Consider the following 144179-nt stretch of genomic DNA (forward strand, 5'->3'; position numbering starts at 1 on the left):
AGTTGCAAGCCGTCGACATTCGATGCTTCTTGAACCATTGCTGAATCTTTGACATTAAACTGCCGCAAACACCTCACCATAACCACTTCTACCGATGGCACTGCAAGTTTGCATGTGGAAGGGACGAATCCAGTTGTTGTCAATTTTGGGAATAAGAGAAGGAAGCTTAACTCCAAAGAAACGGTTACTATTTCTAATGGAGATGTAATTGAGCTCATTCCTGGTCACCACCTTTTTAAAATATCAAGTATTGCAAAGATCTTCAAGTGGTGCAGATAAAGAAGCCCATGATCGAGGAAGAATTGCAGTGACACAAAAGTGTGATAAAATTGCAGTGACACAAAAGCATGGTTATTCCCGGTCACGTGAGAAAGCTATTCGTGATTTTTATGTAGCTGAAGATCAAATACCTTGCACCTTTCGACTTTTGCGTGTGCAAAGGTTACCGGCCTGGGCTAATACTTCGTGTGTTTCAATAAGTGATGTTATACGGGGGGATATTCTAGTTGCTATCCTTTCAAACTACATGGTATACTTTGACTGGTTGGTTCCCGCTTGTCCTGCACTTTCAAAAGTTCCCCACGTGTTTGTTCTTCATGGAGAGGGTGATGAGAGGATGGCTTGCATGAAGATAAGCAAACTTAAAAAATTTGGATTTTGCACAAACCGCCTCTTCCAATCTCATTTGGGACACACCATTCAAAGGCCATGCTTCTTGTATATCCTCGAGGAGTAAGAGTCATCGTACATACAGCAAACTTAATTTATGTAGATTGGAACAATAAAAGCCAAGGTCTGTGGATGCAAGATTTTCCATGGAAAGATCAAAATAGTCCGAGCAAGGGATCCGGATTTGAAAATGATTTGGTTGAATATCTCAGTGCACCGAAGTGGCCAAAATTCTCTGTTAATCTTCCATCCCTCCGAAACTTTAGCATACGTCCATCATTTTTCAAGAATTCCAGAATTTCCTTGGTACTGATTCTTGGACTGGTTAAAGGTGTACTATCAGCAGCACGCCACCATGAGATGCAATTCAGATCCGACGTCAACAAAACCGTGGTTGAGCTCCTCACGTTTTCACCATTTCACTGCAGTAACACAAAATTAGTCAAAGCTGTTAAAATTTCAAAAAAGAATCCCAAATGGGCATTAAGACAAAACAATTGGAGAAAGTGCGTAGGTAGAGTTACCATTTCCAGATTGTAGTATCAAACGAGATGGACCAAATTCTGAGCATCAAAAGGAGATTATAGAGATACTCTTTTGAACCCCATGTACCAATTCGAAACCCTAACGGCAGGGATAAATAGGAAGAGAAGAGAATCAGTAAAAAAGACGAAAAATTGGAGAGGCGGAAGTGAAAAATTTCAAACAGGAAACCCTAATCCTAAAAAAAATCAAAAGGAACTCAGTGTTGGAAGAGGCGAAGGGAGAAGGGTTCGGTCGTTACCTGAGCTACCGATTCACCACAAAGGTGAGCTTTCTTTCAAACTTTCACGCGATTGGGAGAGAGATGAGTTTGTGAGAGGGGTTTTGGTGTGAAGTTGTGAGAGAAGCAGTGTGAGAGAGACGGAAGCGTCTAAGTTGAGAGAGAGAGATTCTTTGAGCTTGAGAGAGAGTTTGTGAGATTGTGAGAGACGCAGTGTGAGAGAGACGGAAGTGTCTATTGCATTGTTTCCTTATTTTCTTTTTTTTTTAATTTATTTTAAACAGAATAAGTCTTTTTGAAACTATTAAAAATTTTGTTTAAACTTCCTAAATTTTAGTTAATAAATGTTTACACATTTTCAATTCATATTCCATTGAAAAACCCAACAGCCAAGCGGCTGGGTTTAATTTTCTGTTTTTCTTGGTAGTCCAAAACGGCTGTTTTTTATATTAGTTTTTATTTTAATTTTTAATCTATCTTGGTTTATTTATCCGAATTAGCATTAAGATGATAACTAATCATGAATGGTTTAGTGGAGAGAGGGTAGTTTCATGGTCTTTAGTGGAGTGGATTCAATACCTATATGAAGCATTTTATTTCTTTTAGCATTCATTTTGTTCTTTATGTTTATGCTTTATTATACTCATAGTTTCATTATTGTTTAATAGCACAAATTTGATTTCTTTTAATTTCATCATCCATTCAAAACCATTTTTGAACTATTAAAAATCACATTTTTCTCGATTCAAAGTCGAGCCCATTTCCACACCCTTGTAAGTCGATTGCTTTTAAGCATCGCCATCAACCTCACATAGCTTACTCTTGGGCTTTCTTACAATGAGCCGGTTCTCTTGCACTTACACTCATACTTTGCATCATTTGTTGTTTGGGCCCGATTTAATTATTTCATGATTTTGAATCCCCATTTGACAAAATGTACCCCACTTCCCCCGATGTGTAATAATTTTGTACTGTTTTATTTCTTTATTTGTTTGACTGTTTAGTTAGATACTAACACAAGAATAAAATCAACCATTCCAAAAAATACAAAAATAAATGACTCGATCCAACGTCGAGTATTTTCTCAATAAACAAACCAATTCATTTCTCTCTCCATTCTATTCCATTTCTTTCAAACTTTCACCAAACGCTTGATTCAACGTCAAGCCATTCTTCCTAATGAAAACTCAAAAATATTAATTCATAGTTAAGACCTTTTCAATAAAGATGGAAGTGGAACGTGGTGTATACCGCGCACTCCTGAGACTAGGATTCGAGATGTATATCTCGCCAATCCTAGCTCTCGCCATCATCCAAATTCATCCACTTTGTTTTCTCTCAAACACTCATTCAAATTTCTCTTGAACGTCCATCAATACTTGATCTAGGGTCAAGTCATTTTCACAACAAAGCTCAAAATACCTAATTCTTATTTAACACTTTTTCAATAAAGATGGAAATGGAACATGGTGTATACCATGCACTCCTGAGATTAAGATTCGAGACGTATGCCTCGCCTATCTTAGCTCTCGCCATCGTCTAAAATTGTCAATGTGGTTTCTTCAAACCCTTTCTCAATCAAATTCCAAAATACTTAATTCCTATCTTAACCTCTTTCAATAAAGATGGAAATGGAACGTGGTGTATACCACGCACTCCTGAGACTGGGATTCGAGATGTATATCTCGCTCATCCAAGTTCTCGCCGTCGCTCAAAATACATCCAATCAATCAAACTCTTTCTCGCCGCCGTGCGATTAAGCAAAAATCTTTTTCATAAATGAAAGATATATTGTCTTAAGTGATACAAAACAATGTTTCGGCCACGATTGTTGAGTAGAGGTAAATGACGCTTTTCCGAATGTAGATTTATAAATCCGTTCGATGTGTGGTACGCGTCCACTCCTCATCTGTTTTGGGTAAAACGATGTTTTCGTCAATTAATACGATATAGCTTTCGCTAAAATTGACCAACAAACAAACATTTTTCTACCCAGAACTACGTAAGCCTTGATTTCTCTTTTGAGATACGTAGGAGCAGGATTTGTAAATCTTGTCAGGCCCACTAATAAAAAACTTAGGTTTAGTCCTTCGTCCAAAAATCCAAAAAACATTTCTTTTCTCATCCCTTCTTTCTTTCCCACCTAATAATTCGAAAAGCCTAATATTTCAACTAACAACTAACGCACACAATTGACCTAATGGTTCCCGTTGAGTAAAAAGGACGTGAGGGGTGCTAATACCTTCCCCTCGCGTAATCGACTCCCGAACCCTGATTTGGTTGCGACGACCAATAATCATTGTCGTTTTGTCTTGGGTTTTATCGATATTTCCCTTATCCTTTTTAGGAATAAATAAAGTTCGGTGGCGACTCTGTTCAGTCCATCATTGTGAGCGTGCGATCGCGCTTCGCTTTGAAGTCGTATCCCCATTTTTTCGAGGTGCGACAAAGACTAACTTAACCAGTTAGCCAATTCCAACAAAACTTATTGTTTACATAATAAATCGCTATCAAGAAATAATGATATAATATGACGGAATTGAAAAACCTAAGCATACAATTACTACAAATTTATATGAGAGATTAGAGAAAGAGAGAGAAAGAGAGAGAGAGAGAGAGAGAGAGAGAGAGAGAGAGAGAGAGAGAGAGAGAGAGAGAGAGAGAGAGAGAGAGAGAGAGACGACACCCAGATTTATAGTGCTTCAACGTTCGTCCTCAATTTGCCTACGTGCACTCTTAAATGGTTTCTCATTGGAACCTGCATAGTTCAAGTTATTTGCAAATATTTCAAAGAGTTCATACAATTACCAATGCACAATACAACTGAGAAAATATTTCTCCTAATTTGGATCTTGACTTTTATACAACACACTTGCCAAACTCTTCCATGTAATCTTTACTCAAATACATTTCTTGAATCTTCCAATAACACCAATTTTGCTCCAAGCCTTCGTGTGCATCTATCAACCCCTTGATCCTACCAATTCCTTGAGCGATGAAATTGTGTGAAGATCTGAGGAGAACTCCGCCTTATTCGTAGTCTTCCATACAATCACTACTCAGGCAATTCTGGAGAAAAGCACTTACTTCTTTTCAATGGAATTTTTCACCACCATTGACAAGCACCTCAATCTTGTTAACAACCTGAAAAACTCAACAAGATCTCCAAGAACAATTAGTTTTAAGTATGCTCTTCCTACAATAAATTACAGAACTCTCGTTATCAAGATCTGAACTCAATTGAAGTTGAAGATGCAAAAAAATTATAGGAAGAGTTTGAACACTTCAAAATAGAGGAAAATTATTTTTCACTAAATCACAATGAAAATTATGATCAAAATGATAGATGATTTATTGAGAAATGATGACAAAAATATTTTATATGTGCTTTAGATTTGGTGCACAAAATGGTTGAAAAGTCAGTTATATTTGAATCAAGAGCAATTTATGATTTGAATCAAATGAGCAAGTGTAGTGGAATAAAAGGAATAACATATTTTTGAAAAACAGCAAGTTGATTCAAATCAGGAAAGGGGTAATTTGAATCAAATGCCACAACACTAACAATGAATATTTTAAAAATCGGACTGATTTGAATCATGTACAAAGTTTTATTCGAATCAAATCAAACATAATCTGTCACCAGGAAAATGATTCAGATCAAGTGCAAAATTTGATTCAAATGAGCACGTGTAGTGGAATAAAAGGAATAACAAAATTTTGAAAAACTGGCAGTTGATTCTAATCGGGAAAGGGGTGATTCAAATCAAATGCCACGTGATTCAAAACATGTGTAAATATTGATTAGAATCAAATGCCATATCCCTAACAATGAATTTTTTGAAAAAGAGATTGATTTGAATCATGTACAAAGTTTATTTCGAATCAAATCAAACATAATTTGTCACTAGGAAAATGATTAGGATCAAGTGTAAAATTTGATTCAAATCAAATGATTAGGTTTCAATTATGTCTAATTTGACTAGGATCAAATTTAAATCTCCATAACTTAAATTTGATCTTATTAAATTATCAAAAACATCTAACTATTTAGATTGCTGAAAAATAACAACAAATCAATCACACATGAATCCAAAAGCACGCTCCAAAGCTTGAACTACAGCAGGCGCTAGATGTGCCACACCTGCTGGAACATCATGTCCCGCATGTTTCCTTTCTTCACCGAAACATCTTGTACACTCTATGTTGTTTTTCTTAATGCATCCAATCCAAGAGGAATAATAATAATGCCTGCCAAAATGGGCATCTCCAAAAAAGACTTCATTTGTTAGACCCATTCTTACAATGGTAGGACACTATACGAGCATGACAACTACATAAAATTTTAGGTCAACTTCTTACAGATGAAGAATACATTGTTAAATATTTAGTTTGTCTTAATTTGGAAGAAATTTCCATGCCTACAAAATTTGGAAGAAGTACATAACTTAATTGCTGAGAAAATGGGTTCAGATGAACGGAAGGAAAAGAAGAAGAATGATGGTGACACTTGCAACGTCGAGCAATTGCATAAATTAGGGTAAAAGCTGATTGAGGAAGATGGCATTTAAATGTGTTTTAATTGTTATTCCAAATTTAAACAAATATTTAATATATTTTAAATTCAAATTATATACTGTAATAAAACATAATCCAATTAATATCCACATGTCCATCTATTTGTCTGCCAATGCGCCAGAAACATGTTTGATGTCCTTCCAAGTCAGCTTATGTTTAAGGACTTTAACTAAAGAGACTAAAAGTATGGATGAAAAACATTAGTAGGACGATTGTTTGAAAAAAAAATTGTGTGAGACTAAAAACGAATTTTGGTATATTTAGGAGGACCACTAACATATATTACTCTTGCCTCGATATGTAAAGCTCTTTTTAAATATATTTTTTTCCATTTTTTATCAGATTATTTTCAAATTACAAAGACAACTAAGCGATAGTATACAAGATACAAAAGGTACAACTTCGTGCAAGAAAATACTTGACGTGGCTACAAAGACTTGAAAGTAGTATATTAGAACAATACAAATATTATAACATATCTTTTATTAAAGACCTGATCAAGCGACGATTAACTAAAAAGAAGTTATACACAATCTCAAATTATCATTGATTTATTCAACTCACCAAATAATAATTTGAATATTTGAATAAACATTTGATATTCAACTTGATATCTTTAAATGTTTGGTAGAATTTATTTCCGATTTGCTTGTTCCTATTTGGTTGTAGTGGTTGATGCTTCCCCCTAGTGATGCTAGGTTTCTTTTGAATTTTTGTTCTCTTTAAGTCGAGGACTAGGGATGAGTTTGCTATGATTTAACATGATGCTGTTTATTCTATTTGGATTATCCAAAATGATAGTATCTTTTTGATTCTTCAATAAATATAAAAAAAAATGGAAGAAAAGAGTATTTTATGGTCTAAAAGTGATTTTTAAATAGATCAATAGTGAACTAATGTAGTTTTGACGCTTCTTTTAAAGATCTCTATTTTACTTATGGTGGTTCAGAAAGCTTGAGATCTAACATATTCCTTAAGGGTGGTGGACTTTTTAACTACTTGAATTTATATCCCTGCCTCTGTGAAAAATAAATATGATGCACACCTAATGTCATAATGTCATGGGTCTAATGTAAAATCATATCCATAAAAGAAAATAAGAAAAATGAAATCAAAGTGCACTTTATTTGAATTTCTATAGAAAGAAAATATAGTATTGTGCAACTAATTAAAAAGCATATGATATGTTTTTCAATTTTATTTTATCTTATCTCTTAAATATATGAATGGTCTAAATAAATTGATAAAAGGAATTAAAAAAATGGTTGGAAAGGGTCCGAATTTGAAATACGATGACTTTAGTATATTTAAAGCATTATATGTGAAAAATAAAAATAAAAATGGATGAGATTAATACTTTTTTTAGAGATTACAAATAAGATAAGAGATTATTTTTTCGTCCCACAATGAGTATTCAATGGACTATTTTACTTAGATTAAAGAAAAAAAAATTAAAAGAAAGAGAATGGTATTTTTATAAAAATATTTTTGTCAGAGGTTAAAATTGAAAAAATACATTAACATTAAAATAAATAATTTATTTTTTAAAATACTCTTTTATTTCAAATAAGTGATTCATTATAGTAAGGGGATGATATAAATAATTAAGAATTGAAAAAGTCATGCTGACTTTTATCTCTATAGTAAAGTTTTCAATTATTAGGGCACGTTTGAATGAGTTTTAGTTTTTAGTTTTTAAAAATTAATTTAGAAATTAATTTTAGAAAAAGAGTTTTGAGGAAAAAACATGTTTGGTAATCTAACTTTTAAAAATTATTTTAAAGTGGAACAACGTTACAAATTTGTCATTGATAAATATAGTACCATTTTTTCTTGTTTTGTCCTCTTCCTAATTTCCAAAACTAAAAATCAAAAAATCAAAATCTCTAAAACTTATTTTGGATTTTTAGTTTTAAAACCTCACAAATAGAAAATAGTTTTGAGAAATAGTTTTATAAAATTAGACTATCAAACAAATTTTATAATTTTTAATTTATAAAAACTAAAAAACAGTTTTTCAAAACCATATCAAAGAGGCCCTATAGGCCCTAATGTTTAGTTTTAAAGTTTTCTTTTATAATTTAAAAGTCTTCGGTGATCTTTTTGACAGAAATTAAAATTGACTAAATACACATAAAGTATAATATTTTTTTCCCGCCAACTCACTCAAATAAAACAAATTTAAAAATCAAGCAACCATAATAATCTTGGCTGATTAATTTTTTTTTACCATAACTTTCAGTCAACGATTAAATATGTTTGACTTTATATTTAAAAAAAGAAAAAAAATGTATTCTCTACTTTCATTGTAAAATCAATATATTTAATATATAATATAAACCAAATACATTGTTTCTTCGATAAATCTCTTATATAAATCTCGTTAAGGTGTGAACTTCTAACAATACAATTTGAATCTTTCACAAACATTTGTGTGTGTTTAATCCACCTTGATCTATCTATAACCATGATTACTGGTAAGGAAATATACAATGTTTTCACTGGGATTGTACCGTTATATGTTGCTATGTTATTAGCATACGGTTCAGTTCGTTGGTGGAAAATCTTCACGCCAGATCAATGTTCTGGAATAAACCGCTTCGTCGGCGTTTTCGCCGTTCCGTTTCTATCTTTCCATTTTATAGCTTCCAATGATCCATATTCTATGAACTTCCGTTTCTTATTAGCAGATTCACTGCAAAAAGTAGTTATCCTTGTTGCTCTTTTTCTATGGAACATGTTCACCAAAAACCAAGATAGTCTTGATTGGACTATTACACTTTTCTCACTTTCAACTCTTCCTAACACACTTGTTATGGGAATCCCTCTTTTATCAGCCATGTATGGTGATTTCTCAGGAAACCTCATGGTGCAAATTGTTGTTCTACAAAGTGTTATTTGGTATACTCTTTTGTTGTTTTTGTTTGAATATAGAGCTGCTAAACTTCTTATTACAGAACAGTTTCCTGAAACTGCAGCTTCTATAACTTCATTCAAAGTCGATTCAGATGTTGTTTCGCTCAACGGTGGAGAACCGCTTCGAACTGATGCCGAGATAGGAGATGATGGTAAAATCCGCGTTGTTGTTAGAAGATCAATTAGTACTAACACTATGATGCCACGAGTGTCGAATCTCACCGGTGTTGAGATATATTCGGTTCAATCGTCAATAGAATCAACACCAAGAGTTTCTTCTTGTTTTAACCCAACTGATTCTGATGCAATGTTTCAGAGTCCAAAACACGGTTACAGAAATAGTTTTCAAAGAAATAGTGATGCTTATTCTACTCAATCTCTGAAAGGAGGTAGAAGTATGAGTGGTGAGATGTTTAATATTAATAATGGTTCTTACCTTCCTCCAAATCCAATGCTTTATGGTTCAACAAGTACCGGAAGAAACAAGAAAGATAGCATTGGTGGTGGACCTAACAACAAAGAGTTACACATGTTCGTTTGGGGTTCAAGTGATTCACCTGTTGTTTCTGAAGGAAATCTTAAACACGCTGTTCATAGAGCTGCTTCTACTGATTTTGGAACGGTTGATCCTTCAAAATCTATTCTACATGGAAACACTGTTTCATCAAAAGGTACTAATGAAGGTGTTAATGACAGGATTGAGAACATGAGTATGAGTATGAGAGAAAGGGATGTTGAAGAAGAGAAGATAAGCAAAAAGAAACAAATGGCACCAACAAGTGTGATGACAAAACTCATTCTCATAATGGTTTGGAGAAAACTCATTAGAAACCCTAATACCTACGCAAGTTTCATAGGACTTGTTTGGGCTCTTATATCATATAGGTACCAAAACAATCTTTTATCTATTTTATATTTTATATTAAAAAATGTTAAGATATTTTACACTGTGAATTAATCGTTGCAGATGGCACATTGAAATGCCGTTGATTGTAAAAGGTTCCATCTCAATCGTGTCGAACACTGGTCTTGGAATGGCCATGTTCAGTCTAGGTTTGTTCATGGCATTACAACCTAAGCTGATATGTGGTAAAAGAGTTGCAACGTTTTCAATGGCGGTAAGGTTCATAATCGGACCCGCTGTGATCGCGGCAACCTCAATCGCAGTTGGTATCCGTGGAACTCTATTACATGTTTCAATTGTTCAGGTTAAGTTTAACTCATTTTATCATATATTAATCAAAACATGTAAATGATTAATGTCTTTAATTATTACTAACATTATAATGTTTAATTTTTTGCAGGCTGCACTTCCACAAGGTATTGTTCCATTTGTGTTTGCCAAAGAATACAATCTTCATCCAGATATACTTAGCACTGCGTGAGTCTCATTTTTTTTATAATTTTTTTTCTTGCATTTATATTTCTAGTGAAAGAAAATGCTAAAAGAGAAATTGGTATTTGTGCAGGGTTATATTTGGAATGTTGATTGCATTGCCTATAACAATACTCTACTATGTGCTTCTTGGACTATTGTAGTTTATCTTGGAAGCAAATTTATCAATAATTGTTAGATGATATTGAATATTATTAGAGAAGAAGGAATGAGAAATTCATAATATACATTATAGCATAATGCTAAATGTATATTCATCTGACCAATGTAACAAATTGCTTTTACTTTTTTCTCTTTCAAATCAGTTAATATTAAAAATAGTTTTGAATTTTATTTATACCAAGTTGCTACTATCCTAGCAAGATATTTTTTTTTATACTTTTTTTTGCAAATTGGATTCACGAATTAACTATCTATTTAATATATGGCAAGGGACGGGGTGGGGTGGGGAAGTATTTTATCTTTCTTATACTAATACTCAAATCTTAAATAAATATCTGTTTTTCGTCCTAAACCTAAACGGGGATAAATAATTGAATCTAAAATCCGTTGCAAACTGATTCGGCTATTTCCATCCCAAATCTAAACGGAGATAAATAATTGAACCTAAAATCCATTGCAAACGGGTTCGACTATTCCCGCCCCGTCCCATCCCAAAATCAGAATTAATATTTTAAATTAAATAATTTATTTTCCAAAATTCATAATATATCACAAACTCTAACAAACATTAGAAATAATAATTTAAAATAATCTTAAACATTTTCAAACACATATTTTATATATTTCAAATAATAAAGTACAACTCAAATATCAATGTATTAACCAAACAATTTATATTCTAAATTATCAATATTAAATATTCCAAATTATCAATGGAGCGAGTTTGGGGACTGGTTCGGGTGGGTACTGATGTCCCCATTACGCGTCTCAAACCCGTGTTTTGAAATCAGAGAAAATTCAAACCTAGTCAAAGTGGATTTTCCCCGTCAAATTTGGGGTGAATTCGGGCAGGTATCCACGGGTATCAATTTTGTTGCCATGTCTCAATACATCCATTAAATAATTCATCTATGAGTGTTATTCCTTGCACCCTATGTCTAACTCACACACCCTGTAAAAATTCCAAAAACACTCTTAGAATCAGAATTTTGAAATTGGGGTTAACAACTTAAAAAAATTAAAATTCACACGCACCTCAACAAACCACCTGTCGCGCTGCAAAAAATACAGAGTCGCCATTGAATTTTATTTATTCCAAAGGAAAGGAAAAATAGTGATAAAACCCCAAAAGAGAATGGTCTCGCAACCAAGAGCGGATTCAGAAGCCGGTTATGCAATGGGAAGGTATTAACACCACTCATATCCATCGTACTGATGGGAACCACTTTACCTGTATCAATGCGTATGCATGTTGTTTATCTGAATGTTACTTGCTATCGGTGAGATGAGATGAGAAAGAATAAGATTGGAGTAGAAAATAAGTTTTAAATTAGTATGCTCGCCAAGGTTTCGAACCCTTGTTCCTACGCATCCTTATTCGTGCAGTGAGGAAGTTAGAGCTTTGTAGCTCCGCTCACAAACAGAGTATTTGTTTGGTTTTTTTATGAAGAGTGTTGATGTTTACATGCCACTGTTCACTTGTTTGTATGCTCGAGCATGAGAGCGTTAAGTGTTTGTTTGTTTGCGATAAAATGGATGCGCTTGGATCACATTCTAGCAGTTAAGCATTACTTGCTCACGCATGGAGGCTTAAACGTCGTTCACGGTAGAACAGAAGTAACACGCCCTTTTTGAAAAGGTTCGAAAGATGCCCTAAGACAAAAAATTGATTTGATGGGTTTGGTTGATTTTAGTACGAAGACAAATATCAGACCCTTGGCTAGGTACAATCAATAATCCGTATGAAATTCTGGCAAGCAGATCCCAGATGTCGTACACGATGTCCTGACCTCAGGGTCTGCACATTATCACACCACAAATAATAGCAGGATAAATAAAACAGTATAACAGTAAATAATACAATCAGATGTTAACCTAGTTCGATGCAACATCACCTACATCTGAGGGCTACCAAGCCATGAAGAAAATTCACTATCACATAATTAGTTTGAAGTCCTAAACAACCTCATTGTTTACAGACTTCTCACCTAATCTCTCCTTGTGGACATTTCTATCTAGGGCATACCTAGATATGATACCCCTCTCACTTCCCTCAACCACACGATAACACACAACAGAAAAACACAATCCATTATTGCTGAAAAGCTTATGAGGAATTGTCAGCTACAACTCAATACATCATGTCAAATTCAAGTATCAATGTGATACTCGAATGGCTCACACAAAGCACACACACGAAACCCTAATGCTAACATGATATTGCATTGCTTCGATACATTCTTAGGTTTAGAACTCCTCTATAAATAGCAGTGAGATGCATGGGCTTCGGTTTTTCATTTGCAACAGATCCAAAATCTCTGCTAAATCTTCGGCCCTTAACCTCTAGATGTTCCTGCTAGTTTGGTTTTCGACCAAAGTCTTCCAACTTTTGAAATTTTCAAAGATTCATCCTTAGCTTTCGGAATGAATACCCATAACTTTCGTGAGTAATCATTAACTATGGATAGAAAGTATCTTTCACTTGAGTGTGAAGGATTTCTCGCAGGCCCCCAAAGATCAACATGTATATAATCAAGAGGCTCATGTGTTCTTTGTTTACCTTTGTTAAAATTCATCGTACATTATTTACCAAATACACAAGGTTTACAACACTCCAGTTTCTCGACCTTGTCCCCACATAGTAGATTTTGTTTCGACAATTTGACCAGACCTCTTTCTCTGACATGGCCAAGTTGCTTGTTCCATAGCTTAGTCTTTGACACAGGTTTTGCGGATGCCACATATGTTGAACCACTTACAACCTCAGTCTCAAGGGTATACAGACCTTGCCTCTTGATGCCTCTCAAGAATTCCTTCGACCCCTTCATTACCCTTAGGATACTTTGCTCTCCTTTGAAAACATTGTTGGTGTAAGCCCTAGAGGCCAATACTTTTGGTACTTGTATCGAATAATAAAAGGCTTTTTCTTTATTACATTTGTTTAATAAAGTCCCTAGAATAGCTAGTCCGTTTAATGTATCAAGTGTGACTTGATCATGAGATCACATTAAACATAAGGACATTATTCTTAAAGTATCCGTAGTCGAGCTTTATTGTGAAGTAAGCATAAAGACTATTATGTATATAGACTGATGATCACATCTCATGGATCATGGATAAAGGAGTTATCAAGTCTTAAACATAGGTATGAATATTAAGAGTAATATTTATACTGGATTGACCCGCTATGAGAATACTATATAGAATGTTATGCAAAGTGTCATAAGTTATTCTCATGGTGATAATGGTGTATACCACTCTTCAACCTGAAACCACTATGGACCCTAGATGTAGAGTCGAGTGTTTTATTGTTGATCCAACGTTGTTCGTAACTGGATAACCATAAAGACAGTTGATGGGTACTCCACGAAGCATGCTGAGGGACATGAGTGACCTAGATGGAATTTGCCCATCCTGCATAACAGGATAAATATCTATGGGCCCAATATTGAACTGGACAAGGATGACACGGTCTATGCCTTGTGTTCAATATAGACATAAGGGCAAAAGGGTAATTATGCACATAAGTATTATCACAGAAGGAATTGTCAAATCATATGACATTTTCGTGTCTTGGGTAGCAGTGATGTGTTGCTAGATACCGCTCACTGTTTATTATGTTAAATACGTGATTTAATATAATTGCCAACGCCACGAAAACCTACAGGGTCACACACAAAGGACGGATTGATGAGAGATAGAGTAACTAAGGAACACCATAAGGTACGGTGCAGTTAAGTGAATTATAGAACATCGTAAGGTACGATGTACTTAAGTAGAATACGAAATATGGTAAGGTACCACACGTTTAAGTGATTTTGGGCATATAATAAGATATGGGCCAAAATACACTTAAGTGGGCTTTTAGCTTGAAGCCCACACAAGTGGTTCTATAAATAGAACCCTTGTGCAGAAGCATTCATAGCGGTTGCATTATTTTCGTTTTCTTTCTCTCTCTCTCTCACTCAAAGCCTTCATTCGCACCAGCTAGCACTGAGATTGAAGGAATCCGTTCGTGTGGACTGAGTAGAGACGTTGTCATCGTTCAACGTTCGTGATCGCTCCGTGGATCTGCATCAAAGGTTTCAATCGTCACAAGAGGTAAATATTCTATCACTGATCATGACCATTCGTAAGGATCTCTAAAGGAGAAAATTTTAATTTCCGCTGCGTTTTGGATCGCAATTCTCCTTCAAACATATCCTTTCTTGTCGAATTCACCAAGAGAAATAAAATTCCTCTTAAGTTCAGGTACATACCTGACATCATTCAATAGCCTTATTGACTTATCATGGAGCTTGAATCTGACAGATCCAATTCCTACAATCTTGTTGGCTCCATTGTTTCCCAACAACATTGGTCTACAATATTTATCACATAATCCCTCGAACACGTCTTTGTTTGGAGTCATGTGTCAAGTACAACTTGAATCCATAATCCACTCCTTGCTAGAGTTACTGCTTAATACTACCAGTTCATCAGATAAGTCATAATCATCTTGCACAATAGATTCATTACCATTATCCTTACCTCCACGATTATTCAGATGTTCAGGGCACACCTTTCTTATGTGACCCTCCTTCTTACAGTGGTAACACCTAATAGCATGAGCATTACCACCATAAGAATTATGCAGAAATTTACCCTTCTTCTTCTAAAATCTAGCATCTTTCTTCAAGAATTTTCCTTTTATAGACAATCCTTCACCAACAGATGATGACTTATGCTCATTTCTTTTGTTCAAATCCATTGAGTACAAGGTTGATTGAATTTCTTCAAAGTCCAAGGAATATCTTACATACAATAAGATTTATTTTAAGTGAGCATGAGATATTGGTAAAGCACACAATAATAACACGTTTGATCTTCATCATCAATCTTGACCTTGATATTCTCAAGTTCAAGAATCAACTTGTTAAACATACCCAGTTGTTCAGCCAAGACTTTGTCTTCACTCAATTGAATAAATACAAAGATTGCTTCAAGTATAGATGATTAACCAAATATTTGGTCATATACTAACCCTTAAGTTTTCTCCACACACCCGTTGCAGTTTTCTCCTTTGAAACATGACTCAAAATCTTATCACCAAGGCTCAAGATGATTGCACTGTGGGATTTCTCGATCACCGCCGTCTTCTCCTTCTATGTTAGAGAAACATTCATTTTCTCTGATCCTTTCAACGCTTCTAACAAACCCCGTTGAACATATAGAGCTTGCATCTTCAAGCGCCACAAACCGAAATCATTCACAACGGTGAATTTCTTAGTCTCACACTTTGTTGACGGCATCTTCTCTTCCATGCTCACCTCACCATTTTATTGTGACAAACGCCACACCAGGAACGAATAAAACTATGAGAAAGATTAAGTTTGTTTAACAAACACAAGAAACCTTTTTTAGGTTTACGAAAGAGAGAGAAGAGGGATGAAGAAGAACAAGAATTGGTTAAAATTGTTTCACTATTTACTTTCACAATCATGAGAGAGAAAATTGTTTATAAGCAAATATCAACCAACCTTAACCCTGTCTCAAAAACCTGAGAGAGCAACCTATTTATAGACTACAAGTTAACCTAAACCCTAAGCTAACTTAAGCAACAAGTTAAGTTGACTAACAAGCTAACTTATACATCTGCATGCTAGAACAAGCTTCGACTACAACACACACATCTTCGACTCCTGCGTCCTTGAACAAAATTCGACTACAATAACCACAACTCCTTTCAAAATATGAAGTTATCCCTATCGAATATAGAGTTTGATCCAAAATACCACAGTTCTCTTATGTCAACACCATTCATGTTTGGATCTCTCGCATCATCAAACTCCCTAACCTCTACAAAACTCACTTTATGGTGTCTTACCTCTAAAGAAGACACTTTTAAGTTTTTTGGGTTTATCACTTTATTTAAAGAGAAAGCACTGTTGATTTCGTCATCATTACTCAAGTTTATGAAGGGGATATTTGGGTTTCCTATAATGGACATGAATAAAGAAAATTAAAAAAGTTAAAGGGAAAGATGAGAGATTGATACCTTGCATATTTATGCAGGTCCCAAAGTTTGGAGAAGTAAAGCCTTATGAATCAAATCGCAAGAAAACAACATGCAGTTGAAGAACGAAGGATGAAGAGCACTGAATATAGCAATGGATATCATTGAAATTGCAGGAAGATGAAGAAACATATGACTCAGAGAAGCATGGGAAGGAGAAACATAATAATTGACTTCACTCTCCTAATTTATTGGAAACAAGGGCATCAAGATCAACAACTGAGAATTAGATAAATATCAATTGTCACGATCAACGCTTCATATGAGACCTCAATTTTATAACAACACTCGAATTCACTTGAGTACCTTAAGGGAGTCCTTTCCCTAGTGTAGACGTGTGATTTCACGTGGAAGCCTTCCCCAAAGTAACGTTATAGTCTTGATACCACTAACACGACTACGAAAAACACCTATCAAAACAGTTGCAAAAGGGATACCACCACCTGACCAACCGTTATGAGGTAAGGTGTGAATGTATGTATGATGCTTTCCACCACGGCCGTGTGACCATGATTATATGCTATGTAGCGCACTACCTACAACAACGATTACTTTAAATAAATGTTGTGATATTATTTAATTCATAATGTTTAACAACGGTTGGTATAAACAACCGTTGTGATATATACACTGAGTTTATTATAAATTATATGGAATAATTATTTTGTCAATGCTCACTAAACATATAACTTTTCAATCTGATCTAAAACATTGTAATATGACAAATTAAGTTATATTAGAAGAACAAGTTCACATTCAATGCTAGACAAGAGTTCTTCAACTCCTTATCCACATTTTTCTCTTTAATAGTTAGAACTTTGTTTAATGCTCCTTGTTCTTTAACCTCCCTTTTCTTCACCTCTAGTTCATTTTGCAAAATATTATTTACTTTGAAAATAAAATTAGAGGTGGAGAAATAGGCGGTTGAAGAACTACAATCATTAAATAAAGTTCTAACAGTTAAAGAATAATATACAGATAACGAACTGAAGAATTCTTGCCTAGAATTGAACGTGTACTTGTTTTTTAATATAACTTTATCTATCATATTATAACTTTCTAATGCAATCTGAAAAAGTATATATTCGGTAAGGGATTGGAAAAATACTCAAACAATATTAGATATATTAAACTCATATTTTAAACAAACGTTAACAACAACATTCATCTACAACAAACCATAAACAACATACACGATACAACAGAAATATCAACTCATATAATGTTTCAGAAACGTACATGTCCCATAATGACATCCACAATGAAAGAAGGATGAAGTTGAAATGACAGCTGCAAACTTATGTCTATTTTGAATGGATGTCATTCTTGATCTTTCACACAAGCATCCCTACCTACAATTCAAAACAAACAGAAAGTTCAAACATTATAAAACAAGCTATTGAAACATAAACAATAATACATAAACAAATTTTGAAACATAAACTATAGTGAAGACAAATTTGTAAAGTAGTCATTTGTTAAGATTTGATGCAACAAAGGTATCCTTCGAAGAAGACGAGTTCGCTACATAAGTTTGGGGTTTCCGTATGAGAAAAATGAGTGACAAAGATGTTACGGTTTGTTTTGGGAGAGACGAGTAAAAGGGATGTTAGGGTTTTGTTTTGAGAGAGACGATTGTAATGTACTGAAGCGAGAGATAATTCCGCCTATATATAAATAAGTAACACCTTTCACCACGGTTGATAATACGAACCATGATGAAATGATTGCAACTTACACCACGGTGATTATCAAAATTGTGGTGATATACAAAGTCAAACTCATTATGTTACGACAAATGGAAAATTATTGGTGTTGAGATTCGGACCCTTTTACTCTAGGTACATTTCACTGGGGTTAGTAAATACCAAAAAGAAAAGTGTCCAAAAAAGAGTTATTACCACGGTTAACAGGAAAGACCGTTGAAAATGGGTGTTATGAATGGTCTATTTTGTAGTAGTTTAACTCTCACTCAGCTTCTCAACGAAACTTTTCCTCTTCCCGGAACAGTCCTCCAACAAATTTGCACTCCCACAATTGAACTCACTCAAGGGTCGGCATTAAAACTCTCACATCAGTCATTCTCACTTCATATCTAGTAGCAAGGACTTGGGAAAAATTGTTTCGGGATGGCCAGCAGCCGAATAAATCTGGTCCAATATTGAGGCCTAACTCAATTAAAAGTGCCGACTCAATTGGCGAACAAGTGGACACCCATAATGAAGTCCTACACTAGATCATGGCACCGTCCTCATCTCAATCATTGATATTCACCAACGTCATCTTGTAGCTCACGCTGTATTCACCGGTGACGGTTCTAACCATGACCCCTATAATAGCATGACTCTGCGTCACATCGAGGGATAATTCATTCATACATTTGCATGTTTCACCCCTCTCATTTTATTGACTTAATAATTCATTCATACATTTGCATGTTTCACCCCTCTCGTTTTACTGACTTAAATGTTGGAGTCCTAACTTTGCCCTCACCTAATTAGTTATCTTTCTATTGTCATCAGCATCTACTACTCATAGCATCTACTACTCATTTTCCACACAAGAATAATAGTTAATTAAAAAAATGATTGCTGCTACCGCAAATCACTGAATACTTCCCAATTCCCAATTTACATGTGCATGAACGTTTACAATGGCACCTAGTTAGCCTTATAATCAAATATTATTCATAGAAAATCCAACCTTCTCCTTTCTACATTTGAACTTCCATTTTTTATTGTAAACTTTCACCTTTAAATTATTACTATCTCCTTTATAAATCTCATTAAGGTGTCAACTTCTAACAATACATATTTCAACCTTTCACAAACTTCCTTTTTGTGTTTCTAATCCACCTTGATCTATCTATAACCATGATTACTGGTAAGGATATGTACGATGTTTTCTCTGCGATTGTACCGTTATATGTTGCTATGATATTAGCATATGGTTCAGTTCGTTGGTGGAAAATCTTCACACCAGATCAATGTTCTGGAATAAACCGTTTCGTGGCGGTTTTCGCAGTTCCGTTACTATCTTTCCATTTCATATCTTCCAATGATCCATATGCGATGAATTACCATTTCATATTAGCTGATTCACTTCAAAAAGTAGTTATCCTTGCTGCTCTTTTCCTATGGAACATGTTCACAAAGAACCAAGATAGTCTTGATTGGACTATCACACTTTTCTCACTTTCAACTCTTCCTAACACACTTGTTATGGGAATCCCTCTTTTAACAGCTATGTATGGTGATTTCTCAGGAAATCTCATGGTGCAAATTGTTGTTCTACAAAGTGTTATTTGGTATACTCTTATGCTGTTTTTGTTTGAATATAGAGCTGCTAAACTTCTTATTACAGAACAGTTTCCTGAAACTGCAGCTTCTATAACTTCATTCAAAGTCGATTCCGATGTTGTTTCCCTCAACGGTAGAGAACCGCTTCAAACTGATGCCGAGATAGGTGAAGATGGTAAACTTCATGTTGTTGTTAGAAGATCAACTACTAACTCTATGGTATCAGGATCTTTCAACAAATCTCATTTACACAACATGACACCGCGCGCTTCGAATCTAACCGGTGTTGAGATATATTCGGTTCAATCTTCAAGAGAACCAACACCAAGAGCTTCTAGTTTTAACCAAACTGATTTCTATGCAATGTTTCAAAGTAAAGCGCCGAGTCCGAAACACGGCTACACAAATAGTTTCCAAAGTAACGGTGATGTTTATTCTATGCAATCTTCGAAAGGAGCAACGCCAAGGACTTCGAATTTCGAAGACGAGACGCTGAAGATGAATAAGAAGAGAGGAGCTAGAAGTATGAGTGGTGAGTTGTTTAATATTAATAATGGTTCTTACCCTCCTCCAAATCCAATGCTTTATGGTTCAACAAGTACTGGAAGAAAGAAGAAAGATAGTGTTGTTGGTGGACCTAACAACAAAGAGTTACACATGTTTGTTTGGAGTTCAAGTACTTCACCTGTTTCTGAAGGGAATCTTAAACATGCTGTTAATAGAGCTGCTTCTACTGATTTTGCCACTGTTGATCCATCAAAATATGTTCCACATGGAAACACTGTTTCATCAAAAGGTACTAAAAACAATGCCACACATCAAATTCTTTATGTTTTGTTGATTTTTTTTTTAACACCGGTTTTGGGAATTTAAAATACAGGTGTTAATGAATTGATTGAAAACATGAGTCCTAGAGAAAGAGATGTTGAACTTGAGGAAGGAACAAAGTCTCCATATATAAGCCAGCATAAGAAAATGGACTTTGAAGGAGAGAATGTAAACAAAAACAAACAAATGCCACCAGCAAGTGTGATGACAAGGCTCATTCTCATCATGGTTTGGAGAAAACTCATTAGAAATCCTAATACATATTCAAGTCTTATAGGACTTGTTTGGTCTCTAATATCATTTAGGTACCAAAAACACCTTCTAAACACTATTGTAAGAGTTGAAATTGTTGAAAATATTAAAGATTTTTTTATATTGTGAATGAATCATTGCAGGTGGCACATTGAAATGCCGTCGATTGTAAAAGGTTCGATCTCGATCCTATCAGATGCTGGACTTGGAATGGCCATGTTCAGTCTAGGTTTGTTCATGGCATTACAGCCGAAGCTGATTGCATGTGGAAAAAGAGTTGCAACATTTTCTATGGCGGTTAGGTTCTTAACCGGACCAGCTGTGATCGCGGCAACCTCGATCACGGTTGGTATCCGCGGAGCTCTATTACATGTTGCAATTGTTCAGGTAAAACTCAACTCATTTTATCATGAATTAATCAAAATATATAACTAATTAATGTCCTTAATCCTTAATTAAGTAACATAATAATGTTGAATTTTTGCAGGCTGCACTTCCACAAGGTATTGTTCCATTTGTGTTTGCCAAAGAATACAATCTTCATCCAGATATACTTAGCACTGCGTGAGTCTCATTTTTTTTATAATTTTTTTTTCTTGCATTTATATTTCTATTGAAAGAAAATGCTAAAAGAGAATTTGGTATTTGTGCAGGGTTATATTTGGAATGTTGATTGCATTGCCTATAACAATACTCTACTATGTGATTCTTGGAGTATAGTCTATTATTTTGGAAGGAAATGTATTATTAATTGTTAGATGATATTGAATTTTATTAGAGAAAAAAGATGAGAAATTCATGATATACAGTATAGCAGAATGCTAAATATATAAATTCATTTTGATTTTGTTCTACATTTCCAGCTGATCAATGTAGCAAAGTGGTTTTATTTTTTTACCTTTTTAGGTTAGTTAATATTAAAAACAGTTTTGAAACTGACTTATAGTTTTGGATTTTAATTATACCAAGTTGCTACTTAAATTGTAAGTGATTAATGGTATTTATTTTAGTGGATTCAGTGCATTTGTTCAACTCTCTTTTTCAAAATAGTTTGGCTACTTTCCAATTGCATGGGATCTTGTAAAATATTTGTTAAAATAAATACTTAAAAACGATTGTCTTTAGCCATGTGATGTGACCACAGATATAAACGGCTCCCATTGGAACAAACGTGTTAATTCATGTTACTATGTTATTATTGGCTTAGATGTTTAGGATGCTCCAAAAGTTGCATTTCTTAAAGTTTCAAGGATTTGTCTTGTTGTCAAGTCAATGAATTTAGTTTAATTATTACCCACAGATATGGATAGAATTGCTCTAGTTGAACTTTTGTCACCTTGATTCACTAATAATTAGTTCACCTTGATTCACTAATAATTAGTTCATGTTGAAATTCGACTCAATTTAATTTTTATTTGAAGTGTTTGATAGTTTGGCTCTAATTCATTTTCATTTTTTATTGATTTAAAACTTAACTTGTTACATAATAATGGAAGAAATATATAGAGAAAGTTGAAGTTGGTTGAGTTCTAACAAACTCTAATTGACTCAATCTCTTCTAATAAACTCTAACAACCTTTTTAGTAATAAAGTTTAAGTTTAACAAGCCTCGTAAACCAATACTTATAATATTCTCCCTCAGACTTAGGGTGGTGGAAGATCAACCTAAAGCTTGACAAACAAGTCATTGAAAGTTATGGGGCTAAGTGGTTTAGTAAATGCATTAATAATCTGAAACTAGAACTTGTTAAATAGCTAACTTCTTGGAGGCCACACATTCCTTTTAAAAAAATGAATGTCCAATTCAACATGCTTTGTGCGTGCATGAAGAATTGGATTGTGAGAGACACGAATGACACTAAAATTGTCACAATGTATCGTGGGAGGAAAGAAGGGAACACAGAGTTCAGTGAATAGTGACTCAATCCATAAAAGTTATGAAGTTGTATGGACCAATGCGCGATATTTTGCCTTTGCACTTGACATGGCCATTAGTGGTTGTTTCTAAGAGCTTCCAAAAACTTAAACAACATCATATGAATAGATTTGATTCTTGGAGAGTGGTGACGATTCATCAATTTATGTCATTGATGAGCTTCAAGATGCATGAATAGAGGAAGGAGAAGAAGTGATTTATATTGTACATCTCATAATTTTCTGAGGCCGAGTTGGTGGGGCAGCTGGGTATGGTGAGGTTAATAGGTCGGGTAACCGTGTTTATACCTACTAATAGGAATTCAGTTAGGGTATAAAAAAAAGAAAGACCGGGTCGACCTCATGTAAGTCAGGAATGATCTCGTTCGTGCAAGTCGGATCCAATGACAAGGCTAAGATTTCATTTGAAGAGTCGTAAGAAACAATTACATAATGATGTATTATGATAGAGGAATTATAATTATTGAAGAGGCGGATATTACATAGCAATTATAGGGACAACGAACATTACCGGCATATGTATTTATGAGAAATATGGAGATTAAAACGAGGGAGAAGAAAATGAGGTTAGGACATATAAATAAGAAAATGTTTGGAGGATAAAGGACAAGCAAACACAAGACACGAACAGACACTACAACCAATTATTTTAGACTCTTCTTGACTGAAAACAAGGAAATCAATATTTTAGTATTTTTTTAGCAAGAACATATACCATGTTAAAAGTGTTTTTTTGATAAGTTGAATCTCTAATTCATTCTCGTTTTTCATTAATTAAAAATTTAACTGGTTATATAATAATGAAATATATATATATATATATATATATATATATATATATATATATATATATATATATATATATATATATATATATATATATATATATATATATATATATATATATATATATATATATATATATATATATATATATATATTATTGTAATAGAGTTTAAGTCTGACACGATTTTAACTTTTAGTTTTGCATTTGCAAAATAACTTAGTTACAATAAATTTCAATTTTTAGTTTTACATTCGTAGTTCAGCTCATTTACTCTAATGATAAAATACAAAAATTATTTTATAATTGATATATAAACTAAATTTGACAAGTTAATAGTTGAATTTCAAAATATGTTTAAGTTGTCTCGGTTGATTTCCAACTCTAACAGCTAATAACAATACAAATATGGTCCAATGGATTCTTACAATTGACTAATTTCAGCTATTTATTTCAAAGAGTTGGTAGCATATGTGAGTATAAATATGGAAAAGTATAAATTGGCTACTTATACATACTTGATGCTACCATGAGAGAACAATATATTTTTCTTGTTATTGAAGTTTATAGTAAGGAAGTGACCATTACGGAAACCCAGATATGCCACACTTTTGTTTAACATTGATTGGAAAAGACAGCTAATAAGATAGGCTTAAATTTGAGCATTACATGATATTCACACAATGGTTGACAAAGAAATTTCTTGGAAATGTAACACCTCTTTAACCCATGTCAACTAACAAATTGATTAAACCATATAGTAATCCCTAGTAGATACTCATGAATTTAAGAGAATAATAATACATTAACCAAACTAATGAGATTAGATCAGAAACATAACATGTGCTTAGGTTCCTTATGATTTGATCAAGATTGATATATTAAGCACCGTATATAGTGTTAGATTAAAAGAATTATGAGATTAATTAACATGTTGGATATGATCACGTGGAAGTCCAAAAGAGTGTCTTGTCTGTTGGGATTGGCAGCATTTGCACATGAATGTTGTTCCAGTTTCTGGTATCTTTCAGACATTTGTTCAATAAATTAAGAGTTTGAAGAGATTATGTAACCACTAGAATGGACAGAATGCATCCACTGACAGCATGAGCTAGCTACCTCTGGCATGCTTGGGAAAAGAATCTCTTATGTGGGAATCAATCTCTTTTTTTTAAATATTTTTTTATGTGATGAATTGTGAATCAGGCTATGGATAAACAGTGACTAAGAAATAAGATATAGTTAATAACTAGTGTGAAGATGGGTATGGACGTGTTCATATGTTGCTTTTGAATGAAGACTTGTGGTTGGTGTGAGAGAACGAACTTATCGGTTTTCAATTCATTTTACAAGTGATACATTTATATAGTAATTGTTACAAAGAATAAAGGCCTAGGACAGGGATCCTTAGGACTAATAATTGGCAAAATAAATTTAAATAGTAACTCAATAAAAATATGAACAACATTCGATCAATGTAAAAGTTTATCGAGAGAGAAACATTTGTTGATTTTGACATTGGGTTTATTGTAGGTTGAATACTTGTATAACACTCCCTAGCAAGATCGAAGTGTCGCTGGTAATTCTGATCTTGTTTAGAAGAAGTTGACGATGGATTTTCGCAGAGATTTTGTGACAAAATCACATAGCTCATCAACTTTGCTAACATGATGATTGTACTCGTAAAAGTACATCAATTATAACAGTGAAGCCAGTAAAGTTGTAGTCGAATTCTTTTGTGAATTATGTATATATCTTCCTCGTGCGCTCTTATCCTTATATAACCGTTACACAAAAATTAATAAGAGAAAATTTAATGTGATTGTTCCAAATTGATATGATCTCTTAATGGTGATTGAAAATAAGACTTGATTGTTCTCAATCTCGAATCATGATATCCCTCATCAGCCATAAATGGGTTTCTAATCACTTCTTAATTAAATATTAATCTACACTAGACTTGGGCCAAAATAACGAACCCCGCCCATTAGCTATTTCAACTCGGTCATGTTCTTTTGAGTGGATCATTAATTGGGGCAGGATCCATTGAATTCAGGTTGACTCCTAGCCGCTTCAGAACCTGTTCCAAGAGGTCGGACATGTACACATCCCCTCAAACATGAGTCGTGTAAGGGCGAAGTTCTTTCCTAAGACATACCAAGAAATTAGACATGAACAAAACCCATCAAGCATGAGTCGTGTAAATGTGAAATGTTTATCTAAAGCATATCAAGAAATCAAACATGTACACAACTCCTCAAGCACGAGCCTTGTAAGGGCGAAGTGTTTATCATGTACTGATCATCCATTATCCAACTTGTCTCAACGAATGCTCCTTTTCAGGAGAGCTTGCTTTATTTTTCAAATTTGGTGGTGATAGGTTGTGGTCGGGCAAGGTTCATTAGTTGCTTGATTGTTTCACTTGTCCTAGTTGTGATGATGGCCAAATGTCTTGGAAATAGGTGTCATTCATGATTTATCCCTACTTCCTAAAACCCTAATAAGTTAGACATAAATCCAACCATCATTTTGTCTACCACTCAAATCCTATAAATAGACCTCACTATTTCCTATTTTTATCATCTCTTCACTTCATCCTATAGATTTTCAACAAGTTCATTAGTCATTCGCTCCCCTTGTCAGGGCCTTTTGAATTCCTTCCTAATAAGAGTTCATCATCATGAAATTTGATTAGTAGTTTCTAGTTTTTTTTAGTAGTATTTAGTGAAGCATTAAATGGTTTAATGTGAATTTTGACAATATTTAAGACAAAGACCAAAGTTGTCAAAAAAAAAAGAGAAAAAGAAGAATTTAGCAAAGTAGAAAAGAGCCAAAGCTAATGAAAAAATCGGTTGGCGATTTTCCTTGATCGATGCGTGATTTGGAAAAACTCGATGTGCGGTGTCTTTGGATCATTGGGTGATTCAGACTTGATTTAGCCCATTATAAAATGAAAATTTGGAGAGAAAAAAATCAAAATGGAGAACTTAATTTGGATTTTGGCTGCCGCAAGGTTTTAGAGAGCAAGAATTGAAGGTTTTACACTATTGAGGATTAGTTTTCATCAATAACCAATATATCTTTCTTTAAACGTTTTGGCTATGTATAATTGTATTATGAGTTGTGTTTTATTCAAAAATCAGAAATGGATAGAGTTGGTGAATTGAATATCTCGAACCGGTGATGCTAATCTTTGAAATAGTGACGCGGGTGGACCGACGAGGTTAGCACTCCAACGTTGACGACACTTTGTCATTACATAATATTGCAAGATTCTCAACATAATCGATGGAATAATGAGTCAAAGCCAAAAAAATATATTGAAGAATTGAACAAAGTTGTAAAAGAGTGAGAAAAGTGGACTTCGAAAAATGTAGAAGGAAAAAAGAAGAAAAATAGCAACAAAAAAAAAGCCATTGTTTTTCTCACGACTACGATGTTTACATCTTGGACGCGATGACGTCACATTGCAGTCGCGATGGATACTAACACGGTCGTGATGATGCAAAAAATCCTAACACGTTTTGCAACTTTAAATAGAAAAACTGGAGATTTTTTCTTGGGTTCTGAATTTCAGAGAAAAAGTGCCAGCGAGAGAGTTTTTTTGAATGATTTTTTAGAGCATTGAAGTCATTAGAGAGCATATTTTATATTGAATTTGATGTATACTTCTTATCAACTCATGGTAGTTGTCAATTTCACTATGAGTAGCTAAGTTATTATAGATTAGGTCTTTTGAGATGAATCTAACTGTATTTTATTAGATCATATGATTGTTTGATATTAATTGAATTCATTCATGTTATAACCATTATTTATTTGTTCTCGTGCTTAATGTTGCTTGTATGTTAACAGTCGCACAAATTGATATTAGATGAGTAGGGATTATTGAATGTAAGTCTACCGATCCCAATTAGGACAATTATTTAACTTAGTAATTAACTAGGAATAGGTAATTATAAGTTGTGGCATTTGAATTAATGAACTTATAAACGTCTGGTTTAACTCTAAATTGGCCTAATGAATTAGGGAATTATTGTGTAAGTTAGTGAGTTGTAAATCAAGAAATTGGGTATAATGATCTTGTTAATTCACCATGAGATTATAGTTTGATTTTAATTCATTTGATACTCAATTCAACAATAGATAAATTAGGGGATTCGTTAAAAAGATCTAATTACCTTTCCACGTCGAATTTTACTCTATTAATTTTCTCATCTTTGTTTTTGTACCAAATCGTAAGTGGAAACCCCCCGTTATTTTATTTCAATCTCATTGTTATTTCCTTGTTTTAATTTGCAATTCTTATGGAGACGACTTATTTTATTACTTCAACAAGACTAGTACACTTGTTAGAATTGTCCATCAATTTTTTGGCACCGTTGTCGGGGATTGTTGACAATTTCAACAAGGAAATATTGTGAGACATTTTGAATTTAATTTTTGTTTTGTTTATTTTGTCATTTTTTTGTTTCAATTTTTGTTTTCTACTCTTATTTTTTTATGTTTGGTGCAGTGATACTAAAGTATTATCTGTTTATTTATGCGAGGTTCAAATTCAACATTGATATCATTGGATTCAGAAATCGAAAGAACACCGCGTGCAATTTAGAAAGCTAAGCGACAAGCATTATTATCCACGGAAGAACTGAAAGAATAAATGGAAGAGATGGCTAGTCTACCACGAAAGACGTTGGGGGCTTATTGTACGAAGATTGATGCTGGGCAAATTTCCTTAGGATTTCAACCGGCTAACCCGGTGACTTTTGTATTAAAATTGATGTGCTTTCAAGTTTGAGAGATATCCCATTTGACAAAAAAGCAATCAGAGATTTTTGGGAGCATCTCTCTAAGTTCTATGAGACATGCTCGATGTGCAAACCAAATTATGTGACCGACTATCAGGTAAAGTTACGTTTGTTTGATTTTTCTTTGATAGCTCGAGTTAAGGATTAGTTGAAGTGTGTCCCAAATGTCACTATTCAGACTTGGAAATAATTATAAGGAAATTTTTTAGAAAGGTATTATTCAAATGCTCAGTTTATGGAGAGAAACCCCATAATTTCCAACTTTGATCAGAAAGACTCTAAGTCTTTATCTGATGCATCGGAAAGGTTCAAGTTGTTAATTCATAAGTGTCTGAATCATAATATGAGTTCTATGAAACATATAATACACTTTACGAACATGCTAAAATTTAGAGCAAAGACATATGATGAGGTTAAGACATTTATTGAAAATATGTGCCAGAACGAGTATCGCTTAATTGATCGATCAGTGAAGCAAAAGGGTATTTTTGCAGTTGATTCGAACACAACATTATTAGCTCATATGAAGGTACTTTATAAACAATAAGATGTGTTCCAATTATCCCAAGCAAATGTGAGTCAAGTTCATACACTCAGGTGTGATTTTTATGGAGGGGAACATGCGAACTAAAATTGTGTGCCAAATGCTAATAGTGCGGAAGTATAAAATGCAAACTATTAGAAGAATAACCTCTTTGAATGTGAATCAAGGAGTTCAATAGGTTCCCTAAGATCCTTAATGAAAACCATCACCTTTAGAGTAAACCTTGGAACACTTATGAAAGCAACTTAGTCAAGTTCTGAACTAGTTTGTAAGACTCAATAAAGACATGTTTAAGACTTTAAGGGAGATGACATAAAATAATATCACCATGAACAAGAACATTTAAGCCTCAATTAATAATTTAGAGATGCAAATCAGTCAATTGTCTCGATAAATGGCATCTCAAGCTAGTTCGAGTGAGGGATTTATTGGTAACACCGTAGATAACCCGAAGAATGAAACTTGCAAAGCCACCAATTTGGGAAATAGAGTGGTGACTTCGAATCCAAAAGTGGATGAGGAGAAGAAATAATCGAGAAAAGTAGAGAAAGAGAGTGGAAAAAAGTGGTAGTTGAAAAGCAGGTTGAGAAAAACTACGAGGGAGAAAAAAGTGAGAATAATAGTGATGATGAAGTTAGAGGATATACATTTGACCAATTCATTGAAAAAAAGTCACCTTTTAAAAGGACTAAGAAACATATTTTGAATGAACTAAATCTTGAGCTACTGGATTACATGAAACCACCTTACACGATTCTTAAAAAGAAATCCAAGAAAGAGAAGGAAGTGAGTAACTTTAAAAAGTTTATGGAGATGTTGAACAAAATAAGGGTTAACATTCTATTTTGTGAAGCTCTCAAACATATGCATGTTTATGCTAAATTCAAGAAAGATGTCTTATAAGGAAAGTGTAAGTTGAAGCATGAAGAAACCATTGTTTTGGCTGAAGAGTGCAACGCTATTATTCACAGGAAACTTCGACCCAAACTCATTGATCCAGGTAGGTTTACTATTCTTTGTTCAACCAGTTCACTAACTATTGGTCGTAATTTAAATGATTTATGAGCTAGCATGAATTTGGTGTCGCTATCTATGATGAGAAAGTTAAATCATGGTGAGCCAAAGCCAACTCAAATAACCTTGACACTAGTTGATCGTTCTATCACTTACCCTTATGGAGTTATAGAATATGTCCTTGTTAGGTTTGATGGATTATTGTTTCCAAATGATTTGTAATTCTTGACATGCCTGACAATTGTGAGACACCATTACTATTGGGAAAACCATTCTAAGTAACAGATAAGGCACTCATTGATGTAGCATTGGGAAGTTGGTATTTAGGTTTAATGATGAAAAATTTATCTTCAATGTGTTTGAAGCGATGAAACATCAAAAAGAAAACCCTTAGTGTTACCAAGTGGACATGATGAAAGAAAAATCTAAAAGGAACCATGGAAAGAAATTGGGGCGAAAATAATTTCAGGTAGGACATAAATTTGTGTTGCATAACTCTCACTTGAAGAGGTTAATGTGTAAGTGGAATTCTAGAGGTTTTGGTCCCTTTATTGTTAACAAAGTGGTTGCAGATGGTTCGGTAGAATTAAAGGATCCAGGAGAAGAAATTATGTTCCTCAGGGGATAAATATCGAACACAGTGTCATTGACAACTGGTTCGAAAAGTTACACCAAAATCACCATAAATAATACAGATTAAGATGTACAAGATGATGGAGCGGAAAATCAATAAAGAACACAATAAGATGTGAATTCTTTCTTTCCAATGTAGGTTTGAGCTCCTTATATAGCATAATAACTATGGGCTTTTCTCCTCAGATATTAGCTTTAATTTTGTCCAGAATTAATGTATAATCTATTGGATATTACCTGTTCCATAAATCTTTCCAACAAGATATGATTTGTTTCAATTTAAATTCAAATTTAAATATTCATATAAATCTAAACCAATCTTCGTGTAGCTGTTAAAAAAATCACTTAATCATATTTCTAAACCAATTAGCAATAAATTTTTATCCAATCTTTGACCATAAAATCTTCCAAAACGCAACAGCAGTAGCCTGTTACGCAAGACCCAGATGTCGTACCAACATGATGTGACATCACGTCTAACATATATCTCTTATGCACCTCCATATAGCTTAAGCAAGCAATATTATTCTTGAACACTTCTCCATGTCGTTGTTTTTCAAAATGCAACTAATCCACAAGGAACAACAATTTCCCCCTTTCAAAAATTATAGCAAAACAACTCTTCAAGATATAACTCTTATTCAGACCAGAACAAGTCACATACTTTAGAGCATACACTCACCAGTAGTCTTCCAAATATCATAGATAAGCTCAACAATGGAAAATCAGTAGCATTCATGGCAAATGCCACATAAAATAATGCTCTAGAATTAATCAGCCAGACATGCAACCATTCACAACTTAGTCATGCATGGCACTCGGTCAGCTCATAATTAATATCATATAATGCTACTAAATAACAATTATCAACATGCAGTCATTCGCATACTTAGTCATGCATAAAACAAACAATTAGTAGCTAATAACAGGATGTGCAAAATTCTACTAACACAAAAGCTCACATAAAAAAGGCCAAATGTCTTGCTCGGTGCTGCAACATATTGAAGGTTCAAGAAATATAAGAAATGGGGGTTTGAATTGAGTTTCTAGATTTAAAACTTTTTGTCACCCAAGAACTCAAATAGCAAAGATGAGACAAAGATGAATAATACAAGTATTTTTATCTTGGTTCGTTGTTAACGAAGTTACTTCCAGTCCACCCGTATGAGTGGTTTTGCCTTCTCAATAAGGACTTAATCCAATAATCAAACGAATTATACAACTCAAAAACCAACTGTCTAATACTTCTTGAGAATTCTGACTATACCCTAGTCTCTCAAGGAAATACAACTCAAAGATTACCGTCAATAATTTCTTGAGAATTCTGACTAAACTTAGTCTCTCAAAGAAATTAACAACTGCCAATCACGTTAATTATGTTTACAAGTATGCTTCTTACTAAGTAGAATACACACAATGCAATTCAGGTTTACACTGGAGAAATTTGAAATGAAGTTCAAGATGTTTCTTTAATATATATACATAATAGTCTTAATGCTTTAATGTTATCCCACTTCACAATAAAGCTCGACTACGAATACTTTAAGAATAGCGTCGTTATGTTTAATGGGGTCTCATGATCAAGTCACACTTGATACATTAAACGGACTAGCTATTCTAGGGACTTTATTAAACAAGCATAATAAAGAAAAAGCCTTTTATTATTAATAAATAATTCGATACAAGTACCAAAAGTATTGGCCTTCAGGGCTTACACCAACAATCTCCCACTAGCACTAGAGCCAATCAGGCATACCCCTAATACCCATAGATCTAGTATGGCCATCATGCTTCTGCTACGCAAGAGGCTTTGTCAGTGGGTCAAAAATATTGTCAAGTGTAGGTACTCTGCATATTTTCATATCTCCTTTATTTATTATCTCTCGAATGAGGTGATAACGCCTAAGTATGTGTTTGGATCGTTGGTGAGGTCTAGGCTCCTTAGCTTGTACGATAACATCATTGTTATCACAATAGAGATCAATGGGATCCACAATGCTAGGAACTATGCCAAGTTCACTAATGAACTTTTTGATCCAAACAACTTCCTTTGTTGCACTTGAGGCAACAATATACTCGGCCTCGGTTGTAGAATCGGTAACTATATCTTGCTTTGAACTTTTCCCGCTCACAGCGCCACTGTTTAAGCATAACACATAACCAAATTGCGATCTAAAGTCATCCTTATATGTATGGAAGCTAGCATCGGTGTATCCAATTATAGCAAGCTCTTCCTGACCTCCATATATCAAGAATGAGTCCTTAGTCCTTCTCAAATACTTAAGGATATTCTTGACAGCTATCCAATGAGCATCACCGGGATCATATTGGTACCTACTCGTTGCACTTAAAGCATACGAGACATCTAGTTGAGTACATAACATGGCATACATGATAGATCCTATTGCAGATGCATATGGAATCTTATTCATGCGATCCCTTTTTTCTGGTATTATATGTGTCATATACATATAATACCAGAAAAACGACCATGCTCCCACTAACCTTCTTGTAGACACAAGGCTCATCTTCATTCTTGATGAATCCATATTGTTTTACTGTTTCATCAAAATGAAGATTCCAATTTCTGGACGCTTGCTTCAATCCATAGAGTGATCTCTGTAACTTGCATATCTTTTGGGCTTCTTCCGGTATGTCGAATCCTTCAGGTTGTGTCATGTATACATCCTCAAGAAGATTCCCATTAAGGAAAGTAGTTTTGACATCCATCTGCCATATTTCATAATCATGATATGCAACGATAACAAGTCAAATTGAAACAGATTTAAGCATTGCAACTGGTGAAAAGGTTTCATCGTAGTCAACCCCATGAATTTGTTTATATCCTTTTGCAACCAGTTTTGCCTTTTAGGTATGTACCTTACCATCCATGTCAGTCTTCTTTTTAAAGACCCACTTGCATCCTATAGGATTAACTCCTACATGAGGCTCTACCAAGGTCCAAACCTGGTTTGTGTACATGGAATCCATTTCAGATTTCATGGCTTCTAGCCACTTCTCAGTCTCATGACCAGTTATGATCTCTTGGTAGGTCACAGACTCATCTTGATCCATGAGCAATACATCACCTTGATCAGTTATGAGATATCCATATCTCTCAGGTAGGTGACGTATCTTGCTTGACCTACGTTGGTCTTGTTCTACTTGAGCAGGTTGCTCTTCCGCAACTACTTGTGTTTCTTTCTCTAATTCCTCCATATGTGTATCAATGCTTTGTAATTCTTGAATTTCTTCAAGCTCTACTTTCCTCCCACTGATTTCTTTGGAAATAAAATATGTTTCTAGGAAGACTCCAGTTCGAGCGACAAACACTTTGTCCTCAGAAGGGTTGTAGAACTAATGCCATTTTATTTCTTTAGGATACCCCACAAATAAGCATTTGTCAAATTTGGGCTCAAGCTTAGTTGAAATTCATCATTTCACATAAACTTCACAACCCCAAATCTTCATGTAAGACATATGTTGTTTCTTACCACTCCATATCTCATATGGTGTCTTCTCAACCTTTTTGGATGGAACACGGTTAAGTGTGTAAGCTGTTGTCAATAGTGCATGTCCCCAAAAGGAGTTTGGAAGATCGGTGTGACTCATCATGGATCGAACCATGTCTAACAAGGTTCGATTTCTTCTCTCAGATACACTGTTCCATTGGGGTGTTCCAGGAGGAGTAAGTTGGGATATAATCCCACACTCTTTCAGATGGTCATCAAACTCTAAGCTTAAATATTCACCACCTCAATGTGATCTAAGAGTTTTAATATTCTTACCTAGTTGGTTTTGTACTTCATTCTTGAATTCCTTGAATTTTTCAAAGGACTCTGATTTGTGTTTCATTAAATACACAAAACCATATCTACTGAAATCATCAGTAAATATGATGAAGTACTAAAAACCTCCTCTAGCTGGTATGTTCAATGGTCCACATACATTAGTATGTATGAGGGCCAAAAGATCATTAGCTCTTTCACCTTTTCCTGTGAATGGAGACTTTGTCATCTTTCCAATTAAACAAGATTTGCATGTCTCATTTGATTCATAATCAAAAGAGTCCAAGAGTCCATCTTTATGGAGTTTGGAAATGTGTTTCTCATTTATGTGGCCTAATCGACAATGCCAACATTAAGATGGATTTAACTCATTAGGTTTCATCGTTTTAGTAGTAATGTTATAAATAGGCATTTCAAGATCAATGAGATATAGTCCATTGTTCATTTGTGTAGTAGCATAGAATATATCATTCAAATAAATGGAGCAACAATTGCTCTTTATTATGAATGAAAAAGCAAACTTGTCGAAACAAGAAACATAAATAATATTCCTGCTAATTGCAGGTACATAATAACAGTTCTCTAACTGAATTATTAAACCACTAGGTAAAGTCAATACATAAGTTCCTACGGCTAAAGCATCAACCTTTCTCCATTGCCAACTCGTAGGTCAACTTCACCTTTTGCTAAATCTCTACTCCTTTTTAGCCCCTGCATATTGGTACAAATGTGAGAATTGCATCCAGTATCTAATACCCATGATGTAGAAGTAGATTACCACCCTGCTTGGTGGGCCTTTTGTTTTGTTTCTTTCCATTTCCGATCATTAGAATGGACTTCCCTTTTGACTTCAGATTTTGCTCAGCAGTTCTTAACATGCCTAGCAGTTCATGAAAAGTTTTGTTCAAATTATTCATGTTGAAATTAAAGACAAATTTACTGAGGCTCTCTGGAAACGATTGCAAGATCAAATCAGTCGCAAGTTCCTTTCTAAGGAGAAAACCCAATCTCTTAAGGTTCTCCACATACCCAATCATCTTGAGTAGATGGGGACCTACAAGGGTTCCCTCATCTAACTTGCCTTGAAAAATGGCTTTTGAAACTTCGAACCTTTCATGCCTTGCCTGCTCTTGATAGAGCATTTTTAGGTGTTCGATCATATCGAACGTTGTCATGTTCTCATCTTACTTTTGAAACTCCGCGTTCATGGTAGCTAGCATGAGGCAAGTGGTTTCATTGGCATCATCGACATGCTTCTTATAAGCATCTCTTTCTGTCTTACGTGCATAACTAGGAGGTTCCTCTTTAGGAACAAGTTCCTCCAAGACATACAACTTTTTATCATGCTTGAGGACAATCCTTAGATTTCGGTGCCAATTCAGAAAATTTATCCCAAACAATTTTTCTTTATCAAGGATTGATCGCAAAATGTTGTTAGAGGTGTTTGTTGTCATGGTAATCTACATGAAAAATATGAAAAATATAAATATCATTAAAATAATATATTTAATTAGGCCTTTAATTAAATATGCTCCCACTATTTTACTCAAAACAAATGACCCTCACCATTTGAATCGGAAAATCCTGCTGGAAGATTTTCTAGTGGGTTGAGATCTACATTTTCACTTTGTTTTAAGTCCGCGTAGCCGAATTACATAAAACTAGGTTATTTAGGTAGGAACTCCTTCCAATTGTATCTAATACAACTCTCGAATATTTTAGTTGGGTGAATAACTCATTATTCCAATCCATCATATGGATCATTTCCAACTCTTGCTTCTAAACGTATATAATCTTATTATAATTTGTTTAGTTAAGTTTGACCCATTGTTTTAGCAATTGGAGATTACAATTATCCCATCGCACCTTACTAATATAGAACATGCACCTCATGTAGACGAAACCTACATTATTCGATACTAATCTTGATGAGTGCTAAAACTTGGAAATCATAAACTTAATATTTAATTTGAGGGAATTTGCAATTATTTTGATCTCACCGGCTTATTTATCATATAAACCGTCTCTCACATGCATCAACATACATTCACATGCATCAACATACATTCAAAATGAAACAGTTATGGCCCTTGGCATAATTGTTCTCCCAAGCCAATAAGAGAATCTAAGCTAACCTAATAACGATCTAAGCTTCTCCAAGCAAGATCTTCAAGGTTGTCCTCCTTTGATATTGTATTCTTCTCTTTCTTCATTACATTACATAAATGAAACTTGTTTTACATACGAGGGAGTGGGATGAGAAAAGAAGTTACATTAAAAGGTTAAAAGAGAGGCACGACAAGCAAACCGTATTTTAAAATCCCAAAAACAAAATAAAGGAAAACTAAGGCCATAATTGATCACCACAAGACAATAATAATAAACACATTATTATTATTAATTTAAATTCTGTTAATTAAATAAACCAAATTAAATTTCGGCGATTGATCACACTACGTAGAGGCAGCGCCCCCCTGCGAGGTTGTAGAGGCAGCGCCCCGACACAAAATTTTAATGAACAATTTATTTGAAATCGACGTTGTTTTTCGCATCAACACTTGATACTTTAAAGCACGACTCTTGTGCAGTCACAATCCTAATCGCATAACTCTTTGACAGCATAACCCTTGTACCGTCATGAACCATAATGCATCAATTTCATACCGTCAAACACACCTCGATTGATAATTCAGTATGATCGATCAATATGTCATTACTTCACCATACTAATGTCGAATTCCAAAGCAAATGACCATCGATCGCTTATAGGAATGACAATCATTAAGTGTTTGAATGAATGAAATAGAAACAGTATATCATATATACCATATATTGCATCCGAATTACTTATATCATATATATAAATTGATCAATCTTATTTGTGTAACCTATGGACGATCGATGTATCGCTGCTTCACCATACTAACGTCAGATTCCGAAGCATAGTCAACATCAATCATCTAAATCATACACACATGATGCCAAACTTAATTACTCGTTTATTATTTAATTCATTCTGTCTTTTAATCGTATCAATATAGAAAATAACCAACTATCATATGCATGATTTCGTAAGTGGCTCTGATACCACTAAAGGAAAATTGCGATCCAAAATGCAAATTTTAATGAACAATTCATTTGAAATCGACGTCGTTTTTCACATCAACACTTGATACTTTAAAGCACAACTCTTGTGCAGTCACAACCCTAATCGCATAACTCTTTGACAACACAACCCTTGTACCGTCATGAACTCTAATTCATCAATTTCATACCGTCAAGCACACCTCGATTGATAATTCAGTATGATTGATCAACATGTCATTGCTTCACCATACTAATGTCAGATTCCGAAGCAAATGGCCATTGACCGCTCAAAGGAATGACAATCATTAAGCGTTTGAATGAATGAAATAGAAAAAGTATATCATATATACTATATTTTACATCAGAATTACTTATATCATATATATAAATTGATTGATCTCATTTGTGTAACCCATGGACGATCGATGTGTCGTTGTTTCACCATACTAACATCGGATTCTGAAGCATAGTCAACGTCAATCATCCAAATCATACACACATGATGCCAAATTTAGTTACTCATTTATTATTTAATTCATTTTATCTTTTAATCGTATTAATACAGAAAATACAGAAAATCACCAGCTATCAAATGCATGGTTTCGTAAGTGACTCTAATACCACTGAAGGAAAACTGCGATCCAAAATGCAGCGGAAATTATTTTTTTTTCCTTTAGTGATCCTTACGAATGAGCATGATCAGTGATAGAAACGGTTACCTCTTGTGGCGATTAAAACCTTTGACGTAGATCTAAGGAATGGTCATGAGAGTTGAATGGTGACAATGTCTCTACTCAGTCGATACAAACGAATTCCTTTAGCCTCAGTGCTAGTTGTTACAAATGAAGGCTTTGAGTGAGAGAGAGAAACAAAATTTCATCAAGTGAAATGTTTTTTCACAAGGGTTCTATTTATAGAACCACTTTTGTGGGCTGCAAGCTAAAAAGCCCACTTAAGTGTATATAACCCATATCTTATGGTATACCAAAAACCACTTAAGCGCGTGGTACCTTACCACATTTTGTATTCTACTTAAGTGCACCGTACCTTACGATGTTCTATAATTCACTTAATTCTACTTAAGTGCACCGTACCTTACGATGTTCCTTATTTACTCTGTCTCTCATCAATCCGTCCTTTTGTGTGTGAGTCTGTAGGTTTTCGCAATATTGACAATTATATTAAATCACATATTTAACATAATAAATAGTGAGGAGTATCTAGCAACACATCACTGCTACCCAAGACACGAAAATATTATGTGATCTGACAAATCCCTTTTTGTGATAATACTTGTGTGTACAATTACCCTTTTGCCCTTATGTCTATATTGAACACAAGACATAAACCATATCATCCTTGTCCAATTCAATATTGGGCCCTTAGACATTTATCCTGTTATGCAGGATAGGAAAATTCCATCTAGGTCACTCATGTCCCTCAGTATGCTTCGGGGAGTACCCATCAATTGTCTTTATGGTCATCCAGTTACGGACAATGTTTGATCAACAATAAAGCACCCGACTCTACATCTAAGGTCCATAGTGGTTTTAAGTCGAAGGGTGATATACACCACTATCACCATGAGAATAACTTATGACACTTTGCATAACATTCTATGTAGTATTCTCATAGTGGATCAATCCAATATAAATACTACTCATAATGTTCATACCTATGTTTAAGACTTGATAACTCCTTATCCATGATCCATGAGATGTGATCATCAGTCTATATACATAATAGTCTTAATACTTTAAAGTTATCCCACTTTACCATAAAGCTAGACTACGGATACTTTAAGAATAATATCCTTATGTTTAATGGGATCTCATAATCAAGTCACACTTGATACATTCAACGGACTAGCTATTCTAGGGGCTTTATTAAACAAACATAATAAAGAAAAAGCCTTTTATTATTAATAAATAATCCAATACAAGTACCAAAAGTATTGACCTCTAGGGCTTACACCAACAAATCATACATAGAAATCACGCTTAAGAGGTGTCGCCGAAGTGTGGCATAAGAGACTTAGTTAAAGTCCGATCTAACAACTTGATAGAAGTCCCGTCCTAAAGGTTCAACGCCTCGCCTAAAGGACTTGCATTCTCATCAGCCAGACTACATATAACTTCTTCTGAGGGACTTAGATTTCCTTGGCTAATTAAACTCTCGACCAAGAGACTTAATGCAGGATTAAGCATAAAAATGGCCAAGAGGTGCGACCGGAGTATGGCCTAAGAGACTTAATCATAAGTTTTGTCCGATGGTTTAACACCTTGCTTGAGGGACTTATAATCTCATCAGTTGAGCTACATATAACTTCTCCTAAGGGACTTGATTTTTCCTCTGATGGAACCAAATGATGTAATTCCTTTTAAAAATCCCCCGAGCCTAATATGTCTAACACGTCACACATACCATCAAGAAACTCAAGGCCTCAGGATACTCCCAAATGTCCAGGTCTAAAGACACTCTATCCTCTATCAAAGATCTCATGTTGGGGAGACTGTGTAGTGTGATATTTATAAAGGACCTAGCTAGGACGATGACTGTAGACCACCCCTAAGAGAGGCGACGATCATATCGCCCTCAGGGGGTATCGTCTCGCCCATAAGGTTTTCTATCGTTCGATCATAAACCACGTGGGATAAGAAAATTCTTGGATAGAGAGAAGTCATAGTCAATAGTTGAACCACCCCCCTTAGAAATAGAGATTTAACGCTCTACCATTGACTAGGTGGTCAGTGACCTTTCCTAAGGAAACCCTAGGTCCAAAAAGTGTCTATAAATATCTCTCCCTTAGAAGGAGAGGGCACATATCCTAAATCATACACTTATACCTAAACACCAAACATATACACAGAGTCTCTCACCTCACATTAGCAGGTTTTCTAAACCACCATAAACTCCACCATGTATGACTTCTCGCGCCTACGGACAAGCCATAACCACCATATATTGTAATGTACACCTTATCCTTGTATGCATACCTATATTTTTTTACTAGTATACGCACTTCAAAAAAAAATAATGTATTAAACAAAAATAAATAAATAATTTCAAGCTAATTTATTTATGTGAGATAGACATAAATAAAATTTTTTTAGTAAATTAATAAAATATGTTTATTACTCTCTCCATGGCTATGTCAACCTCATTTCATTTCTAACCTCTCGTTTTCTACCGTAGTCCTAGAGAAAGTAAAACTCCCCCTTCCACCTCTCCTTTCCTTCCTCACCGTGCTGCCGCAAACATTCCAACACTTCCGCCAACCACAACACATCTCTTGAATTCATCGGTGAGTAACCTATTACTGTTAGGGTTTTACTCAACGAGAATTTCACAAGTTTATACTAAATTGAATATCCAGAATTTGTTCGCCGTTTGTTAAAATGATCGAGTTGTTTGATTCTTCAAGGTTAATACTGAAATTGCTCGATTCTCCGTTTATCAACGGGTTCCTGGTTTTGTGGAGATCGTGATTGAAACAAAGAGAAGAAAGAAGCACCAACAATGAAAGACGAAAATTGCTGTTATACAAGGTACTTTGAATTATTTTGGCATTAAAGTGAAATTATATATACAATGTATACAAAACCTGGAAATTCAATAAACTTTATCCAATTTGATCGTAGCATTAAAGTGACACTTTTTAGTTTGAGAGTAATTTTTTAGCAATTGAAAATGCATGTTAATGAGTGGTGAGTTGATGAACAATGAAAGTATCAATCAAAGAAAATAAGCAAGTTTGAAACTCTACCTAATCACTATGATTTGCGAACATTTGCTATTACTTAAGAGAGAGGTAAACCCTATGAAGCACAAATATATTAGTTAGGACTCTGACACGTCAATATCGATAATAATTTTAGAAAATAGATAAAATGAATGTATCGCATGTAACACATCATTATCGATACTAATGTTAAAAATTAAATCAAATTAATATAATTACATCTGACACGTTGATATCAAAAATAATTTAACGGGTAATATCTAGTTATCTACTATGTTATACATGGATATAGTTCTGTGAAGCTTTGTTTATCTTCACATGATTAACTAATTACTACATTATTTCCTACCCTTCATCTATTTTTATGAGCCTCCTTGAAGCCAAGATAAACTATAAACCAAGAAGCACATAGTAGAGTGTTGTTACCGGCAATGAAATTAACATTCCAAATATAACCCTGCATAGATACCAAATTCCTTGTTAGTAGTTATTTTCCTTAAGGAGAGGGATTTTTTATTTATTAGAGATTTAAATAAGACTCACCCAACACTGATTATATCTGAATGGAGATTGTATTCTTTGGCATACACGAAGGGAACAATACCCTGAGGAAGAGCAGCCTGCAAAGATTTAACATTATGTTAAAAAAAAACATAATGTGGTAGGGCAAAAGCAAAAGGAAATTTTTTGATAAAGGGAATTTAATTTAACCTGAACAATAGCAAAATGTAAGAGAACTCCGCGGAGGCCAACTGCTAATGAGGTTGCCGCAGTCACAGCAGGAGCGGCCAAGAACCTCACAGCCATAGAAAATGTTGCAACTCGTTTTCCACATGGAATCAGCTTAGGTTGTAATGCCATGGACAAACCTAGACTAAACATGGCCAATCCAAGACCACCATTAGCTAGTATTGAGAAGCAACCTTGTATAATTGAGGGCATTTCAATATGCCACCTACAGGGATTGATTGACAATATAAAATTCCACATACTATATTTGTTTAGCAAAAACTAACAAAAAATAATAGAAGATTTTTATACCTAAATGCTATAAGAGACCAAACAAGTCCTATAATACTTGCGTAGGTATTAGGATTTCTTATGAGTTTTCTCCAAACCATGATGAGAATGAGTCTTGCAATCACAGTTGCTGGTGGCATATGTTTGTTTTTGTTTACAATCCCTGCTTCCTCAATTCCAACATCCCCTTCTTCACTACCCGTGTTCTCAATCAATTCATTAACACCTGCATTTCAAAAGATTCCCGATACTTGTGTTACAAAATTATGAATCAACAAAACATAATTGAACCAGAAAGCATTTGATTTGGAGAGGGTAAAAACCACCATTATTGTTAAACAACTCACCAGGAAGACTCGACTCTTTCCTCTTATTTATCTTCAAATTCCCATCTTCCAAACTCAAAGACCTTGGTGTTTCCCCTATCGAATAAACTTCACCACCAATATCATTATCAATACTCTGAAAACTATTATTTTGGTTAATACTAGTAGAAGCTCTTGGTGTTGGGTCTCTTGATGATTGAACTGAATATATCTCAACACTGCTGAGATTTGAATGAGATATGTTAAACGATGCTGATAACATAGAGCTAGTAGTCGATCTTCTAACAACAACACGAATTTTACCATCTTCTCCTATCTCAGCATCAGTTTGAAGTGGTTCTCTATTGTTAAGCGAAACAAGATCAGGATCAACTTTGAAAGAAGTTATAGAAGCCGCAGTTTCAGGAAACTGTTGTGAAATAAGAAGTTTAGCCGCTCTATATTCAAACAAGAAAAGTAGAACAGTGCACCAAATAACACTTTGCATAACAACAATTTGTATCATGAGAGTTCCCGAGAAATCACCATACATAGCTTTTAAAAGAGGGACTCCAACGATGAGTGAGTTAGGAAGAGATGAAAGGGAGAAAAGTGTTATAGTCCAACCAAAACTATCTTGTTTTTCTGTAAATATGTTCCATAGAAAAAGAGCAACAAGGGTAACTACTTTTTGAAGTGTATCAGCTGCTAAGAATCGGTAATTCATAGCATATGGATCATTGGAAGCTATAAAATGGAAAGCTAGTAACGGAACTACGAAAACTGAGATAAAACGGCTTATTCCAGAACATTGTTCAGGTGTGAAGTATTTCCACCACCGAACCGAACAATATGCTAATAACATAGCAACATATAATGGCACAATCACTGTCAAAATATCGTATATATCTTTAACGGTAATCATTGTATTGTTAGTTCTCTCTTATGGAACCTAGCACCCAAGTTTACAATCAAATAACAATTATAAATAATTTAAAGGTCAAAGGTTAAAATAAAAAATGGAAGTTAAAATGTAAAGAGAAGATGCTAGGTGTGTATGAAGAGTTGTTGATTATAAACGTTCATGCATATGTAAATTGGGAAGTATTCATTTATCTTCTGTAGCATTAAAGATCTTTGTGAATAATGGTTGTAATGTAGAGATTAATTGAGAGAGAACATAAATAGTTTGTTAAGCATACCGTAAAAACGATAGAGGTTTAAAATAGAAAGTTGACAAAGAGGATTCAAACCATTCTTGTAGTATACCATAATGCCAACAAACTATTTCTAAAAATTATTGACTCGTAAGATTAATTAATTTGTTTGTTTTAAGGCTTGGGCGAGTAAATAATATCTGGCACGGTGCATACATGGAAAATATTTTACCTTTTACTCTTATAACTATACCAATATATTTATGATATATTAAAACATAAGCTAATTTTCATTATTCAAAAGGATAAATGTGGCTAAACGGAGAAGCTAATTAAAACTCTATGAGGTGGTATGGTACAAATAAATTGAAGCGATAATTTTAATTAAAACGAATTCACAATTTATCCACCACGGATTCAATGTGGCTAAATGTATAAAACTTCATTCTATATGAGTTTTTATGAATAATTCAAAAATTGTGTTGGCCACGATTAAGCTAGACATAATTTTTTACAAACTTATCTTGCAATATTCTTGTATACAATTTTTATCACAGAAAACTTAACTTTGAACCGTGTGTAAAATTTTGACATTTTTTAAATAAATATTTTGATATACATATAAAAAACTTAGCTATAAGTATTTTAGAAATTTATTCTATTCCAAAAAACTTTTTGTATTAAAATTTATCTTTTGCTTCATGTTGTTTTCTTCATGTTTATTATCTCATAATGTTCAATGTTTGATTTTGTTGAGTTATTTGCACATAGAACTACAATTTATGATGCTCGGCTTATCAAGTTTTTTTGAAATGTTTTAGAAATCTTCTCAAATAGTAGCTCTAATTGAATTATATGTTGAACTAGACTCGAATCACAACACCGTTGAACTTGACTTGAATCACAACACCGTTGAAGTTGACTTGAATCACAACACCATGTGACTGATTCGAATCATAACTTCACAAATTCAAGGCTTATCCTCAAACCCCATGAGATGTGCATCTTTGTGGTCAAAAGATGACGTACCCCTTACTTAAACTTATGTTTCTCCTCGAACTCGGGTATAAATAAAAATCCATGATGTTAAGATAATATATGAAATAATAAAGAAAATAAAACAAAGAATAAAAATAAAAATAAAACAAATAAACAACAAATCAAACAACCCCAGAACTAAAGAGTGAGCTTGACTCTCTTTAGGATCATATCCCTAATATAGTCGTCAACTGTCACATCTCAAAAAATACGACCTCGAGAGCGCATCACACGCTCGCAAATGACTAATAGAGACACCATCAAATTTGATTTATTCCTAAGAAAAAAGAAAATAACGATAAAACCTTGGGAAAAGGATAATATGGTCATCGCAATCAAATATGGGTTCAGGATTGTATTTTGCGAGGGGAAGATATTAACACCCCTTATATCCGTTGTACTCAACGGGAATCTCATATCGTTCTAAGGTTAAGGGTTTGCTTAAAGGGATATTTATTTTATTTTGTTTTATTTATTAAGATATTTACAAAAAAGAAATTATTTACAAAGGATAAAAGAATTTTTTTTTTAATTATTGTGTTCTCCAAGGTTCCAAAACCTCGTGCCTACGTATTTTCATAGTACAGGAAAAAAAAATCAGAGTATCGTAGTTCGTAGAAAATAGTGTGTTAGTTGATTTTATATAATAGAGTTTAATCATGTTCTTGCGTTTAAACATTGGCTGACACGATGGAGACTAAAACACTTGTTTGTATTTCGCTTTGAAATGATTTAACCTATTGTTTTTATGAAAAGATTTTGAATTAAGTGCGAAAGAGCACAAAAGATATTTGACGTGTTGTGTTAATTTTAATTGTTTTGAATTCGAATAACCGACTGATGCGGCGTGCGACAACCAATCGGTTACTCGAGGATATTGTAAATGTTCATCCACCCATCCAATTTATTTTAAAAAAAAAAAAGTTATTAGTTTGATTTTGAAAAGAAGTTTGTTTATGTACAATGATGTGGATTATTTACAAGATAAAGAGTTTTATTTTTGGTATTTTTTGAATAAAATGAAGCAAGATGTATTTTTGTATTTTTTGAAATAGAAAGAGAAAAGATAATATTTTTGTATTTTTGAATTTAAATGAATTAAAAGAAGTTATTTTTTTTTTGTATTTTTAAAATTATATAAATATTAGTGAAAAATGTAAAAGAAACGAATATGTACTTTTTATGTTAAAAAAACTATCCTAAACTATAACATGTAGCAAATAATATAACAATAGAGAAAAAGAAAAGAAAAACAAAAGGAATTTTATGCTCCTCTTAATAATAAAAAAATAATATAATAATAGAGAAAGAAAAGAGAGAAAAAGTAAAAGGAACTTCAAGTTCCTCTTAATAATAAACAAACAAGGAATTTCTAGTTCCAAACAATATAATAATAGAGAGAAAAAGAAAAAAAGATAAAAATTTAAAAGAATAAAAAAAGGTGGAAATTTCAATGAGATAGTGTAGGATATTTGATGTATGATATTGATATGATTGTTGAAGACTATGGTGTTGTTGGGTTATCGATAATGTGAGGGAGATGATGATTAGTGATGAAGATTGAATTGTTTGGAAGTGATATTTTGGCTATGTGTGTAAAAAAATATGGTTAGTGGTGGAAGTTTAGATATGCAAGATGTTTATGAAAAATAGAGTTTATGGTGATTTTGTGGAGTGTATGTGTTTATGTTGGTTTTATGGTGTATGATTTTAGGGAGAAAAAGGAGAGGGTTTTTAGGGGAATTTTGATGTAGAATTGTGTGAAAAATGTTGGTCTATTTATAGTGCAAATTAAGTTAAATGGAAAGGGAAACATAATCAAATCTAGTCAAACAATTAACAAGTCCAAAATCAATCAACATATTTGATTTGATTTTTTTATCAAATTAAAAAAGATTACACTAAAAGTTTCTCAAAACTCTTATTTGCTCCCTAAGGTGCCATAAAAATAGAATAAAGACATAATTAAAATCTTTTTGTGATTTCTTTTATAGAAAAGGAATAAAAAATGAAAACTAATAATTTAAAAAAATACTTAATTAAAAAAAACGAAAATAATATTGAAATATTCCACCAAGTAAACATTTGACTTTGTATTAACTTTTGACCTTTTATAAAATAGTTAATAAAAAGAAATGTAACGGGTTTGAACCCACAACCTTGTATTTGACATGTTTGCCTAACTATCAATTTAAATGATTGATACTTTTTTTTACATTATAAAAATAAAATAAAAGACATGTGGGTAAATTTTAGGGTATGACACGCGCAATTCATAGAAAAATCAGAACACTCACTTTGTCATAAAAATCGATCCGAAACTAGCCACCTTTGCACTATCGTCCTCACTAAGCACAGTTAGGGCTCGTTGAACGCAAATTCTCTGAGCGTAACTTTTGCTTGCTAAGTGCATGCTCCAAAAATCCCAAAAACCAAAAACTGGGCATCTCGTTGGGCGAGTCTTCCTTTGCTGAGCGAAATTTTGCTAAACAGAGCTTCAATCGCACTGAGCGCGAGAGCCCAAATGAACAACGTAAAAAAGTGTGATTTCCACCATTTGAGCCCTATCAAAGCTCTAATTTCGGTCCCAATCAATCCCAAACACATGAAATTCAATCATACATGTTAATATAATATTAAGAATAATCAAATAGGTACATTTAACATATATTACATCGATTTGATTACACTCATCATCATCTTCAACACCTTTTAACACAACCAATAAGAACACTAATTTTTAGAATTATTCAGATTAATTTACACGAATTTGGCATGCAATTCAGAATACAAAATTAATGTCAAACACATAATTCATGAAAGAGTTTTGCGAAAAAGTCATCTCAAACTCCAAAGCATCCAATAATGGTGAAAAGGAAAAACCCAAAAGGAGAAAGATAAACAACCTTTTCTATCCCCTTTGCCTAAGCACCCACACATGAATAATTTATCCCTCTTATCTTAGAATTGCATAATCTCTTAAGCTTTGTCAATGGTGTCTCTAGCTCTAGTCCTCCTATGCCCTCTCTCTCCAAAACTCTTGGTTGCTCTTTCTCCTTACTAAATTTTCACGTACAACAAACTAATCCTAATTTTCCCTCAATTTCTCTATTTAAATAAATCCAAATAAAATATAATTATTTGTTTTCAATATTTCTCATGATACCCTCACTTCTTTTTAATTACTTCCACATCACAAAACTCTACTAAGATTATAATTTCTACCCCACATTCTATTTCTTCAAATTAAATAATTAAATCAATTAAAATTAAAAAAAATCCATTTTATCTAAAGGGCTTGTTCTCTCATCTTAGGTCATTTACCTCTAAACACACAAAATCAGATAAGTCACCAACACATCATAAATTCATTTAAAATAGTACAATTAATTAAATATGAAAATCGAGGTGTTACACCTGGTCCAGAACGAGGGAACCCTCGTTCTTCTAAGAAGAAACCTCTACTTCATGAGTAGGAGTCGTTGTGGTAGAAGGTACTTTTATACCTTTACATTAAAATGATCACTCATACACGCGTTAAACATAAGACTAGACAATTTTTCACACTTTCTCTCTTTCACAATTTTGGAGCTTCAAGATCCTTTGCTAAAAAAAATATTGCAGCGGTTATGTTAGTAAAAATCATAGTGTAGTGAGTAAAATTATTGAATCCACAAGAAATGAGAAATATAACGTGTTTACAACGATTACTATTTTAAGTATGGAAAAGATTTAGTTGTATTGAAAATATTTTTTGTCCATAAAAAATAAAATAAAATAGTAGAAATATCAATGACAAAAAATATTGGTGTTAGGTGTTGCAATTATTATGATTTCATGCATATCAAATAACTATTTATGCTCATTTTAACTTTATATTATAACTTATTGTTCTGAAATGTTATTCATGTCTCGAATATCATTGTGATATCATTTGTATTGTTTATTATCAATTTGATATTCTAAAAAATAACACAAAATGATTATAATTCAATAGTGTAAGTTAATACTACGTCTAGATTATGTCTAGACTCTAGCTTGTGATAAATAATTATCTAGATATAAATATAACAATACCTCTAAGCACCGTCTAGATCCATATATCAGGTTAAAAATGATTATGTCCTTCAAAACATATAATTCCACTTTGACACCTAATAGATCCACAAGCATAATACAAATATAACATGCATTAAGAATAAGATGAAATATAAAATATGTTTGATAGATTAATTTAGGAATATTGTCTTAATATATCTAAAGACCAAGATCTCCTTCAAACAAAGGTGAGTAAATAATCTTCCAAGATGTAGGAATAAGCTTTCTACTATATATTTTACTTATCCACATATAATTCCTAATTCAAGAATCTAGTTTGTTAAGAATATTGACTGACCATTCATAAATCCAAAGGCTATATATAAGCTTGCCGAACCTACCCATCATAGAAAGAAGGTAGCCTTTCCAAGTAGCTAGCTTAACCAATACTCTATCTATTATGATTTAAAGTTGATAAGTTCTAAGTTTGTCTTTGAATATAGGAACTCCAAGATATTTAAATGGTGTTTGTCCCATGGCGAATCCAAGAATATTTATGATATGCCTCAACCTAGATCCAGAAGTACCTCCAACATAAAACTTACATTTAGTTGGACTGATGTGTTGACCATAATTTTGACCATATTCTTGATGGAGATGGTCAATGACTTGATTGTTTTTTGTTGTATCTTTGCAAAATATAATAAGGTTATCTGCAAAAAAGTGTGTCTAAGAATGGTTGTCTTATAAATTTAAATGCATGTCAAATTATTTTGATCCATCAACATGGATAACTGGCTACTAAGTGTCTTTAAAAAAAATGCATACGAGCAAGGGAGACATAAAATCTCCTTTTCCCACTCTTCTATAGTAATAAAAAATCCTTCAGGTTTCCCCATTTATTATGATTGATAGTTTGGCTGAGTGTAGAATGATAAGAATCCAATAAAAAAACTTTTGGTGAAAGTCAACTTGAATAAGAACTTTAATATGATATTGCCAATCTAAAGTTTCAAAGGCTTTTCTGATGTCTATTTTCAACGTTATACTACCTCCAAAGGGTTCTTGCCTAACATATTGATGGCTTTTGAAGTGATCACATGCACTCATAAATATGTTTTCCCCTAATGACGTGTCTTTGGTGTTATGTAACAATTTTAGGAGTTAAGATGTCCAACGTGTCTACAATGATCTTAGTGATGATTTTGAATTGAAAATTTACAAGTGTAAAATGTCAATATTGCTCAATAGAATTTTGTTCATGTTATTTAGGTATCAAAGTCACATTGACTAAATTGAGATTAAGAAGGATCCAACATTGTTCAAAGAATTGATTCACCGAATTTATCACATTAGTCCATACTATATTCCATTAGGCTTGGAAAAAACATCCACCAAATCCATTAGGGCTTGGAGTAGAATTACCATCCATATTGTGCACTACATTCTTAATTTTCTCCGACTGGGACATTCTAGTGATATATTCATTATATGCAGTTATAAGTTGTGGGGGTAGTTCTCTCCATTAGATCAGTATGACTGCAATTGTTTTTTGTACTATTTTTTTGTAGAAGTAAATAACATGATCGTCTAATTCAATTCCCCCATCTACAAAAGTACTTCAATGTATCAGTATAGTTATTTTTTACTTGTATATCTCAATTTTACTATGTTGTGATCATCTAGCCAATTTTGATTACAAATGGCTATGTCAAGCCTAATAGAAGAGTAAGTACCACATTTCATCTCATTGGCATAAATGTAATAGCTACTATTAGTTTCAAGATGCATAAGCTCATTTTGATTTGTCCACTTAAGAAACTCATCAGTGGAAGTTTTGTTTGGAGGGCATCTATCAAATTTCTCATGGGAACTAATAACTGCATTGGAATCACCTATCATGCACCGAGGGCCAAGATTGGTAAGTTCGTTCCATAACAACCTTCAGATGACATGAGAGTTACTTGCATATTCAGTTTCAACAAAGAATTTAGTTTGATTAACTTCTATAGAAAAAGTTACATGTTGTTCGGATAAACTTAACACAATGAGATTCATATCTATTGTACAAAAACCCCATAAGTTTGAATAATTAGTCTATCTAAAATTTAATGCGAATCTCTTAAAAGTTGATTTGTTTAAGACATTCAGCAGGGAAATGAGCATACATAATCATTCGTTTATCAATCAAAAGCAAATTAGTCTTATGTTGATCACATAGATTTTTAATAGCCAACCTCGTATTAAGGTTTTCTAATCCTCTAGCATTTTAATAAATAATGGCTTTGATTGAGTGATATTGTGTTTACTTGATATGGTTCAGACGTTAATTTCCATTCTAGATTGAGCGAGTTTATGTTTTCCCCTACCCTTTTTCGTGACCAAAGTAAAATTTTCCCGGTGTGACTTATGAGGATTCTCTTCATCACCGAAAAAGTTATTATTCTTATCCATAGGCAAACAATCACAAGGACCTCTCACCAAATTTTTAGCACTATTTTCCATAACCATAAGATCAAGATCAGGTTTATCCCTTATATCATATACCATCGCTTTCTCAATCACCAAATTCTCATTCAAATCATTTGCAGTTTTTACTATTGTATGTTCTTCATTCAAAGAGCTTGTTTATCATAAATGTTTTTCGTTAGCATTAACCTCATTCCCTGACTGAATGGCTATAGCAAATTCATAATTCTCTATTTCATTCTTAAAAGTATGATTTATCGTCTTATTCAAATCTACAAAGTCATCATTTACCATGGCATTTACAAATTCATCATTCTATATATCCTTCACACAATCATTAATTGGTATAGTCTGTTTGGACTTTTTAGACGTGTATCTTGTAGATTATTTAATTAGCGGATTCTCAACATTCATACCTTTCAACTTCCAACGTTTATCAATACTATGACCAAGACAAACATAGTTATCACAAAGAGAGGTAAACTCTCGTATTCAAAATCAACAAAGAATTCAACCCTCTCGTTCCACTAAAATACGATCATGAAGAGTATCTAACATGTTAAGGTCTCTCTCCACACACGCAAAATACCCAAAGTACTTTAATGGCAAATAATGCATCCTCAATCACACTTGATCATGTGTGATATTCAAAATTTCAAGTCTAAAGTATGTTGTTCACGTAAACAAACATAGTAGAGATGGCTTAAAATTCCGTGTACCTAAACTCCATTTTTTGAGATCATCCCTTGATTCGAATGAAAATTCAAGATATCCACATTTTCAAAGGAGATAAATCCCAATTAGTAATTGAACTCCATAATTTTATGAGTTTGTCACGTAACATTGTTGTCGTCAATTACATGTAACCTTAGATAGTAATCAATCTCCCTTGTAAATTATTTCTACAATATTTGAGTCTTGCTTTGTAAGCCTTTTTAGGTATTTTGATCGAGAGGCAATTATTTATTGAGATACGGTTACCTTTGAGGCAAGGCTTCACAAAATTAGAAACTAGTATGTCACACACATTTTAAAGAGTTTATGCGAATAATTGTTTTTGTGTTTGGCATTGGAATGGAGACATAAGAGTCATTTGAGGAATAAGAGCATACCATTGAAGGTCGCCATTCTGATGGCCTTCCACATATAAGCATATTTCGATCAGGTTTTCTTTCAAACCCTAGTAGAGCATCCCAAAAAACTAGTTTCGTGCAAACAAGATATTAAAATTGCAGTCATTGTCGGTATCATTTTAGTTTTAATGATTTGTCAATTTGTGTGTATATGAATTATTAGATTCATCGCGTATTTGTAATATGTCAATTATGTGTATGTGCATCATTGTTTTCAATGCATGCTTGTAATTCATTTGGATTCATTTGTATTTGTTTGCTTCAGAAATAATTAGAATTATACCTTTGAGAACTTCTCCATTCAATGTTTTATTAGTTGATTCCATGAAAATGTTTCTTTTTTGAGCTTAGTAATTTGATTTATATCAATGTGTTAAGTATTGCTTGAATCACATGCTTGAATAAAAGCTCCAGAGAGGCTTTATTTGAATCATGCATAGTGTAACTCAAATCATGGACTCATTTAAAAGTTGGGAATTACATGTGGCTCTCTTAATTTGACTTATAAGAGTGTGATTTCAATCACATATAACTTTGACTTGAATCATAGGGCATACTTGATTCAAATCATGGCTTAATTCCCTCCCTTTCCAACCTTCGATTCAAGTTATTGTTTCTTTAATTCAAATAATTACTTCATGATTTGATGAAATCTCATTGTTTTCTTGTTTTCCAGTGTGTTTACCCTCTAGCACCAATTCTCCCATCTCCTCTTTTTTGTCTATGATATAGAGAGAGTGTGTGCCCAAAAACTAAGAAAAGAGTGTGATACTCACAATGAGTGTGTGGTAACACAATCTCTTGTAACACCATTGTGTGTTTTTGTAGTAGAACAAACAATCAAGATTAGAGAGTTGGTCAATTTCAAAACATTCACCAAGACCCTAGAAACTCATTTTGCTAAGAACCTTGAGAGAAGCAAAATGTGTGTTCTTTATTCACCAAGACCTATCTCCTTGTTGATACCTTATGATTAACCTCACAAAATGTGGATCTTGTGAGAATTAATTGTGTGTGTGAGATTCTTCAGATACTATTCATCATCTTCAACTATTGTTCAGAACCATTGTTATGAGTATCCATCTCTAAAGATTGAGTGTGAGAGATTTATTGAAGTTACATATATGGAATCTAATGTTTTTCTTTATAGTTATGCTTGTGTATCAGGTGGAAGAATTCTTTCTTGGGCATGGGTTCTGGTTGTGTGTTGTTCATCAAGAGAGAAACGTTTATGTATACTCCATTTAAGACTTTGATGAAACCATGTGAAGATTTTTACATAACAAAGTTGAGAGTCGTCCAATTATTTGAGACAAATGGAAATCGCTCAGACAAGTCTTCATTAGATTCGAGGAAAGGATGTTGTAGAAATGGAGCTTAGAGAAAGTTATTGCGGATAGCAAGATTATTGGATTAAGATTAATGAGGATCTTAAATGTAGCAATTGAGTATCTTCATCAACAAAAGGATTTATCAATTGATCTGTGTGTTGACTAATGCAGTGTAGCTATTAGAGTTCAGATTGATGATAGTTCATTGTATCAAAATATTTGTGAATTAACTCTTGAAAATAGTGGAAGATCGGATTATTTTCTAATGGTTTTACACCGTTGAAGGCCAAAGTAGGTTTCTACAAGGACAATAGCACCAAACCAGTATATATCTCCGAGTATTCTTTTTTTTTCCTATATCTCTTTAATTTTTTTTTGTTTTTGCATTCGTTATGTAATTGTTGCATCATAGCATCCTTTGTATATCCTCTAGATTGGATCATGCTTATAGTGGTATATTGTGTAAGCATACGTCTTTGTTGTATCAAACATATTGAATTGTCTTTAAATTCAATTATGATTAAATCGTTTCTATGTTGAGTATTAAATTAGTTGGATCAAGCAACTTGGATCATCCTGTTTGATTGTGTCTTTGAAAATATTATTCCACTAGTGACACCATTGAAATATCTTTGTTAGAATTCATCTTAATGAGTTTCTAAGTTTACATCTTATTTTGTATTTGCTTTTGCTAAAAAATCTTCGATTTTGTTTCAAAAAGTTTTTAAAATTATTTTAAATGAGATCAGTATATTCACCTCATTTCTAGACCTTTTTCTTATCCATATCCTCAGTCATCAAGTGACCTCGGAATTAGTCTTTTGATCAAGTCTAAGTGACTTTAAAAGTTGAGGATATAGATTATTTTCGATCTATAAAAGTTTGTTTTAGAGGCTTTCTCATCTAAGTGGATATCAAACATATTTCATTGACTTACTAATGGTTGATTTATGTTTGTTTGATCAAATATGGAATAATTCCAATTAATTCTCTACTAGAATGTTATTTTATCATTAATTGCAATTGAGAAATTTTCTAAGTTTGATTCATCCAGGATTTAACTAACAAAGATTTTGAGGTGTGTGCAAGAATAACCAAAAATCTAGAATTATGTCTTTAAATTAATATTAATGATCATTTGTAAAGCTAACAATGTATTCTTATGTAGAAATTATTTAAAATTACGGAATACCGAGAAAGAGAAGAAGAAACATCTCCTTATTGACATATTCTTCCAAGGTCGTTGTGAAAGAAGATGAAGACAATTTGTGAAAATTGATAATGTTCACTAATTTTTTAAATAATTATCAAAATGATCAAAGCATAAAGTTTTGAAAGAGTCGTATCAGTGTCAAAGTGTTGAATCAGTTATCGGAGATTGTCAAACATGTGTTCAACAATGAAGTAGCTAATCGTCTGCTCATTATTTATATGTCAATCAAAGATAATCAGAATATCTGTTGTACGATTTCATCTGATGTCTTATGAAGGAGTGTCTGATAGTGTTATTTAGATGTGCAAATGAATCGTATCCATTTGTTTATGATTGATCATATTTCACATATGATATATTTGTTGTCTTTTACTAATCGTTTACGTGTGCAACAAGTTAAGCATACATCGTCAAAATTGGTATGATCGTTCCAACCTCCCTCGTTCTTCTTATAGTACACATATTTATTATTATCCTTGTGTGGTAAGTGTGATGTTTGTGTGAAATATATGTATGTGTTATTTGTGCATTTCATGTTTCATTCATCTTCGCATATTGTGTATCGAATTATTATTTCATTTTAGCATTCGTCATTCATTCATGCATTATTCAAATAATTTTTCATACGGAGTTAAAGTTTTTTTTTCAAGTTAATTTTTGACATTTGAAAACATTCGTCATTAACTTTGCATTTCAAAAATTTGGTATTTTTTATTTATTTAAAATTTTCAAAAATTCTCTTCATGATTTGTCTCAGGTGAAATCATGATTCGAGTCACATGTGCAAAGTTGCTGAAGAAAATGTGCTTCGTTGATTTGAGTCGAATCACACTTTTCATAAACCTGTCATCACATGCTCACCTTCACTTGAGGTATCATTTCAACGAGATCATTATTAAATCAGTTAAACATAATAATACAACTCATGATATTTAGTCTCATAAACTTCAACTTTCATAACACAACAAAAAGAGTTGTATTATTCAACTCGCCACAACTTTGAGATATCATCAAAACATAAATAGTAACTTCAACAAAATGAAAGAAGTGAAAGCAAATGTTCCCAGCCCGATGTTACATGAACAAATCAAGACCCTACTAAAGAAAATGACAACTATTGGAAACCACTCCAAGAGCTACCTTTCACTTACTTTAGCAATGATACTCCTGAGTATCTGCACGATGCTCATGTAAAGGTAACCAATTCATGTTACCATAAGGTTCACCACAAGGATCCACATACACATCTCACCATTTATGCATCACATCGTTCATCATACGCATCAATCAATTCATGTTACAACATCAATAAACCATAATAAACAATAGCAACTCATCCAACATAACTTCATAGGCATTCATTCATGTTACTTCACAAAAACTACAAAACAACATCATATAAACATAACGATTCGCTAACCAATCATACAAGTCATCGCAAACATCTCTAAAATAGATAATTGACTATAACTAAAACATTCCACCAAGCACTACCATGAGGTAGCTTTGCGCGTTAACTTTCTAACATTTCAAACGGCGCATTATTTGGACATATGGATCAAAAGATACATCCAAAATCGCCAGACAACACATCAAAGGTAAAACATAATTTTTTACAAAATTGACATATGACAATCGGTTGTCATGTTGTGACAATCGAATGTTTCCAAGAGGATTTCACTACTTACTTAAAAAAAATCACTTTTTTAGGCATGACAATCGATTGTAAGTTGTGACAATTGATTGCCACTGTGTTATTTTCTAAAAAATCTAGTTTTTACACACATTCATCTTCTTCTTCCTCCCTAAATCATCACACCTGAACCCAACCAATTTTTCCAAAAAATTAATCAACTCCAACACGAATTAAACACTAAAATCATGTTATCACACCTATCACATGTTACAACACTTATTTTCATCATGATTCATGGTTATCCATCAATAATTTCAACAACAATTTCATCATTAATCATGAACACAACTCAAGAATTCAAACATTCATCAATGACATAATTTAATACATGCATGTTCATTATATTTCAAACATAGATCCAATCACAGAAACACATACACACAAAGGATCAACCAACAAATTCCATAATTTCATCATATAATAATTCATCAAAGGAAAACCTAAAACTCTAATGAGATTAAAGACTTCTCATCACTACCCCGTCATTCAATAAACCTAATTAGTAGTCATTTTTCCCCCTTACTTGATTTCCAGCAAAACCACTTTTGATCCTTAGAGTTCTTCCTCAACCTGAAGCTCTTACTCTCCCTCTTTACCTTTTTACTTAAATTTCACGTACTGACAAATTCTCCCCAAAAAATCTAACTTCTCTCACAACTTTTAAAATATATAATAACCTCCTTACTTTTTTTTAATTATTATTTTTTTTTCTCAATTTTACTCTAGCTTCTCTCCACGTACCACAAACTCTCCTCAAATCCTACAATTGACCCAAACTCGTATTTTCTCAAAATTTTATTTTAACAATAATAATAAATAAAATTTCAATTATTATAATTATTTCTAAATTACTCTACCTTCTCACCACACCCTACAATTTCTACCACACCCCAACAACACATATTCAAATAATTTAAAACACCAACTAATCAAATATAATCCTAAATAATTCAATCAAATTAATTAATTGAATTCAGGATGTTACACCCACCATCCAACTGCATCGGAAAACACCTAAAAACTCCCTCTAGCGCCTTCCGCTTCTAACCTCATCTCCCCCTTCAAACCGTGACAAAATCCCAATGACCATTATCCATTCTGCCGTAAAGACATACCTAAGCTCCATAAACTCACCTCCATCCTTTCATTATACCTCCACAAACAGAACCACCACTCCGCTCATTCTCTTACTGTGAGCTACTCTCTCATCTCTCTGACCACACTCCAGTAACGCCCTTGCTTCCACACAACGTCGTCAGAACCTTTCTGGTCATAAAAACATCATCACCATTGTGTAAGAGTTGCTCTGATGGCCAACACCATTTGAACCACAAAACTCACATTGATTCAACTCATCAAGATCCAAACCACAACAATTACCATCTTATCTTTCAATAACACCTTGCACAACTCAGCTAAGCATCATGTTTCCGAAAAGCAGCAACATAACCAACAAGCTTCGAGCTCATTTTCGACGAACTCACGACACTTCCAGCAACGGTCTGCCAACGGTAATGATTCAAAATGAAATCTTTTGTTGTGTTATGTTTGTTGCTCAGATGTTGGTTTCGGTTTTGATTCGATTACATTGCTTACTTATTGTATCGTGTGTGAATTATTGTAACATTATCATCGTATTTCATTTGGTGTTGGTTGTGTTATTTCAGTTATGTTTGATTTCTTTGTAATAATTTTGTAAACATTGTAAATATAATATTGGGTTGCTACTGTTTTTTGTTTTTCCGTGGTTTGAATCGGACTTTGATCTGTGGATTCGACGATTATATGTCGTTATGCCGCCGATATTTCTTTTGATATATTAATGTAACATTATCGGAGCACCTCTAAGTTAGTTTCATTTGTGCGGTGTAATATTTTATTTCAGATTATCTTCACGTAAATATATGTTTGTGTTTGTTGCTGCTATATGGTTTAATATTGCGTTGCAATTTTAGAGTTTAAATCCAATTTAGCTTTCGAAAATCGTTTGAATGCATAAATTCGATTGCTCAACTTCTTATAGAGTGTTTCCTACATTAATCCATCTTAAGTTAGTTTAGAGCTAAATTCAATACTTTAAGTTTTGATTTATTTTTCTGTTGTAAATATTGTAATTAGTTTATCGAGTTGCTGAATTTTTCATTGCGTTGCAAATTCGACTTTGTAATATCATTTTCACTCAATTTCTTATAGATTGATTCTTACATGAATCCACTTTAAGTTAACTTAGAGCTAAATTCAATACTCTAGATTTCAGTTTATTTTTGGTCCTTTGGCTTTATTTTGGGCCTTCTTACAATGATCTCTTTGTTATTTACATTTACTTGTTTGATGAGCTTGTAGTTTAATCGCTTTATTATATCCCCATTTAACAAAATGTATCCCCATTCCCGTGACGTTTAATAATTTATCGCATTACTTTACTTTGTTATTATTACGTAAAATCAACCACTTTCAAAAAGAACAAAAATAAGTTTGATCCAATGTCGAGCAACTTTCTCAAATCAAACCATTTTCACTACCGACTTTAATCATTTCAAAACCATTTTCACAATTTAATTCTCAACGCAAATCAAACGCATGATCCAACATCAACCTCTTTTCATAATCAAATTCAAAATGATTAATTCATACTTTGTCCATTTCAAATAATAATCGAAAGAAACCGACTATCCGAGTGTAATGTCCAGTCATACCCCCGAGTATTAGGCCCAAGTGGTAATCATTTGTAGGTCATATATACTCGTCTTTCGCCAAAATACAAATGTGTCTCCTTTCGCAATAAATCAAAGAAAAAAACTACCTGAGGGAAAAGCCCAATCATAATCCCGAATACTAAGTCCAAGTTGTAATAGCTTGCAAGCTCAAGTGTTTGTCTTTCATTCAAAACGGTTGTAAATATTCGAACTTTTTCACAAACAAATTGAAAGAAAAAGACTACCTGAGTGTAATGTCCATTCATAGTCCCGAGTGTTAGGTCTAAGTGATAATCGCTTGTAAGTCATAAATACTCGTCTTCAATCCCTAACCCCTTTTTCTCCAAAAACTCTAACTTTACTTACTCTTACTCAAAAGATCCACTAATCATTTTTTATCTCTAAAAACCTAATTTAACCTTTTACTAATTACACTTTGGCCAAACTCTTCTTATAATTTTCACCACTTCCCTTGTTTCTTCTTAATTTCTATTTTCCACTCAAAATCTCTATTTCTATTTATTTTAATTAATTAAAATAACTATTAATTCTAATTATTTTAATCATTCTATCAATCCAATAATATTCTTACTACACTCCATCATACCTCACATACGCATACGACTCATAAATATTTAATTAAAAACACATCACATACTAAATAACTAAATAAAACACCAATAATTTGATTAAATAAATTAATCAAATTTCAGGTTGTTACAATGTGGAGATACATGCACAATAAATTACCTACCGATGAAAACATGTTGAGAAGAGGTTTTTCCTTCAGTTCTATTTGCTCTCTTTGCAATAGGGATTGTGAATCTACAACTCATATTTTCTTTGACTGTAAATTTGTTTCTCAAATTTGGAGCTGGTTCTCCAACTATTTCAATCTTTAGCTCCCTATCAAGAATTTCTTAGATTGCAAGCAAGCCTTGAACAATGACCGGTCTCCTCAATTGAAAATTTCTTTCAATTCTAGTCTGGTCAATATATTTTTTGAGGTTTGAAAATCCATAAACAATCAGATTTGATGGAAAATTGGTTCATTGGAAATCTTGTGTTACTTCTAATGCTGATGCTACTAGTTTTTCTAGAAATCAAACAGGAAAATTTCAAATTCTTCTATAAACAACTTCTGCATTCCAAAGAAATTTAACATCAATATTCATCCGCCTAAAAAAAAACTATTAGCATTCTTTGGCAGCCGCCTCCAATGGGATGGATAAAATGTAACATTGATGGATTAGATAGATGTGTTCCTTCATCGTGTTCTTGTGGGAAAATCTTTAGAAATGAGTCAACTGACTTTTTGGGAAGCTTTGCCAATTTCATGGGTGATGGTAATGCTTTGTATGCAGAGTTTTCTGCAACTATGACAACATTGGAGCACGCTTGGGATATAACGTGGAATAATTCTTAGATTGAATAGAATTCCACTAATGTGGTGAGAGCCTTCACAAATGTCAAATTAATTCCTTGAAAGATAAGGATTAGATGGTTGAACTGTGTAGCTATTACTCATGATACGAGATGTTTAGGCTCCCATAACAATAAAGAAGTTAATCATTATGCTTATTCTCTAGCGGCCATTGAGTTCATTTATAGATCTCACAATTGTTTCATTTTTTGCATAATAATATGGCAAAGGTTTCTTGTTAGACAAACTTGGTACCCCAAGGCTTAGACTCTCTTCTTAAAGGGTTTTGGTTTGGTTCCCTTGTGTATATTGACCTTTGTCTTATATTTGATTTGGTTATTTGGTTGATTTTTAAATAAAAAAAACTTATTTGACAAATTATAAAAAATACTTAATATTCTTTTTAGTCTCGTATGTTTATCCAAGAGTTCATTTTGGTCATTAACTTGAAAAATATTTATAGTAGTTTTTTAATTCCTCAAAACATAATATATTAATCATTTTTGTATAATTAACGACAAAAAAACCTAAAAATCAATCGCTAAATTCGCAACTAATGAAATGAAAAGGAATAATATAATATATTTTAAAAAGTTAAAAGATGAATATAAATATTTTTTAAGTTAAGAGAAAAAAATATTCCCAGAGGTTAAAATATGGCAACTAAAAAGTAGTAAACCTATATGGTTACTAATGAAATTGCTTGATTCTCCGGCAACAGCTGTGATTCTTCGTGGTTTTATGGAGACTAAAACTGCTGTTAGGTTCTGCCTAGAAGATCCGTGAGCTAATATCAAAGGTACTTTGAATTATTTTTGCATTAAAGTAAAATTATATACAATGAATTCAAAACCTGGAAATTCAACAAACTTTATTCAATTTGATCGTAGCATTCGTGTTTACTGAAATCTGGCAGTCATTTTTTTTTAGTTTTTACCACCAGCCTAACTGATTCGATAGGATTAGTTCTGACATCAAGTAATAGTTCATATGAAGCTTTGTTTATTTGCACATGATCATCTAACTAATACATTATTTCCTACCATTCATCTATTTTAGTGAGCCTTGAAGCCACATCATCATAATTGTTTTCTATTGCTTTTGCATCCAAGATAAACTACTATAGTCCAAGAAGCACATAGTAGAGTATTGTTATGGGCAATGAAATCAACATTCCAAGTATAACCCTGCACAAATACCAAATTCTTTTTTAGTATTTATTTTACTATTTTTTTATTAGAGATTCAAATCAGACTCACCCTACACTGAGTATATCTGCATGTAGATTGTATTCTTTGGCATACACAAAGGGAACAATACCCTGAGGAAGAGCAGCCTGCAAAAATTCAACATTTATGTTAAAAAAACCATAATGTGGTAGGGCAAAAACAAAAGGAAATTTTTTGATGAAGTGAATTTAATTTAACCTGAACGATTGTAAAATGTAAGAGAACTCCGCGGAGGCCAACTGCTATTGCGGTTGCCGCAGTCACGGCAGGAGCGACCAAGAACCTCACCGCCATAGAAAATGTTGCAACTAGTTTTCCACATGGAATCAGCTCAGGCTGTAATGCCATGGACAAACCTAGACTAAACATGGCCAATCCAAGACCACCACTAGCTAGTATCGAGAAGCAACTCTTTACCATCGCGGGCATATCGACGTGCAACCTACATGGATTGATAGAGATTGCAAAGAATCTTCAATATTTTCAACGGTTCAACTATATATACTATATATAGAAATATTTTACCAAAGACAAAAAATAAGAGAAAATGTTTATACTTGAATGATATAAGAGACCAAACAAGTCCTAAAACACTTGCGTAGGTATTAGGATTTCTAATGAGTTTTCTCCAAACCATTATGAGAATGAGTTTTGCCATCACAGTTGCTGGTGGCATATCTTTGTTTTTGTTTACTATCCCTACTTCATCCATTCCAACATTCCCTTCTTCACTTCTCGTGTTCTCAATCAATTCATTAACACCTACATTTCAAAAAACCATCATTATTGGTAAGAAGGAGGACTGAAACCATTTGATGTCAAAACTAACCTCCGAATCAGATTAGTCGATTCAGTGAACTGGATATTGATAGTGAAAAAAAGAACACCATTATTATTAAACTCACCATTAAGATTCCTCTCTCTCCTCTTATTTATCTTCTCATCTTCTAAATTCCAAGACTTCAGTGTTTCCCCTATGGAAGATTGCACAAAATTAACATCACCACTAGTATCATTATTACTATGAAAATGATCAGTTTGGTCAATACTAGTAGAAAAACTTGGTGTTGATTCTCTTGATGATTGAGCTGAATATATTTCCACACTACTAAGATTTGATTGAGATACGTTAAACAATGGCGATACCATAGATTTAGTATTTGATCTTCTAACAATAACACAAAGTTTACCATCTTCTCCTATCTCAGCATCCGTTTGAAGAGGTTCTCTATCGTTAAGCGAAACAATATCAGAATCAACTTTGAATGCAGTTATAGAAGCTGCAGTTTCAGGAAACTTTTCTGAAATAAGAAGTTTAGCCGCTCTATATTCAAACAAGAAAAGTAGAACAGTGCACCAAATAACACTTTGCGTAACAACAATTTGTATCATGAGAGTTCCTGACAAATCGCCATACATAGCTTTTAAAAGAGGGATTCCAACAACGAGTGAGTTAGGGAGAGATGTAAGAGAGAAAAGAGTTATAGTCCAATCAAAACTATCTTGCTTTTTTGAGAACATGTTCCATAGAAAAAGAGCAACAAGGGTAACTACTTTTTGAAGTGTATCAGCTCCTATGAAACGGTAATTCATAGCATATGGATCATTGGAAGCTATAAAATGGAAAGCCAGTAACGGAACTACGAAAACTGAGATAAAACGGCTTATTCCTGAACATTGTTCAGGTGCGAAGATTTTCCACCAACGAACCGAACCATATGCTAAAAACATAGCAAGATATAATGGCACAATCGCCGTGAAAATATCGTACATATCTTTACCGGAAATCATGGCTTTGAGAACTTTTGTGAAGGGATCAAATATGTATATGAAGAGTTGTTGATTATAAACGTTGATGTAAATGTAAATTGACAAGTATTCATTGATCTGCGGTAGTAACAATGGTTATAAGAATACTGGAAAAACGATAGTGGTTTAAAACAGAAAGTTGCCAAAGGGGATTCGAACTATTCTTGTAGTATTTACCATAACGGCAACAAACTATTTCTTAAAAACTATTGAGTCACACAACGTTAATTCATTTGTTTGTTTTACGGCTTAGGCTAATGTGTGGGAGCAAATAATATCAAACGGTGTATAGTTGGAAAATTTTAGCTTATACTACTATAATTTTACCTTCAATATAATAAACTATACATATATATTTCTTTAATTTTACTTTTTTTTTTATTTGGCTTTACCTTTACAAAATAATTTTTATAAACTAGTGATTTTTTTCAAAATTTTATATGTGACTAGTATTAAGATTTTCATTTTCATATTAATATTAAAATTATGCATGGGAAAACTTCAAGAGAAGATTTTAAGAAATTTACTTGTCTATACCATTGAGCTTTTTGCATTAAAATCTAAAACCGTAAATCTTCAATACGATGTTTTTGAAATTCTACTGGGGCTTAATTATTTTACTTTAAAATTAATTCAATTCATAGATAAGAAAATTGTTAGAATTAATTCATTTTCAGTAACTTATAGACAATGTTTGTTAGAGTACTTTAATATTTTCATTAAGTCTCATTTGTATTTAAGCAAGTGAGTCGTGTGAACAATAGTATCATTATCCTTTTGTTGCACTCTGTGTAGTGTAGCAGAGCAGTGCGTGCACGTGTTTGTTGTAACTGTTTTAGAGTTGTGGAAGTTTGTTATTATTCTCTATTTTGTCTCTTATTTCCATTGTTCATCTTTATCACCTTGTGCACCAACAATTGGTATCAGAGCTCCGATTTAGATTCACAGGGAAACACCACGGAAAACACGAGTGAAAGGGTGAGGCGTTGTGTGAATGATTTATGTTCGGAAAATTCGTGTTGAATTTCTGATGAGAATCATAACAGAATCACATATATTGATTTTGCGGGATTGGGAAGCACTGTGTTTAGGTGAGATATGAGTGTATTACATAAGGTTGAAGATGAACGAAAATGGTAATCTGAGTGCCAAGCTTCCAGTGTTCGATGACAAATATGCGTTAATTCAGAACGTCTGTTATGTTCCTGGCATGAAGAGAAATCTGATGAGTGTAGGTCAATTAATTGAAAAGGGATTCTCAGTTACCATGAAGAACAATCTTTTAAGTTATATGACTGTAATCAGAAGCTGATTATGGAGTCAGAACAGGGAAGGAATAGAACATTCAAGGTGAATGTTAAAACTGCTGACTCTGAATGCCTTAGCGCAACTAATATTGTGAAGGAAAGTGAGTTGTGGCATAAAATATCTGATCATTTGAACTTCAGAAGCTTAGAGCATCTGAATTCAAAGAAACCGGTACGTAGAATTCCTACAATTAAGAAACTAGAAAAGTCATGCAATGTGTGCATGAGAGAGAAGCAACTAAGATTGACATTTGCATCAGAAGTAGCTCCAAGATCAAAACATGTTTTGGGAGTAGTGCATTTTGATGTGTGTGAACCATTCCAGAATCATCACTAGAAGGGAATAAATAGTTTGTGTCATTTGTGGATGAGTTCACAAGGATGACATGAGTATCCCTTATAAAGTTCAAACACGAGGTATTTGCTGAATTTAAGAAATTCAGAATCAAGTCTGAGAAACAGAGTGGTCAGACTTTGAAAATTCTCAGAACTGATGGTGGAGGTAAGTATAACTCTACGAGTTCAAGAAATTATGTGAGGAGAATGGAATTGAGCGTGAAGTGACTGCTTCATACACTCCTCAACATAATGGTCTTACTGAAAGGAAAAAACCGAACTTTGCTTGATATGGCAAGGAGCATGTTAAAGAAGAAGAAGCATCCTAACACTTTGTGGGGAGAAGCTGTTGTCACTGCAGCATATGTGCTCAACAGGTGTTCAACCAAGAAGTTGAAGAAAATTGTTTCTTTTGAGACTAGAGATAAGTAAATTGTGAGTCATTTTATAGTATTTGGTTCTGTCTGTTATAAACACATTCCAAATGCTACTAGAAAGAAGTTGAATGATAGAAACAAGGTGATGTTACTGGTGCAGTATCACTGTAAAAGTGCTTATAAGCTTTATCGTCCATTCACTAATAAGGTTGAAGTTAGTAGATATGTTGTTGTGAAAGAGTCAGAAGCATGGGATTGGAGCAAGTCTCAATCCAACTCCGGTGTAGAGTTAACTTCTGAAGATATTGATTCTGATTCTGAAGATGAGTCAGAGCCTAAAAATGATTCTGAGAGTGAGTCAAAATTAGAATACGAGATTGATTCTGAGGAAGAATCTGATTCCAATCCAGATTCTGATGGTGATTCAGATTCTGGTGATCTAAATTCTGATGGTAATTCGGATTCCGGTGGTAGTCCAGATTCTGGGAATATTCTAGATTCTGAAGGGGGTCATGCTTCTGAAGTCGGTACTTTTGGAGTTCCCGATATTGTTCCAGAATAAGAAGGTTTTGAACAAGTTCAAAGACCATAATGAATCATAAACATTTCGAGAAGGTTTGTAGAGTTTGACATGCTGCAAGACACTAAAATAGATTCTGAAGGGGAAGTTATTCAGTGTGCCATGTTAGTAGACTCTGAACCCGTAAGTACGAAAGAAGCTCTCAAGTAGAAAGTCTGGCTGAAGGCCATGAAAGAAGAACTTAAGCTTCTAAAGAGATTTGAGTTGCTGAATTATAAGTTGTTGTCACCTGCTAATACAAATTAGAAATTGGATTCTGATTCTGATGGTGATGATGTAGATGCGACAACATTCAAGTAGTTGATGGACTCTCTGAGATATTTGTGTAATACCATACCTGATATTTGCTATGCAGTTGGAATAGTGAGTAGGTTTATGAGTAAACCGAAGTGGTCTCTTTACCAAGCTACTGTCAGAATTCAGAGGTATATAAAGGGAACTCTGAAGTATGGAATTTTGTTTCCTTCTGATGCTGAAACTAACTCAAAACTTTTAAGTTACTCAGATTCTGATTGGTATGGAGACAAAGTTGACAGAAGAAGTACTTCAAGGTACTTGTTTAAGTTTCTGGAAAATCCTATTTCTTGGTGTTCCAAGAAGCAACCAATTGTTGCTTTGTCAACCTGTGAAGCAGAATATATTGCAAGTGTTGTGGCTGCATTTCAAGTTGTGTGGCTTCTGAATTTACTGCAGGATCTGAAGATCCAAGTAAACAAGTCTCTGAAGCTCATGATTGAAAATAAGTATGCAATCAATCTTGCCAAGAACCCAGTGCTGAATGGAAGCTCATGATTGACAATAAGTATGCAATCAATCTTGGTTAAGTTGAATATGAATAAAGATATATTATTAGAATTAATTTATTTTTAGTAACTTGTAGACAAAGTTTGTTAGATGGTAATTTAGTATTTTAATTAAGTCCCACTTGTATTTAAGCAAGTGAGTGGTGTGACTGTGAACAATAGTACCATTATTCCTTTTTTTGCAATCTATGTAGTGTAGCAGAACAGTGTGTGTGTTTGCTGTAATCATTTTAGAGTAGTGAAAAATTGTTATTATTCTCTCTTATTTTCATTGTTCATCTTTATCACCTTGTACATCAACAAAAATAATATTAACTCGAATGGTTGGATTTCAACTTAGTTGAGATATTTTAAGTATATTATCTTGCATACTTCTACTTTTATAAAAAAAAATCCTAGATAAGATTGTTTGTAAAAGAAAGTAAAAAAAAATTCATAGATAAGATTGTTTGTGAAAGAAAGTTAATGGTGGTTTGTAAATTATTTTTAAAAGTGTTTCTATTGAAAATTTATAGAGACAATAAATATAATCAAATCATCCAAATTTTCAATATTATAGATTCAATGAATTATCGAAAATTTAATAGAGTTTTTTGTTGTAAAAAATTGAAGCCAAATATTGGAAGGATTTTTTTTTGGAATTTGCCATGTTGCTAAATCTAATTTCTTTTATAGTAAAAAGAGTGGTTTTTTTACCGAGATAACCCAGTTTTTCGAAAAAATTCCCAAAATACCCCAGTTTTCAGAAAATTTCCCAATATACCCCACTTTTAGGAGGAGGCGCCAATTCAATTGGCGACTCCCTTAAAAAAGCCTCAAATGACAAAACCTCCAACATGAAAGTTGTAGATCTTTTCAAGACAATGATTTTGGACATACATTTTGCATCATTTGGATTTTTTATGAGAAAGTTATGGGCAGTTGAAGTTGGACTTCTGATTTTTTCAACTATTATCTGACCTATAATGTTTTGTATTATTGCATGTGTTTCTGTTAGAGTTATGAAATTTGGTCCAACATAACAACTGAAGTAGACATCTTAAATTTTCCAATGCACTTGGTCCCACCTCAAAATAATTAAAAATGAGTGAGTTAGGTCCTTACGAACTTGACCCAAAATTAGGGTTTCTGTCAAAACATGTGTATGTGAATTTTGCCAAAAGGGACCAACTTCAAGCCCTTCTGTTTGAATGATAAAAGCCTCAAATGACAAAACCTTCAACATAAAAGTTGTAGATCTTTTCAAGATAATGAATTTGGACTAAAATTTTGCATCATTTGCATTTTTTTTGAGAAAGGTATGGGCACCTGAACTTGGACTCTTTGACATTTCAATTGTTATGTGGCCTATAATGTTTTGTATTATCATATGTGTTTATTTTAGAATTATGAAATTTTTTCCAACATAACAATTTAAGTAGACATCTCAAACTTTCCAATTCACTTTGTCCCACCTCAAAATCATAAAAAATGAGTGAGTTAGGTAGTTGGGTAGTTGACCCAAAATTAGGGTTTCGGTCAAAACATGTGTATGTGAATTTTGCCAAAATGGAGTTTAGACAAAGAAACCTAATGTTTGGAGTTTACACAAAGATAAATTTGATATAATACGAATTGATATTAATAAAATTTGGAGTTTACACAAAGAATCCTAATGGTGATGACCGGGATCACCTAACCGACCTTCGGTCCCACATCCCCTAGCTACCCTAACCCTTGGCCCTAACCCACGATGACGATTCTGCACCAGTGTTTGTTCATCTGATGGTCCAGGAGCGTCATTACATCCTACAGGAGAAGATCCGTTGAGGTATTCAGCCAACTCAGCATAGTCTTCAGTATTCAATGATGGTGTACCGGCGTAGCTGAGCTCATGACCCATGCCAGAGAAGTTGGGGTGTGGTTGACTCATGGATGGGCGACCGGGACGGTTGAAGGGAGACATGGGTGTGAATGATGGGTCTAGGAAAGGTTGGAAAGGTTGTTGGGGTGTTTGGAAGAGATATGGTTGTGGGATGTTTTGGTATTGTGATGTTTGGGGTTCTTGGCTACGGTAGGAGGAGGGGCGGTTAGTGTTTTGGCTAAGGCGACTTTGGTAGGGTGATGGTGTGGGTGCGAAGCGATGTTCGATCTGAGGTTGATGGTCCATTTGTTGGTGGTGGTATGGGGGATGTTCTTGGTATTGGGGTTGGGTGAATGGCATGTTTTGGTTGTATGTTTGTGTGTTTGTGGAACGGAAAGTTTGACGGATAGGTGGTTGTGAGTAACCGGGTTGAGAACGTTGTTGGGGGTTAGATGTTGATCCTTCTTGTGTGTAACTTGTCTGGCGTGGGTCGTAGAGGTACATATCATCAGCGATGAATTGAAATCCAACCGATCTGTACCAAGCCATATAAGTACGACTTGGTTTTACCTCATTTGGCATGACTGTGTCAGTTAAGACATGGTCATGACGGTGCTTCTGTAACACCCTTCTAAAATACCCCAATATTTAATTAAAACAACATATAAAACTCAGAGTAATTATGCAGTTAAGGGTGTCACACACAAAACACTGTACACCATGTTCCAAATTATCCTGTCATGCTCATTTATTTAGTCAAATAAAACATTTGCATAGTTCGCAGCGGAATAAAATCCAACATCAGTATAAAACATGTAACACAATGCATGTAAACTTATTCAACAATCATCAATGAAAATAAGTAAAACATCCCGTCCCGATGTTACATCTATCAGAGCACGACCCCCTAAGGAACTATACTAGACTCCAAGGACTAGCTTCTACTCAATCACTGCTCGTTACCTGAAAATAAAGTTGTAAGGGTGAGTTCCTCGATCGATATAACAAGCATTATAAAATCTCATGTATTGTTAAGTAAATAACACATTAATCACCCTAATCATATCACTTATTCAGTAACGACACATCAACTCAAATATCATATTCAACACCAACACACTTCATACTCATACTCAATGCCAACACAAACACACAACACACGTATAATACTGGAATACATCCATTCATATTATACGCCATACAAAATTTATGCAATGAGACTCCATGCATGCGGTACCGACTATTCTTGAACATATAGTTCAACTTCACCGACCAATCCAGGTACGGCTACCAAGCTCACTAGTCCCACTCATTTGAGACCTAGTGACTCACATCACTAATTCCTCACTATGGGAATTAGCTACCACCCCAAGGGCCATGCTATGCACGCTAATTCACCTAGCATGCAAACATCAACAACAGTCCAAAACGACTAACATCACTAATTCCTCACCACGGGGATTAGCTACCACCATAAAGGCCACAATATGCATGCTAATCATCTAGCAATGCAACATCACAACAAAATCCACAATGGACATATGCTCACACTCTAAGCCATAAAACAGTCCATTCACAACACATGCATAACATATACATTCACAATATTATGCATACCATCACACATCATCAACACATGTATCAACACATCATTATCATGTAAATCAATTAAACACAGTATTAGCACACTCTACTAATACCTATACTGCTCAAAACAGCGGGAAATAATCCCTATTACATCATACACCAACATAGGCCAACTCTCAATTATGTACACAACATTAAAAAGCCAATTTTTCCACTCTGCAACAGTGTTAACCGGTTAACGCCCTGGGTTAACCGGTTAACGCAGCACAAACACGCTTCCTGTCCCAGAACTTAACAGTGTTAACCGGTTAACGCCCTGGGTTAACCGGTTAACGCAGCACAAACAGCAATATCTCAGCAATCACAACAGTGTTAACCGGTTAACACCCTGGGTTAACCGGTTAACGCAGACAAAACAGCAATTTACACAATTCAACACAGTGTTAACCGGTTAACACCCTGGGTTAACCGGTTAACGCAAGACAGAAGCTGTTCCTGCGCTAACACAAGGCAGAATGCAGAATTCTCCGCATTTTCCGCCGTTGGAGGACTTCCGGACCTCCGATTCCAATTCCGTAAAAAGCTATACGTTCGGAAATCCACAACTAACTCAAACACAAATTCAATTACAGCCTAAACACAATTTATCCAACATAATTTTTTAGCATTCGTAATCCCAATTAGGGTCAATTCCATGGCTTATCACTACCCAGTACATGCTAAATCCATAATACCCATTAAACGACGATAAACCCCCCTTACCTGAGTTAATCCGGCAAAATCTCTAAGCTCCAAGCTCTTCTCCAACCTTTGCTCTCTGGTTCTTCCTCTTTGCCCCTTTCTCCTCTTCTCTGCAGCTTCTCAGTTTTCACGTGAAACCCTTTTACAAAATGAAAACTCTTTTTCCTTATTCCAACTTATATATTTTCCAATAACTATTATTCCAAAATAATAATAATAATAATCCAATAATAAAATAATCCAATTATTTGATTAAATTAATAATATACCATTAACTTAATTTAAATAATTATTTTATTTTATTGGGGTGTTACAACTCTCCCCCCCTAAAAGAGTTTTCGTCCTCGAAAACATACCTCAAGCAAATAACTCCGGATAAGACTCCTTCATCTGACTCTCCAGTTCCCAAGTCACATTGCCACCTGCTGGTCCTCCCCAAGCTACCTTCACCAAGGCAATCTCTTTACCCCGCAACTGCTTCAACTCTCGATCCTCGATCCTCATAGGTGATGTTTCAACAGTCAGGTTATCTCTCACCTGTACATCATCTATTTGGACTACATGCGACGGATCATGAATGTACCTCCTCAACTGAGACACATGAAAAACCTCATGCAAATTCGCAAGCGACGGCGGTAAAGCGACACGATAGGCTACCTCCCCTATCCTCTCCAAAATCTGATAAGGACCAATAAATCGAGGTGTCAACTTCTTCGACTTCAAAGCTCGACCAACACCAGTTATCGGAGTGACGCGAAGAAACACATGATCTCCCTCTTGGAACTCAAGTGACTTCCTCCTCTTATCATGATAACTCTTCTGACGACTCTGAGCAATCCTCATCTTCTCCTGAATCATCTTAATCTTTTCCGTAGTCTGTTGAACAATCTCCGGTCCAACCACAGCACTCTCACCGGACTCATACCAACATAAAGGTGTCCGACATCTCCTACCATACAAAGCTTCAAACGGTGCCATACCAATGCTCGAATGAAAACTATTGTTGTAGGTAAACTCAATCAAAGGCAAATAACAATCCCAAGCACCTCCTTTTTCCAAAACACAAGCCCTCAAAAGATCCTCTAGTGACTGAATCGTCCTCTCAGTCTGACCATCAGTCTGCGGATGATATGCAGAACTCAATCTCAGCTTAGTTCCCAAAGCCTTCTGCAAACCTTCCCAGAACTTCGATGTAAATCTAGGATCTCTGTCCGAAACAATACTCGACGGACTACCATGCAAACTTACAATCTTCTCAATATACAACTCGGCTAGTCTCTCTAACGGATAATCCATTCTGATCGGAATGAAATGAGCCGACTTCGTCAATCTATCAACAATCACCCAAATAGCTTCAAAATTCTTACTTGTCCTCGGCAAACCAGAAACAAAATCCATACTGATACTATCCCACTTCCACTCTGGAATAGCCAACGGTTGCATTAGCCCAGACAGCTTCTGATGCTCAATCTTTGACTTCTGACAAGTCAAACAAGAATAAACAAAACTCGCAATTTCTCTTTTCATTCCCGGCCACCAAAATAACTTCTTCAAATCATGATACATCTTCGTAGCTCCAGGATGAATACTCAGACCACTACGATGTCCTTCCTCAAGAATACTCATAATGTCCATACCTTGTTCTGAAAGCAGTGTTCTGAATATCCTCAGTTTTCACACGTATCTGATGATACCCAGATCTCAAATCTATTTTGCTGAACACACTCGCACCAACCAACTGATCCATCAAATCATCAATCCTCGGCAAAGGATACCGATTCTTGATCGTCACTTTATTCAGTTGCCTGTAGTCCACACACAACCTCATAGTACCTTCTTTCTTCTTAACCAATAACACTGGTGCACCCCACGGTGACACACTCGGACGAATAAATTTCTTATCCAACAAATCTTCCAGCTGACTCTTCAATTCAGCTAACTCAACAGCAGACATACGGTACGGAGCCATCGATATCGGTCTAGTACCAGGTACCAAATCAATCGAGAACTCAACTTCACGCTCTGGCGGTAATTCATTCACTTCTTCCGGAAATACATCAGGAAAGTCACACACCACTGCTAGATCACGAATCACCAGTTTATCTTTAGCCTCCAAGGTCGCTAACAGCATAAACAACTCTGCCCCATCTGCTACTTCCTCATTCACCTGCCTGACTGATAGAAACAAATCCTTTCCTTCCTCAATCTCAGGAAATATCACAGTCTTATCAAAACAGTTGATATAAACTCGGTTAAACACCAACCAGTTCATACCCAAGATAACATCAATCTGCACTAATGGAAGACACACAAGGTCCATCCCCAAGTCTCTACCAAAAATCCTCAAAGGACAATTCAAACAAACTGAAGTAGTAGTTACTGAACCCTTCGCAGGAGTATCAATCACCATACTTCCACGCATCTCAGATATCTCTAACTTAAGTTTCACAGCACAATCCAAAGATATAAAGGAATGAGTAGCACCGGTGTCAATAATAGCTACAAGAGGAAAGCCATTAATATAACACGTACCTCGGATCAAACGATCATCTGCAGAAGTCTCAGAACCCGATAAAGCCCTCCCGACTGATTCTCTTTCTTCGGCTTAGGACACTGTGGACTGATATGGCCCACCTCTCCACAGTTGAAGCAAGTCAGAGTCTTCAACCGACACTCTGCAGCCAAATGACCACCTTTACCACACTTGAAACACTTCTTCTCAACACTAGCACACTCATGGAAACGATGTCCCGCCTGACCACATCTGTAACACTTAGCAGGAGCGCTAGAGTCTCCCCCACTAGGCCTCTTCATCCCACTCTGCTTCTGAAAACCTTTGCCAGCTGCATACGGTTTTCCACGGTCATTCTGATTCTTGCCTTTTCTATCAACCCTCTGCTGATAGCTCTCCGCTCTGGCTTTGGAATCCTGTTCAAAAATCCTGCAACAGTCAACCAAGTCAGAAAACACTCTGATCCGCTGATATCCAATAGCCTGCTTGATCTCGGGGCGCAACCCGTTCTCAAACTTCACACAGTTTGAAAATTCTCCAGCAGCCTCATTATAGGGAGTATAATACTTTGACAGCTCTGTGAACTTAGCAGCATACTCAGTAACAGACCTATTACCCTGCTTCAATTCCAAGAACTCTATCTCTTTCTTTCCTCTGACATCCTCTGGAAAATACTTCCTCAGAAATCTCTCTCTGAACACAACCCAAGTGATCTCAGTATTCCCAGCAGATTCCAACTCAGTGCGGGTAGCAACCCACCAATCATCAGCTTCCTCTGACAGCATATGCGTACCGAACCTGACCTTCTGGTTATCGGCACATTCAGTCACTCGAAAGATCCTCTCTATCTCCTTCAACCACTTCTGAGCACCATCTGGATCGTATGCTCCCTTGAACATTGGAGGATTGTTCTTCTGGAACTCACTCAGTTGACGAGCAGCTCCCATTCCCACAACATTCGGATTCTCTCCAAGTACTCCAGCTAGCATACCCAGAGCCTCAGCAATCGCAGCATCGTCTCTACCTCTTCCAGCCATTCTATTCTGAAAACCCAACAAGCTAAAACAATAAGTACTGATAGGGTTATATAACACCTATCCCGTACAGGGGAACAGAATAATTACGACTCGACTCGACCGACTATGCTCTGATACCACTAATGTAACACCCTTCTAAAATACCCCAATATTTAATTAAAACAACATATAAAACTCAGAGTAATTATGCAGTTAAGGGTGTCACACACAAAACACTGTACACCATGTTCCAAATTATCCTGTCATGCTCATTTATTTAGTCAAATAAAACATTTGCATAGTTCGCAGCGGAATAAAATCCAACATCAGTATAAAACATGTAACACAATGCATGTAAACTTATTCAACAATCATCAATGAAAATAAGTAAAACATCCCGTCCCGATGTTACATCTATCAGAGCACGACCCCCTAAGGAACTATACTAGACTCCAAGGACTAGCTTCTACTCAATCACTGCTCGTTACCTGAAAATAAAGTTGTAAGGGTGAGTTCCTCGATCGATATAACAAGCATTATAAAATCTCATGTATTGTTAAGTAAATAACACATTAATCACCCTAATCATATCACTTATTCAGTAACGACACATCAACTCAAATATCATATTCAACACCAACACACTTCATACTCATACTCAATGCCAACACAAACACACAACACACGTATAATACTGGAATACATCCATTCATATTATACGCCATACAAAATTTATGCAATGAGACTCCATGCATGCGGTACCGACTATTCTTGAACATATAGTTCAACTTCACCGACCAATCCAGGTACGGCTACCAAGCTCACTAGTCCCACTCATTTGAGACCTAGTGACTCACATCACTAATTCCTCACTATGGGAATTAGCTACCACCCCAAGGGCCATGCTATGCACGCTAATTCACCTAGCATGCAAACATCAACAACAGTCCAAAACGACTAACATCACTAATTCCTCACCACGGGGATTAGCTACCACCATAAAGGCCACAATATGCATGCTAATCATCTAGCAATGCAACATCACAACAAAATCCACAATGGACATATGCTCACACTCTAAGTCATAAAACAGTCCATTCACAACACATGCATAACATATACATTCACAATATTATGCATACCATCACACATCATCAACACATGTATCAACACATCATTATCATGTAAATCAATTAAACACAGTATTAGCACACTCTACTAATACCTATACTGCTCAAAACAGCGGGAAATAATCCCTATTACATCATACACCAACATAGGCCAACTCTCAATTATGTACACAACATTAAAAAGCCAATTTTTCCACTCTGCAACAGTGTTAACCGGTTAACGCCCTGGGTTAACCGGTTAACGCAGCACAAACACGCTTCCTGTCCCAGAACTTAACAGTGTTAACCGGTTAACGCCCTGGGTTAACCGGTTAACGCAGCACAAACAGCAATATCTCAGCAATCACAACAGTGTTAACCGGTTAACACCCTGGGTTAACCGGTTAACGCAGACAAAACAGCAATTTACACAATTCAACACAGTGTTAACCGGTTAACACCCTGGGTTAACCGGTTAACGCAAGACAGAAGCTGTTCCTGCGCTAACACAAGGCAGAATGCAGAATTCTCCGCATTTTCCGCCGTTGGAGGACTTCCGGACCTCCGATTCCAATTCCGTAAAAAGCTATACGTTCGGAAATCCACAACTAACTCAAACACAAATTCAATTACAGCCTAAACACAATTTATCCAACATAATTTTTCAGCATTCGTAATCCCAATTAGGGTCAATTCCATGGCTTATCACTACCCAGTACATGCTAAATCCATAATACCCATTAAACGACGATAAACCCCCCTTACCTGAGTTAATCCGGCAAAATCTCTAAGCTCCAAGCTCTTCTCCAACCTTTGCTCTCTGGTTCTTCCTCTTTGCCCCTTTCTCCTCTTCTCTGCAGCTTCTCAGTTTTCACGTGAAACCCTTTTACAAAATGAAAACTCTTTTTCCTTATTCCAACTTATATATTTTCCAATAACTATTATTCCAAAATAATAATAATAATAATCCAATAATAAAATAATCCAATTATTTGATTAAATTAATAATATACCATTAACTTAATTTAAATAATTATTTTATTTTATTGGGGTGTTACAGCTTCCACTTGCGACACTCCGATCTTGCGAAGGTTTGCCAAGGGTTGGAGTTCCATTGGTCGTTCACTTTACGTATATGCCATTCTCCCAGGCTAGCTGGGGGATCTGGGATATTCTGGACCATACCGAACTGCAGCTTCACACGATCGGTGTTGTGCATCTCCACTGTTGTGAACCGTATTATCTGTGTGCATGCTGTCCATACGGCTGCGTCTTCAGGGTTGACCTAATGCTCATGATCCAGATTAAGGTATGGACGCCAAATGAACTGAAATGTTAAAGAAGATAGGATTTAAATGAATGTAGAAAAAGTCAACATAATATGACGAATTAATGAAGTTATTTTGCTTACGTCTGTCGGTCGAAGGTGATCCAACAGGTTGCGATACTGAGTAATACAGTGTCTCGAACATCTGCTGTAACTCATACCACGTGCCGACCATCTACACTAAAAAGTTAAAATAAATTAGTTATAGGTACTAAACTGTAAGGAAGTAAGTAAAGATATAGCAATTTAAACAACTTACTTTTTTGCATATGGAAAAGTGAAAGGGTTGTTATTGACCGGTGCTAGAGACGGTAGTCTTGACCATCCCCATGCTTGTAGCAAAACAGCACATCCAGAAAATGTAGATGTGTCTTTGTGGGAGTTTTTGCACAACGAACTATAGAGATAGGCTAGACATGCGGATCCTCAACTGTAACTACCTATTCTATCTACATGTCTAAGTAGAGGTAAGTACATAATATGCATGCTAGAACCACTACCTTCGGGAAATAAAAAGGATCCTAGTAACAACATAATGTAACACCTAGTTTTTATTATTCGAGCATCTTCGGTAGAATGCTCATCTAAATATAAACTATTATAATATGACTTTAGGCGTGAGAGTAGTATACCTTGACCTCTAGCATTATCATCTAACAAATCAGTTTCTAAAAGCTCCATGCAAATTAAATTTGCATAGTTGGTCTTACCATTAACAGCTTTGCCTTCAATTCGTAGTCCTAAAAGCATGTAGACGTCTTCCAACGTCACGGTACACTCACCGGTTGGAAACCAAAATGTGTGTGTCTCTGGCCTCCATCTTTCGCATAAGGCTAGAATGAACTTGTTATCTATAGACCAAGACATAATCTTGCTAATCTGACCAAAACCGGCGAGTTCAACATAAGGTTGAATCATCGAGTCCATTGGGACAAATTCGTGGACTCGAGTTCGAAACCTTGATACATCCTATAATAGAAATAATATAACACTTGACTAAGTTGGTATTTCAAAATAAAATGGGGTTGGTGGAGATGAAACATAAAAAATTAGTATAAGAAAAAACTTACGTATGTTGCGATGTTTGCAACTGTTCCTCTGTGTGCTTCGCCCATTGTGAGTAAAGACATATTGTTGGGGAGTTGGTGTAGATGAAATTGGAAGATGTTGTTGAAGATAAAATTGTAAAAGAAGTATTGTAGAGGAAGTAGTGAGAATGTTGGTGTGGAAGAATTGTTGAAGGAGTGGATGTATTTATAGGCAAATGGAAGAGAGCATAAAAATTTGTGTTTGCATGGTGTCTCCGCCTCATTTGGCGATCATGTACAAGCATTAAGTGGAGGCGCCATTCAAATTGGCGACACCATAGGGCCATTCATGCAAGGCTAGTTCTGAATGCTTGGTTTCGAGGACTGACTCCATGGGGTCGCCACTTGAATTGGCGACCAAGTACAAGCCTTAAGTGCAGGTGCCAAACCAATTGGCGCCACCATCTGCATGTCTGACATGTGGCATTCTTGTCTCCTGCATGCTGAACAACTCACTTGTGGATGGCTTGCATGATTGACACATCATCTCTGACTATGTTACATGTCTGACACGTGTCTGTCTTGTCTCCTGCATGCTGATGACTAGCTTCTTGATAGCTTGCATGGTTGACACATCATCTCAGACTGTCTTACATGACTGACACATCATCTAAGACCTAGCTTACATGTCAGACATGTGGTTGTCCGATCTCATGCATGCTGAAGAGTCACTTGTTGATAGCTTGCCTGACAGACACATCATCTCATGACTTGCTAGCATGCTTGACACATCAACTCACACTGTCGAGCATGACAGACACATCATCTCAGAACTGGCTTGCATGCTTGACACATTATCTCAGAACTAGCTAGCATGTGAGATACCATCTCAGAACTGATACCATCTATTTAAGTATCTTACTATCAACATCCAAGACACCACACTCACATTCATCTGCACTTGCAAAATAGTTTTCATCTCCAAAATGTCATCTTCATCATTATACAGTGTCAACGTTCACTGCAACGGTGAAACTTTTGAGTCTGAGCTTCATGGTTTTTGTTTTAGAAACACTGGTACAATTAGCATCACGATCAAGAGAAATGCAACCTTTTTGCATTTGAAAAAAAGAATACAATCTTTCATAGGATCAGGTATTGTGTCAAAGATCACATACCAGAATCCAATATTTTTTGAGAATGGTCAATGCAAGTTTTTCCCCCTTAAGGTACGAGACGATGAAGACGTTGAAAACATGTTTCTTAGTCATGAACATTCAGGCAACAATTGTATAAAGTTGTACATAACTATACAACCATGTATACCGTCTCAACAGTCTCAACTAACCGATCAGGATGAAGCTGGTGAAGATGATGCAGATGATGCACAATGGTCAGATGAACTCAACCCAGAGGCAGAAGTAGAAGTCGACGTTGTTGATGAAGAAGAAGAGGAGCCCGAGATACAGGTTGATCATATGTTGAGCAACGAAGATGAAGATGATGATCAACCACCACCAATACCTCCTAGTCATGTCTACAATCCGCCTCAACATATGACAAATATGGATCTTAACGACGATGAAACATCCGACAGTGTCTTCTATAATCCGTATCCGAGACCTGTAGGCGAATTAAAGGTGGGACACATGTTTCGTACCAAAGAAGAATGTGTATTGACAATCAAAAAATTCCACATGAACAACTTTGCTGACTTTACAGTGAAACGCACTGATTCTAGAAGGTATGTTATCGAATGTCGTAACATGCTTTGTAAGTTTCGTTTGGCTGCGTCTTACAAGAAGAAAAATGACTCCTGGGAGATCGCTTCAATAGACCCACCGCACAGTTGTGTTGCAACTAACGTTGAACAAGATCACCGTAAACTGAGCACAACTTTGATATGTCAAGACATTCTGCCATTGGTAAATAAAGACCCATCAGTGAAGGTGAGTATAATTATATCCCATATTCGAACAACATATAATTATACTCCATCTTACAAGAAAGCATGGATTGCGAGGACAAAGGCTGTTGAACAGGTTTTCGACAACTGGGAGGATTCATTCAAGGAATTGCCACGGTTTTTATGGGCACTAAAAACATATGTCCCAGGAACTGTGGCAATTATGGAGACAGTGCCAGCAATGATGCCAGACGGAACTTGTGCTACAGGTAATAGAATATTTCACCGTCTCTTTTGGGCATTTGACCCGTGCATCAAAGGTTTCGCTTTCTGCAAACCTCTCTTGCAAATTGATGGCACTTGGTTATACGGAAAATACAAGGGTACTTTGCTCATGGCGGTTACACAAGACGGTAACAACAATGTCTTTCCCATTGCCTTTGCTCTTGTTGAAGGTGAAACGGCTGGTGGATGGGGTTTCTTTCTTCGACATCTCAGAACGCATGTGGCTCCACAAGCCAATCTATGTTTGATTTCTGATAGACATGCTGCCATTGAGAGTGCCTACAACAACCATGACAACGGATGGCATGATCCTCCTTCTACACATGTCTATTGTATCAGACACATTGCACAAAACTTCATGCGTGCTATAAAAGATAGGAATCTTCGTAAGAAGGTGGTGAATGTTGGGTATGCTTTAACTCAACCGTCATTTCAATATTATCGTGATGAAATTAGACTGTCTAATGAAGACGTGGGGAGATGGATAAATAACATCCCACTAGAGCAGTGGACAAGAGCATTTGACGGTGGTTGTCGATGGGGCCACATGACAACAAACATTGTCGAATGCATGAACAGGGTTTTCAAAGGAATTCGAAATCTGCCGATAACCGCCTTGGTAAGATCAACCTATTATAGGTTGGCTTCTATGTTCGCAACGAGAGGTGGAAGATGGAGTGCAGTGTTAATGTCCGGACAAGTATTCAGTGAGTGTTGCATGAAGGTCATGAAAGATGAGAGCATCAAAGCTACGACACACGCTGTAACAGTCTTTGACCGTCATAGACAAAATTTCAACGTCCAGGAAACAATGGGCAACAACGAGGGGAGGCCAAATTTAGCCTACGCTGTTAGACTACACAGAAGTTGGTGCGATTGTGGAAAATTTCAGGCCTTCCGCATACCTTGCTCCCATGTCATTGCAGCATGCGCTTATACTCGTCAAGACGCTTACAACCATTTATCTGATGTGTACAAGGCCAGCACCATCATGAATGTATATAGTCAAAGCTTCTCAGTACTACCAATGGAGGATTACTGGCCTCCATATGAAGGAGATATTGTTTGGCACAATGAAGAGATGCATAGAAAGAAGAAAGGAAGGCCAAACAGCACACGAATCAGAACAGAGATGGATTCCACAGATAAAATGATAAGATTGTGTAGTATCTGTCGTCAACCAGGACACAACAAAAACAACTGTCCCAATCAAGGAGCATCATCTAGATCTTAAGCTTTTTGTAACATTGTATTTCTGTAACAATCAATCATTATATATCATTAAGTTCTTGTTACAACGACTTTCATAACAAACATCAGTACAAAATATATGAAAACATAAATGATTCTAACTAATTACAACAATCAAATTAATGTCGTCTCGACTGAACATCATTTCCCTAGCATCCTTATCAGTCTTCATTCGCATCCAACCAAAGATACTGTCAAGTCTCTCAATACTTCTGATTTTTTCCCCTTCTGGTATTTTCCCGTCTAACCATCGAACCATCTCCCTCTTCAATTGATCGAACGTGGTGATGTTCCAAAACAGCATCAGGATTTAAGGTTTGTCTCTTGCATAAATCACCTTACCATAACGGCGACGAACACCAAACATGATAGCCAAATGATTATATGAGCCGTGGAACAATTGGTCACACAACGCATCTATTTATAAGACAAAAAAGGCATTTTATGAGGGAGTCGCCAAATGAATTGGCGACTCCTCTAAAAACCTACATATATGCGCCAAATGGATTAGCTATGGCAGCCGGATTGCCTAGGGCACCTGCCCTAGCCAATCCAATTGGCGCCTCCATTCAAGTTTTAAGAAGAGTCGCCATATGAACAACTTTCATGTTCATCATAAATCCATTTGAAACTTGGAAGCTCATCATTCATTTCAGAACATTATACGTCATTTTGACAGAAACCCTAATTTTAGGTCAAGTTCGCAAGGACCTAACTCACTCATTTTTAATTATTTTGAGGTGGGACCAAGTGCATTGGAATATTTAACATGTCTACTTCAATTGTTATGTTGGACAAAATTTCATAACTCTAACAGAAATACATGCAATAATACAAAACATTATAGGTCAGATAATAGTTGAAAAACTCAGAAGTCCAACTTCAACTACCCATAACCTTCTCATAAAAAATCCAAATGATGCAAAATTTATGTCCAAATTCATTGTCTTGAAAAGATCTACAACTTGCATGTTGGAGGTTTTGCCATTTGAGGCTTTTTTAAGGGAGTCTCCAATTGAATTGGCGCCTCCTCTTAAAAATTACACATAGGCACCAATTGGATTGGCTAGGGCACCTACCCTAGCCAATCCAATTGGCGCCTCCTTGCAATTTTTAAGAGGAGTCGCCAATTCAATTGGCGCCTCTTCCTAAAAGTGGGGTATATTGGGAATTTTGCTGAAAACTAGGGTATTTTGGAAATTTTTTCGAAAAACTGGGTTATCTCGGTAAAAAACCAAAAAGAGTTGTTGTGAGATTCTAAATTGGCCATAACACATCATAGAATGACAAATTATAATAAAGTCGTCTTTAATCCTACCCCGCTCCTAAGAAAGTAAACGTCTTTAAAAGGGATATAACATCTCTAAGTAAACGGTGGATGGATTGTCACTAGTTTTTTCTCTTCAGTTTCTATCCTGCTCCAAATTTAATGCCCGATAAACAAGAAAAAAAATTAGTGTAGAAAATGAATAGGCATAGAATATAATCTAAAGGTTGGAATTGCTGCTGAACTAAGAGTAGTAGAGGAAAAGCTGCATATAATCCAAATCCAGGTAAAAGAGATGTCCAACCAATCCACCTAAAAGCAGGATACCACATATTTGCAACGACATAAGTAATAAAATGGAGAGAGACAAACTTGAGCAAACCTAACACACTAGCCGCATGAGAGGCCATATGGGTCAAGCAAGATATGATGCTTAAAATGATCTTCTCTACAAAAATTCCAAACTGTTGCTCCCTCCTCCCACCTATCTATCTCACTCATTTTACCTATTTTATATTAGGAGATAAGATAAATTCTATGAAAGCTTATTTTTAAGAAGGGTTTGACCTGAAAGAGAGATTCCACTCCACCAAGTTGAAGAGATACAAAGGAAAAAAAATCCACCCCTAAGAAAGAGGACACAACATAATACCTGTATATAGCCAATGTAATATCATGTCATAAACCAGGAGCATCCAAAATCAACACCCATCTCCATTTACCTAACAAAACTAGGTTGATTAGGCGAAAGTCACGAACACCAATGTCACATATATATACTTAAGTTTATAAACATCAAACCATTTAATCCAACAGATCTCAATTTCACCTTTCGTCCCTTCCCAAATGAACCTCTTATAAATCCTAACTATTTTCTTCCACATCTTAATAGGCAATTTAAGAAAAAGACAAGAACATAATTGATATAGAATTAAGAAGAATAACCCTCCCTCTAAGACTAACATACATATGTCTCCGAGAGAATACACCTGTTAAAAAGAGATAGCAAGAGATCCCACATAGGCTCAAGGTGGGGGTTAGCTCCAACCAAGAGACTAAATTACTTTAAAGGAAGGCTTGATAGATGCAATGAAGGACCTCACTAGCTAAATCCATAAAATTTGGTTTAACATTGAATCCTATGCGACCACTCTTGGAAAAGTTGACCCGTAGGTCAGAAGAAAGCTCAAACCCTTAAGAATTTCCATAATAGTCGACAAATTCTCTAGCGTTAAAAATGTCATGACTAAAGTATTATCGGCTTATTGAATGTAACAGACCACCAAGTCAGGGGGAATTCACCCTAAAATCTAAAAGAATATCAAAAACACCTCATCATATTTGTTTCTTATATCATTAAAATTATTATTCAATAAAAACATGTTTGCTTAAACCACCTCATCATGATTGTTTCTTATATCATTATAACCTATAATAACACTAAATTAATAGCGCTTATTATTAAAGCGCTATTAAAAATATCATATAAAGACTTCTAATAACGTTTTTTGGTCGGATGCTATTATTGGATGATGAGGATAATAGCGTTTTTGCTAAACTGGTATTATATATAGTTAACAGAAAAGTAAAAGTCCGATTTAATATAGTTTGGTTTATAATAATTATTATAGGGTCTGCCCTTTCTATAACGTGTTTTGTTGAAGCGATAATATAGGTCATTTTACCAAAATTAAAAATAAATAAAAATGTGAATTTTTTTTGTCGTTTTAACAAAAATCACCACTAAAGCTCAATACTCTCACTCTCGCTCTCAACCTCACGAAATCTTACTCATCGTCAAGAAATTTCATCCATCCCTCGTCAAACTCATCCTTCTCTCCTTTCACGATCATTTCTACTTATAAACCTTCTCCCTTTTATCGATCTCAACTTCCATGAACTCAAAACCCTAAAATCAAAGTTGGTTGAACCCAAAATATAGAAATCCTAAAAATCAATTACATCTCAGATATCTATTGATTTGTTTCAAGAAATCTTCATAGAGGTTACCTTCTTTGTTTTATATTAGTAAGGTCATCACTCCGCAGTCCCTCTCTTTGTTGAACTCGAAACCTAATCAGCCTACCTTCACAAACTTTGAAACATCATAACCAAAATCGATTGGGAATGGGTTTATATTTTCGTTTTCACAATCGTTCTCCTTTGCACTCGTTCTTCCTTGATATCGTTCCGATAAACCAATGTTCGAATGATATTCTCAAATTTCCACATTGTTTTTCCAATTTTGATTTTCTTAAATTCTTTCTCTTTTAGTTTTCTTCTCTGCTTAACTTTCATCCAGCTCTATAAATTTTAATAAAATTAATCGCAAATTGTAGATGAATATAGAAAATTATCGTTACAAAAGTTCATCATTAATTTTTATCATTTCATAGGTTATTCTTTTGGAACCCTAAATTATGGGTTATATGAAGGTTGTTAAATTTAAAATCTAGACAAATTTGACATAATTGTTATACTTTTATTTATATTTAGACGTATTTGATTTCACTTGTGTTACTTTAGAATATATCTTATGTCATAGCCCTAATTTATTGATTTAGAATATATCTTATGTCATAGTCCTAATTTATTGATTGTTCTCTCTTTTAATGATGTATCTAACTTGGATATTATGTTGATAGTGTAATGTAGAGTCTAACTTGATGTTTTTTACAAGTTAATTGTTTGGAGCTGGTTAAGTTGAAGTTGTGCAAGACATCATGCTCAATGAAGTTGATTGAACTTACTCCTAGTTTCTACTTTGGATAGTGCAAGAAACTACTTTCCTAAGGTTCGACAACCCTTTGATTTTGGCCCAAAGTTTTTCTCTATATCAATGCTTACATTTGTTTATGAGCATAATATTATTAGTCTTCAAGTCATTAAAACATTTTCTTTGTTGAGCAGGTGTTGAGTTACTCATTTAAGTTGGTTATACTATGCAGTTATAAGTGTTACATTCCAAAGAATCTTTAGGAAGTACCATTACTAGTATTTAAAAAAGGTTTCGGTTCTTGCTAAAATTGAAGAAATACACCTTTAGTTATAGGCTCTAGTTTGTGAACTGAGATTGACACTTATTCAAGTATGTTGACTTGTCCTATACATATAATATATATGAGATTTGTAACTATTTTTTTATTAATAAAATTGATTGATTATGTCTTATATGCAATGAAATTTTTATATGGTATTGAAAACATAATTATTATTCTTTTTATTAATATTCACATTTTAAGAAGAATGACTATGTTGTTTTCAATTGCAATATCTAGTTAGAAAATTTGTCATTGTTTTTATTAGAAGGTTACAAAATTATTATAAAAATGTAGCCTTTAACATCTCTTTTAGATAAAATGTTATTAAAGATAAGAGTTAAGATAACGCTTTTTAGAAAAGCACTATTATATCATGTTCTGAGAACACGTTTAGTGTCACCAAATTAGGCTATGATAGCGTTTTTCATGAAAGCGCTAATAAAGATTACACACTTTCAATTGCGTTTTAAAAGCGCTATTATAGGTACTTAACGTAAAAGTTGGAGGGGGCTTTAATATCATTTAAAAGTGCTATTAAAGGCTAAAAAAAGTTCTATCAAAAGCTTTTTTTCGTGCCGTGTATCTAAATTATCCTTAGTATTTATATCTTCATATCATTCGTCATGACGAGTATCCTCGCAAGGACTTCAAATGGCCTTGGCATACATTGAACATGCTTGTTATGGAAACCTTTTGATGCTTGTTGGCGAATAATTTATGGATTAATTTTCCCAGGTAGGTATTGGTAGCTTGATTCTGAAAACCTTAGAAGACTCATATATCATCAGAGGGTCGTCTCTTTTGAATTATCGGCCATGAGTTGCAGTTCAAGAGTTTATCGCACTAATATCAGCCATTTGGGTGCTAATAGTGATGATGTGCTCCTGGGGGTTGGTTGCACCATCAAATGCCACCCGAAATGACAATTTGAAAATTTCTAGGACTGGGGTGTCCCAAATCTCAACAGATAGTGGTTGAGGATCTACAAATTCTTCTTTTCGTTGATAACTGTAGGGGTTGTTGTTGTAGGTCTAAAAAGTTATCCTACACTGCTTCATTCTAACGACATGACTCCTTCATAACAATTATCATCTACGATATGGAAGCTCAGTCATTTTTGGAGATGTTGGTCGTCCTTACCATCATGAACTGGAGTAGGAGCTAGAGACGTAATTTATGTGACTGTGGCCTATGTAAGTTTTATCAGGATCCACAGTGGACATCAAATGTACTAGTAAAAGTACACCAATGTAACCTTACTAGTGAAGGCCAATAAAGTATTGGTCATATTCTAAGTGATTTGAGTATGGATTGCTTTCCTTTCTCCTTCGACTTTCATGTGCGTATAAATAAATCCAAACACTATGGTGATTAAGACCAAATAATGGCTATCGAGGCTATTATTTCCCTTGTCTGAGCAAGACCAATTAATGGTTATTAAGGCCATTGTTCCCTTGTCTTTGAAAGACCAATTAATGACTATTAATCTTTCTTGAGTGCATTTTCTATGTCTTAAAGTACCATCGCTTGGTTGTCTCCTCTAGGTTGATGTCAGACATGTAAGGGCAAGTAAGCTTCTCAACCGATGGTCAAGTTGACCTTGTACCTGAGGTAGCTCGACCTAACTACTTTATGGCAGGCTCGCCTGATCTTGTCAAAAGTTGCATAGAGTCCAACCTATCTTCAAGGTGTGCTCTTCGACCCCAAGAGCTCACTACTATGGAAAACACATATCACAACGGTTGGAAAAGGGATACCATCACACTGGATCAAGCATTGTGAAATAAGGTGTGATTGCATGTCTGATGCTTTCCACCACGGTCATGCGACCGTGATTATAAGTCAAGTAGTGCATTACCTACCACAATAGTTACTTTAAACAACTGTTGTTGTAAGTCTAAACCTATCACAACGGTTACTTTAAACAACTTTTGTTGTATATTTTAATAAAATAAAATAAAATGCAGCAGTAGAACAACAATAACAACAACAACAACAAAAACAACAATAACAAAAAGAAGAACATAAAGAACAATAACAACAACAAGAACAACAATAAGAACTTAAACTTGTATTGCTGCACAACCCTCGAGATCGATCTTTGGGAAACATCCCTATTATTACTACATTGGCAAAATAGTACACTTGCTATTTTTCCCGATCAAGTTTTTGGCGTCATTGCCGGGGATTGCCAAATATAAAGTTTAAATTATTTCAATTGAAATTTTGTTGCTCTGCAACTAAAATTTATTTTCCATTATTTTAATAATTTATTTCGATTGATATCAACTAATTTGTGTTTGATATTTATATGTGAGGTAAGGCCTCAGTTGATTTTCCTTTTGACGCAGAAATCGAAAGTGTTGGTGTAAGCCCTAGAGGCCAATACATTTTGGTACTTGTATCGAATAATAAAAGGCATTCTCTTTATTATGGTTGATTAATAAAGTCCCTGGAATAGATAGTCCGTTTAATGTATTAAGTGTGACTTAATCATGAGAACACATTAAACATAAGGACACTATTCCTAAAGTATCCGTAGTCGAGCTTTAGTGTGAAGTGGGATAACATTAAAGCATTAAGACTATTATGTTTGTAGACTGATGATCACATCTCATGGATCATGGATAAAGAGTTATCAAGTCTTAAACATAGGTATGAATATTAGGAGTAATATTTATACCGGATTGACCCGCTATGAGAATACTATATAGAAAGTTATGCAAGGTGTCATAAGTTATTCTCATGGTGATAATAGTGTATTCCACTCTTCGACCTGAAACCACTATGGATCCTAGATGTAGAGTCGAGTGCTTTATTGCTAATCCAACGTTGTCCGTAACTGGATAACCATAAAGACAGTTGATGGGTACTCCACAAAGCATGCTGAGGGACATGAGTGACCTAGATGGAATTTGCCCATCCTGCATAACAGGATAAATGTCTATGGGCCCAATATTGAACTGGACAAGGATGACACGGTTTATGCCTTGTGTTCAATATAGACATAAGGGCAAAAGGGTAATTATACACATAAGTATTATCACAGATGGTTTTGTCAGATCACATGACATTTTCGTGTCTTGGGTAGCAGTGATGTGTTGCTAGATACCGCTCACTGTTTATTATGTTAAATGCGTGATTTAATATAATTGCCAACGTCACGAAAACCTACAGGGTCACACACAAAGGACGGATTGATGAGAGATAGAGTAACTAAGGAATACCGTAAGGTACGGTGCCCTTAAGTGAATTATAGAACATCGTAAGGTACGGTGTACTTGAGTAGAATACGAAATATGGTAAGGTACCATGGGCTTAAGTGATTTTGGGCATATTATAAGGTATGGGCCAAAATACACTTAAGTGGGTTTTTAGCTTAAAGCCCACACAAGTGGTTCTATAAATATAACCCTTGTGCAGAAGCAAAAATTTGCGGTTGCATTCTTTTCGTTTTCACTCTCTCTCTCTCTCTCACTCAAAGCCTTTATCGTACCAGCTAGCACTGAGATTGAAGGAACCCGTTCGTGTGGACTGAGTAGAGACGTTGTCATCGTTCAACGTTCGTGATCGCTCCGTGGATCTGCATCAAAGATTTTGCTTGTCACAAGAGATCTGCACCAAAGGTTTCAGTCGTCACAAGAGGTAAATATTCTATCACTGATCATGACCATTCGTAAGGATCTCTAAAGGAGAAAATTTTAATTTCCGCTGCGTTTTGGACCGCAATTCTCCTTCAATGGTATCAGAGCCACTTACGAAACCATGACTCGGATAGCTGTTTATTTTCTGTATTAATATGATTAAAAGACAGAATAAATCAATTAATTAAACGAGTAATTAAATTTGGCATCATGAGTGTACGAGTTGGATGATTGATGTTGACTATGCTTCGGAATCCGACATTAGTATGGTGAAGCAGCGATACATCGATCATCCATAGGTTACGCAATTGAGACCGATCAACTTATATATGATATAAGTAATCCTAATGCAAAATACGGTATATGTGATATACTGTTTCTGTTTCGTTCATTCGAACACTAAATGATTGTTTTCCTTTGAGCGATCAATGGTCATTTGCTTCGGAATCCGACATTAGTATGGTGAAGCAATGACCTGTTGATCAATCATACTGAATCAACAATCGAGGTGTGTTTGACGGTCTGAAATTGGCGCATTAGGGTTGGTGACGGCGCAAGGGTTGTGCCGTCAAGGAGTTGTGAATTTAGGGCTTTTTGGAAGAGGTCCGTAGACTGTTTCAAAGTCCTATTAGTTTGGCCGCGTGAAGCTCGTGTGACGAGCGTAACAGGCGTAACAAACTGGATGTGTGACGGTCGTAACACGCCCATGACGGTCGTGACACTCACATTGCCTGTGACGGTCGTCACACGCCTGTGACGGTCGTCACACGCCTGTGACGGTCGTCACACGCCTGTGACGGTCGTCACACTACCAGAGTCAAAATTTTGGGGTTCCTGTTTTGTGACTACCCCCGGCTAACTCTGCGCAGTGTGATCGGTCGCCGAAATTTAATTTGGTTTTAATTAACTAAAGGAATTAAAATTTAATAATAACAGTGTGTTTATTATTATTGCCTTGTGGTGATCAGTTATGGCCTTAGTTGTCCTTTATTTTGTTTTGGGTTTTTAAATACGACCTGCGTGTCGTGCCTCTCCTTTTGATCTCTTAATGTAACTTCTTTTCTCATCTCAAACCCTCGTATGTAAAACGAGTTTCTTCTGGAATGTAATGTTATGAATAAAGAGAAGAAGACAATGTTATGAAGAAAGAGAAGATTTCAATATCAAAATAGGACAATCTTGAAGATCTTGCTTGGAGAAGCTTAGAGAAGAATTCAATATTAAAGGAGGACAACCTTGAAGATCCTGCTTGGAGAAGCTTAGATCGTTGTAGGTTAGCTTAGGTTCTCTCATTGGCTTGGGAGAACAATTGCGCTAGGGGCCATAACTGTTTCATTGTGTATGTATGTTGATGCACGTGAATGTATGTGAATGTATGTTGATGCATGTGAGAGACGATTTATATGATAAACAAGCCGGTGAGATCAGTATAGCAATTATACTTTGTTTAGCTAAGTTTGGGAATAATCCATATGATGGATTGGAATAAGGAGTTATTCACCCAATTGAAATTTTCGAGAGTTGTATGAGATACAATTGGAAGGAGTTCCTACCTAAATAACCTAGTTTTGTGTAATCCGCCTACGCGGACTTAGAACGAAGTGAAATATGGATCTCGACCCACTAGAAAATCTTCCAACGGGATTTTCCGAATCAAATGATGAGGGTCATTTGTTTTGAGTAAAATAGTGGGAGCATATTTGATTAAAGGCCTAATTAAATATGTCAATGATATTTATATTTTCTTAATCCTTATGTAGATAACCATGACAGCAAACACCTCTAACAACATCTTGCGGTCAATCCTTGACAAGGAAAAATTGTCTGGGACAAATTTTCTGGATTGGCACCGAAACCTGAGGATTGTCCTCAAACATGATAAAAAGCTGTATGTCTTGGAGACACCTGTTCCTGAAGAGGAACCTCCTAGTTCTGCACCTAAGGCAGAAAGAGATGCTTATAAGAAGCATGTCGATGATGCCAATGAAACTGCTTGTCTCATGCTGGCTACCATGAACTTAGAATTGCAAAAGCAACATGAGAACATGTCAGCGTTCGATATGATCGAACACCTGAAGCTGCTCTATCAAGAGCAAGCAAGGCGTGAGAGGTTTGAATTTTCAAAAGCCCTTTTCCAAAGCAAGTTAGCTGAGGGAGCCCCTGTAAGTCCCCATGTGCTCAAGATGATTGGGTATGTGGAAAACCTTGAAAGGTTGGGTTTTCCCCTCGGAAAGGAACTTGCGACTGATTTGATCTTGCAATCGTTGCCAGATAAGTTCAGTCAATTTGTCCTAAATTTCAATATGATTGATATGGACAAATCTCTTCCTGAACTGCTCGCCATGTTAAGAACTGCCGAGCAGAATCTGAAGTCAAAAGGGAAGTCCATTCTGATGATCAGAAATGGAAAGAGACAGAACAAAAGGGCCACCAAGCAGGGTGATAAAGGGAAAGGCAAGGAAGTTGCCAAACCCAGACCCACCGTTGCTGCTTTGAAGCCTAGTGGAGGCATAGCAAAGGCAGGCACCTGCTTCCATTGCGGTAAGACCGGACACTGGAAGAGAAACTGCCCAAAGTACCTGGAAGATACGAAGAATGGAGTAGAGACTTCAACTTCAGGTATTTTTGTTATTAAATAAATTTATCTACTTCTGCATCATGGGTATTAGATACTGGATGCGGTTCTCACATTTGTACAAATGTGCAGGGGCTGAAAAGGAGTAGAGATTTGGCAAAAGGTGAAGTTGACCTACGAGTTGGCAGTGGAGCAAAGGTTGCTACTTTAGCCGTAGGATCTTATGTATTGACTTTACCTAGTGGTTTTATAATTCAGTTAGAGAACTGTTATTATGCACCTGCAATTAGCAGGAATATTATTTCCATTTCTTGTCTGGACAAGTTTGGTTTTTCATTTATAATAAAGAACAATTGTTGCTCAATTTATTTGAATGATATATTCTATGCTACTGCACAAATGAGCAATGGACTATATGTCCTTGATCTCAAAATGCTTATTAATAACATTAATACTAAAAGGGTGAAACCTAACGAGTTAAAACCAACTAGGTAAGAATATTAAAACTCTTCGATCAGATCGAGGTGGTGAGTATTTAAGCCTAGAGTTTGATCCATCTGAAAGAGTGTGGGATCCTATCCCAACTTACTCCTCCTGGAACACCCCAATGGAATGGTGCATCTGAGAGAAGAAATCGAACCCTGTTAGACATGGTCCGATCCATGATGAGTCACGCCGATCTTCCAAACTCCTTTTGGGGACATTGACAGCAGCTTACACACTTTAACCGTGTTCCATCCAAAAGGTTGAGAAGACACCACATGAGATATGGAGTGGTAAGAAACCACATATGTCTTACATAAAGATTTGGGGTTGCGAGGTTTATGTGAAACGACAAATTTCAACTAAGCTTGAGCCCAAATCTGACAAATGCTTATTTGTGGGGTATGTAACACCCCGATTTAAAATAAGAGAATTATTTAATTGAGTTAATATTATTTTATTAATTTAATTAAATAAATTGGATTATTGGATTATTATTATTATTATTATTATTATTTGGAATAATAATTATTATGGGAAAATATATAAGTTGGAATTAAGAGAAGAATTCATTCATTCTTGGAACAGAAGAGTTTTCACGTGAAAAGTTGAGAAGCTGCAGAGAAGAGGAAAAGGGCAAGAGAAAAAACTGAAGAGCACGGTTGAAGAACGGAAAAGCTAAAGCTTAGAGAATTGCCGGATTATCTCAGGTAAGGGGGGTTTATCGTCGTTTAATGGGTATTATCGATTAACATGTAATGGGTAGTGATAAGCCGTCGATTGACCCTAATTGGGATTTAGAATGCTGAGAAATTATGTTGAATAAGTTGTATTAAAGCTGGAATTGAATTTGTGTTTGAGTGTATTGTGAAATTCTGAGCGTATAGCTTTTTACGGAAGTTGAATCGGAGGTCCGGAAGTCCTCCAACGGCGGAAAATGCGGAAACTCTGCATTCTGCCTTGTGTTAGCGCAGGAACTGCTGTTTCGCCTGCGTTAACCGGTTAACCCAGGGCGTTAACCGGTTAACACTGTTATAAATTGAGAAAATGTTGAGTTTTGCCTGCGTTAACCGGTTAACCTATAGCGTTAACCGGTTAACACTGTTGCGTTTTGCCTGGAAGTGTAATTTTCCTGCGTTAACCGGTTAACCTATAGCGTTAACCGGTTAACACTGTTGCAGTGTGGAAAAATAGTTGATTTTTATGTTGTAAATGCAATTGGTAGTTGGCCTATTGCAGTTAATTGTGATGAATAAAATTGTTGAGTTTATGTTGTGAAATATTGATGCAAATATGTTGATAAGTTGTTTTGTGGAAAACATTAAGTTGTAGGCTGATGAGCCAAAGTTGAATATAAGTTGTTCTGTTGAAAATACTAAGTTGTAGGCTGATGAGCCAACGTTGATTTTAAGTTGTTTTGTTGAAAAAGCTGTTGTGTTGTTGTTGTTATTATGTTGTTGAAGTTGCAAGTCGTACATGCCATATACATTCATATGCATAGAGTCGGGGCTTTTGCTCACACCACGTTGGCCTGGATTGGCAAAATTATGGGGCTTTTGCTCACACCACGTTGGCCTGGATTGGCAAATTTTTAAGTTGAAAGTTGAAGGCTTATGCCTTGATGCCCACTAAACTGGCAATGATTTTAAGTTGGGAGTTTTACTCCAAATGGTACCACATGCATGAAGAGTCGAGTCTCATTTGAGTTGTATTTACGTTGTGTTTGAATATGATGTTGAGTTGAATATGCTGCTACTGAATGCATGATATGATGTGGGTGATTAACGTGTAAAGTTACTTAACATAACATGATGATTTATAATATTTGTTATATCGATTGAGGAACTCACCCTTACAGTTATATTTTTCAGGTAACGAGCAGTGAGTCGAATAGAAGCTAGTGCTTGAAGTCTAGTGTGGTTAGAGGGTCATGCTCTGATAGATGTAACATCGGGACGGGATGTTGAATTGTTGAATAAATGTTAATTTTGATGAATTACAGATGTTGAAATATTTTATCCGCTGCGTATTGTTAAAGAAGTTTTATGTTGAATAAAATTGAGTATGACTGCTTTTATGTTGAAATTTGTGAAGAAGTTGTTATGTGACACCCTTGAGTTGCAATATTTACTCTGATATGTATGATTTAATTGTTGTTGTTTTAATTAAATATTTGGGGTATTTAGAAGGGTGTTACATTAGTGGTATCAGAGCAGGTCGGTCTGTCCGGCCAGTTGTCGTGTCGTTACTGTCTAACAATTGTGTAATTGTTACTAGTCTAACTTTTAAGTTGTGCTGTAGTGACAAGTTGAAATGGCTGGAAGGAATGACGCTGCAATGGCTGCTGCAATGCAAGCAATGGCACAAGCTGTGCAGAACTTGCCGAATGCTGGTGGAGATGCTGGATCACGTAGCTTGGCGACTTTTCAAAGAGAGAATCCGCCGGTGTTTAAAGGGAAGCATGATCCAGATGCAGCTTTAGGATGGTTGAAAGAGATTGAGAGAATCTTTCGTGTTATGGATTGCACTCCAGCTCAGAAGGTTCGGTATGGTACTCACATGCTAGCAGTCGAAGCTGATGACTGGTGGCTAGAGACTCACGAGAGGTTGACTGTGGCAGGTGAAGACGTTACTTGGGATGTATTCCGTAGGGAATTTCTAAGGAAGTATTATCCGGAAGATGTCCGTGGTAAGAAGGAAATTGAATTCCTTGAGCTAAAGCAAGGGAACATGTCCGTCACTGATTATGCTGCGAAATTTGTGGAGTTGTCCAAATTTTATCCTCATTACACTGGTGCTGGTGCTGAATTTTCGAAGTGCATCAAGTTTGAAAACGGATTGCGCTCTGAGATTAAGAAGGCTGTTGGGTATCAGAAGATACGCATTTTTACTGAATTGGTTGATAGCTGCAGGATATTTGAAGAGGACAATAATGCTCATTACAAGATTGTCAGTGATCGCAGAGGCAAGCAACATCAAAACCGTGGCAAGCCGTATGATGTTCCAGCTGGAAAGGGGAAGCAAAGAGCTGCTCCGGCTCAGAGAGCTAGTGGGGGAGGTGCTCCTGCTGGTATAGTTTGCTTCAAATGTGGTCAGGCTGGTCATAAGAGTAATGTATGCACTGCTGAAGTAAAGAGGTGTTTTCGCTGTGGTAAGATTGGCCATGCAATAGCTGATTGCAAGCACAAAGAAGTGATTTGTTTTAATTGTGGCGAAGAAGGGCATATTGGAAGCCAGTGTCAGAAGCCGAAGAAAGGGAATCAGTCAGGAGGCAAGGTCTTTGCTTTATCGGGTTCTGAGACTTCTGCTGATGATCGTTTGATCCGAGGTACGTGTTATATTAATGGCTTTCCTCTTGTAGCTATTATTGACACAGGTGCGACTCATTCCTTTATATCTTTGGATTGTGCTGTGAACCTTAAGTTAGAGATATCTGAGATGTTTGGTAGTATGGTAATTGATACTCCTGCGAAGGGTTCAGTGACTACTACTTCGGTTTGTTTAAATTGTCCTTTGAGTATTTTTGGTAGAGACTTTGGGATAGACCTTGTGTGTCTTCCGTTAGTGCAGATTGATGTTATTCTGGGTATGAACTGGTTGGTGTTTAATCGAGTTTCTATCAATTGTTTTGATAAGACTGTGGTCTTTCCGGAGATTGAGGAAGGAAAGAGTTTGTTTCTATCAGCAAGACAGGTGAATGAAGAAGTAGTTGATGGAGCGGAGTTGTTTATGCTGTTAGCAACCTTGGAGGCTAAAGATAAACTGGTGATTGGCGATCTAGCCGTGGTGGGCGATTTTCCTGATGTGTTTCCGGAAGAGGTGAATGAATTGCCGCCAGAGCGTGAAGTGGAGTTCTCTATTGACTTGGTACCTGGTACTAGGCCGATATCGATGGCTCCGTACCGTATGTCTGCTGTTGAGTTAACTGAACTTAAGAGTCAGTTGGAAGATCTGTTGGATAAGAAATTTATTCGTCCGAGTGTGTCACCGTGGGGTGCACCAGTGTTGTTGGTTAAGAAGAAAGAAGGTACTATGAGGTTGTGTGTGGACTACAGACAACTGAATAAAGTGACGATCAAGAATCGGTATCCGTTGCCAAGGATTGATGATTTGATGGATCAGTTGGTTGGTGCAAGTGTGTTCAGCAAGATAGATTTGAGATCTGGGTATCATCAGATTCGTGTGAAAACCGAGGATATTCAGAAGACTGCTTTCAGAACAAGGTATGGACATTATGAGTATTCTGTAATGCCTTTTGGTGTGACTAATGCGCCTGGAGTATTTATGGAGTATATGAATAGGATTTTCCATCCGTACCTAGATAAGTTTGTTGTGGTGTTTATTGATGACATTTTGGTGTATTCGAAATCGGAAGAAGAGCATGCTGAGCATTTGAGAGTGGTTTTAGAAGTTCTACGAGAAAAGAAGTTATTTGCTAAATTGTCCAAGTGTGAATTTTGGTTAGAAGAGGTTAGTTTTCTTGGTCATGTGATTTCAAGAGGTGGTGTTGCTGTTGATCCTTCTAAGATAGAAGCGGTATCTAAGTGGGAAGCTCCGAAGTCTGTTGCTGAGATTCGAAGTTTCCTTGGTTTGGCTGGTTATTACAGGAAGTTCATTGAGGGATTTTCCAAGTTGGCGTTACCGTTGACAATGTTGACTAGAAAGGGGCAAGCGTTTATTTGGGACTCAAAATGTGAAGGAGGTTTCCAAGAGTTAAAGAGAAGGCTGACTACTGCTCCTATTCTGATATTACCGAGTTCGTCGGAACCATTTGAGGTTTACTGTGATGCTTCATTGTTGGGTTTGGGTGGCGTGTTGATGCAGAATAAGCAGGTTATAGCTTATGCTTCAAGACAGCTGAGGGTTCATGAGAGGAACTATCCGACGCACGATTTAGAGTTGGCAGCCGTGGTATTTGTTCTGAAGTTATGGAGGCATTACTTGTATGGGTCAAGATTCGAGGTTTTCAGTGACCATAAGAGTTTAAAGTATTTGTTTGATCAGAAAGAGCTGAATATGAGACAGAGAAGATGGTTAGAGTTTCTGAAGGATTATGACTTTGGTTTGAATTACCATCCGGGTAAAGCAAACGTAGTGGCTGATGCATTGAGTCGGAAATCATTGCATATGTCTATGCTAATGGTTAAGGAATTGGATTTAATTGAGCAGTTTAGAGACTTGAGTTTGGTGTGTGAGAGTACTCACAATAGTGTTAAATTGGGAATGTTGAAGTTAACAAGTGGTATTCTGGATGAGATCAGAGAGGGTCAGCAATCTGATATGCTTTTGGTTGATAAGTTGACTCTAGTGAATCAAGGTCAAGGTGGCGAATTCAGAGTTGATGAGAATGGTGTTTTGAGATTTGGTAGTCGGGTGTGCGTTCCGGATGTTACCGAACTTAAGAAGAGTATTCTGGAAGAAGGACATCGTAGTGGCTTGAGTATTCATCCTGGAGCTACGAAGATGTATCATGATTTGAAAAAGTTATTTTGGTGGCCGGGAATGAAAAGAGAAATTGCGAGTTTTGTATATTCCTGTTTGACTTGTCAGAAGTCAAAGATTGAGCATCAGAAGCCGTCTGGGCTAATGCAACCGTTGGCTATTCCAGAGTGGAAGTGGGATAGTATCAGTATGGATTTTGTTTCTGGTTTACCGAGGACGAGTAGGAATTTTGAAGCTATTTGGGTGATTGTTGACAGATTGACGAAGTCAGCTCATTTCATTCCGATTAGAATGGATTATCCGTTAGAGAGATTAGCTGAGTTGTATATTGAGAAGATTGTAAGTTTGCATGGTATTCCGTCTAGTATTGTTTCGGACAGAGATCCTAGATTTACATCGAAGTTCTGGGAAGGTTTGCAGAAGGCTTTGGGAACTAAGCTGAGATTGAGTTCTGCATATCATCCGCAGACTGATGGTCAGACTGAGAGGACGATTCAGTCACTAGAGGATCTTTTGAGAGCTTGCGTTTTGGAAAAGGGAGGTGCTTGGGATTGTTATTTACCTTTGATTGAGTTTACCTACAACAATAGTTTTCATTCGAGCATTGGTATGGCGCCGTTTGAAGCTTTGTATGGTAGGAGATGTCGGACACCTTTATGTTGGTATGAGTCCGGTGAGAGTGCTGTGGTTGGACCGGAGATTGTTCAACAGACTACAGAAAAGATTAAGATGATTCAGGAAAAGATGAGAATTGCTCAGAGTCGTCAGAAGAGTTATCATGATAAGAGGAGGAAGTCACTTGAGTTCCAAGAGGGAGATCATGTGTTTCTTCGTGTTACTCCGATAACAGGTGTTGGTCGAGCTTTGAAGTCGAAGAAGTTGACACCGCGATTTATTGGTCCTTATCAGGTTCTGGAGAGGATAGGAGAAGTAGCCTATCGTATCGCTTTACCGCCGTCACTTGCGAATTTGCATGAGGTTTTTCATGTGTCTCAGTTGAGGAGGTACATTCATGATCCGTCGCATGTAGTCCAAGTAGATGATGTACAGGTGAGAGACAACCTGACTGTTGAGACATCGCCTATGAGGATTGAGGATCGAGAGTTGAAGCAGTTGCGGGGTAAAGAGATTGCCTTAGTGAAGGTAGCTTGGGGAGGACCAGCAGGTGGCAATGTGACTTGGGAATTGGAGAGTCAGATGAAAGAGTCCTATCCAGAGTTATTTGCTTGAGGTATGTTTTCGAGGACGAAAACTCTTTTAGTGGGGGAGAGTTGTAACACCCCGATTTAAAATAAGAGAATTATTTAATTGAGTTAATATTATTTTATTAATTTAATTAAATAAATTGGATTATTGGATTATTATTATTATTATTATTATTATTTGGAATAATAATTATTATGGGAAAATATATAAGTTGGAATTAAGAGAAGAATTCATTCATTCTTGGAACAGAAGAGTTTTCACGTGAAAAGTTGAGAAGCTGCAGAGAAGAGGAAAAGGGCAAGAGAAAAAACTGAAGAGCACGGTTGAAGAACGGAAAAGCTAAAGCTTAGAGAATTGCCGGATTATCTCAGGTAAGGGGGGTTTATCGTCGTTTAATGGGTATTATCGATTAACATGTAATGGGTAGTGATAAGCCGTCGATTGACCCTAATTGGGATTTAGAATGCTGAGAAATTATGTTGAATAAGTTGTATTAAAGCTGGAATTGAATTTGTGTTTGAGTGTATTGTGAAATTCTGAGCGTATAGCTTTTTACGGAAGTTGAATCGGAGGTCCGGAAGTCCTCCAACGGCGGAAAATGCGGAAACTCTGCATTCTGCCTTGTGTTAGCGCAGGAACTGCTGTTTCGCCTGCGTTAACCGGTTAACCCAGGGCGTTAACCGGTTAACACTGTTATAAATTGAGAAAATGTTGAGTTTTGCCTGCGTTAACCGGTTAACCTATAGCGTTAACCGGTTAACACTGTTGCGTTTTGCCTGGAAGTGTAATTTTCCTGCGTTAACCGGTTAACCTATAGCGTTAACCGGTTAACACTGTTGCAGTGTGGAAAAATAGTTGATTTTTATGTTGTAAATGCAATTGGTAGTTGGCCTATTGCAGTTAATTGTGATGAATAAAATTGTTGAGTTTATGTTGTGAAATATTGATGCAAATATGTTGATAAGTTGTTTTGTGGAAAACATTAAGTTGTAGGCTGATGAGCCAAAGTTGAATATAAGTTGTTCTGTTGAAAATACTAAGTTGTAGGCTGATGAGCCAACGTTGATTTTAAGTTGTTTTGTTGAAAAAGCTGTTGTGTTGTTGTTGTTATTATGTTGTTGAAGTTGCAAGTCGTACATGCCATATACATTCATATGCATAGAGTCGGGGCTTTTGCTCACACCACGTTGGCCTGGATTGGCAAAATTATGGGGCTTTTGCTCACACCACGTTGGCCTGGATTGGCAAATTTTTAAGTTGAAAGTTGAAGGCTTATGCCTTGATGCCCACTAAACTGGCAATGATTTTAAGTTGGGAGTTTTACTCCAAATGGTACCACATGCATGAAGAGTCGAGTCTCATTTGAGTTGTATTTACGTTGTGTTTGAATATGATGTTGAGTTGAATATGCTGCTACTGAATGCATGATATGATGTGGGTGATTAACGTGTAAAGTTACTTAACATAACATGATGATTTATAATATTTGTTATATCGATTGAGGAACTCACCCTTACAGTTATATTTTTCAGGTAACGAGCAGTGAGTCGAATAGAAGCTAGTGCTTGAAGTCTAGTGTGGTTAGAGGGTCATGCTCTGATAGATGTAACATCGGGACGGGATGTTGAATTGTTGAATAAATGTTAATTTTGATGAATTACAGATGTTGAAATATTTTATCCGCTGCGTATTGTTAAAGAAGTTTTATGTTGAATAAAATTGAGTATGACTGCTTTTATGTTGAAATTTGTGAAGAAGTTGTTATGTGACACCCTTGAGTTGCAATATTTACTCTGATATGTATGATTTAATTGTTGTTGTTTTAATTAAATATTTGGGGTATTTAGAAGGGTGTTACAGGGTATCCTAAAGAAACAAGAGGGTATTACTTCTACAATCCTTCTGAGGGCAAAGTGTTTGTCGCTCGAACTGGAGTTTTCCTAGAAAATAATTTTATTTCCAAAGGAACCAGTGGGAGGAAAGTAGAGCTTGAAGAAATTCAAGAATCACAAAGCATCGACACACCTATGGAGGAATTGGAGCAGGAAACACAAGTAGTTGTGTAAGAGCAACCTGCTCAAGTAGAACAAGACCAGCGTAGGTCAGGCAGGATACGTCACCTACCTGAGATATATGGATATCTGATCAAGGTGATGTATTACTCATGGATCAAGATGAGTTTGTGACCTACTCATGGAATCTTCGTTTTGATGAAACAGTAAAACAATATGGATTCATCAAAAACGAAGATGAGCCTTGTGTCTACAAGAAGGTTAGTGGGAGCATGATCGTATTCCTGGTATTATATGTAGATGACATATTACTTATTGGAAACGATATCCCTACCCTGCAACAAGCAAAGTCTTGGGTGGGGAAATGCTTATCTATGAAGGACCTAGGTGAAGCAGCCTATATATTAGGAATCAGAATCTATAGAGATAGATCATAAAATGCTTGGCCTAAGTCAGAGTACATAGACAAGGTGCTGAGACGCTTTAATATGAATGATTCCAATGGTTATGTGTTTTGCTAAAATGGTGGCGCTGTGAGCTTGAAAAGTTCAAAGCAAGATACAGTTGCTGATTCTACAATCGAGGCCGAGTATATTGCTGCCTCAAATGCAGAAAAGGGAGTTGTTTGGATCAAAAAGTTCATTAGTGAACTTGGCATAGTCCCTAGCATTGTGGATCCCATTGGTCTCTATTATGATAACAATGGTGTTATCGCACAAGCCAAGGAGCCTAGATCTCACCAACGATCCAAACACATACTTAGGCGTTTTCATCTCATTCGAGAGATAATAGATAGAGGAGATGTGAAAATATGTAAAGTACCTACACTTGACAATATAGTTGACCCACTGACAAAGCCTCTTGCGCAGCAGAAGCATGATGGCCATACTAGATCAATGGGCATACGGGGTATGCCTGATTGGCTCTAGTGCTAGTGGGAGATTGTTGGTGTAAGCCCTAGAGGCCAATACATTTTGGTACTTGTATCGAATAATAAATGGCATTCTCTTTATTATGGTTGATTAATAAAGTCCCTGGAATAGATAGTCCGTTTAATGTATTAAGTGTGACTTAATCATGAGAACACATTAAACATAAGGACACTATTCCTAAAGTATCCGTAGTCGAGCTTTAGTGTGAAGTGGGATAACATTAAAGCATTAAGACTATTATGTTTGTAGACTGATGATCACATCTCATGGATCATGGATAAAGAGTTATCAAGTCTTAAACATAGGTATGAATATTAGGAGTAATATTTATACCGGATTGACCCGCTATGAGAATACTATATAGAAAGTTATGCAAGGTGTCATAAGTTATTCTCATGGTGATAATAGTGTATTCCACTCTTCGACCTGAAACCACTATGGATCCTAGATGTAGAGTCGAGTGCTTTATTGCTAATCCAACGTTGTCCGTAACTGGATAACCATAAAGACAGTTGATGGGTACTCCACAAAGCATGCTGAGGGACATGAGTGACCTAGATGGAATTTGTCCATCCTGCATAACAGGATAAATGTCTATGGGCCCAATATTGAACTGGACAAGGATGACACGGTTTATGCCTTGTGTTCAATATAGACATAAGGGCAAAAGGGTAATTATACACATAAGTATTATCACAGATGGTTTTGTCAGATCACATGACATTTTCGTGTCTTGGGTAGCAGTGATGTGTTGCTAGATACCGCTCACTGTTTATTATGTTAAATGCGTGATTTAATATAATTGCCAACGTCACGAAAACCTACAGGGTCACACACAAAGGACGGATTGATGAGAGATAGAGTAACTAAGGAATACCGTAAGGTACGGTGCCCTTAAGTGAATTATAGAATATCGTAAGGTACGGTGTACTTGAGTAGAATACGAAATATGGTAAGGTACCATGGGCTTAAGTGATTTTGGGCATATTATAAGGTATGGGCCAAAATACACTTAAGTGGGTTTTTAGCTTGAAGCCCACACAAGTGGTTCTATAAATAGAACCCTTGTGCAGAAGCAAAAATTTGCGGTTGCATTCTTTTCGTTTTCACTCTCTCTCTCTCTCTCACTCAAAGCCTTTATCGTACCAGCTAGCACTGAGATTGAAGGAACCCGTTCGTGTGGACTGAGTAGAGACGTTGTCATCGTTCAACGTTCGTGATCGCTCCGTGGATCTGCATCAAAGGTTTTGCTTGTCACAAGAGATCTGCACCAAAGGTTTCAGTCGTCACAAGAGGTAAATATTCTATCACTGATCATGACCATTCGTAAGGATCTCTAAAGGAGAAAATTTTAATTTCCGCTGCGTTTTGGACCGCAATTCTCCTTCAGAAAGAACTTTGTGGGCAAGACTCAGACAAGCTCGATTGGCAAGACCGAAATTAGACGAAGAACAGCCTTCCATTCATCCAGGTTTAGAAAGAGAGATCGAAATAATGGCGAATAAGCCACCGCCACCAGAAAGACTGTTGGGTGACTACGGAGGTGCAAAAGCATCCAACCTGTAGATTAACAATCGTCAACCAACCAGTGAACGTGGCTAGTTTCCAGTTACATCCTAGTACTATTAATCAGCTTGAAAGGAAGGATTTCACTTGGAAGGTAAATGAAAATGCAAACAAGCATTTGTAGCGGTTTCTACCCATGAGCAACACTCTAAAAATTGATGGTCACACCGAAGAAGCTAAGAAATTGAGAATGTTCTCGTTCACCTTAGGGGAAGAAGCCGAAGAATGGTTCTATTCTCTACCTACCTGTAGCATCACATCTTGGGAAGAGATGGAAAAAGCCTTCTTGAATGAGTATTTTCCAGCGTCGGTTTTTCTGCCGAAGAGGTGTGAAATTCTGAATTTTAAGCAGAAGGACGGGGAAACTTTGGGAGACACCTACAAAAGATTCAAGAGAGTCCTGGTCGCATGCCCAACTCATAATATGGATCCAACTGAACAGATGCAGGTGTTTGTGAAAGGTCTCAAAATAAAGACGAAATAGTTGATTGATACCGTCGTCGGTGGCTCTACTAATTTCTCAATAGCCACTGGTATCAAGAAGATCATTGAAGTTATTGCTGCTAATGAGCACTTGGAGTTGTACGATAAATGTCAAAGTAAACCAGAAGGGGTTATAGATTTAAAACTGGAAACCAATAAAATCCGTATCAAAGATACTATAACTGCGGAAGTTGAGAAGGAGCTGAAGGCGATGAATATAGGTACCCAACAGGTGGCACAGGTCCAATCGGCTCCTACTGTCTGTTGTGAAATTTGTAATGGTCCGCACCAAACGGTGTATTGTTTTGCAACTCCTCAACAAGTGGAGGAAATCAAATTTTTAAAGCAGAATAATCCTTATTCCAACACATACAATTTGGGTTGGAAGAATCATCCCAACTTCTCATGGAAAGACCAGAAAGGGAACGCTCCTCAACACGGTAAATACCAAAATCAATATCAACAACAGCAACAACAACAAGCCCCTAAGAAAGCTGATCGGGAGATTTCCATTGAAAGAATGGCATCTCATAATGTTCAATTCCAAGAAGAAACCCAAAATAATCAGAAAAACACCACAGCATCCATAAAAAATCTTGAAGTCCAGATGGGTCAAATCGCACAGCAATTAGCCTCGAGTTCTCAAGCACAAGGTGCTCTACCTAGTGCAACTGTGACAAATCCTAGATAGCATAATAATGTAAGCGTTGTGATAACAAGAAGTGGTAAATCTGATGAAGTAGTCGAGGAGATGGATGAAGAGGAAGAGAAATTGATTGAAGTGGATCTTGATATCAAAGAAAATGAAGTTGTGAGGGAAGAAGTGGTGGCACCGAAACCAGTAGTGAAAGAGATAGTCACTGAGCCTAAGCCGGTTGTTAAGCTTCCTTTTCCCACCAGAAACAAGAAAAAGGGGCAACATGAGAAAAACTTTGAAAAGTTCCTAGAGTTATTCAAGAAGCTAGAGATTAACATTCCGCTGTTGGAGGCACTTGAACAGATGCCTACTTACGCCAAGTTCATGAAGGACATCATTTCTAAGAAGCGTGTCATCGACACCAACCCGATTATTCTAACCTAAACTTGTAGTGCTATTTTGCAGGGTATGAAGATTCCAATAAAGAAGAAAGATCGAGGAGTTTTCACTGTCCCTTGTACTATTGGAGATAGGTCATTCAAAAAAGCTCTTATTGATCTAGGAGCTAGTGTGAGTATCATGTCGTTATCCATTTACAAAAAGCTTGGTATCGGGGTTGTGCAAGATACCAGGATGACACTCCGATTCGCTGATCATTCGTTCAAGAAACCGTATGGTATTGTTGAAGATGTTCTGGTGAAAATTGACAAGTTTGTATTCCCGGTGGATTTCATAATTCTAGAAATGCCGTAAGATGAAGAGATCCCTCTCATTTTTGGGAGACCCTTTTTAGAGACGGGAAGGTGCTTGATCAACATAGAAGAAGGGACTATGACGTTGAAGGTTTATGATGAGGAATTAAAGATTGATGTTCAAAATACCATGAGGTACAAAGATGATATTTGTACCAGTCATACTATAAAGGTTCTAGATCAGGTGATGGCGTATGATAGTCATTTGAATGCACCACATTTACCTTTGGAAAGAGTGTTGAGTCTGTCCATTTTCGACAATGATAAAGAAGTGGACAACGGGGAATCTGAAGTGCTACCCTTGTTGGACACACAACCCCCGTGGAAAGGATCTCGACCACACCGGTGGGAAGATTTATGACTACCTCAAACTAGTGAGAATAATAAAGAGCCCAAGAAGGGAACGAAGTTGAAACGACTTCCTGAGAATCTCAAATATGTCTTTCTCGATTCTGAAGGCAAATGTCCTGATATCATAAATTTGAGCCTAAAGAATATCCAAGAAGAGAAGCTCATCCAAGTCCTAAAAAAATACAAAAATGCTATTGGATGGGCAATTGAGGATTTGAAAGGTATTAGCTATACTGTATGCATGCATAAAATTCTCATGGAAGAAGACCATAAACCGGTTGTCCAACCGCAAAGAAGACTCAACCCAACAATGAAAGAAGTAGTTCATAAAGAGGTGGTGAAATTGTTAGACGCATGTCTTATATATCCTATTTCTGACAACCCTTGGGTGAGCCCAGTGCATGTTGTTTCAAAGAAAGGGGGACCACCGTAATAAGGAATGAAAAGAATGAGTTAATCCCTACTCGGACAATTATCGGGTGGCACGTTTGCATTGACTACAGAAGGTTGAACACAGTAACTAGGAAGGACCACTTCCCGTTACCATTTATTGACCAAATGTTGGAAAGGTTAACTGGACATGATTACTAATGTTTTCTAGATGGATACTCCGGATATAATCAGATTGCAGTTGCTCTAGAAGACTAAGATAAGACAACATTCACATGCCCGTATGGCGTGTTTGCATACTGAAGAATGCCATTCGGGTTGTGTAATGCTCCAGCCACCTTCCAACGTTGCATGACTTCCATCTTCGCTGACATGCTTGAAAAGCATATGGAAGTGTTCATGGATGACTTTTCGGTCTTTGGATCCTCATTTGATAATTGTTTAACTAACCTCTCTCTTGTTTTAGACAGGTGCTAGAAAACAAACTTAATTCTGAACTGGGAGAAATGCCACTTCATGGTGCAAGAAGGGATAGTATTGGGTCACAAAATTTCCTACAAGGGAATTGAAGTTGACCAAGCAAAGGTGGAAGTGATATCTAAGCTCCCACCTCATGTTAATGAGAAGGGTATCAAGAGTTTTTTAGGACACGCGGGTTTTTACCGCAGGTTCATAAGAGATTTCTCAAAAATCACAAAACCGCTGACCATTCTATTGGTTAAGGATAAGGCATTTATGTTCGACAAAGAATGCACCACCGTCTTTGAGACATTGAAGAACAAATTGATTTCAGCACCAATTGTTATTGCCCCAGATTGGTCTCTTCCATTTGAGATCATGTTCGATGCTAGTGATATTGTTGTAGGGGCAGTCCTAGGACAACCAAGAGAGAAGTTGCTACATGTCACTTACTATGCTAGTCATGTGTTAAACCCTGCACAGATGAACTATGTAACTGCTGAGAAAGAGTTATTGGCTATGGTTTATGCATTTGACAAATTCAGGCAATACTTGTTAGGATTGAAGGTTGTCATTTATACTGACCATGCCGCTTTGAAATATTTGTTTGCTAAACAGGATTCTAAGTTGAGGCTTCTCAGGTGGATCTTACTCCTCCAAGAATTTGATGTAGAGATTAGGGATAAAAGGGGATGTGAAAACACAGTAGCGGATCATTTATCCCGAATGTCACCAATTGAAGAAACAGAAGAAAAGAGACCGATAAAGGATGAGTTCGTTGATGAACACATCCTCGTTGTCATCGGTATCCTATGATTCGTAGACTACGCGAATTATTTTGTGGGGGGTGTAATCCCTAACGATTTAGATTCTAACAAGAAGAAAAAGTTTGTTCATGATTGCAGGTTCTACTTGTGGGATGACCCGTTCCTATACAAGAGAGGAGTGGATGAGATGGTCAGAAGATGCATCCCGGAGGAGGAACAAAGGGATATACTCAGAACTTATCATGACTCGGATTATAGAGTACATTTCAGTGGTGATAAAACAGCGGCTACAGTCCTTTAGTCAGGTCTATATTGGCCCACATTGTTCAAAGATGCCCAAGACATCGTCAAAGAATGCGATAAATGTCAAAGAACGGGGAATATTTCTAAGAGAAATCAAATGACGTAAAATGCTATGCTAGAAGTTGAATTGTGTGATGTATGGGGAATAGACTTCATGGGGCCGTTTCCACCTTCATTTGGAAAGAATTACATCTTGGCAGCAGTAGACTATGTACCAAAGTGGGTGGAAGTGGTGACATTGCCCATCAATGATTCCAAAGTGGTTGTGACCTTTCTGAAGAATAATATTTTTTCGAGATTTGGGGTGCCGAGAACACTTATCAGTGATGAAGGTACTCATTTTTTAAATAAACAGGTGGAGAATCTGCTGAAGAAATATAATGTAAAACACAAGATCACCACTCCGTATCACCCGCAAACAAGTGGCCAGGTCGAAGTGTCCAACAGGCAGATAAAGCAAATATTGGAAAAGATTGTATGCGCATCTCGGAAAGACTGGGTAGTGAAGTTAGAAGATGCACTATGGGCATACAGAACGACATTCAAAAAGCCCATAGGTATGTCTCCCAATCAGTTAGTTTATGGTAAAGCTTGTCACTTGCCACTAGAGTTGGCGCACAAAGCGTTTTGGGCATCCAAATTCTTAAATTATGATCTTGCCAAAGCTGGTGAATCCTGAATCCTTCAGCTCCACGAGTTAGAAGAGTTTAGGAATCAAGCCTATGAGAATGCCAAACTCTACAAGGAGAAGACAAAAAATGGCACGATCAGAAGCTACAGAGAAAGTAGTTTGTCGAGGGACAAGTGGTGCTCTTGTTCAATTCCAGGCTAAAACTCTTTATGGGAAAGTTGAAATCCAGGTGGTCGGGTCCGTTTTTGGTTCACAAAGTGTTTCCCCATGGAGCAATAGAACTTAAAAATCCTAGTAATGGGGATACATTTAAGGTGAACGGACAAAGGTTGAAACATTACTACAAATGGAAGGAAAGTGGTTAGATTGATAATGTTCGTCTCAGAGGATAAGAGAGACGACCATCGAGTCATGCGATGTTAAACACAGTGCTTCGTGGGAGGTAACCCATGCGGTTTAATTCTAATTATTTCAATGTTTGGTGTGTTTCAAATTTTTATTTGTAGGTTCGCAGGTAAATTGCACAGTACAGAAGAAAAGGTTTGAGTCAAGCTCATAGAAGACAGATGGCTAAAAGAGCAAGGGAAAACAGAGAAAAAAAGTCATATTTTTGGAGGAAAACAGGGTCCTGACACGGATGCCCGTGTCACCTGACACGACCCGTGTCAGGAAAGGCACAAATTAGATGGAATTTTCCAGTAGGCTGGCACGGCCGCCCGTGTCAGTTGACACGGCCCGTGTCAGCTCTACTGTAAGTGGAGACCAAAACCAATGGCCTGACACGGTCGCCCGTGTCAGGCAGCACGGTCAGATTTTTCAAAATTCAATTTTATTTTGCATGTGTAGACCCCACACGAATTTTCCACCACTTAAACCCATTTTAATCTAATTTAATCCATTAAATCTGATTTTCTCACCTTCTATCTCCCACTTTCACCAAACCTTTCTCCTTCCTCCATCTTTTTCAAAATTCTCCATAACCTCACCAACAAAAAGCTCACTACTTTACCGTCGTACTCCGTCCAAATCGCCGACACCCTTCACAAAAGTTTCTCTACTCTCCGTCCTCTACAAGGCCATGATAATCATTTTTCCTTATTGCATACTTTATATTTGGTCATAAATTTTTGTTGCAGGAACCAATCATGTTGCCGAAGCGAATTTCTAAGGGGAAGCAAACAAAAGCTAAATCATCGAGGCCTTGGAAAACGGACCATCCATCATACTAATTCGCGCGACATAATCTTCGAAAACCTGGAGCACGAACGACGGTACTCATCTCGCGTTAAACGTGAGATAACACTGACGAGGTACCTATGCTCTGACACTTTATTTCAATTGGGTCTGTCGGAGGAATTAGATAAGATGTTTCATGTCATCCGCATGCTTGAATTTGTATATTGTGAAGCGTCTACATATGAGCGCATCACGTTAGAATATTTGAGCACTATTGAGTTCAAGTTGAAAAAAGGGTGGAGAGGTACAACGATGTACTATGGAGGGACGATGAATTTCAGGTTACGACCACGAGTTGACAGTGGAGCAGCTAGGTGAGATTCTTCGCCTACCCCTGTATGACCCCGGAGCCGTAACAGATAGTTTAGATGCTAAGACTTTCTGGTTGGCCATCACGGGACGATCAAATTAGGTATGCCCAAAAGGTACTGGCTTTCACGCTTTTCGGTAGGGGTGATAGTACAGGTGTGGCTACCCAGGAGGATCTCTTCTTTCTGTTTTCCATGGCAATCCGAGTTGTTGTGAGCGTTGCAGCATTTGAAGCGGACTACCTGGGTCGAGTGGGGAGAGCAGCCCAAGGGGGAATTTCCATCGGGGGCATAATCATACAGATTGCCCACCATTTCGGCTATGACCCTGCTGCACTAAATGAGACGTCAGTGAAAGGTAAGCATAAATTAGACATGAATATCACAAATTTCTAATTATTATGTTTTGATGAGTTCTTGTCAGTTTATCATGGCTCTTCCTAACCCTGCAAGAATTAGCATTGCCAACATGGCCAATTGGCTATATGAGAGTGTCGTCCAAGATGATATGAACGAGCACAATGATGACCCATTTGTTGCATGTGACCAACAAGAGGAAAAGGTGTAGGAAGAGGTGTAGGAACATGAGCAATTTGTTGCTCCGCCAGAGGACACCACGCACCAAGGTGTCGGGTCGTCATATGTGATACTGAACCAATGGTCGTGGATGCAGATAGAGATCGACGATCTCCAAGCGGAGAAAACACGCCAAGGCATAGAGCAAACCCGTCAAGGGACTCTTATGAATAAGATGCATGCGATGATGTAACGGCTGATGTTGCAATTTCCTCCACCGTAGTGAGCCTGTGTGAGTCCCCCTCTATCTTGGATTAAACATTGCGGACAATGTTTGGTTCAAGTGTGGGGGGTTTTTTATTATTTGTTCTTAGTATTTTTAACATTTTATTATTTTTGTTTATAGTAATTAGTTGTGTGGTATTTGGTGTGTTACAGATAGAGGACATTCGTGTCGAATGAATGATGAGGCTTGGAGCGATTGGATGAAAGACACACTCCTCAACTTGCTCTTCTGGAAACCCCGAAAGTTGATGTTGTTGATCTGAATAATCGAACGCGATTCTCTGTCATTGGACTACACAGGAATACTCTGTAACCGAAACGAAGACGAAGTTACATCATACTGAGAGGTATCTTGGAAGCCTGCAAGCTATACCAAACATGGTGAGAACTACAAAAAGGTCAAACACTTGTCATCATGAGAGCTTTTCAGGTATGTCTCTGTCTCTCTGAGTTTGCGTAAGAGATGTTGGAATTTCATAACACACATGTACACACTGAGGCAATTTTTTATTTAAACCCTGAGCCTTTCCATCCAACCCGCCATTATTACCCTTCGTTCACCCAATTCGAGCCATATTTCCTTTTGTTTGTTATTTAACCACTGTAAATAACCGTAAGCCCAAACACTACCGTACCTTGCTTGGATAAGTGTTGTTGACCCCGGATTTGTGGAAAATCCTAAGTTTGGGGTTTCATCAATTTTCTTGGGACGAAACTCCTAAGTGGAAAATCCTAAGTGCATAAAAAATAGAAAAGTACGAAACTTCAAAAAAAAAAAAGAAATGAAAAAAATCACGAGAAGTATCATGAAACACTTATCTAGAAGATTTGAGGTTGGAAAAAAGCATGCTCCAAAGAGCCATAAAAAAGGAAGATAAAAATAAGAGCCAATGAATTCTAACAAGAACGGTACCCACAAGAAAAACCTCTTGATTAAAAGATTGAACACAGTTACAAGGGTAGCAACACGGGCTCTGAGCCTGAACCTCTAGTTTTTTCCCTTTTTGTTTTGTTAAGTTTCCCCACCTTGCACCTTAGCCCCATTACAACCCAAAAAGCCCTCGAATAGTATATGTTGTGTGTTTTTGTTATGAAGGTATCTGTTATTAAAACTTAAGAGTTGACTTTGCATGCTCTATTTTTTAGGGAAAACACTTTGACCCCGAGAGATTTGGTGAGTGTGTGAAAAGCTACCGGCCAGAAGGTGCGTCAATGTGAAAGTGTAACGGAAGTCAGAAGTTGGGAAAGAGTAAAACAGTGAATGAAAAGTGAATAGGGAATCGCGAAAGAGCACAGTAGCATTGCGGATGCAGAATTTAGGGGTGGCCGTCCTGATGTCTCGAGCATCACTTGAGGACAAGAAATGAGATAAGTTTGGTGTTGTGATCGATCTCTAATTTTACTTGTTTTCTGACACTCATTCGACACAATTTCACGAAGTCGGTAACACATTATTCTACCTATTTTGTTGTTCTTTTTAGTAAATTGCATGTTTTCATTTTTATTTCAGTTTGTTGATTATCTTTGGTTTGCATCATTATACTCCATTTTATGTCTCCTTGTGGTAGTTTTACTGGTTTCAGGTGTAAGCAAGAATACCGAAGGAATCGCCAAGGGAATCGGACGTTTCGGGCCCGTCGGAAGAGGAAATTGGACGATACAGTAGCCCTGACACGGCAACTCGTGTTTCCCAACATGGTCACCCGTGTTGCCCAACACGGCCCGTGTCAAGAGAAGAGGGTCAGGGCCATAAAATAGGGAGCTGACAAAGGTGCTCGTGTCAGCTGACACGGCCCTTGTCAGCCACCCTGAAAGGGGCGTGTTATCCCTTGCATCCAGATAGCCAACACGGCCGGTCGTGTTGCCTGACACAGCCAGTGTTGGCTTGGACACCTTATTTTCCAGTTTTTGCTGTATTTTGGCACGGCTGATCCCGGAGGATATTTTAGACTTTTGCTACATCAAATTGGTGATCAAGAACTATTTAGAGGATTTTTGAATACGGAGAATGGGACTTTTACACGATTAGAGATTTGGTACGATTAAGATTGAAGCGATCAAGAGCGGCGAAGAACAGAGGTCCTTCAAAAGCAGATGCGATTGAAGATCAACGGAATTCCCTTACTTTTGTAATGTCTAAATTTTATTGTGTATCTTATTTGAATAATATGAGAGGCTAAACCCCTAATGCCAGGGGGGGTCCCTGAATTGATCGTGTAATGACTCTGAATTGATGATTTCCTTAATATATGATGTTTGTTGTTAATTTCACTGTGCAATGTTCATAATGCTTTCTTTATCAGAAAAATTAGGATTGTTATATGGTTAACAATTAGCGGGATTGTAATTGTTAAGGTTTTTGTAGAGTGAAACCATAGTAGACGCCACCTAGGGCTAGGGATACCCTATGGTTACCAGTTTTATCTTGTTAATTTGTATTGCTTGGTTTCATTATAATCGCCTAAGGACTTAGAGATTAGAATGAATGACTAAAGGTTTCCCTCTAAGGTCTTAGGAGGAAGCAACTTTAAGATCCGGTAATTGAACATTTTGAATTGTTGAGATATACACTCAAGGTCATTACATGAGATATTCATACACCATCCTTGGCATATTATTATAAACTGTGAAAAGATTTATTCTGTTTATTTTCTCATACATTGATTTTTTACAAAACCCCAACTATTTGATTTGTTCAATTGAGTCACAACTTAAACTTGTATTGTTGCACAATCCTCGAGATCGATCTTTGGGAAACATCCCTATTATTACTACATTGGCAAAATAATGCACTTGCTATTTTTCCCGATCACTTAATAACTTCTATCTCGAAAGCATTGAAGGACATGCGAAGGACCAAGACTAAGAGGTGCATTCATAAAAAGGAATGACGTAATCGCCATACTCCCTGATTATTTTGTTGTTTTTGCTGATTCGAAGATGGACCAACCTCAAGAAAGACTTCATCAAGAGTACCCCTCTGGAAAAGACAAAAATAGTTGAAGAATAAGTAGAATTCATCCACGAAGATTGAACATTCTTCTGAGATTTTTTAGCACTCTTCTGTGATTTCTTCCCCATGATGTACCAACTTTTTTAGATACAGGAAAACAAAATATCAAAAGGAAGGAGGATAATAGTGAACTGGGAAAGACAACTCAAAGAAATGTGAAGCTGAATCTTCAAGAATCGTATGCTAGCATGCAAAAGAATGTAGACTATATCAAACATGTCAAATCACTCACACGCAACACTCAAGTGTTTTAGTTTCCAAGGTTCATAGTGAGGATACCTCTGGAAAGATATTTGAAGTATGGGCCATTAAATACGTGAATCCCAAAAAAAATAGAAACGTTCACTTTTGCTCTTCTAAGATACTCTATCTGTCCCAAATAATAAGTCACTTTGCAAAAACTTTTTGTCCCAAATTATAAGTCACTTTAAAATTCAAATGCAACATTAATGACATTTTTCTCACTATACCCTCTATCATTTATTATTTTTTTCTTCTTTCAATTCTTTAAATTTCTATTTCATCTATAATTAATGAAGGACAATAATGTAAATGCATACACAATTTCTCTTTCTCATACAACATTACTTACGTTTTTTAATTTGCGTGAAATGTCCAAAACGTCTTATAATTTGAGACGGATGTTGTAAATGAGAAGAACAGTCGGCAACCGAGACTAATACGACAAATCCTTGTCTTACTATGCATAAGCAAGTTCTTGGGAACTAGTGTAAAGGGGCGACCATATTGATATCAACCGATCACTCTAAAAAAGCTACAATACTTTCAAAATCTTCTCAACGCACGAGAACTATCCTACATTGAATACTGAAAATCAAAACTTCAGGTATATTCAACGACTCTCTACAATCCACCCTAACAAATAGTAGTTCGTTATTTTCTCTCCACTATATATAGGAAGCGCACCAATTCAGATACTTAGTTTTAAATTCAATTTCAATTCAACTTTTTCTCTAACATATCAACTTGAGTGTTGAAATGTTAATCTTACAACTCAGTTCTCCTCTCTACTACACCGGAAACTCAGATTCACGTTATCTTAAATCCTATATACATTTTTGGTTCCAATACTAAACAATTTTATAAATTCTCAAACAATATCATTAACATTCAAATTAATAGAAAAACTCAAATAAATTCATCTATATACACTTTATACAATGAAGACTCATGGCTAATATGTAGTACACAAATATGGTTTTATTCAAAATAGGCCAAGGGCTAAATTCTTAAACAAACGTTGTACACATAATAGTTGAATTGAATGTTCTATAATTTAATCATTATGTAGTTGTCTTTGACCTTTCTTGTCCTATATTCGACGTTGAATACATGTCAACTACAACATATATAAAGAAACACGAATTAATCTCAATACAGCAGCTCCACTGTTACCTCCTGCTAGATTTTGTTGCGTTGAATATTCATCCCACCACGTGTTCTTGAATTGAAGATTAATTAATTTCAATTGGGATTCGTGGTCATTTGTTATCCTTTATTTAAAACATGAGTACCTTAGGTCAACTACCACACATTGTAGCCGTTGGATGATCATGTGCATCATCGGATGTTGGTTGATTGTCCTTGTCAAAACCCATGAATTGAGGAAAACACAAAAGTGAGGTTCTCTTCCTCTCTACGTATTTATGGACTTGTCAACTGATTGGTCCACTAAAACGTTGAACACATTAATATTGATTGTGATGTTAAACTGTGTATCATAAATGTCAAACCGAACCCTTGTTTTGTTTCATTAAATTCTGTTTGGCCTCACCTGCTCACCATTATAGCTAAATAGCTATAGCTTTTTTATTGTATGTACATCCACACACACAAAATAGTAGACCCATAAATATCGGTTAATGTATTCTAGTGAGAGAGAATGAATTGTCAAAGAGAAATAGAAACAAAGGTATGAAAGTTATGAGGGTAGTAAATTCTTATCACTTTCTATGGGAAATGATTGGCTTCCTTTTCAATTTGGTGATTTTAGTAATTTTTTTATAATATTAGGAATTTATGAAGATAATTTAATAAAATAATGTATTTAAGTCCCAGAGAATGAATGGTTAGAGAGATATAAAATAATTGTATGAAAGGTATAAGGTTCAAAGTAGTATTCCCTCCGTTCCACGTTGAGTGATTCATTTGGAATAAAATAGTGTATCAAAATTTCAATTTTCAATATATTTTTTCTAATTTTACCCTCTAATTAATATCATTTTCATCATTTTCAATACTTAACAAACGCACTTTAGTAAAAATATCATTCTCTCTCTTTCATTTATTCTCTTTTCTTAATTTGTGTGAAATGGTCAACTATATCACTCATTATGGGACAGAGAGAATAAATCTTTAGCCGTATGTACGAGGAAATGATTAATTATCTTTTCAACTTGGTGACTTTTGTAGCTTTAATACTATACTAAAAATATGTGTATAGATAACTGATCAGTCACAATTTTGACTATATTTTCGTTCCTTATCCGACAAGAAACCAAGGATTTTGAGACACTGTGTACGCATTATGGTACCTTTAAAGTTAATTTTCATTCCTGTAAGTTATTTAAGCAATTTTATTAATTGTTAGTTTTATTTTGTGTTTTCGTAATTTTACGCTTCAGTTGTCGTGTTTATGCCCTCCAGGTCCACGGAGAAGATCCAACGGACTCAATGCGAGAAAGTGGAAAGTTATGGCGTTCGAAAAAAGAAGATTTTCCAGTTCAAAAGGCCTGACACGGCCACCGTGTCACCTGACACGGGCCGTGTCAGGAGGAAGGCCAAGAAAATACAAGAAATGCCCAAAACAGTGGCTTGACACGGCCGCCCGTATCAGCCTGACACGGCCGTGTCAGGTCACCTGGGGCATGTCAGCAAGGAAATAACAAGGCAGAGAGCTGACACGGTCGCCCGTGTCAGCCTGACACGGTCGTGTCAGTCCAAAATGCTAATTTTCTAATTTTCGGGCTTTTTCACCGGACTTGAGCTGCAGGGATGTTTTGGAGATTTCCACCTTCTACCAAGGGATTTTCACTATATTAGGAGAGTTTCTATAAGAGCAACTGACATCTTGGAACGAGGCGAACACAGTATTGTCAAACAAGCAAGGATTACAGAGATCAAGGAATTCAGAGAGCATGAGGTTTTCATATGCGGAAGCGATTGAAGATCCACGTCATCCAATTACTTGTAATGCGTATTTTTTATCTTGAATTTGTTTTGAACAATATAAGTAGCTAAACCCCCCAATGCTAGGGGGTGTCCCTGATTTAGAATTGTAATGACTATGAGTTTACGATTTCATTTATAATATTGTTTTTACGGTAATCTTTTATTGTGTTTAATGCTTTCTCTTTCGGACCAATCGAGATTGTTGTGTGGTTATCGATTAGGCTGGACCGCCATTGGTAAGGTTTTCATTAGATTATTCTGCAGTAGATATCACCTAGGACTAGGGATACCCTGTATGAATCAGAGCATTCTTGATATAATAAAACTTAACTCCACCCTCATTGCCTATGGACATAGAAATTAGGGTAGAATGATTAAAGGTTTTCTCACCAAGAACATGGGAGAAAATACCCTTGAGAACTGATAGTAATTTATATTTGTTGATTCAATAGTGACTCAGAGTTGTTACAGGGATAAATCATACACCTTCCCTGGCATTGTTCCTCTCACCTTGCAAACCCTTATTTTCATTCTTATTTGCCTTTGCCTTTATTTTTATAATTTTGAATCTAAAAATCCAAATCATACTTTTTGTTTAATTGAATGATAATTTGAACTTGATATTCACGTGCAGTCCTTGAGATCGACATTCGGGGAATTTACCCGTTATTACTATAGTTGGCAAAATAGTACACTTGTTATTTTTCCGATCAAGTTTTTGGCGCCGTTGTCGGGGACTACCAAAATATAGAGTTTAATTTTAAGTTCAATTAAGATTTTGTTGCCCTGCAATAAAATTATTTTTCTGTCATTTATATATTTTCATTCACTAATCTGTGTATGCGATGAGAGCCCTCAGCAAAAAAAATTTTTGACGCAGAAATTGAGAGAACCCTTTACCGGACACGTAGAAACGCTAGATTGGATTCCAAAGAAGAAGTTCCATCTGATCACTCATATTCAGAAGAAAAATAATTATGGCTGAAATGCCTCCAGTTCCACCGCCTCCAGATCAGGAAAGACTCCTAGGTGACTATGGAGGGGCAAATGCACCGGGTGGTCGATTGACCATTGTCAACCAACCGGTGAATGTGACGAACTTTCAACTGCATCCTAGCACAATCAATCAACTTGAGAGAAAATCTTTCACCGGAAAGGTTAATGAAGATGCCAACAAGCACCTGCAGAGATTCATGACCATGAGTACTACTTTGAAAATTGATGGTCATACCGATGAAGCAAAGAAGATAAGAATGTTCCCATTCACTTTATCTGAAGAGGCGGAAGAGTGGTCCTACTCTCTTCCAGCTGGAAGTATTACATCATGGGAAGAGATGGAAACAACTTTCTTAAATGAGTATTTTCCCGCATCATTATTTCTGAGAAAAAGGTATGAAATCTTGAACTTCAAACAGAAAGATGGTGAGTCTTTGAGAGATACCTACAAAAGATTCAAAAGGGTCTTGGTAGCATGCCCAACTCATAATATGGATCAGACTGAACAAATGCAGATGTTTGTGAATGGGCTGAAAATAAAGACAAAACAGTTAATTGATATAGCAGTCGGTGGCTCAACAAATTTCTCAACAGCCACCAGTATTAAAAGAATCATTGAAGCGATAGCCGCAAATGAGCATCTGGAATTATATGATAGGTGTACAAGCATACCTGAAGGAGTCATTGACCTGAAAGTAGAAGCAAATAAAATCCGTTTGGAAGATACACTCGTTGCTGAAGTGGAGAAGAAATTGAAAGCGATGAATATAGGTACTCAACAGGTAGCTCAAATTCAACCTGCTCAGACCATCACTTGTGAAATCTGTAATGGACCTTACCATACTGTGTATTGCTTTGCAACTCCTCAACAAATTGAAGAGATAAAATTCTTAAAGCAGAATAACCCTTACTCTAGCACTTACAATCCATGTTGGAAGAATCATCCAAACTTCTCCTGGAAAGATCAGAAAGGGAATGTTCCACAACAGGGTCAAGGTCAATATCAGACTCAATGTCAACAACAGCAAGCTCCAAGGAAAGCAAACTGGGAGATTTCCATTGAAAACATGACAGCTCAAAATAGGCAATTTGAAGAAGAGACGAGAAACAATCAGAAAAACACCACCGCCTCTCTAAAGAATCTTGAAGTTCAGTTGGGACAGATAGCACAACAACTAGCAAGTTCTCGAACACCAGGTTCCTTACCAAGTGAAACAGTTCAAAATCCGAGAGGTCAAGAGAATATTAGTACTATCACGACGAAAAAGAAAAAGGCTGCTAAAAAGAAAAAAGTTATATCACCGAGCGAGCCGACTGAAGAGGAAATTACATAAGAGACTAAACCGGTGATTAAGTTGCCCTACCCTCAGAGAGTGACAAAGAAGGAACCAAGCGAGTCATACTTGGAGAAATTCATGACAATCTTTAAAAAGGTTGAGGGTCATATGTCTTTGTTTGAAGCACTCGAAAGAATGCCATGTACAAGAAATTCATGGAAGAGGTAATGGCCGAAAAGAAACCAACAGCAGAAGAACAAGTAGCCTGGAAGGAAAAGCATAGTGCAAACTCACTGGGGCAGAAAATTCCTAACAAACAAAAGGATCCGGGAACGGTAACAGTACCATGCACAATTAAAGAAAGAACCTTCAAAAAGGTATTAATAGATTCTGGAGCTAGTGTGAGTCTGATGCCATTATCAATCTATCACGGGTTGGGTATTAAAAATGTCAGTGATATAAAGACCAATCTGAAGTTCGTAGATCACTCAAGAAAGGATGCATATGGTATAGCAGAAGACGTACTGGTAACGATAGAGGACTTGATTTTTCCTGTTGATTTTGTAATCCTAGACATATCTGAACATGATGAGGCACCCATCATTCTGGGTCGATCTTTCATGCAGACAAGTCGATGCAATCTCGACATGGATAAGGGCACGTTAACCTTGAAAATTCACGACAAGGAGATACCATTGAATGCTATTGAAGACCGGGAGCTAGAGGAAGATACAAAATCTCACTATCAAGTAGGCTTAGTCAGGACAAAGGCGAAAAGGCAAAGTAACATACCAACATCAGAGAAAGATACAGGAAGGCCCTCTCGACTCTCACCACTGCCATTAGCCACCATGAATGGAAAGACTCCCATCTCTATTCCAAAAACCAAGAGAAAGAAACGAAAACGAAAACAAGGTAAGGAGATGAAGGTTAAAAAGGACTTGTGGCACAAAGGAATCCATACTGATGAAAGAGACAGCTTCCTAGTTTTGGACAAGAGGTGCAACAAGGTTTGGAAGCTGAAGTACTCCCTCATAACAAAGGGAATGAATCATCGAGCCACGCGACATTAAACGAAGCGCTTCGTGGGAGGCAACCCACGTGTTACTAGTTCTAATTATTGTTTGGGTTTGTTTATTATTTTAGGTTTGCACAATGCCTTGCATAAAAGGGCGAAGGTAGTCACATGGAAAAATTTGAAAAATGAGCATAACAACAGCCTGACACGGCCGCCCATGTTAGCTGACATGTCCCGTGTCAGGCCTGCAAATTTGAGATTTGTTTGAAAAATTTGAATTTCGTGTGGGCATGTTGCACTTTCTGCCCCATCCCCCTCAGTGAGGGCACTGTGAGTCACCCTCCTTCTATCCTGTTCTAAAACATTGAGGTCAATGTTTAGTTCAAGTGTGGGGGAGGTTTTCTTATGCTTTTTGTTTTTATTTTTGTTTTGTTTTATGTTTTATTTGATTAGTTCCCAAATTTTTACCGTTCACATTTGGTTTATTTTTACTATCGGGTATCACGTGTTGCATGTATTTCACGTTCTTAGTATTATTGTTGGATGAGGTAATGATCAATAGCGGTAGTGGATGAAATGATCACTCCACCTACAATTGCTTGTTGTGAAGGATCTTCCCAGAAAGTTGATATTGTTGAAGAAATGATCGAACACAACTTCTAAAGCTCAACTAACATAGGTTCCATGTGCATTCCTAGTTGAGTAAGAAGTCGCACCATACTTGAAGTACAATGGATGTTGCCAAGATTTACCTAACATGGTGAGTGCATAAAAAGCCACACATTTGTCATCATGAGCGATATTCAGGTATGTCTTTATCACTCTGACTTTGCGTAGGTTCTCTGGGAATTTCACTGCATGTATACACACACTGAGGCACGTTGTTTGATTATAGCCCTGAGCCTTTCTAGCCATCCCGTTAATGTTATCCTTTGTTAACCCCATTTGAGCTTGTATCCATTGCTTGTTTAACCCCGTAAATGTACCCCGCGGCCAAAACACTTCCTTACCCTGTTCGAAGTCAAGTTGATATTATTAAGCTGTGTTGAAATTCTAAGTTTGGGGTAAAACCCCATAAGTTTCAAAATCTAAGGTGAGTGCGGAAAAAAAAAGAGAAAAGAAAATAAACTTGAGGGTTCAAAAGAAGCATTGGCCAAAGAAGGGCACTCGGTTGAAAAACATGAATAGCAAAGAAAAACCCGAGCTATAAAAAAATAATAATAGAGGAAAAGAAGGAAAATGAACAAACACAGTGAAAATAATAGTAACATTGACTCTGAACCAAAAACCACTTGTTTCCCGTTTTGTTTGGAATATCTACACCGTAATCTAAAACTCGTTACAACCCAAAAGACCTTAAACAGTGTGTGTTGTGTGTAGTTGATATGAAAGGAGAAACTATTCAAACTTATGAGTTGATATTGAATATTATGAATTAGGAGTGAAAACACTTTAACCCCGAGAGACTTGGTGAGAGTGTGATGTAAGCTGACAGGTGAAGCGGTACCTCGATGAGGAAGTGCAGCTGAAAACTGATTAGGAAAAGTAGGAACTATAAAAGGGAGAGTGAAGGCGTTGGGAAAAGATATCAGCAGTATCTGGTAAGAATACAAATTTTGGGAAGTGACACTATGTCGTATAAGACATTACTTGAGGACAAGCAATGAGCTAAGTTTGGGGTTGTTATCAGTCACCATTTTCACTATATTTTTGTTGCTTATCCGACAAGAAACCAAGGATTTTAAGACACTGTGTACGCATTATGGTACCTTTAAAGTTAATTTTCATTCCCGTAAGTTATTTAAGCAATTTTATTAATTGTTAGTTTTATTTTGTGTTTTCATGATTTTACGCTTTGGTTGTCGTGTTTATGCCCTCCAGGTCCACGGAGAATATCCAATGTACTCAATGTGAGAAAGTGGAAAGTTCTGGCGTTCGAAAAAAGAAGATTTCCCAGTTCAGGAGACCTGACACGGCCACCCGTGTCACCTGACACGGCCACCCGTGTCAGGTCACCTGGGGCGTGTCAACAAGGAAATAACAAGGCAGAGAGATGACACGGCCGCCCGTGTCAGCCTAAAATGCTAATTTTCCAATTTTCGGGCTTTTTCACCGGGCTTGAGCTGCATGGATGTTTTGGAGATTTCCACCTTATGCCAAGGGATTTTCACTATATTAGGAGTGTTTCTACAAGAGCAACCGACATCTTGGAACGAGGCGAACACACTATTGTCAAACAAGCAAGGATTACAAAGAGGAATTCAGAGAGCGGGAGGTTTTCATGAGCGGAAGCGATTGAAGATCCACGTCATCCAATTACTTGTAATGTGTATTTTTTATCTTGAATTTGTTTTGAACAATATGAGTAGCTAAACCCCCTAATGCTAGGGGATGTCCCTGATTTAGAATTGTAATGACTATGAGTTTACGATTGCATTTATAATATTGTTTTTACGGTAATATTTTGATGTGCTTAATGCTTTCTCTTTCGGACCAATCGAGATTGTTATATGGTTATCGATTAGGCTGAACCGCCATTGGTAAGGTTTTCATTATATTACTCTGCAGTAGATATCACCTAGGACTAGGGATACCATGTATGAATCATAACATTCTTGATATAATAAAGCTTAACTTCACCCTCATTGCCTATGGACATAGAAATTAGGGTAGAATGATTAAAGGTTTTCTCACCAAGGACTTGGGAGAAAATACCCTTTAGAACTGATAGTAATTGATATTTGTTGATGTAATAGTGACTCAGAGTTGTTACAGGGATAAATCATACACCTTCCCTGGCATTGTACCTCTCACCTTGCAAACCCTTATTTTCATTCTTATTTGCCTTTGCCTTTATTTTTATAATTTTGAATCTAAAAACCCAAATCATATTTTTTGTTTAATTGAATGATAATTTGAACTTGATATTAACGTGCAGTCCTTGAGATCAACATTCGGGGAATTTACCCGTTATTACTATAGTAGGCAAAATAGTACACTTGCTATTTTTCCGATCAATAACTTAATAAAATAATGTATTTAAGTGAGAGAAAATGAATGGTTAGAGATATATAAAGACAAAGGTAAGAAAGTTACGAGGCTCAAATGTAGTAAATTTTTACCCGTGTTTGTACATTATTTTTTCACAAATTTCAAAGATACTTGTTAGAGGTTAGTTGATTATTTGGCTATGTCTGTCGTTCCTAACTTTGTAAACGTTCCTCTGATATTGGAGATATGATAACATGTGTAAATAAGTAGCTTAGTAAGCAAGTAAGAGAGTTAGCTAAGTAAGAGAGTTAGTTAGGAACTCTAAATAACTCTAACAACCCCATGTAACAAACCAATGCATGGCAGCTTCATATATATTTTCCATGCAAGTTCTACAAAGTAAGAAATGAAAGAGATGAACAAAGTTCAACTTCAACTCTAATATGGTATCAATCGCCTAAGAGATCTCTCTTCCGCTTCATTCAATCTTTCTTCTTCTTTTTCCTTTATCCATAAAACTACAACAGTTTGTCTGCACTATATGCGAGTGTGTAGGTATTAGTAGTTGATTTCAAACTTCATAGAAAATGATCTATTGTTGCAAAATAATTCTTCAAACAAAGCTTTAGAGAAGCTTTCATGGCGGATAAAGAAAGCACCATGGAAGACGCGTAAAATATGGTGAGATCTTCATAAGTTGCAACATCAACAATGGTTTATTCAAGCTCGGGAAACATGTTTGAACCAAACTATCAATCAAACTTCAAGAAAACAACTTTCTCTTGTGGAATCAACAGTCCGAATGTGTGATCTTATCACACAAATTGCATAAGGTGGTAGTGAATCCACAAATTTTGGTCATGTTCAAAACGGACTGTGATCGCTTGTCTAACATCGTTTCGGAAGAATATGAAACATGGATAGTTCAGGATCAAGCACTCTTCACATGGTTTCTATCAACAATCTCTGAGGTTGTGCTACCTAGATTTCTCTAGTGCAAGCATGCGTATGAGATATGGAACAAGGTGCACCAGCATTTTCGAGCTCAGATGAAGGTCATAGTTCACCAGTTACATGTTAAACTAAGAATGGTCAAGAAAGTTAATAAGATTATATCTAAACATGTGCTTAGAATTAGAGTTATTGCAGATTCGTTACTTGAAATTGGAGATCCAATTTCTAAAAGAGATCAAGTTGATGCAATTCTTCAAGGATTACCTAAAGAATATAATTCCTTTATCATGATGATCTATGAAAAGTTGGTCATATAGATATCTATGAGGTTGAGGTTTTACTTTATGTGCAAGAGGCACAAATAGACAGGTACCATCAAGAACTTACAACTTCAAGTGCTACAGCTAATATCTCTAATGCCATGAATAACAACTTCTCTATCAAATCTGGAAATGGTCAAGGTAATCTGCAGCATGAAAGAGGTTGTGGTCGCGACTTCAGAGGCAGGGGTCATGGCAAGAAAATGTATAGCTTAGGGAATAGCCCAATATGCCAACTATGGAACAAGTATAGGCACGCAGTCAATGAATGTTGGCATAGATCCGATGAGTACTTTGTACCAAGAAAACCTCCAATCCAAGAAATAACTCAAACTATAAATAATCAGGGTCAAACAAGTCAGACAAGCCAGGGAGTCAATGTTACACAAGTAATGCACTACTTGCACATCAAGATATGCTGCATATTTCATAAGGCCTTGAATATCATGCTTGGTTCGTCGACTCAGGTGCATCACATCATATATGTTAGGTGTGAATATGGAAGTAGAAAAATAGTCTATAGGGGGTGAATAGACCCTTGTAAAAATTCAACCGCTTTTTCAAAAACTGAATATCATAGATTTTTCAAAAGTGCGCACGGAAGGTTCGAAGCGAAAATATGAAAATTATGCTTGTTGAAACTTGATCACGTTAACGCTTAATCAACCTATAAAAATCAATTGGTGGTCTTATGATGAAACTTGATCACGTTAACGCTTAATTAATCTAAGAAACAATTGAAGTTAGAATTCATTGATATTGAATTTTATAGGTAAAGCAACATACGAAATTTAGTCTTAAGCTTCAATTTGAATAACATCAATCAAAATAATTGGAATCGGTCAACTCAATAACTTAAGATGGTTAACAAAATAGTTTTTGCCATAAGACTTCAACATAACATTCATAGAAATAAAACATAGCGACCCCAACCCGATGTTACATGATCAGAGCAAGATGCCACTACATAAAGCCATAAATTACTAAGTAACTCCAATGAGCTATCTTCCACTTACTTCAGCAAGACCTACTTCTGAGTATCTGCATGATGCCCATGAAAAGGCAACATTCAAACAGAATGGATGAGAAATCACATTAATAAAGTAAGCGGTACATATCGCAAGGTAGAGTATCAACACATATACATATTCTACAAAAATTGCATCACAACATCTCACGAACATATTCACACGCCAAATCTCAACAATTACACACAAATGAACATTATGCATACAACTCAACTATATAATGCAACTCGATGCATATGCATGTGGTACCATATCATCAAAAGGTTCGTTGGCGAATCGGGTTCACCCTACTCGAACCCCGAATCCACCCTACTCAGATTCAGAATAAGTCACCAATCCCCCTAATCGGATTGCAACTTGCCTCTTTCATCAACAACAACGACAACATAAGTGCATATCAAAACAAATCAATAGAATAACAACAAAATGGTTAAAGTCCCCTCCCGAAAATAAACAAATCATGTATTGACCTAACAATAATAGTCATCCTTACTTGAACTATTATTCACCAATCATATCAACAACATCAATATTATTCTCAACATCATAACACAACAACATCATAATCATCATCAACATCATGCACAACAACATCGTAATCATCATCAGCATTATACACAACAACGTCATAATCATCATCAACATCATACACAACAACATCATAATCATCATTAACATCATCAACTATCATGCTCACACAACAAAACATACTTATCACAAGTTATAGCATCATCAATATTCAACATTTACATTGCTAACCAATTGTAATCAACATTCTCATCATCTTAACATTATCATAAGATATAATCAATAATTACGCATAAAATCTCATAAGTTATTCATCTTATCACGATACAATTAGCCACTGAAACTAGTTCTATTTGATGGTAAATTATGTTAGCTTTCTAACACTTTGAACCACGTCTCAATCTGAGTCCTGAAACTCAAGTTACGATAATTTGAGTCGCGGACAATAACTTTGTGCTGTCATGCTCGCTCGACGAGCTAGGGGCGAGACAAGTCAGTAGTGAAATACCATATGCTCGCCTGACAAAGACCCAGCAAGACCAACTCGCTTAGGGCTCGCCCAACGAAGCTGACAGAACCCAGAAACACGATTTTTCACTGCATGACACCCAAAACCTTCCCAAATATCCTCAAACGTCCAAAAACTTATAACACATGATTACCATACAATTACATGTTAATTCTTATTAATCTAACATGTTAATACACCGATTTAACTCAAAAAAATCCAAAAATTTTCATACTTTAAAAAAATCCCAATTTCACATCAAAACTTAATAACACAATCCTATAATAACAACATACCACTGCAATTCAAATCAATGCATATATCAACAAATTCATCATCATATATTCCTCAAGAATCAATGGATAAATAAACCTTATTGGAGGTTAAGGACTCTTCTACCATACCCATCATGCATATACCTTTTATTAAGGTTATTCTCCCCCCTTACATTTTGATTTCAGCAAAAGCAAGCAATATATATGGTCTCCTCTCCCAAAGTTCTAGCTCTCTCATTGTTCTTCTCTTTGCCCTAGCTCTTTCTCTTTTCTTATCTATTTTCCTCTTTTCACTTTTTGTACGTACTTATAGAACTCTTTCCTCTTTACTTTCTTTTTAAAATAAAAACTTAGTTCCCTCATTAGGATATTCCTACCTTACCCTCACATTTCTCTATAACTCCCACCTTGCCCCCCAAATCTATACAAACTCTTATCCCCCCTTTTCTTTTATTATTTATTTAAATAATAAACTAAAATATTATTTTAATTAATTAAATTATTATAAATATATCTACCAATCCCTAATTACTCTCCACACTCCCATCACACTTATTTATCTAATCAATTAAAATACTTTTTATTCTAATTATCAAGATTCTAAATAATTTCTAAATAGTTTCTATCAACTCCAACAAGTCACAACTTACTCTCTAGACCTCTATTTAAAGAACATACACCCCCACCCTCTAATTTATCTATTCACACACAATAATTAAATAAAACATATATAGATCACTAAGAATTCACAATTAACTTAACTAAAATAAATTAATAAGAAGTGGAGTGTTACAACTCTCCCCCACTTAAATAGTTTTTACCCTCGAAAATTTCTTAAGCGCATTGGAACACTCATTGGAATGATGACCAATAACACCACACTTGTAGCACCGGGCAAAAGTAGGAGTTCCTATCCCACTTATCTTCAATCCCACTCCTTCAGGCAACGGTTAGAAAAACAAACAAGCATCGATAATGTCTCACACACATGTCGCATACTAAGGAATAAACAAGATGTCAAAAACCTGGTCGGATAGACCGATCTGCTCTGATACCACTAATGTAACACCCTAAAATCTCACATACAAATTATAGAATAATTGAATAAAAAGTACAACCACATAGGGTGTCACACCCATCAAACATATCCTGCTTCGTAACACGGGTTACATTAATTCATATAAAATCTATCATCACATGCTCACCTTCACTTAGGGTATCATCGCAGCAGAATTATTATCAACCAATCATAAAAGTAAAGTAGCATATGAAATTTAGTCTTAAACTTCAATTTTAATAACATCAATCAAAAGAATTGGAATCAGTCAACTCAACAACTTAGGAATGGTTAACAAAATTTATTTTGCCATAAGAATTCAACATAACATTCACAGAAATAAAACATAGCGACCCCAACTCGATGTTATATGATCAGAGCAAGATACCACTATATAAAGCGATAAACTACTAAGTAACTCAAAGGAGCTAGCTTCCACTTACTTCAACGAGACCCACTCCTTAGTATATGCATGATGCTTATGCAAAGGAAACATTCAAACATAAGGGGTGAGAAATCACATTAGTAAAGTAAGTGGTGCATACTACAAGGTAGAGTATTAACACATATACATATTCTACAACAATTGCATCACAACATCTCATGAACATATTCACACGCCAAATCTCAACAATCACACACAAATCAACATTATGCATACAACTCAACTATGTAATGCAACTCAATACATATGCATGTGGTACCATATCATCAATAGGATTCCTAGCGAATCGGGTTCACCCTACTCGAACCCTGAAACCATCTTTCTTGAATTTGGGACAAGTCACTAATCCACCCTGCTCAAATTGTAACTTGCCCATTTCATCAACAACAACGACATCATGGATGCATGTTAAAACACGTCAATGTAATAACAACAGAATGGTGAAAGTCCCCTTCCGACAATAAAAAAATCATGCATTGACCCAACATTAATAGACATCCATACTCTAACTATTATTCACCAATCACATCAATAACATCAATATTATTATCAACATCATAACACAACATCATTATAATCATCATCAACATCATAATCATCATCAGCATTATACACAACAACATCATAATCATCATCAACATCATATACAACAACATCATAACCAGCATTAATATCATCAACTATCATGCTCACACAATAACACATACTTATCACAAATTATAACATCATCAATATTCAACATTTACATTTCTAACCAATTGTAATCAACATTCTTAGCATCTTAACATCATCACAAGATATAATCAACAATTACGCAAAAAAATCTCATAAATTATTCATGTTATCACTATATAATTAGCCACTGAAACTAGTTTTATTTGATGGTAAATTGTGTTAGCTTTCCAATGCTTAAAACAGCGTCTCAATCCAAGTCCTAAAACTCAAGTTATAACAATTTGAGTCGCATGTAGTAACTTTGTTTTGTCATGTTCGTCCGACGAGCTAGGGGCGAGACAAGTCAATAGCGAAATACCATGTGCTTGCCTGGCGAAGACCCAGAAAGACCAGCTCACCTAGGACTCACCTGACGAAGCTGACAGAACCCAAAAATGCAATTTTGCATTGTATAACCCCCAAAACCTTCCCAAATTCAATACCAAACATCCAGAAACTTATAACACTTGTTTATCATACAATAGCATATTAGTTCCTACTAATCTAACATGTTATTATGCTGATTTAACTCAAAAAAATCTAGAATTATTCATACTTAAAAAAATATCAATTCCGCATCAAAACTTAAGTACACAACCTTATAACAACAACATACAATTGTAATTCAAATCAATGTATATATCAACAGATTCATCATCATATATTCCTCAATAATCAATGGATAAACAAATCGTATTGGAGGTTAAGGACTCCTCTACCCTACTCCTCATGGTTATACCCTTTATTAAAGTTATTCTCCATCCTTACCTTGTGATTCCAGCAAAAGAAAGCAATCTTTATGGTCTCCTCTCCCAAATCTCTAGCTCTCCCTTTATTCTTCTCTTTGTCCTAGCTCTTTATCTCTTCTTGCCTATTTGCATCTTTTCACTTTTTGTACATACTGATAGAACTTTTTCCTCTTAACTCTCTTTTTAAAATAAAAACCTAATTTTCTCATTAGGATATTTCTACCTTATCCCCACCTTTCTCTCTAATTCTCACCTTGCGCCAAAGTCTCTACAAACTCTCATCCCTTTTTTTATTTTATTATTTATCTAAATAATAAACTAAAATATTATTTTAATTAATTAAATAATTCTAAATAAATCTACCAACCTCTAATTACTCTCCACACTCCCATCACACTTATTTATCTAATCAATTAAAATACTCGTTATTCTAACTATCAAGATTCTAAATAACTTTTAAATGGTTTCTATCAACTCCAATAAGTCACAACTTATTCTCTACACCTCTATTTATAGGACATACTGTTGGTGTAAGCCCTAGAGGCCAATACTTTTGGTACTTGTATCAAATTATTTATTAATAATAAAAGGCTTTTTCTTTATTATGTTTGTTTAATAAAGTCCCTAGAATAGATAGTCCGTTTAATGTATCAAGTATGACTTAATCATGAGATCACATTAAACATAAGAACACTATTCTTAAAGTATCCGTAGTCGAGCTTTATTGTGAAGTGGGATAACATTAAAGCATTAAGACTATTATGTATATAGACTGATGATCACATCTCATGGATCATGGATAAGGAGTTATCAAGTCTTAAACATAGGTATAAATATTAAGAGTAATATTTATACTGGATTGACCCGCTATGAGAATACTATATAGAATGTTATGCAAAGTGTCATAAGTTATTCTCATGGTGATAATGGTGTATACCACCCTTCGACCTGAAACCACTATGGACCCTAGATGTAGAGTCGAGTACCTTATTGCTGATCAAATGTTGTCCGTAATTGGATGACCATAAAGACAGTTGATGGGTACTCCACGAAGCATGCTAAGGGACATGAGTGACCTAGATGGAATTTGCCCATCCTGCGTAATAGGATAAATGTCTATGGGCCCAATATTGAACTGGACAAGGATGACACGGTCTATGCCTTGTGTTCAATATAGACATAAGGGCAAAAGGATAATTATACACATAATTATTATCACATAAGGATTTGTCATATCACATGACATTTTCGTGTCTTGGGTAGCAGTGATGTGTTGCTAGATACCGCTCACTATTTATTATGTTAAATACGTGATTTAATATAATTGTCAATGTCGCGAAAACCTATAGGGTCACACACAAAGGACGGATTGATGAGAGATAAAGTAACTAAGGAATATCGTAATGTATGATGCCCTTAAGTGAATTATAGAACATCGTAAGGTACGGTGTACTTAAGTAGAATACGAAATATGGTAAGGTACCACACACTTAAGTGATTTTGGCATATTATAAGATATGGGCCATATACACTTGAGTGGGCTTTTTAGCTTGCAGCCCACACAAGTGGTTCTATAAATAGAACCCTTGTGTAGAAACGTTAGTGCAGTTACAATTTCGTTTCTCTCTCTCTCTCTCTCTCTCTCTCTCTCTCTCTCTGACTTAAAGCCTTCATTCGTAGCAGCTAGCACTGAGATTGAAGGAATCCGTTCGTGTGGACTGAGTAGAGACGTTGTCATTGTTCAACGTTCGTGATCGCTCCGTAGATCTGCATCAAAGGTTACAATCGCCACAAGAGGTAACGATTATATCACTGATCATGCCCATTCGTAAGGATCATTAAAGGAGAAATTTTAAATTCCGCTGCGTTTTGGATCGCCCTTCTCCTTCAGTGGTATCAGAGCCACTTACGAAACCATGCATCTGATAGCTATTTATTTTCTATATTTTCTGTATTAATACAATTAAAAGACAAAATGAATCAAAGAATAAATGAGTAATTAAATTGAGGTCGATCAAGTTATATATATGATATAAGTAATCCTGATGCAAAATACGGTATATATGATATACTGTTTCTGTTTCATTCATTCAAACACTTAATGGTTGTTTTCCTTTGAGCGATCAATGGTCGTTTGCTTCTTGATCCGACATTAGTATGGTGAAGCAATGACGTGTTGATCAATCATATTGAATCAACAATCGAGATGTGTTTGACAGTCTGAAATTGGTGCATTAGGGTTAATGACGGCACAAGGGTTGTGTTGTCAAAGAGTTATGCGATTAGGGTTGTGACTGCGCAAGAGTTGTGACCGGGCAGCGGAACCCCCGTTCCCGCTGACCTGGCAGCGGACCCCCGGCTAACTCTGCGTAGTGTGATTGGTCGCCGAAATTTAATTTGGTTTTAATTAATTAAAAGAATTAAAATTAATAATAATAATAATGTGTTCATTATTATTGTCTTGTGGTGATCGGTTATGACCTTAGTTTTCCTTTATTTTGGTTTGGGTTTTAAAATACGACCTGCGTGTCGTGCCTCTCTTTTAATCTCTTAATGTAACTTATTTTCTCATCTCACTCCCTTGTATGTAAAACGAGTTTCTTTTATGTAATGTAATGTTATGAAGAAAGAGAAGAATTCAATATCAAAGGAGGACAACCTTGAAGATCTTGCTTGGAGAAGCTTAGATCGTTATTAGGTTAGCTTAGGTTCTCTCATTGGCTTGGGAGAACAATTGCGCTAGGGGCCATAACTGTTTCATTATGTATGTATGTTGATGCATGTGAATGTAAGTTGATGCATGTGAATGTATGTTGATGCATGTGAGAGACGATTTATATGATAAATAAGCCGGTGAGATCAGAATAATTGCAAATTCCCTCAAATTAAATATTAAGTTTATGCTTTCCAAGTTTTAGCACTCATCAAGACTAGTATCGGATAATGTAGGTTTCTCCTACGCGAGGTGCATGTTCTATATTAGTAAGGTGCAATGGGATAATTGTAATATCCAATTGTTAAAACAATGGGTCAAACTTAACTAAACAAATTATAATAAGATTATATATGTTTAGAAGCAAGAGTTGGAAATGATCCATGTGATGGATTGGAATAAGGAGTTATTCACCCAACTAAAATATTCGAGAGTTGTATTAGATACAATTGGAAGGAGTTCCTACCTAAATAACCTAGTTTTGTGTAATCCGCCTACGTGGACTTAAAACAAAGTGAAATATGGATCTCGACCCACTAGAAAATCTTCCAACGGGATTTTCCGAATCAAATGGTGAGGGTCATTTGTTTTGAGTAAAATAGTGGGAGCATATTTAATTAAAGGCCTAATTAAATATGTTATTGATACTTATATTTTCATTATTTTCATGTAGATTACCATGACAACAAACACCTCTATCAACATTTTGCGATCAATCCTTGACAAGAAAAAATTGTCTGGGACAAATTTTCTGGATTGGCACCGAAATTTGAGGATTATCCTCAAACATGATACAAAGCTGTATGTCTTGGAGAAACCTGTTCCTGAAGAGGAACCTCCTAGTTCTGCACCTAAGGCAGAAAGAGATGCTTATAAGAAGCATGTCGATGATGCCAATGAAACTGCTTGTCTCATGCTAGCTACCATGAACTCAGAGTTGCAAAAGCAACATGAGAACATGGCAGCGTTCGATATGATCGAACACCTGAAGATGCTCTATCAAGAGCAAGTAAGGCATGAAAGGTTTGAAGTTTCAAAAGCCATTTTTCAAGGCAAGTTAGCTGAGGGAGCCCTTATAGGTCCCCATGTGCTCAAGATGATTGGGTATGTGGAAAACCTTGAGAGGTTGGGTTTTCCCCTCAGAAAGGAACTTGCGACTGATTTGATCTTGCAATCGTTGCTAGATAGATTCAGTCAATTTGTCCTAAATTTCAATATGATTGATATGGACAAATCTCTTCTTGAACTGCTATCCATGTTAACAACTGCTGAGCAGAATCTAAAGTCAAAAGGGAAGTCCATTCTGATGATCGGAAATGGAAAGAGACAGAACAAAAGGCCCACCAAGCAGGGTGATAAAGGGAAAGGCAAGGAAGTTGCCAAACCCAAACCCACTATTGTTGCTTTGAATCCTAGTGGAGGCATAGCAAAAGAAGGCACCTGCTTCCATTGCGGTAAGATCGGACACTAGAAGAGAAACTGCCAAAAGTACCTGGAAGATAAGAAGAATGGAGTAGAGACTTCAACTTCAGGTATTTTTGTTATTGAAATTAATTTATCTACTTCTGCATCATGGGTATTAGATACTGGATACGGTTCTCACATTTGTACCAATGTGCAGGGATTAAAAAGGAGTAGAGATTCGGCAAAAGGTGAAGTCGACCTACGAGTTGGCAATGGAGCAAAGGTTGTTGCTTTAGCCGTAGGAACTTATGTATTGACTTTACCTAGTGGTTTAATAATTCAGTTAGAGAACTATTATTATGTACCTACAATTAGCAGGAATACTATTTCCGTTTCTTGTTTGGACAAGTTTGGTTTTTCATTTATAATAAAGAACAATTGTTGCTCAATTTATTTGAATGATATATTCTATGCTACTGCACAAATGAACAATGGACTATATGTCCTTGACCTTGAAATGCCTATTTATAACATTAATACTAAAAGGATGAAACCTAATGAGTTAAATCCAACTTACCTTTGGCATTGTCGATTAGGTCACATAAATGAGAAACGCATTTCCAAACTCCATAAAGATGGACTGTTGGACTCTTTTGATTATGAATCATATGAGACATGCAGATCTTGTTTAATTGGAAAGATGACAAAGTCTCCATTCACAGGAAAAGGTGAAAGAGATAATGATCTTTTGGCCCTCATACATACTTGTCGCACCTCGAAAAATGGGGATACGACTTTAAAGTGAAGCGCGATCGCACGCTCGCAATGATGGACTGAACAGAGTCGCCACCGAACTTTATTTATTCCTAAAAAGGAAAAGGGGAAATATCGATAAAACCCATAAAAGAAAAGATAAGATATGGTCATCGCAACCAATATCAGGGTTCGGGAGTCGATTACGCAAGGGGAAGGTATTAGCACCCCTCACGTCCGTTGTACTCAATGGGAACCATTAGGTTAGTTGTGTGCGTTAGTGTTAGCTCAAATATTAGGCTTTTCGAATTATTAAGTGGGAAAGAAAGAAAGGATGAGAAGATAATGTTTTTGGATTTTTGACGAAGGATTAAACCTAAGTTTTTTATTAGTGGGCCTGACAAGATTTACAAATCCTGCTCCTACGTATCTCAAAAGAGAAATCAAGGCTTACGTAGTTCTGGGTAGAAAAAATGTTTGTTTGTTGGTCGATTTTAGCGAAAGCTATACTGTATTAATCGACGAAAACATTGTTTTACCCAAAACAGATGAGGAGTGGACGCATACCACACATCGAACGGATTTATAAATCTACATTCGGAAAAGCATCACTTATCTCGACTCAACAATCGTGGCCGAAACATTGTTTTGTATCACCTAAGACAATATATCTTTCATTTATGAAAAAGGTTCTTTGATTAGTCGTACGGCGGCGAAAAAGAGTTTGATCGGTTGGATGTATTTTGAGTGATGGCGAGAACTTGGATGAGCGAGATATCCATCTCGAATCCTAGTCTCATGAGTGCACGGTATACACCATGTTCCATTTCCATCTTTATTGAAAGAGCGTTTAATAGAGATTAAGTATTTTTAGGTTTGATTGAGAAAGGGGTTTGAAGAAACCGCATTGACAATTTTAGACGATGGCGAGAGTTAAGATAGGCGATGCATCCGCCTCGAATCTTAATCTCAGGAGTGCACGGTATACACCATGTTCCATTTCCATCTTTATTAAAAAAGTATTAAGGTAGGAATTAAGTATTTTAAAGTTTGAAAGACGAGTACTTATGACTTGCAAGCTCTTACAGCTTGGGTCTAGTACTCGGGACTACGTCTGGACATTCCACCCAGGCTGTCTGTTTCTTTCCCATTATTGTTAAGAAAATGATTCGGATATTTAAGAATTCTTTGGAGGGAAGACGAATATTTACGGCTTGCAAGCTCTTACAGCTTGAGCCTAATATCTGGGATTATAACTGGATATTCCATCCAGGATAATCTTTTTCTTCACATTTTACTTAGAAAAAGATTTGAATATTGGAGTGTGAAAGAGAAGACAAATATTTACGGCTTGCAAGCTCTTACAGCTTGAGCCTAATATTCGGGATTATAACTGGATATTCCATCCAGGATAATCTTTTTCTTCACATTATACTTAGAAAAAGATTTGAATAGTGTTAATGGAAGAAAGGCTTGAAATTGTATTTGAAGGTGATGAGGAAATGAAATTGAATGTTGAAACTATGGAAAGTTAGTGAAATTTAAAATCGAAAATTTAGTGAATTTGAATGTGATTATTTACATGTGTAAAAGTATGGACACGGGTACTAATAACCTAACTAAATTAGTTAACACACAAAAATCGACTAATCGAATAAAAAGCAATATCGGAAATTTAACCACTAACTAAATCTAAAAGGTAAACATTTAAAAAATACAAACCACTAAATAACAATCGAATTAAATTAATAAAAATATAAAATTAAAATAAATAGCAAGATACTATATAGAAAAAGAAATTAAATAAAATAGTAAGCATAACAAATATAAACACAAAGATTTGCTATCCCCAAGTATTGAACCCACTCCACTAAAGGCAATGAAAGTGCTCTCTCTCCACTAGACCACTTATGATTAGTTATTATTTACAATAACAACTTGGATATATAAGCCAGAACAGGATAAAATTAAAATTAAAAAAAAAAACACTAAACTAAAAATAGTCTGTTGGACTACCAATTAACAGTGGAAGAATCCAAGAAAATAAACCCTAGCCGCCTGGCTGTTGGGTTTCCAAAGGATTATGGATTGGGAACACCAAAAAATAATACATTAATATACACTTAAATAAAAAACAAAGGAATACTAAATGTGTTAATTTTTCTTTATGGTTTAAACGTTTGTTTTTTTTAAATAAATAAAAAACGAAAACGTGAGGTACAGTAACGAGAAATCCCTCATCGTCCTCACTCTCATCCTCCATCCTCTCAAACGCGTCTCTCTTTCCCAATCGCGCCTTCCACCTCTCCGTCTCTCAAACCCAACCTCAATCGCTCATCTCTCATCAAAACCCTCTCTCTCAATCGCTCACACTAGCCTCAATCGCCCATCTCTCCGTCTCAACCTCAACCACGAACCTTCACTCTACATGCCAAAAATCAAACGGTTTAAAGAGACTCAAACAGGAAAGCTCACCTTCGGCAGTGGTACGGCGGTGGTAGCGAGCTTGCAACGGCCTCTCTTCGCTAGGTTTCAGGGTTTTCCGCCGTCGAATGAAGTTAGGTTTTTCTTCTTGGTGTTTAGGGTTTTCGTTGTGGTCTCTCTGATTTTTCGTCCTCCTCAATTTTTATTCTCACCTTCCCTTTTATATTTTGCAATTAGGGTTTCAAATTGGTCTATGGTGATCCAGAAGGGGCGTCTCTGCGAACTCCTTTCGGGATGCTCAGATTCGGATTGTCTTGCTTGATGTTAGATTCGGAAATGGTAAAATAGACCTGTGTACTTTCTTCCTCTACTCTGTCTCAATTCTCTTTTGGGCATTTTTGAATTTTTTACTGCCTTGCTGATTTACCTTGCTTTTACTGCAGTGAAATTTGGAGAAAGCATGAGTAACATTCGGTTCACAGACTTCATGGTTTTGAGCATCATTTGGAGATAACGACCCAGAAGCACTTAATTGATTTACATGGATTTGGCTATGACCATTTCGTGAATTTTCAGTTAAAATGCCTTGATATATTTGCTCTGAAGTTTCTGTACCATTTACAAAAGTATCATCCATGACTACCAGAGTGTTATCCACCGCAAAAGTTTCTTTTACCAGGAGTTGTTTGGGAAGAAGCTTCCTATGGTGCAACTCAGGAATATCATCTCCTGAAGCAACAATGGAGGAGTAAAAGGCAGTTGAATGGTTAAGATTTGATCCAGATGGAAAAGATTGAGAATAACCATTAGATAAGGATCCTGTATTGCAAACTGGGGAGACCTTTTCAACCTTGTGAACCTATCGCTCGAGCCTAAGTTGCTTCCAAGCAGGTTCTCTATCCAGTTTACGTTTCTGTGGGCATTGCCATTTTCCTGTGATCTTAATAGTATTGGATTCTTGTTGCTTCTATCAATGCCTTTCTCTTTGCAACATTGCATTTTTTCCATGCCTGTGGAACTGTTCCTGTACTTGTTGAACACTGCAATAATGTCCTTTCTGGTTTCTTCCAAGAATTTTCACCATTTTCTCTTTATTTCCTTGTTGTAACAAAACCATCATTTTCTTTATTTCAGGTACATGCCGAGCTGCCCGCCGAGAAGCTTTTAGATAAACCTGTGTTAATGTCAAGTTTCTCAGCTTGGATTTCAACTTTTGATTTCGCTTCTTCTGTACCATGCTTTTGTACCAGATTTGGAGGTCTCATTGCACTTGTATGAGTGTCCAATGACATAAAATGTGCTTCTCCATTACAACCAGGACTTCCACAATTCCGGTTCACCGTCTCATTATGCTTGGTTGAACCAAGACTGTATTGCAGTTCCTTAACTTGCAAACATGGCTGCAAAATCTTTTCCAAATGGGAAGTATTGGCAGTATTTATATTTTTCTTCATTCCATAACTAACATCAAAAGAGCTATTGTGTTCAACACAAACTTTCGGCTGCACAATCTCAGTCTTGGTTTCATCTTTATTTATGACTTTAAAATCAAACCTCTCCGCCACACACTTATTCCCGTCAGAAACCTCTTTGTCGTTTAAAAGACTACATGTATCAAACGTTGAAGACTCGTAATTGTAGCTTGAGAACCAGTTTCTGATATTTGGAGGCTCAGAGAAGAGTGAGCATGAACTGCAAGAATCCATATTCTTGGTAAAACACAGATCTTCATTACATTGTACTAGCTTCTCTCTAACAGCCCCTTCTTGTTCTTCATCTATATGCAGGGATTTGCGTTTTCCAAAAGAGGATTCTTCGAGAGTGAAATTGGAATCCAGATTGGGAGACTGATATTCATAGCTCGAGAACAAATTTCCAACATCAGGAGGCTCAGAAGGACACGAAAGCGACGACATCAACCAAGTTGGAAGCTGAAAGAAATGGGAATGATTGATTTGTAATGAATATGACATTGATGAAAAAATTGGTGTTTGGATGCGGCTACGAAGCGCATTGGATGGAGGGGCTATTTTGGAATTGAAGCTTGTAGGTCACATGTGGAATTTTGCTTATGTTGCAATGGTTTAATGTATGGTTTATGTAGATATGTATGTTGCAATTTGGTTCATGGTTATGTAATGGCCTAGATATGAATGTATGGTTGAACATGATTTTGAATGTATGGTATTAATGAATGAATGAAAATTTGGTTGAAACTTGATTTGATTTGAATTTGGTTAAATGGTTTGTAAAATGTAATAAGAATGGCGAGACCTTGGTTTATGAAATGGATGTTTGGTTATAAAAATGGATATGGATTTTTAGAAATAATCCAAGACTAATCTAAATGTCAATTTAAAATAAATAAAAAACCAATAAAAACCAATTAAAATCAAATTAATCTATAATTTGTTAAAATTACTTTGATATCAATTCTAACATTTATTTGGAAATTAAAATCAATTAGAGTTTGAATCATTAGTAAAAACACAATTAAGATTAAATTGAAATTTGGAATTAGACTTAATTTGAAAATAAAATCAAATTGAAAATTAAAAAGTCAAATAATTAGAATCCATTTTATAATAAAAAAGCACCATGATCAAAAAGCCTAGATAATGACCAATGTTTATCAAAAATAGAGACAATATGGATTTTGGAATGGGCAGTTGACTTTGGTCAACTGATTGATCAGAAAGTCAACAATTGTCCTCAGACGTGAATTAGTGTTTATACTAAAATGAATGCATGATGCATAGTGGATGAATGCAGATGGATCTAAAATCGGGGTATGATAATACTGATGTATGTGGACCACTGAACATACCAGCCAGAGGAGGTTTTCAGTACTTCATCACATTTACTGATGATTTCAGTAGATATGGTTATGTGTATTTAATGAAACACAAATCAGAGTCCATTGAAAAGTTCAAGGAATTCAAGAATGAAGTACAAAACCAATTAGGTAAGAATATTAAAACTCTTCGATCAGATCGAGGTGGTGAGTATTTAAGCCTAGAGTTTGATGACCATCTGAAAGAGTGTGGGATCCTATCCCAACTTACTTCTCCTAGAACACCCCAATGGAATGGTGTATCTGAGAGAAGAAATTGAACCCTGTTAGACATGGTCCGATCCATGATGAGTCATGCCGATCTTCCAAACTCCTTTTGGAGACATGCACTATTGACAGCAGCTTACACACTTAACCATGTTCCATCCAAAAAGGTTGACAAGACACCATATGAGATATGGAGTGGTAAGAAACGACATATGTCTTACATGAAGATTTGGGGTTGCGAAGTTTATGTGAAACGACAAATTTCAACTAAGCTTGAGCCCAAATCTGACAAATGCTTATTTGTGGAGTATCCTAAAGAAACAAGAGGGTATTACTTCTACAATCCTTCTGAGGGCAAAGTGTTTGTCGCTCGAACTGGAGTTTTCCTAGAAAAGGATTTTATTTCCAAAGGAATCAGTGGGAGGAAAGTAGAGCTTGAAGAAATTCAAGAATCACAAAGCATCGATACACCTATGGAGGAATTAGAGCAGGAAACACAAGTAGTTGTGGAAGAGCAACCTGCTCAAGTAGAACAAGACCAGCGTAGGTCAAGCAGGATACGTCACATACCTGAGAGATATGGATATCTCATAACTGATCAAGGTGATGTATTACTCATGGATCAAGATGAGCCTGTGACCTACCAAGAGGCCATAACTGGTCCCGAGTCTCAGAAGTGGCTAGAAGCCATGAAATCTGAAATGGATTCCATGTACACAAACCAGGTTTGGACCTTGGTGTATCACCTCAAATTTGCACCTCCCATTTGTATATACATTTCATTTTTAAGTCATTAACATTGCATTGTCATTGCATAAGTCCATCACATCTCATCAGGCAAGACTGGTTAGGAGGTTCAACTGTGCAAGGCTACAAGAGCATTTTACATGAAACCAAAGCCCTAGGGTTGTTCCATTGAGTTCACATGACTCAAGGATCACTTTGAAGCAATTTGGCCAAGTGTTGAAGGCTCAGAACTTATCAGTACATGTGCAAGTCATCTGAGGCCCATAGAAGTCAACTGCAAAGTCAACTATGGATTTGGAGGGGGGAAGTGAGTAGAGATACTTCATTCATGTTCAAACAAGTCTCATTTGACATTTCAAACACTCACATTGAAGGATTTGAAGTCAGGTCAAGACTTTCCCAAAATAGCAAGTGACCTATAATTTGGAATTTCCAAAAATGGTAAGGTTTTGGACCAACTTCAACTCAAGATTACATCATCAAGAAAGCTTCAAATGAAATTTTGTCCAACATGAAAGTTGAAGATCTTTCTCTCCCATTTCCAAAAAGTCCAAGATCATGAATTTCTCATGTGTGGTTGAGGAGATATGATCCAATCATGGCAAAGTGTGCTTAGAAATTCAAATGAGCATAACTTTTGAACCAAAGCTCCAAAATGAGTGGTTCTTTTTGCATTTTGTTCATCATGACCTCTAGTTTCCAAAACATTCATTACATGGCTTGAATTCCACTTGCATAATCATGTGTTCATCCATAAAGGTTTTTGAAGAAAATTCCATAAAATCATTTTGGTTGATCATGAGCATACAAAACCAATTCAAAAGCTTGCATGGGCATTAATTAAGTGATTTTGGGCCAGATTCGTGTATTGTTCACGTGGTTTTTCATGCATGGAGGTGAAAATATCATTTTGTGCATACACCTTACAATTGATTAATCTCACTTAGCATAGGCTTAAACAAGTTTTCAGCATCATTAGCAAGTCATATATATTGTTAATCCTAACTGCATTGATGATTAGCATTCTTTTCAGATCTAGATTCAAGAATCACCAAATTTTTCTCTCAAAAATATTTTTCAAATTCTTCACACAAGAGCATTTTCTATTGATTGATTCATGCTCATGAGGTGTTTTTGAGGAGATTTGGACGTGGAATCAAAGCAAATCGTGCCATATTGAACCAGATTCAAAGCTTGAAGCATCCATGGAGTTTGCAAATTGAGCTGGATTCGTGCATACTTGAGCTTCAAATTCATCATCAATCACTTCAATAAGCATCGTGGAGGAGATTTGAGGCATTGCTGAGCTTGTAGCATACGATTCCAGGTTCTGCTCTTCAAGAAGGTCAGGATTTGACCTCTCTAATTCTCAAATTCTTTGTGATATTTGTGTAGAGCTTTCATTGGTGATGATGCTGGTGTAAATTTTGAGTGAAATAGTGCAATATTCGCAAAGTTATGCATGATTCAAGTTTTGGTGTCAAGTTTTAATTCCTTCGATCTGAACTTGTTGTGAAGTTTTTGCATGAATTGATTATGGATCTTGCATGTGCATGTGATGATGATTCGAATGGTATAGTTTTGGTTGGATTCTGGAACATTTTTTGATTTTCTGGAAAATGCGTATGAACACCATACAACCTTCATCTTCAACCTATGAATATCATGCTGTTTCCAGAATTGTTATGAGTTTGCTGCAAATTAGCTACGAAACATTCATCCATTTGCTACGAATTCTGGAAACGCGTTGGGCTTAGGGTTTAGGACCAAAACGGTGTCGTTTTGGTTGGGGCGCCAAATTCAAAAGTGGACAGGGTTCGAGTCCGTCTGAGCACATTTTTCAAACTGCTTTGCCATTTTCCACATTCCCTCCATGTTTTGCCATGCTTGGTGCATTTTTTATTTCAAAATTTTCCTAAACTTCCAAAAATCATTACAAATTGAAAAATGCATCAATTTCACTCCAATTTTTTGCTATATGCTCCTCATGTTGTCTAGTTTTTTATGAGTATAAATTGGAAAGTTGTGCTTGGCTGAAAAAAGATTTTGTTCTAGGATGATTGGATACATATGCATGTGTGACCTTGCTTTGCTTATCTCATTGTGAAATGCTTGTTTCTTATCCAATGAATGTGAAATTTTGCATGCTAATTCTAGACACTTTGCTGGACATTTTGGCTTTGGTTTGACATTTTTCCCATGATCCAATTCTGTTTTATGCTCATGCTAACTTGGTGTGACAATTTGTGTCACACATTTGGTTGTCTGATTTGTACAATGTGATTGCCATGCCAAATGATGTCCAATGCTTCTGATTTTTTGTGTGATGGATGTTATGGATGTCTTGATTGCTCATGATTTTTTCCAGATTTTTTTGAATCATTTCTGTTTTAATTGAGATTTTTCATTCATGTTGACCATTTGGTTGCTTTGAAATCACCTTTGACTTCACTTGATCATGAAATGCATTTGGTTAATGATTTTGATGTGAGCCTTTTTAGGATATGTCAATATATGTTTAAACATGATTCATGTTAAGTTTGAGCTTCTGTTTTGGAATTTTGATCCTCTTTTGACCCTAGGCTTTGACCTAGTGGTTTGGACTTATCATTTGAGTTGTGATTTCAGGTTCAGATGCACATTGCCATGATTGGAGTGGCTCATTCATTTAAGTTTGATTATTGGTTGTTGTTGGCTAACCTTTGTGTGTTTTGTAGGCTTTGAGGATAATTCATTTGTGTTATGCTAATGCCTTGCTCATTGTTGCCTGATTGGATTTGTCTGTCTGTGTGATTAACTGTTGTTTGTTTGTCTGTATAGTTGAACTAATTGGTTTAGATTTTTTCACAGGTACCTAAGTTGCTTTAAGTTCATTTGAACTTTGCTTGGCTATCTTGTGGTTTGCTTA

General features: G+C 35.9%; 4 protein-coding genes, 1 long non-coding RNA gene and 2 pseudogenes across 9 annotated transcripts; 4 read left to right on the top strand and 3 right to left on the bottom strand.

Annotated features, from left to right (window-relative positions):
* The first annotated feature begins 8477 nt into the window (after positions 1–8477).
* On the top strand, positions 8478–10465 carry LOC127138600 (auxin efflux carrier component 2). The gene is made up of 4 exons (XM_051065084.1): positions 8478–9811; positions 9894–10134; positions 10231–10307; positions 10396–10465. The coding sequence occupies exons 1-4, from the start codon at positions 8478–8480 to the stop codon at positions 10463–10465; spliced, it is 1722 nt and encodes a 573-aa protein (XP_050921041.1).
* An 8811-nt stretch (positions 10466–19276) lies between these two features.
* LOC127138599 (auxin efflux carrier component 2) lies at positions 19277–21769 on the top strand. The gene is made up of 5 exons (XM_051065083.1): positions 19277–20634; positions 20719–20971; positions 21062–21305; positions 21406–21482; positions 21572–21769. Exons 1-5 carry the CDS (start codon positions 19413–19415, stop codon positions 21636–21638), a joined length of 1863 nt encoding a protein of 620 aa, XP_050921040.1. The 5' UTR covers positions 19277–19412; the 3' UTR covers positions 21639–21769.
* Positions 21770–40650: 18881 nt separating this feature from the next.
* Positions 40651–57409, top strand: LOC127138602 (uncharacterized). Of its 5 annotated transcripts, none has more exons than XR_007808822.1 (3): positions 40651–40815; positions 40936–41059; positions 55715–57409. It is a non-coding gene; the product is annotated as an uncharacterized LOC127138602 (long non-coding RNA). The 5 variants fall into 5 exon arrangements; XR_007808821.1 differs by lacking the exon at positions 55715–57409 and adding an exon at positions 54913–55217; XR_007808820.1 differs by lacking the exon at positions 55715–57409 and adding an exon at positions 53564–54321.
* Positions 41126–43888, bottom strand: LOC127138601 (auxin efflux carrier component 2-like; annotated as a pseudogene).
* Positions 57410–61892: 4483 nt separating the features above from the next.
* On the bottom strand, positions 61893–63792 carry LOC127138603 (auxin efflux carrier component 2). The gene is made up of 5 exons (XM_051065085.1): positions 62889–63792; positions 62559–62763; positions 62200–62443; positions 62032–62108; positions 61893–61959 (listed from the first exon to the last, which is right to left on the bottom strand). Exons 1-5 carry the CDS (start codon positions 63790–63792, stop codon positions 61893–61895), a joined length of 1497 nt encoding a protein of 498 aa, XP_050921042.1.
* Positions 63793–105220: 41428 nt separating this feature from the next.
* LOC127135843 (uncharacterized) lies at positions 105221–105859 on the top strand. The gene is made up of 2 exons (XM_051062474.1): positions 105221–105517; positions 105572–105859. The coding sequence occupies exons 1-2, from the start codon at positions 105221–105223 to the stop codon at positions 105857–105859; spliced, it is 585 nt and encodes a 194-aa protein (XP_050918431.1).
* A 23402-nt stretch (positions 105860–129261) lies between these two features.
* Positions 129262–139410, bottom strand: LOC127135844 (uncharacterized; annotated as a pseudogene).
* Between the last annotated feature and the right edge of the window lie 4769 nt (positions 139411–144179).

This window comes from Lathyrus oleraceus, chromosome 4 (assembly GCF_024323335.1).
Source record: "Lathyrus oleraceus cultivar Zhongwan6 chromosome 4, CAAS_Psat_ZW6_1.0, whole genome shotgun sequence".
NCBI lineage: Eukaryota > Viridiplantae > Streptophyta > Magnoliopsida > Fabales > Fabaceae > Lathyrus > Lathyrus oleraceus.

What these genes read in the sequence shown, in the direction of transcription:
- LOC127138600 (XM_051065084.1), top strand. Translation starts at nt 8,478, where the DNA reads ATGATTACTGGTAAGGAAATATACAATGTTTTCACTGGGATTGTACCG. An exon ending in TGGGCTCTTATATCATATAG is followed by an intron (nt 9,812 to 9,893) that starts GTACCAAAACAA and finishes TAATCGTTGCAG; the next exon opens with ATGGCACATTGAAATGCCGT. An exon ending in CCAGATATACTTAGCACTGC is followed by an intron (nt 10,308 to 10,395) that starts GTGAGTCTCATT and finishes GTATTTGTGCAG; the next exon opens with GGTTATATTTGGAATGTTGA.
- LOC127138603 (XM_051065085.1), bottom strand. Translation starts at nt 63,792, where the DNA reads ATGATTTCCGGTAAAGATATGTACGATATTTTCACGGCGATTGTGCCA. An exon ending in TACATTTTACAATCGTTCAG is followed by an intron (nt 62,109 to 62,199) that starts GTTAAATTAAAT and finishes GAATTTTTGCAG; the next exon opens with GCTGCTCTTCCTCAGGGTAT. An exon ending in GCAGATATACTCAGTGTAGG is followed by an intron (nt 61,960 to 62,031) that starts GTGAGTCTGATT and finishes GTATTTGTGCAG; the next exon opens with GGTTATACTTGGAATGTTGA.
- LOC127135843 (XM_051062474.1), top strand. Translation starts at nt 105,221, where the DNA reads ATGGATGAAGAGGAAGAGAAATTGATTGAAGTGGATCTTGATATCAAA. An exon ending in ACATCATTTCTAAGAAGCGT is followed by an intron (nt 105,518 to 105,571) that starts GTCATCGACACC and finishes GCTATTTTGCAG; the next exon opens with GGTATGAAGATTCCAATAAA.
- LOC127138599 (XM_051065083.1), top strand. Translation starts at nt 19,413, where the DNA reads ATGATTACTGGTAAGGATATGTACGATGTTTTCTCTGCGATTGTACCG. An exon ending in TACATGTTGCAATTGTTCAG is followed by an intron (nt 21,306 to 21,405) that starts GTAAAACTCAAC and finishes GAATTTTTGCAG; the next exon opens with GCTGCACTTCCACAAGGTAT. An exon ending in CCAGATATACTTAGCACTGC is followed by an intron (nt 21,483 to 21,571) that starts GTGAGTCTCATT and finishes GTATTTGTGCAG; the next exon opens with GGTTATATTTGGAATGTTGA.